Raw genomic sequence first — 129,582 nt, 5'->3', positions numbered from 1 at the left:
AGAGTGCATTTCCCCAGCTTGCTTGTGAGAATCTTTTGTGACCGTCTTACTCATACTAATATGCCATATAGCACGGTGCTTGCCCACTTGCTTGTTAGCTTGTCTAAGGAAATGGAGTTGGTTCCACATGATTTATTCCTGGTAAACAAGTTAGCCGCTTTTGATCATCTTAATTTTCTGTAGGTTTGCAGACAGCTTTGATTATTTGTTAAGCACTGCTGAGTGTGTGTTGAGTGCTGTTGAGTTGCAGACTGACCCTGGGCTTTTTGGGATTTTTACCCTATTTCAGTCTTCTGGGAACTCACCCATCCTTCATGCACTTCAAATGCAATCACTAATCACTAATGGCTCCAAGTGCTTCAGCCAGATCCTAAAGTAAAGTCCAAATGGGTCCTCTGTTTAAAATATTACTTAAAAAATACATATACTGATTATGATAATTAGATATCACAACTAAGAGTACAGTTTCAGACTTGGTATGTACAGAGCATCTGAGACATTGGCATAACTCCCTTTTGGCATTATGCAGTATGGCACAGACATTTTCAGCAAGGTTGATGGTCTGAGTGATTCAGTTATTGCCTTGTTCTCACTGTGCAAGGAAATTGATGTTCTTCCCACTCCTTATTAGGAGCTAGTGGCAAATAAGGGAGAAAAAACACTCCGTTGCTCCCCTTTGCATTTTTACTACCAGTAACAGGTTGTCAGGGCGACCTGTCAAACTTTGTATCTTGCTTATTTGCATGGAAAGCCATTGAGGATAATATGTTTAGCTCATTTGTACATGCGGAACACAATGGGGACATCCTGGGGGCCTCTAGGAGCAATTGCAACAGCAGTAGTAAACAGTCATTCATTAAGGACTGATATCATCCATGGCTTTAAGACACTTAACAAGCTACTTATGCAGCTGGAGGAAGGGAAGACCGCTGAGTCAGTTGCAGATGGATGCAGAGCCAGATGACTTAAGATCTTGGCAGGCTTGTAACTTCTCTCAGGAGGACCTCAAGCACCTAGGGGGCCATCATTTCTATCCAAGATTATTATCATTTTTTTAGACAGAGACCGTTAATTTCACTGCTGTATCTCTACCTATGGCAGCAGCTCATATCTCCCCAGCAAATCACAGAATCATTGAATGGCCTGGGTTTAAAGGGATCAGAAACACCATCTAGTTCCAAATTCCTCTGCCATGGGCAGTGTTTCCACCCATCTTATCAGGCTGCCCAGGGCCCCATCTATCCTGGCCTTGAATGCTTTTAGGGATGGAGCACCCACAGCTTCTCTGATCAGCTTGTGCCAGGGCCTCTCTGCCCTTTGTGGAAAGAATTTCTTGCTAGCATCTAACCCAAGCTTCTCCTTTTTTAGTTTAAAGCCATTCCCCCTTATCCTGTCATTATCAGACTGTATAAAAAATCAGTCCCCCTCCTGCTTACAAGCTCCCTTCAAGTACCGGAAGGCTGCAATGGGGTCTCCCCAAAGCCTTCTTTTCTCCAGACTGAACAAGCCCAACTCCCTCAGCCTGTCTTTGTAGGTGCCCCAAAGACCAAGGCTCTCTGGTGCTCTGCCTGGAGGTGCTGGGCAGAGGCGTGAGGGCAGGGCAGGACAGGGCAGCTGCTGCCCTGCACCCCGCACAGACGTGCAGAGCTCCACGGCTCTCTCTGCTCTCTCTTTCAGCAAAGCGGATGATTTCGGGTTCTTGGCACCACCTCGGCTCATGCAGCACAGAGCACACACAGCACTTTATTTACAGTGCAGCGTGGGTCTGCAGATAATTCAACCTCAGCAATATTACACAATTACTTATAGATGCCTGCGTTGAAAGTAAATGAAAATTATTATTTATTGAGAACTTCTCAGTAGTCCCTGGAAGTAAAGAATATAATAACCAGTAACATTTTATACCAAACATTGTGTTAACAGAAAGAATACTATCGTATAGGTATTGACATAATAATATTTCTTTTCTGCTGAACTACAGAGGTACACACAGCCCTGCTTTCAGCCCTGCTTTGTGTGCATTGTGTGGTGCTGGGCATCTCAGGATGATGACCATTATTTCTCACCAAAGGGGCATCTCTGACTCGGGCGAAACGAGTGCCCAGAGCCTCAGTCAGCCCTCCTGGTGGTGTAGGACAGGTGGCACAGCACAAAGCATCGGTGTGCTGCTGCAGCATGGGGCCGGGCTCTGCTGCTGCCTGAGCCTCATGTCCCAAGCCTGGTCTCAGCTGTAGTGGCACTGGGCTGCACCCAGCACTTCAGGCACCTGCAGCCTCACAACTCTTGACAGCAGCAGCACCACAACCCCACTGCTATGGGGGTTCTTTTCCTGCAGTTCACACTCACAGACTTGTTATTCAAGGAAAAACCCTGTGCTCCTTCCAGTTTCTGCAGGAGAAAGGAGGGAAGACAGCGTGAGGGCACTGCACATCATTGCTTCCACTTTGCTGCACTCTGCTGCAGCCAGGTGCTGGCTTTCAATAGAAAGAGCTTGCTCAGTATTTACATCTCCAGTGTAAGCTTACTCTTATTCAGCACTGCTCCAGGTGCCTCTGGTCTGTACCCAGTCTCTGCTTTCTGCAGCTGAGCTGCTCTCTCTTTGAAAGCCTTATGCAGGTCCTGGCAACCATGCCTCCAAATCTGCTAACTGACCATCTCCATATCTCTGTGTCTTCGATGTGAAATGGCTCTTACTGGCAGCTGTTTCTGTAGAGATAGAGACAATTCATCTCAGCTCCCATGGGCTTTCTAAAAGCGAGGTGCCCAGTCCAAGTGAAATCTCCATGTCTGCAGTCAGCAAAGAGGGGAGGGAGAGCCTCCTCTTCTGGGCACCCAAAGGGAGTGAGCTGCTCTGCAGAGTGCTGATTTTTGGTGCTGGCTATGTAGAAAACTGACGGAAATGCTTAGGAATCCTACTTCAGTGTCAATATCCTTAAGAATACTCTAGGTTTTTTAATGTGCTACGCAGTGAAGAAATAATTTTGCTTTAGTGTGGGAGAGCAGTTATAAAGCATAAGTCAGCCTGTATGATTCAAGAGAAAGAAAAAAAACACACACACACAAAACCCCAGCAACTTGTTTATGACCCAGTATAAGCTGGTTGGTTTACATTCATTTCCCTTGCCCTTTTGATGCAAACTTGTACTGAGATAGTTGCAGAGTTAAAACACAGCTGAAGGTACATAGAGCTTAAATGAGCCCCAGCTTTGCTAAATGGCTGCGGAGCACTGGCTCACTGAATCTGCTCTAGGCTCTGATGGATTCTGGGCTCACTGCATAGCCTGGGGGATCAGATTTTCACCTCCTCTCCTCTGGGTGGAGGATGTTTTACTCCCCTTGCTCTTATGAAGTTACGCCCATCCTTCCATTGCGTACTGTTCTGCGGGATGAGGTCATCTGAGGCTGTGGTGCCTTTCTGCTTGGCAAAGAAAAGACAGAAGAGATGCAGGGACATGAATACAAAGAGTAGAACTGTTTTTTTTATTGAAAAAAAAAATGACCACAGAGAGGAAAAAAAAACCACTGCAGGTATCTTTTCACGGCCAACACTGCCGGTGTTTTTACAGTTCCTCCACTTAATACAAACATTATCAAATTCACAGTCTAATTCCAGCAGGGGATGAAACCTTACAAATAAGCCCTTAGGTGAACGCCAGGGCTAATGAATAGGTTATAACCCAGCAATTGGATGAGAGAGGGACCCTGAGTTACCGATGAAAGAAACATCAGCAGAGCTGTGTGACAAACACCAAGACTCAGAAGAAGACTGCATTGCACTCAGTGATGAGGTGCAGGGCTCATGGCATCCCTCCCTGCATCTCATCACTCACCTCCGCCTGTAGCCTGAGGGTAAACCAAGGCTTCTGTGCTGTCCCTATACCCTTTCTTTCTCCATCTACAGATAGGACCTATCATGGTGCTGCTGAGCGCAGAGCACAGTCCTACACATATTTTTTTTTCCTTGGGATGAAGCTTGCTTTTTAAAAAGAAATATGGCTCAGTTATGACAGGAGAGCCATACATTGCTTGAGTTATTCCCAGGCAGTGATGATTCTGTTCAAGCTTTTATGCACTTCGACTTCGTGTGCCATCATCCCTTTTGGGCTGAGAGTTTCAAGTCCCAGTAATTCATTATTGAAGAACACACAGCGAAGGACAAACCAGTTTGTTATTCGCTATGTTTTTCAAAGATTCAAGATATTTATCAGCAGCAGGGTCACTTTCCATTGGTATTTCTTCCCTACTCTGGTTTAAATCACAGCAACGAGATACACCCCTTTTCCCCAGCCAGGAAAATTACAGAAAAAGAAAACAGCCCCCTTACAGGAAGTTCCTGCATGCGTAAAGAAACCATCCACACACCTTCATCTCCTCCCGAAGTCCCTCCAAGCAGCTGCCAGGCCACAGGCTGGAGGTCGCTCCCAGACCTGTCTTCACTGTATGCAGAGAGAGCTAATTGGATTCCACTTGTAAATGGAGATAAATCCCACCCACAGTTTCTGAGTGGAAACGTATGGAAGCAAGTACTGGGAGTTAATTCAAACCCCCACTCAGTCTGCCATCCTTTAACCACCCTGCCGCAAACTTTTCACTTACATTTTATCAGTGGGGTGCTGAGGGTTATATGAAGTTCCTACAAGATTTGGAGAAGGTGTGGAGCACTTAAGTGGTCATTCACAGAAATGTTGCTATGGAGGTGGAGAAGCAGCTATTTTTAGGTCTTTTTGGATGATATTTGTATGTACAAACACTTGCTGCAAAAACGGAGGAACTCTGATTAAAAGTCAGTGCCACACCGTAGCTCATGATTACATGCTCAGTTAAAACCTGAAGTGAACACAGCTCCAGGAATCATATTAATCTATCGTTTGATTAAACTACCTAAGCTACCTTATTAAATTGCTATCTTTGTAGAGCAGTAACAAGAAAGTCATATGAAAGACAAGATTTATTTTACGTTGTCATTGGCTACTCATAACTAAGGGGAAAAGGCAAAGATAAGCATTAGTAACCTTCTTGTTTGGTTGCTTTATCACTGGTGGGAAGTATAATTAGTAATTGAAAAGGTGATGTAGGCACAGAACATACTTAAAAGGATGCCATTTAAAAGGATTACCATCACAGTTGTGCCAAAAATCCATCTGTCTGGCACGAACATCCTCACAGGGTACAAAATGAAGGGTTTGTCAGTAAGGTGCCTCCCCCCAGTCCGTGCCACATCCCTGCCAGAACAGCAGTGAGCCACCAGCAGCTTCAGCGAGGGCTGGAGCTGAGGCTCTTTATCTAGGAGCCCATTCTGCCCCACAGAAAACGTCAGGGTGGCTGTAGGATAGGAAACAGCCCATACCAGAGACGGGCTGCTTCAGACTGTGGCACAGCTACTGTATAAACAGATGTGTACATAATTCAGGGATAGAAGAACTCTGGGTTTGGTTTCATCCTTTCTTTGATATGCGGATTAAAGGCTCAGAGTCACAGTCACATAATCGCAGTGTAATAAGTGACCAAGCGACGGCTGGTTGGTAGGTACTCAATTTCTTGGTCTGTGGCGTATCTGGAAACTCACAGTCTGCAGCTCCACAAAGCTAGAGATTAGCTTTATAGATAAAAATGCTTTAGAGTGGGAACTTTGATGCAGAAACACAATTTCCAGAAGATCTGTGAAAAGACATCAGAGGCGCTGCATGCATTTTATACTCTGCTTCTTAGTGGAGTGTTACCTTGAGTAGTTGTGCTGGGCTGCTGTGAAGAAGACAAATTCTGCTTTGGACAACTGAGTATACGTGTGTGAAAGCTTTTCATAAAACATGCCATTTCAAGTGACTGTAATGGGCTTTATTAGCACAAAAGTTCAAGCTCGAATGCTCCCTCATCTGTATCAGCAACGCCATTTCTCTAAAAACCTTTCCAGTCTATGCTACATCTATTTGAACAGAATACTAAACACGTTTGACTTTCTGATAGCTTGATACTTTCACTTCACCTGACTTCAGGAAGTGGACGTACAAACCCAGCAGTTACAAAATCCCCTAGGACTCAAAGGATGAAGTAATTAGCTTGATGTATCAAGACATAATTCAAAGTAGAGAGGCTACTGCTGAGAGAAATGGATTTGTTTAGTTTAAATTTTTGGCATCAGGAGATATTAACAGATATTTGTCCAATTTTTGAGGTAAAACTAGAAAAATGCTTTTTATGAAATTACTTTTAAACTGTATTTCTGAAGAAGGTCTAAAATTTACTTGCTTAAACAGTACTTCTGTTACAATATTTTTACAAGCTAGGAAAAGTAAGAAGTATTTCCTGAAGCATAATTTCACAAACATAACAACTTACGTGCCAAAGGAAATTCACTGCTGGTGTTTCTTAAAAGCTTCACAAAACTGAGTAAGCAGCATTATTCTCCCCAAGCTCACCAGGCTTCATCAGCTTTCAATTGCTGAGGACTTGCCAACAGTTTTTGAAGTAAAATCCATATAAACAAAAGTACTAACGTGTTTAAAATGTAAATGCTTTTTGGGGTAGATAAAGGAAGAGATTAAATACCTCCGTTTGGCAAAGTGGTGTCCTGCCCAGCTTTTAGGAGCTGTGCCTCATATGGGATTCCACAGCTGAAATCAGGTGCCTATAACAGTGGCAAACAAAGGTAGGGTCCAAAAACTAAGGGTGGTGCAATGGGAAAGGGGGAGTTCTTAGTGAATACGCAATTAGAAGGAAAGCAGCTTTTGTTTATCAAAATTCTGAGTTTAAATCCCTTCCTGAAGTGGATGCGCAGCTCTGACATTCATATCTTGAACCTCCTGTAGGACCAGGAATCCACAGGACTGTGCCAGTTCTGCCAAGGAAAACATCTCAAGAGGAAAGCACTGCTGGATGGAGACCAAACTTTTCACCCGAAGATGTTTTTTAGTCTAGATCTAAATCTCCATCATCAAGCATAAATGTATTCATTTTGTAACTAATTCCCATTACACCTTCCTGCGTGCCCTGAGGCTCCCGAGTCCCTATCTTTCTGACTTCTCCACAGTCCAATTCATCTATTGCCAGAGTTGTTCTTCTGTCTGTCGTTTTAATCAGTCTCAAATAAGATCTCCAAAACTATTCAAAGCAGTTCTCATGGTAAAAGTACATGGTTCTCATCAGCTCCATTTTCATGATGCAGTAAAATGAGAACGCAGCCCTGGTCAAGTTATCAATTCTTTTATTTTGTTCTAGTATATCTTCTGAAAATTATACTGTGATTATATTTAAAAATTGCATCATGCTATTATACTTAGCTTTTACCTAACAGAATAGTTCATATTAGCATAGTAACAGAACTGATAACAGCTACTGATTTTGTATTCACCTTGCATGGGAGCAGGAAAAGGATCGATAAAAACAGCTCACAAAGATCACATGCTCTGATTAAAAAGCCATGCAGATCTCATATGGGAGGAAGGTGTCCCATTAGTATCTTCACTAAATGTGATTAAACACTTTCCAGATACGTCACTTATTTTTGTCAAAACAGTCTTTTGTAAAATAATTTCTTGTAGGGAGAGGCAGAGGATGGAATATTCCATTACGTGACTTTTAATGTTAAATATAAACAGAAGGCTATAGAAGATGGAGATAGTTTGTGTCTTAGTAAACTGTAGAAAAATATCCATTTCTAATCTTCTTCAATTTAACCACAGAGGTAGGAGAAAGACACATCTCTTGGAGGGGGTGACAATAGGATATAGGAGCCAGAACAGTTCTGAAAAGGACAGGTAAGAACTTCAACTTGATTCCATGTGTGGTTTGTCATGTTGCGCTGAACAATCTGAGGACTTCAGAACATTCAGCTGTGAAGGATGCCCCTTAGTGGTTGAATACAAACACTGTTGACAGAAGAAACAAATTTAAACACTGAAAAAATATATTTGCATTTATTAAGTGAGAACAAAGGATTTCAAACAGTAACATATGCATGGAAGAGTCTACAAAGCCATATTTACACAGAGCGTTGGACAAATACTAACCAACAGTAAAAGAACATTGCTGAATAAGCTATTATATTGAGTAAGAAGAACAAGAAAACAGGGGAAAAGAAAGGAAGGTTAATCTCTATTTTAATCAGCATGCATATTTTGCAGTGAGGGTTTCTGCAGAGGAATACAATCAGATGTTTAGCCCTACAACAAGACTCAGCCCAAAATTTTTACTGATCCTTTCTAGAGTAGAGGGTTTCTGTACAGGATTACAAAGTCATCTGGACTGCTGTCATGGTTCCTTTCCAGCAATGTAGTGATGGCAGAGCCTTCAGCCATCTCTGCTGCTGCACAAAGAAATCAGCATGTGCTACAACGCACACACATTTCTATACAAAAGGCATTGAAAAGTTTAAGATTCAGTGTTAACGGTTAGAGTGCACAATTCCTGTAACTCACACAGACGTGTATTTCTAGTTAGACATAAACATACAAACAGCCTATGAAAGATTCTCTTTATCTGGTTTGACTCTTATCATGAGGAATGTATTGTTTCTGACTTTCCTTTTTCAAAACCAGTCTTCGTATAGGAGTCAATTTGCTAAAGCAGGAGCAAGGTGATGCCAAACAAGCATGGCACCCTCATCCATCTGCTTACATCTACTCTGATTTAAACTGTATTATATACATTTGGATGTCTCTTTATGTATACACTGGATAACAAACAAAATCAAGGAATCACAGAACTGCAGGGGTTGGAAGGGACCTCATGAGACCACCCAGATCCACTGTATTTACAAGTTCCTGGAAATCTGACTTCCGTTAGTCATGATACTTTTTTCTTCCCTGGAGAAGTCTGTATTCTTTCATCTTTTTTAACTCTGCATGTAGAAATCGAGGCTGTAACGTGTCTCATTACCTCCACACCAGCAATGGAGACAGAAAAGCTACTCATCAGCATTACTGACACAAGCATTTACTTCTCAGGTCACATCTCAGCACAGCTTAAAGGGTCACGGAAAGTCTCTTCTGTTGAGCCAGCTGGTGTGTACTGTAGCTGGAGAGACTGATCCCAAGCGTGCCCAGGAGCAAGGCTGCCCGTTGCAGCAGTACGTCCGATGAGTTGATAACTATCTTTCCTGCAGCTTGAGTCTATAGGGAAAACAGAGCAAGTTATTATGCTGATTCTGCTGATTTCAACAGAAAAACTCCTAATTTCAATGATGCTCTCTAGAATGGTAGTTATAAATCCAGGAAAGTAAAGCTAAAAGGGATCAGTAACATCTTTCATTAGCTCCATAGGTAGCACTGGACCAAACAGACAAGCTTTAACACAAACTCTTTAAGTGTAAGAAAACAGCAGGTAACGCCAATCAAAGTAAAGATAAATAGTTCATTATTTATCAATTCTCCGAGTAACAATAAGAAATTAATTGCCTAATGGAAGTATATGATACACCAAGATAATTGCATGGATTCTCTATAAAGCAAAACAATTTCTTACATATATTGAACTTGTGAATTAAAACATACTGTGCATCTTTCTAGTTGTGGCATTTCTTACACAAAACCTTCATTCTTTAAGCTTTCCTTTGCAATCAGCAGATGGAAAGTGTGGCACCACTGAAATGATTCACAAAGTTCCCATTTCAAGGAACCTAAGATTCACTTCCAGATTCTGTGTGAGCTTAAATAATCAGAGCTCAGTAGTTAACAGTGTGGCTACTTTAGCAAAGGCATAATGTTCCTTGAACATTTCCAGGTACACTGAGCCAACACCACCCTGGGCAGATCAATACTATTGGCAGCTTCTTTATCATCCTTATGTCCTTACACATAAGGAAGAAATTCTTCACTCTTTGTTGATGAGGCACTCGCACAGGCTGCCCAGAGAAGCTGTGGATACTCTTTTACTGGAGGTGTTCAGGGCCAGGTTGGATGGGGCTTTGGACAATCTGATCTTGTGGGAGGTGTCCCTGCCCATGGTAGGCAGGGGTTGGAACTAGATGGTTTTAATTCCAAGCCAAACCATTCTGTGATTCTGCAGTCATAATCATAGAAGTTGGTTGAACTGTTTTACCGAGAACTTATTACAAGGTCTTCAGAACCCCACCATTCTCATTCCTATTAATGTTATCCTACTGCCCCAAACACACAATCAAAAGCGATAGAGAAGCACTGCAGAAACACAAGTTTCTTTTAAGTACCCTGCACTTGGTATTCCAACATGATACCAATTATCAAGAATTATCGTAATTCATTTACTTTCCAGCAGAAGCTTAATTAAGACCTCTTTGAGTTTTTATGAATGTTAACCAAACAGAAGCCAGGGTTCCCTTGGGTTGGTCAGGCAAAAATTTGAAACAAAAATCCATCTGAGCAAGAAAAATATTTCAACAAACTAATTAAGAGCAGAAAAAGAGTTGGAATTTTCATACCTGCAGCAACCTTATATACCCTGGTGTCATTCTCCGCAGGGGGATAACCATTATTTCTAAGTCTTTGTTGAATTTCAGTCCCTGCAATTTTAGAACACAGAAAACATTACTAACTCCCAAGGACTTTCTACACTGACCTTCAAAGGAAACAAAGATTAAATTTAATATGCTTTGTTAGGAGTGCCAGAGTACTCCAAGAAGCAACATGCACAAACATTTTCTCCTTACCTGGTGCTCTTTTCCCTGTAGGTTCCTTAAATGCTAACATCGTACTCATATATAAAGCCCAGCTGAGTTGCATAACCTGTCACATGTGATCCGTCTGCAAAGCTTAGGTGTTGGCAGAGGCTGCATGTGTCTTGCCTGGGGCTAGGTATGTCTGCAATATTAGAAAGCTCTCTGGGAATGTCTGAAGCTCATTAAGAAACCAAAGCAACAGCTGACCTCTCTAAGAACAACAAGGCCTAAGCCTGTTTTATAGATAGCACTGGACTTAAAAAAAGAGGTCGTTACAGCATTTTGTATCACAGACTAACAATGCAAATAGGATTGGATTGCTTTTATGTGATTTAGAGTATACGTTTATATCTGTAGGACAGCCTGTGTAGGAAGCTTTATTCAGCCATGACCCAAGTTGAAAGGATGTGTTAATAATACAACAAGGTTATTTGGAAGCACATTTAAAAATAATCTTTCTTTTCTGGGAGCGATCTCCTTTACCTGGTATGATGCATGTTCTTGCCTCCCTTTTCAACTGCTGAAGCCTTAACTCTAGAAAACACCTAATCTAATATTTATTTTTACTATTAGTACTACTTTCTCTTAACTGTGATTCCTTTGCAGTGAGCTTGGACTCAGTTCAGCTCCTGGGTTGGTAAAATCTGATCTATAAAATCCATTTGTCTTTCTTTAAAAAGTTTCCATGGATAGACTGCAATGACAAAACTCTTCCTTTTCACCATCAATAGATGCAACCTTGAGTAAGGATAGCAAGGCACAATTCAGCTCCAGTTAGTCACACTTCTAAGCATGTAGGATAAATCTTCAGGAGATGTCAACCAGCACAGCACCAGTGTGCTCTGCGAGACCACATCAGCGTACATCAGAAGCGCTTGACAGAACAGTGCTGATTTACACCCCTCCAGGCTCTTTACTATGGCATTCCAAAGTTCTGTAACATTCCTGCCATAAACCAGCAGAAAAATGAAAGTTTTCTACTTGGAGAAATATTCTACATTAGGCATTCTGCAGTGATATCAGTTATCAAGAATTACTGTAACTTGTTTACTTTTCAGCTGGTGTTTAATTCACGTGATAGAAAGGAGTGATGCTACTTTATTCTGAGGCTCTGGCTTGTGGGTAGATTTCACCTTTCTCTTGCCACACCACATTTATATCATATGAACTCTGTTAGCATCAGTGAAGTTATGTCTTATCTGCTGAAAAGCTAAGGTAAGTTGCACTGGTTCTATAGCATAAATCTAAATATTAAGCAGATTGGGAAATTGCTAATCTGGTCCTTTTAAAATATACACTTGAACAGTGGTCCCGTGCTAAATCTTAACTGTTGCATGTCTCAGCTGTAGGAAATATGTTGATTGTTTCTCATTAATGCAATAAAATGGGGAGCTCGCTGAAAGACTTCTTCATAATTTGGGTTCACATTATCATAACAGGAGACACCACTGAAACACAGTGCATTAGTGAATGTAAGTCACTGTGTCTGTACAAACAAGTTCGAGCTTAAAATCTACACTGGAAAAAGGCAAAGCCATTTCTTCTTGTTTCTGTTTCTCACAGTCTGCCAAATGTTGTTCTTTGTGTACAAGAAAAGCACCCAGGATTGCTGCTCAGAGCAGGTTCCTAAAGCCTGCATTTGTATGGAAATGAGGAATGCAGGTTTTTTCCTTTAAATTTCCCATCTTGCTCACATTCAAAGCAGTATCACAATTTCAGTAGAGTTCAAAAGGCATTACTAATCATGTTTGTACCTGTGTGATTTTTCTAGTTCAGAGAATGGCAGTGGGGAGGAGGGCTTCCTGGGGCACGGTGTTCAGACAGGGAGAACCTCCCATCCAGCATCCTTCTGCTAAAAATAAAAGGGAAACAGGATGCCTTGAATGCCACAGATCTTTTAAAGGTTATTTCTTGGCTGTGCTCAACATAGTTAAAGAGAAAAATGTTTTCTGTAACTGAAGGTGTTACCAAAATCTGTATGACTTTCCCAAGGTCTCTGAAAGAACCACATGCCTGGCTTCTACGTTATTTCAGTTCTTTGAACAAACAGAAGTCTGCTTCAGTTCCTTTGGAAGTTCACATCCCAGAGAGGAACCATGACTGCCACATCAGCCAGAAGTTCTGCAGAGCTACAGATCCCCTCCACAGTCACTTCTGGGTTGGGCTGAGGGAGCAAGACAACCCCAATCAGTGCATGGCTCTCGTTACAAGAGAGATTTGCTCTCTTGGCAAATACATGAGGATCCTGCTAGCAGAGCAGACTGCTCAACTCATTCATCTACTGGCACCTTTGTTGCTTGACAGACAGTTTTCTAATAGGCAACAAGCAGGCACAAATGCAAATTACATGCTGACATCCTCGCTTCCCTCCCCATTCCAGAATTAAAGGTGAGGAATTCTTTGACCCAACTCATCTGTACTTACAACCTTGTGTTCTATTCCATTAAGAGGAGGAATCAATGATGAAATTAAATGTTTCTTGATGTAAACCCATGCCTTCAGGATGAGCATGTGCTGCTTTCCCAAATGCAGTAGGAGTCAACTAAGGTGAACAACTTATTTGGACGTACTTGGAGATTGGAAGGAACCTCAAAGGCCAACTAGTTCCAGCCCCCCTAGCGTAGGTAGGAACTTCTTCCACAGGACCAGGTTGCCCAGAGCCCCATCTAGCCTGTGCCAGTGCCTCACCACGTCTTTCTCCTTCCTGAAGCAGAGGGAGAGAAGAGCAATGCAAGCTGGTAGTGTGCAAGAGACAGAGCATAGGAACAGCAAGCAGCTGGCAAGAGCAGCATCTTTCACCCACAGAGCTGCAGCGGCATACAGTGCTCTGCAAAGGATGATGAGTTGAGTTCACATGCATAAAGATCCATCAGCTGAGTCTGCAGCTGCCAGCAAACCCCAAGTCTAATATGGAGAGTAAAAATGCAAACCAGAGAGGAAGGGGAAGAAGAGAAAAAATAAAAATAGGGAAAAGTGAAATCTACTCATTGGCCATTGGGAAGAGAAGTGACAGGGGACCCAAGCAACAGATATCTGAAACAGATATTAGATCTGAGAGTACTTCCTCACAAATCATTCTATGAGTTGTTTAAAAATTAAAGCTAAGTTCAAAGGAATTTTGCCTGACACAAATGTAACTAAAAACACCAGCTCTTCAGTGGTAAAAGGATTAGACCCCAACCCCATGAGCTCATCAAAGAAGGCCGGGGTCCTGCCCCAAAGTGCTCACAATCCATTTAGAAGCAGGTGGGTGCCAACAGATGGAGGAGCACTGGGAAACAAAGAGAATATAGTGCTTGGCATGCAAGGCAATGTTCTCAGCTCACTCACAGTCAGACTGTTTCCAAATTTTTGTGGGCGTTGCAGCAAAGCACGGTGTTAAGGAGGGATCTGAAGGTAGTTGATGAATTTTAAGACGATGAGCCAGGCAAGAAACAGGAACAATGTTAGTCATATTGTTGCATTACACAGTACTATCTTTGTGGAGCACAAAATGAGGGAGCTGTATTGGAATATGTTGCTGGTGGAAGTAGAAAATGCTGTCAATAGAAGGGGAATGGAATACCATGTGGATAAACTGAGGCATAGATCACCAACTGTAAACAGTTCAGCCCTAAAAGTCATCTAAGGTTATGGATAGACAGTAGCAAGAGAGTTGCTGAGGCTTATGGAGTTACCAGTGAAACAGCATAAACTACTCCTTTATTTCATTCTGTGAATTGACTCGTTCACTTCCCACAGCTCCATTGCCAAGTGGTTACTTCTGTATTTGCAGCCTGCCTACCCACATTGCTTTGATGACATCAAAGGACAGAATAATAGACAAAAATTTACCAGCAAAAATCCCCCACATAATAGCAGAAAATCATGTTAATTTCTGCTATGGGTAAAGGAGAACAACTGCTCTGGAAGAAAATTGTACATTAGAAATTACTGCAGACTGTACCTGATAGAAATTGCATAATAAGAAAGAAAAAAAAAAGAGAAGAATTGTCTCAAAAGACTTCTAAGAGACCTTACCAGGATGCCATTGTGGAAACGGGAGAAGTGATCCTGGAACTTTTTTTTTTTTAAGTATTTCCAAGTAAAGATAGGTAAGCATTGCTGTCACTGGCAGTAGCACAGACATAGCACAAATGCATAAGCCCTCTGGCATGTGTTTCTGGGCTGGATTTCTCTCTGCTGTCTTAGACCTGTATAGCACAGATGTCTGCCTCTGCACTAGCTGAACTAGCTGCTTTAAACAGCCACCGCAGTATACATATTTTACATATTGATGTTGTGAACAAAAAGAAGTGATGATGGATAATACAGTGAGATGATGCAGCATGCTCAGATGTAGACATCAACAGTGTAAATGCAGTCACATGGATTGCTCTCCATTGATTATAACAGGGGAGTTCAAAGTAAACTTGGTATGAAGAAGAGCAGCATATTACCCGAAGAAATTATCTTGTTCAACCTTGCAAATGGAAGACTGGGAGGCATTTGATTACTTCCTATAAATGTAAAGGGAACAAACACCAGAGAAAGTGGAATGCTGCTTAGGCCAATTATTAAAATTTTATTTTTTTACTTTTATAATAATATAATACAATATTACTAAAATTAGGCCTTTGGCTAATACAGCACTAACAAACAATACAGCCATGAGGAGATCTAGTGTAGAAAAAAGGCAGCTTCTGATGAAGCATGTGTTTCCGAAACTTTACAGGAAAGAAAGCAGATAAAATAGTTTTAACACGTAATTTGGCTTTTCTTCTGTACCCCAAGACCTTATGGTATAACATGGAAAGCTCATGTACTATAACAAAGCAGGTGCATAAATCTGTAGTAGATACCTGATTCATTATTAGCTGTGTTAAATCACAGACACTGGGGACCATATGACAAAAGCAGATTCTTTGGAACACTGCTACTCTTATTGCAGTGCCTAGCAGTAAAGAGCTGACAGGTTTATGGCAGCGTAAAAGCATTCAGAAAAATTACTCTTAGATTCATAATAATACAAGGGATAGTAACAAAATGACTCATCCCCATTCTTCTTTATATTACACTGAACTTCTACAGCACAGTGTTCAATTCAAATAGTCCTGGTAGGGTTACATGCACACTGTACTTAGCTGCCTTCCTACAAAGTTTTCCTCAGGGCACAAGAGCTCTCCATCCACCGTGTAGGAAGTCAGGAAAGACAGGCAAAAGACTGGCATGGCTGAACTGGGACCTGCTGGTCAAACTGGAGAGTAAGAAGAAAATGCACAGGCAGTGGAAACAGGGACTGGTAACCTGGGAGGAGTATAGGGCTGTGTAAAGGTGGAGTCAGGAAGGTCAAGGCCCTACTGGAACTGAACTTGGCAAGAGGGCAAAGCAAGGCTTCTATGGGTATGACAACCAGGAAAGGAAAGTTGAGAGTGTACCCTCCCTAGTGAGCAACAGCCAGACTAGTAACAGCGAGCAAGGAAAAGGGTGATACATTAAACATATATTTTTTGCCTAAGCTTTCACTAGTGACTGCTCTACATACAGCCCTGGAGAGGATGGTTTGGAAGTTGGGACTAGGGGGAGCAATGTGCCTAACCACTGTAAGCAAATATCAGGTTTGCAACTGCCTGAGGAACCTGAACTAACCTGAACTAGATAAGTCTATGGATTACAATGAGATGCATCCTAGAGTCCTGAAGGAATTGGCTGATGTAGTCACCAAGCCACTCTTGATGATATTTGAAAAGTTACTGTGATCAAGTGAAGATCCTAATGACTGAACAAAAGGCAATATAGTACCTATTTTTAAGACAGATATAAGGGATGACCCCACGGAACTACCAAACTTTCAGCCTCAGCCTCACCTCCCTGCCAGGGAAGATCATGGAGCAGATGTTCCTGGAAGCTGTGCATACAGAAGAGAGGGAGGTATTCATGGACGGCCCCATCTGACCAACCTTGCTGCTTTTCATGATGGTGTAACTCCATCAGTGGACAAGGGAAGAACCACTGATGTCAACTATCTGGACTTCAGTGGCTTCAGACACAGTCTCCCATCACATCCTTCTCTCCAAATTGGAAAGATATGGATTTGATGAGTGGACTGTTTGATAGATGAGGAACTGGTTGCAAAATCATACCCAGAGAGTGGTGACTCAATGTCTCAGCAGAGATCAGTGATGAGTGGTGTCCCTCAGGGGTCAGTACTAGTACTAAAGCAGTACTATGCTTTAACATCTTCATCAATAACACTGACAGTGGGATTGAGTGCGAGTTTGCAGATGACACAGCATCTACTTTTTCTGTTTTCTGTGTGGTGCAGTTGACATGAGGGACAGGATGTTATCCAGAAGGACCTAGACAGGCTTGAGCAGTAGGCCCAGGTGAACCTCATGAGGAACAACAGAGCCCAAGGACTTGCACCTGTATTGTAGCCACTCCCACTATCAGTACAAGCTGGGGATGTAAGGACGGAGCACAGCCCTGCTGAAAAGAACCTGGGTCTACTGGTAGATGGCAAGCTGGACATGAGCCAGCAATGTGCCCCTGCAGCCCAGAAAACCAACTGTTTGCTGGGCTGCACCTAAAGAAGCGTGGCCAGCAAGTTGAGGGAGATGATCCTGTCCCTCTACTCTGTGCTGGTGAAACTCCACCTGGAGTGCTGTGCTCAGATGTGGAGTCCTCAGCATGGGAGATACGTGGATCTGCTGGAGTGTGTCCAGAGGAGGGGCACTGCTGTCCTTGCACTGTAATTTTTACCTTAGGTCCCAGCTAGTGGATCTCAGTATCTCAGCTTCAATTCCCCTCACTCAGTGTAGGTCTTCAAAGAGGCAGAGCAACACTGAGGTTCATGGATTGGCCCACTACACACAGAAAAGTCAATTAATGAGAAGGACTGAATTTAAGGGCCTGCAGGAAGAGATACACAATGTGACACAAAGCACACTACAGCATCTTTTGGGCTTCCAATACCCGAGCCCCATTAGACAGCCACTGCCCTACAGAACGTCCCATTCTGTACAATGACTGAGTAAATAAATTCACTGACTGTTTTTCCGTAATTTACACGTACAGCAGTACAGAAATATTTACTCATTTTACAACTGAAGATCCAAAGAACTTAACCAAAATGCAAAACAAACAAACAAACCAGAAAACCCAAAATCAATAAGATAAGCAAAAGGCAGAGAGAAGACCTGGGATCTTGCAACTCTGAAGTCCTTAATGGGAATTAGCACGTTTAAAAAAGGTGCTGCAATGCTCACAGCACTGCAACTCTGATATTTGGTTCTACCATAATCATTCATACAACTTTCCAGAAAGTAGGGATTGGACAGCAACAGAGAGCTGAACTAGCAGATGGGGCAAGGTGAGGAAAGAGGATAGAAGCTTGCCCACCTTTGCTGTGCAAGTGATATTACAGCACAAGCATTTCCCCGTCGTGTTTTCTGCTTTAAATCCAGGCCTTAAAACACATGGTGGAATAACGACCGTCTTTTTTAAAAAAGATCTTTATGGCTTGCTGCTTCTAAGATACCAGAGATGCTGGGCTGTTCTCATTGGACTAGGAACTACATGGGTGGAAAGATTTATCTACACCAATTATTTTGGGAAGGTTCTTATCTGGCAGGCAATGAACAGACTTCCAGTGGAGGTCCTGGAGGTCCCAGTTAACCCACGAATAAGAGATGCAGTGCACAGTCTTGCAACAGTCCCACTACTCAGAGCATATGCAAACACTTCAGGAAGGTAGTGCAATGGGAGCACGTTCAGTGCCATGCTGACAGTTGTGAAGAAGGTGAGTATATTCATACACTGGAATGCCATTCTTCAACTCCTGTCTCACTGCTGATGTGGATAGGAAAACTTAAGCAGCACTCACAAGACAATTCGTTACTCAAGAGCACATCTAGAAACAAGGCATTAGGCTCTTTCCTGTGAAGAGCCTGAAATGTCCACTTAGAAAAGATGGTGCAAAGAAGAGGGAGCTTGTTAAGGAATAAGGCATGACCCCTCACTCTGCTCTCCTTCACAAAGTTCACTAGACTCCATCTACCTCAAGACACCCACCACATATTGGCTCGTGTGCCAGGCTGAACAGTGGGTGTTTGTCACTGTGAGAAACAATATGAGAAAATTTATTACAATCTGTGCTAAGAACTCTTCACACTGTGTCCTTTGTTCCCACTGTGGCTGATGTGATAGAAAGCTTGACTGTCAGATTCCATGGTCTCGCAGACTTCCCTCGCTCCATCTGTAGAGGATCTCAGATTATGAGTGGCTCCACCACATAGAGTTCCAGATCTCTTATGCAGTTTGATACCCAGCAAACAGCTATACTGACATGCTGGGTGGTTACTTATCCAATACATGTATACACACAGCCTAGAGCTTTTGGAATTTGAACCATTTGTAAGAAACTGAACAGTTCATTCCTACCAGTTCTATATTGCTGCTGAGAACTTTTTTCATCAGCAAATCTGTGCATATGGGCAGATGCATGTGCAGCTACTGAGCAGGGCTCTTTTCCCTCCTCCTCTACATCCCACGCTGACATCCTATTACACATATGTCAAGTTTTCGAAGTGAATCACACAAATGAGAAATCTTAAGAAATAGCCTTCTGGCACGTAATTCCAGAAGTACTTAGGTATATTAGCTGAGGTTTAGAAGGCCGTGAGATCTGCTGTGGTGCCTGCAAATGGAGGCTTGTGAAGAACTATCATATTTTACGTATGAGAAAGACCCTAATATACAATAAGCCCTGCACTTAGTCCATACCCTGCCATCTGTAACTTGCTTTTTTGTAGCTAGGGGCACTTCTAATTTATCTCAGAGCAGCACCGCAATATGAAAAAAATATCTGCAGAAAGGATGTTTGGGGTACTAGGACTCCTGAATGGAAAAGGCTTTGTTTTAAGATAATATGGATACATTCAAATCATGACCATAATTTTAGTTCTGCTTCTAAAGCACTGATTTACAAGAGAAGAATAACAGAAGAATACAACTCCAGTCAACCATTACACTGGTACATCTCTGTTCTTTTCAAATACTATTTCAGATACTCAAAATGTGTGGTTCCATATGGTTTTATAAATTGAGTCATAAACCCTAAAAAAAAGTTTGTAAGGGTTTTTGTTGTTGTTTTGTTTTTCTTCAAACTCAAACTTCAAAGTACCTGACCTACCTGCTAAAACTTGAAGAATACCCTTGTGAAAGGCATGTGCTATCACAGTAACAGTGAATCTTGAGCTATTCTAAAATGCAGAACTTTATAAAAAATTTCCATTACTGTGTAAAGAAATGCATCAGAACGTCAAGAAGTTCAAAATCATACATGCCCATCCATTTATGATTTTCTTGCCCTCTTTTTCAAATGTTTTAATTTAAAAATAGTTTAAAAAAAAACCATTTTGTTACTTACAGACATTAACTACATTATATAATTCATATGCAGCCCAAGATAATTCTTCTTTACTCATTGTGGCCCAGGCAAGCCAAAAGGTTGGACACACATAGACCCATGTATCTAAACTATTTGTCTAAAGTTTTCCTTAGTGGTCTGATGTTCTTCACATTTGGCAGTAATGGATATCTAGATCTGTAGCACTCACATATAGTTTCTAATTTGGAAAATGTAAACACTTTGATCCATTCTGGTAGATATAAAAGCCTGGATGCAGTATATTTCCATGCTGCATGTTTCCAATGCAACAGGCTAATGAATTAACCTATGTAAAATAAAAAAGGGCTGAAAAAAATTGTCCTGTAAAAGTTAAAACTGCAATTCAGTAAGATAAAGATTACTGTAGTATTCCAAGAATGATAGAAAATGCTTCAAAGTGATAGGTTAAATTACATGGATTTAGTGGAAACTTTCTGAGTTAATTTTATGTTCTCATGCAGTTTCTGACATATTCCCTTGTTTTGTTTCCTTGTAATCGCCCTCACATTGCCAATTACATACAGTGATCCATGATATCTGTATTCCTATTTAAATGCTCTAATCCCTTAATAAGACTTCTATTATTTCTGGAATGGCATTGTGCCAGCACAGCTGTGGCTACTTAGCAGGATCAGTAATCTATTTCTAGGCATAATCCAGAGTACAGGTACATTTCTTCTGTTGTGAATTCTTTAGATGAACACTAGAAGATTCTTCCATCAGCATCAGTAGAGTGTAAAACAATCTATGCAGGAGGTAAAGCATGAAAAATTCATTAATCAAAGGAGTAGCATTTCTATAATGCTTATTTTTTCATTATGCAGTCTTTATTCTGATTAAGTGTTGTGGCTGGCTGTCTGTCTGTAGGCCAAACAGAAATGATTAAAACAGAAGTTAAATTACCTAGAGGTGGAAAGCCAAACCCAAGAGGGGAACGGTAGTGAACACTTGCATTTAAACGTGACACAATGGACTTAAGACTGATTGCTCTCTTCATGGGAGATTGTATCTCCCATGACACAATGCTAAGGATCACTAGGACCAGACAGTATTCATCTAACAGCTCTAAACTAACTGAGGGATGAAATAACACAACTGCTAGCTGCAGTGTGTTACCTCTGGGAATTGTGTTAGTATCAGAGGCCTGCATGGTGGTAAAATGGATCATTTTAACAAAGGGATCCAAAAGTGACCCGAGGAACTACAGGCACAGCACTGCCAACGGGACCGGAGAAGGGTTTTTCCCTTTGTGGTCCTATATGGAACCAGAGTTGGACATGATGATCTTTGTGGGTACCTTCCAACTCATGATTCCTTGGTTCTATAAGACCACCACACCTGCTGTCTTTGTTCAGCAAATCAGTAGTAACCACTGCAAGAAAAAGAAGGAGCAGACACATGAGAAAATACATTGTGCAACAGTCCATAAAACTTCTGCAAAGGGAAAATACATTTCACAAGCCCACTGCCTTTATAAGTGGTTAAGCTGTGTACTAAGCTGAATTTGTTTAAATTGAAAACAAAACAAAACAAAACAACTTGTAAAAGGAGTTCACGTGGGCTAAGAAGATCCTCATTTGTATGAATAAGCAATTAAAAGACACAAAAACAAAGCAGGAATGCAAGAGTCCCACTGGAAGGAAATCACCAATGCAATCCTATGGGATTTCATGCCAAGATGTGCGCTGCTCAGCAAAGTTCTGAATGACCTTAAAAAGTTGATGAATAATGGGAGAACAAAGACTGCTGATTCCACTATGTTTATTACAGTGACTACAACTGAAAGCTGACTGTGCAGAGCTGCAGAAGCACAGCTTGATCACGAACAACTTGTGGCAAAATGGCAGACAAGATTCTACGTAAGGCATAGCAAAGCTGTACACACAGCTATGTAGGGTAATTAAGAATATTAGGAAATGAAATAGCATTTCTATGAAAATGCCAGTTCAGTAAGGGGTCAAGAAAGCAACCAAATCATTTGACTGCAAGACAAATAAAAAAACAGCTCAAACGTGTATGGTGAATCTGTGTTTTTAATAACATGCACCCACCACTAAATCAGGCTGCCCAGGACTCCATCCAACACCTCCAGAACTTCCCTGGGCAATGTGAGCCAGTGCTGCAGCATCCTCTAAGAGCTGCTCTGAGATATCCCCTCTTCTAGTTTATAGACATTCCCCCTTGTCCTATCACTATAAGACAATGTAAAAAGTCAGTCTCTTTTCTGCTTATAAGCTCTCCTCAGGTACTGGAAAGCCACAATAAGATCTCCCCAGAGTTTTCCCTTCTCCAAGCTAAACAAGACCAGTTCCCTCAGCTTTTCTTCAGAGGAGAAGTGCTCCAGCCCTCTGATCATCATTGTGGTCCTCCAACAGCTCCGCATATTTGTTGTATGACATCCTTGAATTCTTCCCAAGCCACCCATCCTTGCTTCCATTCCCTGTACTTTTACTTCTTTTTCCTCAATTTAACCAGCAGTCCTTGCTTAGCCATGCTAGTTTCCTGCCTCCTCTCCGATTTCTTATGCTGGGGGAGGGAAGAGGTCTTCCACACTCAGAAAGGTGTCCTTAAAGATCTGCCAGCTCTGTTCCATTCTGATGTCCCTAAGGACAATCTCCCTCGGGGAGATCATCCAGTAATTCCTTGTACAACTGGAATTTCACTCTCCTGAACTTCAGGGTCCTGACTCTGCTCCTTGCCAGGCCCTTCTTCACGATCATGAACTCAATCAGAGCGTGGTCACTGCAACCCAGGCTGCCTCCATCTTAACCACTTTAACAATCTCCTCTACACTGATGAGCAGCAGGTCCAGTAACACTTCACCTCTGCTTGGTCTGCCCAGTACCAGAACCAGGAAGTTATCCTCAACTTCAAAGGACAAAAGTCCTTTGCTACAAGAGACTGCTTTTTACACTGGCCTATAGAAAGTGTTCAATTTACGCTGTTTTTCAGAATCCTCTCATGCTTGATCTCCTACCATTTGAAGCATGGTTCTTGGATCCTAGTGTCCTATTTTTTTTGTGAGCATTAAAAGCTCAGTGGAAGCTTACTTACTCACAGTGCAATACTTGGGAAAAAAAAAAAAAAAAAAGTATCACAATAAAAAAGCAAAGCAAACAAGAGAGGATGCTTTAATTTCAGATAGACAGCTGTAAAATTGCTTAGTATAAGTAGTTAGAATTTTTTGTTTGTACTTCTTTTTTGCAATACAGAGTTGAATGGCTATGGGATGATACAGCCATCTGTCTTGTGGGTGCCTGGAGGAAACTTCTATACCAGAGCAGCACTGACAGTTATACAGTAATATCCTGCTGCACAATGCTATTGAACTGAGAGTTGGAATGCAGTTATTTCCACCGTGTGAGGGCTCTGCACAGAACAAAATGCTCAGCTGCAATGACTCCTGCTCACTCACAAGTACACACTGCCAGACTGGGAATGAAAGTTAATGCTCCTGCAGGGCATAATGGATGGCAGTGCAAACACACAAGATTCCATGCACTGAGATAACATCCAGGTCCACGGATTCAGATTTAATACTAGAGAAGAGAAGGAACAGAAACTGTTTGAAGAATGCCTTTATTGGGTAGGTTTTCAGATGACTTATCCTGTATATTCACAAACAATAACAGCAACAAATTGAGGGACTCAGGAAAAAAGAAGGTAACAAGGATTTCTTGGCTTCAAACAGAAAAATTCCTGTTCAAATGCCTGCAGTACAAAGCATCAATAAGTTGTGAATAATTAAATCCTATGATTTGGATCAGCCATGGACAACTGGCTCTGCATTAAGGTTGATGAAGGACCCTGAGTTGTTATTCAAAAGACTATCCTCTTAGAGATACTTGCTCAATACCATCTCAACTTCGTGACTTTCACTTTCCAAGTTTCTCATCACTCTCATCTGAAAGTACAAGTCTTAAGTAGTTCACGAGAATGTTGCTAAATAGAACAAAACAGCTCTGGGAATCATTACCTGCAGGGGAAATACCAGACTCACACATGCATAGTTCCATTTCTGCTTCTGTCCCATTCACCTCACCTTGGTAAGTCATTGTTTCCAGCTGCTTCCCAGGACCTGGCCATGCTCAGACTTCCATCATACATCACATGCCAAGTAGTTTGAGACTGCTTTTCACTCTGCAGAAGAGGGCTGAGCTACCTTACACATCCAGTGGAGGAGAAGCCTTGGAAATTATTGAGAAAGTGGACTGAACACCTAGAAACACAATAGTCAGCTTTGCATTTGTGTCCCAGGTGCCCTTGAAATATTCTGGCTTGGCATTTAACTCTGATGGGTTTTTGCTCATGCATGAGGAAACTGGATTGAAAGAATGCACGCTTCCAGGAGTAAAAGGACCTCTTGGAATCCTAAAACCCAACTCTGTTAGCATAGTCAGAATTTGGGAGCAGAAGGCTGCATGCTACCTGTTTGTATGTGAGGGGTTTCTATAGGTCAGATTCTAGTTGGGGCAATTAGATTTTGCTCAGATAAAGCTGTAGAAGTGCATTCAGCTGCTTGATTCACATAATTAAAATAAACCAATGTACTGCTCTGAATGTCTCTTTTCTTTGGCTACTTCTCGTTGTTGTTTTTCTTTTTTTCCAGTTTCTGTTACAAAACATTTCAGTTCTCTCTTCTGCGTTCTAACTGCAGGCACCTGCAGCTGGTGTAGGAGTGGTACTTCTAGTTACAAGTTGTTTTAAAATCCTTTTCTTTTCACACTTAGTTCCTACGCTAATTGGATGTACTGTGACTTTGCTGGTTGCTGCGCTGTTATCCTGTTATTCCTCCTTTGTGTTTCTATTGTGCAGCTTTGGGGCCAGGCTGTGATACAGCCTTGATTAAAGGGGGCTGTGAGAGCGAGAAACCACTGCACTCAAGTGGGAATCCCATAGGCAGCTTGGCCTCTTATAAAGATCCTCCTGAGAATCTGCTCCTGCTTACTCCTGTACTGTGACAGCTCTGGGCAGAGTAAATGGGGCTTCTCTGTAACATTTCTAGCTCCAGCAGATAATGTTAGCACAGCTTGCTTTTTGGTTCTTCATACCACCTGTCTCTCCTCTGCAGCTCGGCACTCCGTGAGCAGCAGAAGCTGGGAGACTAAGCCGAAGTTAGATGAATGCCTCTGATGAATCCTCACACGTGTCCCCAACAATGGATTAGGGTGCAGATGTTTAGGTAGTTAATGCTAATACTGAGAGAGTTAGTAGGTCAATGCTGTATCCCTGGAAATCTGCTTACAGAACTGCTTATGTAAAAACTGCATAAAATCTGCACACCTCGCTAGAAAACTGTGAGTGCAACGTCCTACACAAATTTCTAAGTCTCAAAACTGTATTTTTCATTAGCAGTTAATGTGCTTACTGCAAGGATCTTTCTTAAAGAGCCAGCTGGAAGAAATGCAACACAACTGATAATACACACATTAGACACCACCACGAGATTATCTTGTTGAACACAAGAAAATACTGGAAATGTGGTGACAGAACTCAAGCTATAGATCACGTTTTGCAGGAAAAGAAACAACTATGAATTTTCTTTTGATGCTTTTTTAAAAAAGGAATCTTTCAGAATAAACATTCTTAACTAATACAAACGATTCCCTGCAGAGCAACAAATTCAAAATAAATATCTAAGACAAAGTTGAAAGGGTATTTATTATGACTGCTTTTCAGTTCTCCTGCTTCCCCTTAAACATACCTTAATAACAAACATTTGTATAGTTTTTGTTGTTGTTGTCGTTGTTGCTTTTTGTGTGTGTCTTTTGTTTGGCTTCCTATCCTTATCTAAAACAAAAAATGCTTTTCTTGCAGAAAACTGAAGAAGTACAGTCATTATTACACTTTGTGCTATTAGGTTCCTGTGAAGTTACCTAATGTCATGTGGCTTTCTGATCAAGGGGAAACAAGCATAAAACACAATGAAGTGCAGATTAAATACATTAGAAATCATCTAGATGATCTCAGCACTCAATTTTCAAAAAGAAGGTAGACACAGGGAGTCATTATGTTGTTTCTCTTTGGACCCCATCAAGAGTAGGACTAGATTCAGTAGCGTTCAGCATTTTTATTAGTGAACTATAAGAAAATGCATAATCATCGCTGTTAAGATTTGCAGATGACACCAGGCTTAGCAGGTAGCAGTTATTAATGAAAGCATACAGGCATGTGAAACAATCCATCATTTACTGACCCAGACACAGTAAAAGAATGTTAATACTGTCAAACAAAAGCTCAGACACTGGACAACAAGAAGGACAGAAGCAAGGACTATATGCTGGAAAGCTATAAATGTCAAGATTAACTGTAGGTAATTGTATTGCATATAATTCAACAAGGTGTCTCTATACAATTCTATAGCAAAAAGTGGATATAAACAATGGTGTGAGTATGAAAGTGCTGAGAATTTAAATGAAGTTTGTGTGCAGTCTGTGCACTCTTGTTCTCCAAAGGTGTAAAAAAAAAAAAAAAAAGTTTGAAGACAGTAGAAAATGCCTTAAAGCAAATAATTTAGAGAGAATTCTTAGGATACCAAGTCAGAAGGGTGCACTGCAGCTTGATTATGGTGTTCAAATGCTTTCACAGACAGAAAATATTGGCTAGTGAGGGACTTTTTTAATCTAGTGAAGGAAAGCGTACCAAGAACCAATGGTTTAAAGTTAAATCTAGTCAAACTGAAATAAAAATTAATGCAAGTTTCTAACAGTGAGAGTGACTGAGTACTGAAATGAATGATCAGAGAAGGGGCTAAGTCCTCATGTCTTTAAATCAAGCTTGACTGTCTCGGAAGAAGACTTCAGCAGAAAACCCCAAACCAACAAACGGTGCTTTTGTCAGTTTCAAGTTACTGGTTTTCACCCTGAAGTACAAGGAAAATTTATGACCTGATATTTAGATGGGGTTATAAAGGACAATCTTTTGTCCTTTCCAGCCTTAACCTCCATGAATCTATCAATTTACCGAGTGAGTACGGTGAAAAAAAAAACTTGAGTGACTTTTGCCATCTGTAGAAAAATGTGATTCACAGCAGATTGCAAATCACCCAGTAATAAGTATATGTCAGAAACTATCAAGATGAATATATCCTTGCATTGCCTTCTAATTTAAAAGTTCAGTTATTTAATATTTTACAGATTAATTTTATACTGGGTAATTGAATTAATGTGAAAGGGTTAAGCAGACAGGCTAATGAAACACTGTGCCATGTACTTAGCTTAATGCGGTTGGAAAAATCAATGCACTTTGGTCTGTCAGTTAGCAATCAGAGATTTAATTGAATAACATGTCAAGTATTTTAACTGTTTATCAATGTAAATAGAATCCAGCACTATAGTAATGGTAATAGGCAAAGATGCTTTCCTTGAATTTAAATCAGATTTGAACATGTCCTTCATTTTAAGCCCCTAACACGCCAGATTCAGATCAAACTAACTATCATTACATCTACAGAGCTTGGTGACTACTTCTGTGAATCAACTCTGTATTCACCACTGGTTCACTCCCTAAAACATAGGCAACGGGTAATCAGTTTGCTATAATTAGCAACTGTTATTTTGTTGTGCTTTTATGTTCACTTCCACTTTACTGTCGTTACTGGGAGGTGAACTAAATTACACACCAATCTTTTACTGAGCCTACATGGTAAGTGGTGAAGGCCACCTTGTGCACGAATACATAAAGGAGAAAGGGAATGAGGAAAAGCAGAAGCTTCTCCTCATCACATTCCAAGTACAGACGTATATTGCTCCTTACTCTTCTCCCTTTCACTATTCCTGGGCACTGGTTTCCCTGTAGAAGCAGCAAGAAAGGGAGATATGGCTCTGTCCAAGCTGAAGGAGCTTGTCACTACCAGAGCAGCACCTTGAATGGTGATGTTTTGATAATGCAATGTGTACCTTCCTGTTTTTTTCTCAGCTGCAACAAATGCATTTGTTTTCAATAAGATCCAGATCCATCCAGGTATTGCAGATGTTTCCACCTGACCTACCTGTTTATGCTCTCAGTCATACTGAAGACATAAATTAATTCTCTTTGTACCACTGTCATCATCCTAAAATAGATATCTAGAAACAATCAGATACACAGGGCTGTACAGGGATCTATTTCATCTAAGCAATTAAAAAGGTTCTCAGATGGTAATATTGACACTGCTGACATCAGAAGTTAGGAGAAGTGAATCCTGTCTCCAAACTTTCTTTAGTAAGTTACAGATGGATACTACCCTAAGGGTAGAGGGTACTTTGTATCACTTTTAGTAGACAGACCATGTGTGCAATAGAGGATTATTAAACCTTGCTTAAAATTTTTAACCTTGCTTACAAAATCTTCTCTCACTTCCTTGATAACACTTTATTCTATCACACTACCCTAACATACTGCCACCTCCGATGTAATAGAAATTCACTGTGCTGGATGCTTTACAAACTCACAATCATAGAATCGTATCACAGAATCATAGAGTGGCCTGGGTTGAAAAGGACCACAATAATCATCTAGTTTCAACCTCCCTGCTAAATTGTATGTGCCTTTAAAGAACAGCACTGACAAAAGGCCATTTGGAGAGAAGCAGCTATGCACGCCTATGTTTAATGTAGAAAGGGGATACCTTTACACACATACCTCTTCTTTTAATCTAGAAAATTATGCATATCTCACTGATACAACTCCAACCTTTGCTGCATTGTTTTGGACACTCAAGTAATCCTACGTCTAAAAGAAAATTTAAAAAGAAAAAAGACCAAACCCTTTTTGTAATAAAATCCTGTTAATATCTAGACACATATTTTCCACATTTTTACCTTTGGATATTTTAACATCTAATTTCATGAAGCCTGATGCAGATCTGCCGATGACTTCAAGAACAGTTATTAGAAGAAGCCCATTCAATGTCAGCAGATGCCGTACGCAGGTCTCTAGATAAAAATGTACAGAAGGCTGGCTGCTGGTTCTACCTGTGTGTAAATCAGTAACTACATATACTACATTGTACTATTCCTTCAGCATAAAATCATATCACAGAATCATAGAGGGCCTGGGTTGAAAAGGACCACAATGATCATCCAGTTCCAACCCCCTGCTATGTGCAGGGTCGCCAACCAGCAGACCAGGCTGCCCAGAGCCACATCCAGCCTGGCCCTCAAAGCCTCCAGGGATGGGGCATCCACAGCCTCCTTGGGCAACCTGTTCCAGTGCGTCACCGCCCTCTGAGTGAAAAATTTCCTCCTAATATCTAACCTAAACCTCCCTGTCTCAGTTTAAAACCATTCCCCCTTGTCCTATCACTATCCACCCTCATAAACAGCCATTCTCCCTCCTGTTTATACACTCCCTTCAAGTTCTGGAAGGCCACAATGAGGTCTCCCTGGAGCCTTCTCTTCTCTAAGCTAAACAAGCCCAGTTCCCTCAACGTTTCCTCATAGGAGAGGTGCTCCAGCCCTCTGATCATCTTAGTGGCCCTCCTCTGGACCTGTTCCAAGAGCTCCTCATCCTTCCTGTACTGGGGACTCCAGGCCTGGACACAGTGCTGCAGATGGGGCCTGCATCAGATTGTTGCTTTTTTAAGAAAAGAGAAAACAGATGAGAATATAGGCAGATTGATGTGAGAGTACAGAGGCACATTAGTCAGCACAGCATGCAGTTGTCTTAGCACACTGCTGACCTATCTGTTGCCGAGCTTTTGGGCAGCATTACGGCAAAGGAGAAGGAAGGGAAGAAGATAGAAAAACTACAGAGATAGAAAAACCACAGAGATCTGTGGAGGGCACTGTGGGAAAAAGCACAAACATGTTGATCTGAAAATGTAGCAAATGGGTGATGAAAGCTAGTACCAGAGGCTGAGAGGATGGAGGTACCATCTGTGCACTGAGGACTGAGAAGACTGGCAGGATCTTGAAAAAGGAAGGCAGTCTTTAGTTAAGGCAACCTAAAGCAGCCTACAGTTGATGCAACAGAAAAAGAACTGAACCCAGATTCATTCCTTCTCTATTTCTGTGTGGTTCTCTTCAATCTTAGAGAACACTTTTTTTTTTTTTTTTTTTTTTTTTCCCATTATATATCCTAAATTGAAATATAATAATGGAAAAGAAAACTACAGCTTGTCTATTTATCTATTTAAAAATACACACGGTTCAGCTAAAATGAACACAGACAATTAATTCTACAAACTTAAGCACTAAACTTGGAGAATGTCCTTATTAAAGCTCTATGTTTGGCCTTGACTGACTGTGGAGCGTTTATATTGTTTTCAAACAATACATATAATATACAGCTTTTCCTATGATCTTTAAATGTAGGAAACACACATAATACTTTTCAATCTCTGCTTTTTCCTGATATTTATGTAGTATGTTTTTCTCCCATGGCTTAATTCATTATATTTGGCAGTTTAAAAAGATACATCTCCTTCATCTAAGGAAAATATGTTTTAAAAATTGTGAAATACTCAGACATTATAATTACCCTATTAAAAATTATAGATACAACACAAAAGATCAAATTGTTAATGGTGAAGATAAATGAGTTACACAAACACATGCAATGCAGCCTCCTTAGTGCAATCTAGGGCTGATGCAATTAACCACAAAATCTACTTAACAAAAAGCTGAGGGGCTTAAATATCAGTATTTTTTTTTTCCAGTTTCAGTTTGCTGTTTTTTTCATACTCTTTTTGTTGTTACACTTCATGCATAGAATGCTGCACAAATGTAACACGCACCACTCTACTTCTGTAGACTGCACTTATGACCAGATATTTTATGATACACCAAAGTGAAATATGTTTTCTTTGGTCAAAGACAGCTTAACAAATCTCTGCTTTCACACAGCCTCTCACTATTTTTTTTCCATCCTTGTCTTTTTTTGAAAGCCTTTCTTTTCGACATGCCATTTCAGAGTTTCAGCCTACAGAGTAGAACCCCCCTGCACTGGTGCAGAGGAGAAAAGCCAGCTGCCATAGAAAACACATGAGGGAATTTATAACCCTACAGTTTTGTCAAGTATTATAAAAATACTGCACCATTTACGAAGCAGTAGCAATCTACAGCATTAGAGACTGCTCCCCATATTACATATCCACAGAATAAAAGAATGAAGGCTATATAAGCAATTTTGAGAATAGACAGGTACTTATTTACAGCAATAATGGCTTCAGTCTCATATCCTTGCAGACAAGCACAGTCAGTGCTGCAGAGGCTCAAAACTACTTCAGCCTCTCTCTTCTCCCCTGTACGTGGAGCCTAGGGATGGGGCCAGCACATACTCAGAGTGCATACTCATCTTCTCTTCCATCATGCTGCTGATTCTCCCTTGCTAAGTAATATTTAATTAGGTGAACAAGAAATTTAACTGTTGAATCCACATGCAGACTGCTTTCTAGTTGATCCCTAAACTTTTCATACTCTTGGATTCTATATTAATTCTTAAAACAGAGTATGTAAAAGTTCTGTCTTCCCAGAAGTTTGAAATACGCTTATAACACTGTATGTACAGTTCAGTCAGAAATTCTCTGATGCAAAGTTTGCTATAGAAATGCCTTGAAAATCCTACCAAAGTGCACATTCAATAGACTGAACAGCATTCAAGAGGTAAAACTTAAGTCTGTCTCCTGTGTCATTGATAGGTTTAGCATAAAAACCAAAGCAATAAATGCTTCATTGGTATGCTGAAGGAGCCATGAAATGTAAAACACACAGTGCTCACTGATGGATATTCATTTAATTTTTTCAGTTTTTGTATTCCAGACAAATAGGTAATAACCCTGTTCAATTAAACAATAAAAAGTATAGATAGAATCAATATTACTTCTTCTAGAGAAGAAACAAAGAAAAGTGACCGGGCATTAAAACTGTGGTGTGTGAAAATCTTTGACTGCAAATAGAGTGGCAAACATGGAACCAAAATTCCTCTGCAAATTTTAGCATATTGGCTGATATTATTATAGGATAAGTAATATTTCTTTCACTTTTAAACTATATCTTTCTGCAGGATACTTTCACAAACTGCTCCAAAGTCCTTCTGCATCTTATGGTTTAACATGACATTGTTTGGTGTGCTTGTTCCAGAAACAAGTACACTCTTGTGTGATCATGTTTACCTACAATGACAACCTACAATCTATCTTCTTGAATTTGGTCCAATTTTCCAAACCTTCACACATCTCAGATTTTACTTTAACCTCCACTCTTTCTAATCTCTTTTAGTGTAATAGTGGTAGGTTTGGTAAATACAAGATTCAGCTCATATTTCAGGTCATTTACAAAGACATCAGATATCACTGCCTATAACTTGCTATGCTCTGAAGCATTTCCCAGGCTTGCTTTGTTAGGACCAGTTGATGTCTGCACAAAATATAAGGCTCTTACAGTGGCTGAAGTAAAAAGAAAAAAGAGACTGAAAACAATTGTTTCCTCATTATTGCCTGATTCAAGCAAAGGACATTTCTGAGCTAAAAAATTTTATTCACATTCTGGGATTAGACTACTGACAGTACAAAACACTTCTGATTAGCAAAGATACCCAGGTCTGCTGCTCTGCATGCAGCTATTTAAAATTCAGCTCAATTCATAGAATTTTTTAATAGTATTAGAAATGGCCAAGCATAGAAACAGAAACAATAATGAAAAATTCCTAATGCAGAATTGTGTTATACTAAGGATGGCATTCCACTATTAAACTCTTTCACCTCTTTAAAAGGTCTTGGTCATAATGGAGACCATAATAAAATTATGGTCTTATCATAACAAAGTGGCCCAATCTGATGTAAGTTACTTTTGTAAGTTATGTAAGTAATAGGAAAGCAAAATAATACTTCAGCCCAGAAGCTGTGGTCAAGAGACCTCTAGCCAAATTTAATTAATATATATAATTTTTCCACCTAGAAGATCAAAATGATATGTGTTTCCTCATTATCAAGAATCTATTTTTTTTTTAAATCTTAAGCTTCTCCCAGTCCATGACTAACCAATAACCCCTAGCACTGTGTGTAATTAATTCTAGAAAGGCCATAAATGCATAGGAAGCAAATGAAGCACAGTCCCATCTAAAATCAGTATGTGCAGGGCCTTGTGTGCACTGACTAGTTCTTCCAGTATTCTCTGTTGTATGTAAGAACCAAGGGAGTCTCTGCAGTCTCTCTTCTAGCTGGCTTGGGCAGTAGCAGCCCTTTTCTTGACATACATGCGTTAAAATAATAAAACAACAGATCCATGACCGTACATTAATATGTCATTGCTAATGTTACATGGCCAATCTGTAAGGGTGTGTGGAATGTGAGAGTATTTGCTTAATTCGCGTTATCTGATCAAGGACCTTTTCACTTCAAAGGGAATCACAAGTAACAGAGAAAGCAATAAACAAAACCCACAGCAAGCAATAACTGAGATTATAACAAGGACTAAAGCTCCCCAGTCACTAACTGATGGTCCATTAAGAAACTATAGGCATAGCTTTGGATATCACCAATCTGGACTTCATAACTAATAAAAAAGGAGAAACAAGTTCAACTGGATTATGGATACTTGAAGGGGCCTGTGGGACTATTCATAATTTATTAAGAAATGTTTAGGAGAAAGGCTGAAAGACAGAAAAAGGGTGAACTAGGGAGCAGCAAGGGGCACGTGAGGCGGAAGAACAAAGGGGACCAGCCACGTGCAACCAGCCACAAGTCCATTCACTTATCTAACTTACACTGAGCCTGATCACTACAGTCAATCCCATTTTCTAATTAAATCCTTTTTCAATTATCTTTCCATGTAAATCTCAATATTGACACCCTGTGAGTGCTACAAATCCTAGATACCCTCCACTGCAAAAAGTAGAGCAAGTGAATTAAGAACCATCAGCTGGTGACAGACTTGGGTGACTTCAGTCTCCACGTCCGTGCTGACAGCAAGGGGACTGAATGAGGGTTTCAGCATCAGCAGCTTTGAGACCAAAACATTTTTATTTTCTCCTAGTCTGATTTTTGTGCCTATGTGTAGTTGATCAGCCTGGACTTCACAGTGAGCAAGGGTCTCTTGCAAGGCTGAGAGTCCAGTCTGATGCTCAAAGGCTTTGTGAGTGCTCAGTGCTTAAGAGATGGGAAAATGTCCCTCTTTGGATTTTGTCAGGCAGGGCTAGCTGGGGAGTAGTGGACCCACAGAGCAGGTAAGAAGGCCCAGTATCCAGGCAGGGGTATCAGACAGTCTGAGTGCCTGTGCTGATATTCGAGGCAGCTGACAATGTGCGCAAGCTTGTGCGCCTGGGCAGTAAAAGCATGTGTGTTCTCACTCGTGAGCTGCAGTCACAACCAGCCAGAGGAGATGACTGACTCTACTGAGGTTTTATGTAGGGTTACTCATCAGTGTTGTTAAAGACAGTGTCCAGTCTGTGTCAGTCCATGTAGACAGCCATGTCACAGAATTACAGAACTGTAGGGATTAGAATGGACATCTGGAGACCATCTAGTCCATCTCCCCCCCTTTACAGCAGGTTCCCTACAGCAGGTAAGCTGTAAGGCAGGTTTTAACTCCAGAGGACACACCACAATCTTTCTGGCCAGCCTTTTCCAATGCTCTGTCACCCTCAAAGTAAAGAATTTCTATCTCGTGTTCGGATGGAACCTCCTGTGTTCCAGTTTGTGCCTGTTGCTCCTTGTCCTGTTGCTGGGTGCCACTGAAAAGAGCCTTCACATCTACCTGCTCACCAAATAACTGTAAGCATTGATAAGATCTCCTCTCAGCATTCTCTTTCTCCAGGATAAAAAGGCCAAGGTCTCTCAGCCTTTTCTTACAAGAAAGATGCTCCAGGCCCCTCATCATCTTTGTGGCCCTCCACAGGACTCTCCTAAGAAGTTCATTGTCTTTCTTGAACTGAGGAACCCAGATCTGGACACAGTGCTTCAGATGTGTCCTCACCAGGGCAGAGTAGAGGGGAAGAATCACCTCCCTCAACCTGCTAGCCATGCTCTTTTCAATACACCCCAGAATACTATTGGACTCCTTTACCACACAGGCACACTGCTGCTTCACACTACTGTTGTGTGCATGCGTGTGAATGTGGATGTGCATGGCTCCCTGGGATATGTGCCATGCCTTACTACTGGCTGAACCTGGAAACATGAGAGCTGCAGCTGCATCCAGTGGTGATGACAGAGACATCCAGGTCTCCAGGGGGAACTCCAGTGGCTGGGCTCCAGTGGGCAGGAAGCAGTAATAGAGTCCCTTAGTTCTGGAGCTTCTCAAAGGCAGCATCCTTAAAACATCCCTTAACATTGTCCCTCTAGTATTGGTAAATACAGGAAGTACAGTTGTTGCACAGTCCTCACAGACCAGTCTAGACCTGTGTTTTACAGCACTTTCTTTAATTACATGGTCTCTATTATTTTTCCACTTTCACTGTACAGGATAGATGATGCTTACTGAATGAGATGCTACATATCCTCTTTGTGCTGTTACTAGGCCCCATTTATGCACAACATTCACATCTCAAACTAAGAATGAAGTGATTAATTTCCTGTGGAATCCATCAACATATTATCTAGGAGCTTCACATTCAGCTAGTATTTTTTTCATCCTTCAGTTATGGGATTGAAGCACACATGACATCAGTAAAAAATGACAACTACAATTCAGTGCTTATGTGTTAGCAAGTCAGGAACTTTAAAACAGGAAATACGCTGTTAGTTTCCCCAGTACGAGATCTGGTTTAGGTACAGACATAACTCAAATTCTCCAGGCCTGCATACACTTGCTTTAGCCATTCAGTTAATGAGAAAGAGGTATGAAAAAAATATACGCTTGCCTACCACTAAAACAATGCCTCTACGTAGGATATACCCAACAAAATAATAAGAAGACAAAGAACACATATATGTATATCTGCTGGCAATGTATCTTCAAGAATATGTTGGAAGAGATAAACGTTGTCCCCATCTTATTGGTGGGGAAACTAACATAGTAAGGAATGAAATAGCTTCCTTTGTATCACTTATCAGGTGGATCAGTCAACTGAGAGAAGAGTCCCTTGCTTACAGAGCACTGTGTTCTTCAGAATTTGAAAATATTTTACAACTATGCCATAGATATTATTTATTGTACATCTACACAAAGATAAATGCAGGTGCAGAGGGGCTGCACAGTAACCACAAAGAGAACCTTGACCCATAGTTCTGTGGTCAGTGAAGCCCACCAAACTAACACAATGGGAAACAGAGTCATTCTAACACTGCAGTCAAAACTCTTGTATAATTCCAAAGAGTACCTACATGATGTAGATGTAGAAATTTATCTACTTCCATAATTTATCAGTTTATTCATAAAAAATACAGTCCTCGGGTGCATTTTTCCTTAAATTTATATATAAAAATACATTTCTGTTTTTCAAGTACTTCCAGAAAGAAACTATCCGTTTATAAACATAAAAATTACCATATTTCTTGAACAAAATATTTGATACAAACTGAAACAGTTTTAGATAAGGCCCTTATCCCAAAATGAAATACATATACTCATCCAGGTGAAGATTCAGGCCACATAGCTTGTGTATAGTCTTGATCAGTAACACAGATCATAATTAGCTGTACTCTGCTTTTGGAGTTTATAAAAATAAAAAATAATTCATTTACCTGAAGATGTAGAATGTATATTGGCACTGCTCTTTCTGAATAATTGCTACTTGACTAAGTGCTTGTATATTAAATTTTAACCCTGCACATATGGACATAAACAAGGCTTTATTTCCTGTTCCTTGTAGGAAGGATATCTGTAATCCAGTAGTGAAACAGAGCAATGATGAACTTGGTATGATCTGAAACAAAGAAAAAATCACTCTATCAAAAAAAATCATGCTATGATTCTATGCAAAATATTTCTCCTGAAACATTTTTATGATATTTCTGAACATTAAGGAAAAAGAGTTGAGTGAACATCTATTTTCATTCCATATTATCATTTCTTTAAAAACCATACAGAGACTTGAGATTGAAGGCTAATACATATGAATTCCTAGATCAACAGGAACATCTTCTTACAGGATGTCAGTTATTTATATGAGATACAATTTTGGTTTATATATTTGAATGCCTTTTTATTATGGTTCATTATTTCTGAAGAAATGAGATTTAAATGACATGATCATCTAAAAGAGTGCAATTGTCTCCATTTCTTTCTGCAGAGTAACTTCACAAAGTTTGAGCAGAAAATGAGAATTTTTGCATTGAATCACATAAAGACTGCTGTATTAAAGCCCTAAAATTTCTGTCTTAATTCAAGTATTGTCTATTTAACTTTATTTCTTTTTTTATGATAGGGATTTCTATGTTGCTTATCACATAACATCACACTCAAGATTATTTTATAATGTTATGTTAATACAGCTTCCACATTCAATTTCCTTTTCTTTGAATGCACATTCAAAAAAAAGAAGTTTAATTTAGTCATTTCAGGGCCTCTATATATCCAGACTGCTTATTGTTGGCACACAGTAACTCCACTACTTCTGATGTGCAAAATGTACCTCTCACACAAAGGAGACATATATATAAAGGACAACTCTTCAAAAAAAGACAGTTAAAAGAAGTTTCTAGCTCATCTCTGAGTGATAATTTCCCAGGCAACGAGGGAAGAATATATTTGAAACTTGATACTAACCAGCAAAGGGAAAATGTTAATAGATAATGGAATGAAGTTGATGAGTAAAAACTGAATAAGTTGGTAAGTTAGGAGATAACTACATTGTTTTAAATTAGGTGATCACCTATGCTTTAATAACTGATGTGAAATGAGAATTAAGTAGCTCTCATTTCAACCAGTTTCTAACCAGCAAATGGAGCATCACTTCCAGTTGCATCTCTTTGCTTTTGCACACTGCACTGTGGAGAACCCTGAAGACAACTGGCTGCCTTCTACAAATGGCTACCAACTTATTGATTTAGACCTGCAAAGCTCCCATTGCTAGAAATGTGTGCCTATTTGAGTTCTAAACATTCTCTTCCCTATATTCATAGAAGACTGAAGAGTATTTTTTGTTAAAGGCTACAAAATAAATGGAAATACCAATAGGACTTTTTTGTTTTTAACCTGAACAGTGACAATTCAGACAACCATTTTCAAACAAAACTTGTTGACCAGCCTCAATTTTACATGATCACTGATGGACAAAGTAATTATTCAGATGCTAAGCAGTCTGCCATTTATGAGACGATGACGACTGGACAGATCAACCAGTTAAGTCTTAATCATAGAGGTTCTTGCTCTCTTCTAGCAAGGAATAACCTTTTCTTCTAGGACATCACATCCTAGTGATGTTAAAATAGGAAAAGAACAGCTTGTAAAAAAAATCAAGATTTCTAATATGTAGACATTCTTCATAAAAAGTCATATTCTGCATTTCTGTAACAAGTACTTGAATCTACTGAGACAACAAATCTTTATAATTGTGAATTTTATCACCTGCTCATTGGGAAAGAAATCTGAAATGTTACAAACTGTGCAAAACTGCCTATTGTTGTGTCAAAGATAGGGAAAATAAATGTATAATTAAATGTCTAATTCCAGAAAAAAAATCAGAGCATTATATTCTCATTCACTGAAATTCCTCAATTACTAACTGCTAAACTTGGCTGAGCCAAATTAATATTTAGCAGGTGTTTAATTATCCTTTAATAATTCACAACAATATCATAGAATCGTGGAATCACAGAATGGTTTGGGTTGGAAGGGACCTTAAAGATCATCTAGTTCCAACCCCCTGTTATAGGCAGGGACACCCCTCACCAGACCACGTTGCTCAAAGCCCATCCAGCCTGGCCTTGAATGAACCTGTGAACCTGGCACAAGATCAGAATTGAGCCCAGAGTGACAGGAGTCACTGGCAGAAAAATCAACTGAAAAGTAAAGTTCTAAGTTGTAGCAATAAAAATAAAATTTAATTAAAAAGAAAAAAAAAAAAAACCACATCACAAAAAAACCAAAACACTTCAGCAAATTGTTTTCTGTTTTTTTTTAAGTGACAAATACAGATACTTGAAAACTACAGTAATTCTATGGATTTGATTCTTACTTGTTTCATTTTCTCTTTTCAATTTGATATTTCTGTTATAGAAGAGGAAACAAGGGCAGCTTGCCTAGAGACTGCAAAACTAGCAGAATTCCTGCTATCTTGTGCAGAATTTGGGTAAGGCCCATGAGGAATATCTTGAATGTGGTCACTTCAACAGTTCCACTTGGATTTAATCAATAGAAGCTGATTTAGGTCATTTAATAAGGGGAGAATTACCATTACCACTATTCCTGCTGAGTCTTGCTTAGTTTGCAAATGTGTATTACATCTGACAAGACTATCTGACAAGAATTAAGATCATAAAATCTGGGCTTGCAATTAATTCTTGAACCAAATTCTTAAATGCAGGAATGATTTTGTTCCATGCACACCTGGACATTTTGTATCTATTAGAACTCTGAGGGCTGCCATAATCCTTTTTTATATCTTAAAGAATCTGTATTTAATGTAAAGAAAGTGCTTTAAGAACCTTAATCATCTTGCACTCTGCAACTGCAGAATACAGAAACTTCATAACTAAACAAGAAATAGGGGGAATTGTTACATTTTCTGTGGGATTGATCCTTTCAAATCTTGCCTAAGCGTAGGCTTACTAGTATACAATTATTTACTGCCTCGCAACACAAAAATCTGTGACAAATCTGAATTTTAGTCCACACAAAAAAAGAACATCAGTGAACGATCACGAGTCAATAGTACATACCAGGAGGCATCACGGAATGTTCTTGGAATTGTTTCAAAGCATCCTTCAGTCTGTCAATATCCTGTAGCAATATAAGGGATTTCATCTGATGTAGAAGAGTTAGATCTGAAGAAGATATGTTGCGAGATTCAAGACACTGTAAAAGCTCTTGAGCAGCTGAATTTACAGTAGAATCTGTGCATTTTGATTTATCTGGAAAAACAATAAGAATATTCAACATGCACACAGAATTTTCACAGATGGCAACTTTCTTTTTACTACAACTTAGAACCAAATATCACGTACTAAACAGCTCTATTTTTAATTAATTATTTAAACAATTATAAAAAGGGAAACTAAAAAGGACAATAAAATTTATCATGACACGAAAGCAAGAGAAATCTAAATTTGGTATGAGAAAAGTATGATGTAGAGAGTGAACTGTCGCCAAAGCCTTTGGTTCTTACACACTATGCATTATAAAAATGTGTTTTTTCAATTAAACCAGCAAACCAAGTCACAAGAGCAGGCTTTTCCTGACTCAGCTTTCTGATTTAAGTAGGACTGTAACCCAATGTGACCATTTGAAAGTGCTGCTAAAAACAATGGTTTCCAATTTTATCAAAAAAAATGGATAATTTAAAAGTCACTCAACTGGATAAGGCAAAGAGCATAATGGCAGAGCAATATATATACCAAGACTCTCTTAGTAAGAGAGCTAGTCACGATGACTTACAGATGTGATGTCTTACCTGCACAGGTTTTCTGTCAGCTGCGCAGAACTGACCAGTTTTCTGTTCTTGGACACATATTAATAACAGAATGGTTAGCTGAGTTTGCAGTTTTACTCAGTCTGGAATTACACTACTGCACATGCAAATGGTGTAGGCTACATTTACTTAGCCACACAATAAAGTAGTAAAATTCTGATTTCTGATGATGGAAGTACATTAGCTAGAAAGTAGGATGGTTTTCAAATACTAGACGTCACATGAAGACTTGACACAGCAGAAATATTTTAACAGTAAGCAAAGAAAATTCTACGCATAAATCTTGAGAAAAAAAATAGCATGAAATCCCTCGTGTCATCCTAATAGGGCTTTTAAAGTAATTCAGTAGTCGAAAGATGAATTTTATGGGAGTAGTTTTGACAGCTCTAACTTAAGGTGGGTTATATAGGTAGGTAAGCTGTTTAATATTCTTCGTGTAGCTCCACAAAGACAGCCAAGGCCATGCACTCGGAAAATATTTTCACTGTTTTTTTTCCCAATTTCATAAAACAGTTATAATTTTAAAGCTACGTTCTGAGCTGAGCAGCTAAAGAGCACAATATCTTACCTTTGAGAAAACACATTTACTTTTAGAAGATACCAACAGAATCTGGTGTAAGTGCATATAATTATGATACCTACCATTAAAACATCATTATTTCTGGAAGACATTTATGACGCCATAGAAAGCATCATACACAAAACTTTTTTGGAGGGCAAGAGAAGAAACACATTTAGCTACAACAGTAAGAACTTCCCTGATTTTAGTGGCCAAAGTGGTTGTACAATAGGCTATTAGGGATCATAACTACGTAATCCTATCTAAAGTGCTACAGAAAGTGCATTAAACATCAGTTGACATTCATCTTTTTCACAACTACTTTAAGGAAAAGTGAAAATACATTACGAAAATATGAAAACTCATTCCCGACGCCAACAGTACCTTCTTCTTTCCTCTTGAATGCAATCTGTCTAGATTTCATTGTAAATTAGAAACAAACCTCCTCCTGGGAAGGAGAGCTTTTCGAAAAGTAGGTTGGATTGGAGACACTAAGCATGAAAGCAGTTTAGAACAGCAATTGTTGCCTTCATCTGAGCGTTTCCAAAAGCAAGTAATACCTCTGGATGTTTGCTTTCAGAGAAAAGAAGAATTTGGTTCATGTTAACCACTACACTTACTCTGAACACGCCGGAATATTTTAAAAATGAGAAAGAAATATTATGTGCGTTTTCAAACACAGAGAAACAAAGCAATTAGGACTACAGTTGTTTATGTTGATATGGATGTTTTCTTGTATACACCAGAAAATGGGACAAATGCTAATTATCTGCATGACTTACGAGCTCAAAAGATACACTTCTCTAGTAGACTTGGCCCATTCTATGGAAATAAGAAGTGAACATCTATTTTCCTCACGTGGCAATATTCACAGAAGAAAAAGGAGAAAGTAATACATACTGTCAGCAAAATAAATTTGCTGTGTTGCCTGCAAGAAATCCAGAATACTATCTGCCTTTTCATCTGTGTCTTTTAAGTCTGCTGCTCCTTCTCTGTTGCTTTTGTCAGGCTGATATGTAAAATCCACACCGGTAGTTTTTGTTAGCAAGCCAGCTGCTCTCATTTTTTCTTTCTGTCGCTTCTTTTTCATTTTTCTCCTTTTGTTTTTGCTGATTTTGGAGCTGTCTATCTGCTGCAGATGTAAATTATCTTGAACAAGAGTCTCCCGCATTCCAGATTCTACTTGTTCTCCATGTAAATCATTAGAATCTTGTAAACTGTTCTTTAGTTTCTTTCTTCGAATGCGTTTTTTCTTGGTTTGTACTTCATGTTCCTCCTCTGCAGATTCAAAAATGAAATGATAGTTGTAAATAAGATTTGTAATAAGCACTTTGGAACTGCATAAAATGATACATTACTCCTTTCAAATTTTGGGACATCTGAGTGTCTCTAACTTTGCTTTTATGATTAGAATGCCTTTGAGTTCTACAATGTCGAAGCCAACTTCTTTGAATGCATTAAGAAAAGCTCTTCTCCCTTTTACTTTCAATAAAGACTGTATTCTCCTTTGTGCTACATACTCTAGATTATATTACACATAATATGGTTCTACACAGAGAGTAAAGCCAAAAGAAGCATCAGGGCCAAAACCAGTGTGTGCAGGCTGGGGAGTATGGGATGAAGAACTCTCCTAAGAGGTCCACACTACCAGCTGCTAGACTTGACCAAGAATGCAAAAAAGCATGTAATTCACAACGAAGGACTGATGCATCCCTCCATGATAGTACTGTGCCTTAAAAACATCAGACATCTGGTTCTGATTCTTCTACTTTCTTCTTCTTAAGCATCATTGTTCTTTGTGGTATCATACTGCTAGCTCAGCTTTGGACATCATCTTTCTAGGGAAAGCATGCAGGGCATCAGTGACCTTGGAAAGTAATCCGTGTTCCTTTAACAGCCTGCCTTGGTTCTGCCATTCCCTTGATACACTGTAATTTCCTTACAAGCTAATTCTTCAAAAGGTTCAAACATCAAGGGAAAGAAGTCCCTCCTGCTCTCCAAGACAGCTTTTATGTTGCTTTATTCATATCTTATCAGTGTACACAAAACTAGACCTCTGAATTTCTCACCCTGACCTCATTTCTGACCCTGAACTGACTTGCTCCCACACAAGTTCGCTTCTGAATGCAAGCCCTCCTGGTACTAGCAAAGGAAGACTGCCAGAATCCATCCTCCTTTTGACTGCGCTGCTGCTGAAATCTGTATTCAAGCCTATAATAATTTCCCATGTAATTAAGTAAAATTCCCTCTTCCATAGTCTAACAAAATGCTCACACATTGTATGCCCTGAATACCAGTGCTCCTCTAATGCTCTGCCATTATAAGTTAAACCATTTATCCTTCCCTTAACCTCTACCTGCACATTTCTAAATTCCTCTCATCACACCGAGCCCGATTACCTGATTTTATGCAATCCTCTCTAGAATCTTTGCTTGTCTAATGCCAGAGTGATCCAGCAGAGACATCTGGAGCCCAAATTACGTTTCCAAGTGATCTGCGTGGTATCCTGAGCTGCCTCTGACATCCCCAGAGCGTTTGGCTTTCTCATCACTCCTCCCCCTCCAATCTTTGCCTCTATTTTCTCCATAGATAGAGGCCTTCTCTTTCATTTCTGTTTCTTTTTCTGTCTTGAACTCTGTCAGCTCTGAGCCACTTTCTCTCTTTAAATATCACTACAAGACTTTTAGTTCTTTAGCTGACAGATGACTCACCACAAAGCAATTTTCTATACTTTCTATGAAGAAGGCTGCATAAAAATAAATTTGCTGTATTGTAATTGAACGGCACAGCATGTTAAAGACACACCAAACGTCACCTCATATCCACAGTGTGGAATGTTTTGCATGCATGGTATTTGAGCTAAATATCTTTATACATGATTTGAGCATATGGAACGTGGGAAAAATAACGTCTATGTGGTCCTGTAGGAATAAAATAGCAGAACTGAAGGCAGATATGAATGGTGAAAGATAATATAAACAAAATATCAGTGTTTCATCTCATGATCTTAATTTGGAATTTCATGGGAGTACTTGTGTTATAATAGGTGAATTCCACTATAAACGCAGTTCCTTAAAATTTCTCAGCCCTCTGTTAACCTGAACACACTGTTTGCTAATACAGCTACTCTAATTTGGGCTCTCAGCGAAATGGTACAACATGTTTTTATGCATCCAAGAATCCCTAAATCACAGCAAAACTATGGCATGTTGTGTAGTTAAGCACTCTCAATTGATTTTAAGCCACCTGAAAGAAAAATGGTGCACAAGGGAAAACAGGGCTTAAGATAATTAAGTTTTGTTCCAAATCCAGAAGTTTCCTTATCTGTGGTAGATCAGGACAGCAAAAGGTCTGAAGAGAGTAGGTGAAAGCGTCAAAATGCAGATTTCTTGTAGCATTCCTATATACCAGTGTTATTAGGATTACCTGGTTAAAAGGAAATTAGAGCTGTACTGAGCTTCCTCCAACACAAGAAACAATTAAAATTCAAGACATTACCAAGTTCTTTTCAACTTTTTATCATTCCTTCTCACATATTGTAACAACTTATCAGTAAGACTGAAATTTTGCTCTGATTATTCCAGTTTTCCCCTCTTGACAACCACTGCCCGATGTATGGAACTAGTCATGGTCTGACACCAGCAAGAAATGAAATTGGATGCTGGGAAATACAAAGCAATGTACACAAATCGATTAGTCTGGACAACTCACTGCTATGGTCAGAGTGAACTGTTCTAAATATGGGAAAAGCAAACCAAAAACCAGACCTATGGGAAGCTCAACAAAAACATACGTTCAGTGGGTATCAGCGAGCAAATCAGCAAACACCTTGTATGCATACCAAAGAAACAGGATGGAAAACAACAACAACATTACAAAGCTATTACATAAATCTGCTGTACTCCTCAAGCTTGATAGATTTTATTCTTAGCACAGTCCCAGCACAAGATGTTGTCAGAAGAGAACATGACTCTCATAGAAGTTATCAGAGACATGCCAAAAATATATGTATTACTTGACTGAAACAAAGATTAATAAAATGGGCTCTATTTCTGCCTCCTTATGCAAGAACAAGGTGACACCTAATTAATCTGAGCAGTTTCACAAGCAAATAGAAAAAAGTAAACACCCGTCTTCTGAACAATACAGTTAACTTATTAAATTGACAAGCGTGCAGTAAGCAGAGAAGCCAAGAGATTAAAGGGATTCAAGAAGTGGTTGTTTATACAGGCAGCAAGGCTACCTGATTACAACAGTTATGCTAATACATAAATAGGAGTTGTAGAAAAAATACAAACACTAATGTTTAAGTCACAGCCCACGGAGTGATATTAAATCAAATGTTCAGTGGGAGTCAGCTCCTATAACTTGAGCTGTCTAAAAAGTATGTACTTAGTGCATACTTGGATGTATGCTCCCTCTATTAAATCCAGAGGCCAGAATTTTCGTATAGCAATTTGCCTCATCCTAAACCACCTGCAATGGAAAAGCACCCCGATGGTCTTCACCACCTCTATCTCCCTCCCTCTCTTAACTACAGAGGAAATGCAGACAGTGAATTTGTATTAGATACTTTCAACAATTGAGAAGAGTTAGTCTCTTTTACAAAAATTGGCAACATGGAAAAAGATTCTTCTTTACAAGAGCCCCAAAGTCTGGCTCTGATTTTTTATTAATGAACAAAATCCACTGTCCTGTGTACACAAACTTTTGTCTTCTCAACATTTCAAACCAGCAGGAATTTAAAAAAATTCAGTAGATATCAACCTGGCTGCAATAATTTTTCACATGGGCTGAAGAGGCTTATTATGTCACAGTGTCACTATATGAAAAATGTGTCATGTATACTACTTAAGCAGACTTAATGACAAGTTAGATCATAGTATCATCGAATGATAGAAGGCTTGGGTTGGAAGGAACCTCAAGGATCATGAATCTCCAACCCACTGGGCTGCCAATCTCCACATTTAATACTAGACCAGGAGCCAGGGCCCCATCCAACCAGGCCCTGAACACCTCCAAATGAATATAGATACTTAACTACCACAGAAAGACACCAGCTTTTGACCACACAAACTGTACTCACAACCTTGTCCCAACCCAACAAGATTCTTCTCTCTCTGTACCTACCAGCTGTCACTTCTCTCCCTCCTGTGACCCCTCTTTGCTCCACATGCAGCTTAGTTTATCACATAATCTAATTATCCAGAAGCAACTGTCTTCAATCTGTTTAGCCTAGACTTGCTGTCCTCTGTCTGACTGAGCAAAGTAGCTCCCAGATAGAATGTTCATGACCATTTTTCACCTATGGTAATTTCTTTTAGCCTTAAATAAGCGTTAATAGGAACACTCTTCAGGATCTGCTAGGAATTTAACTTTTTTTTCCTGACTGGATTATTTTTAGCCTTTCTTGATGTAGTTTACCATGCAGATGCACAGTCACACTAGTCTGACTGACAGAGTGATGTAAAAATGGTAATGAATAGCCTGAAAAAAAGACAAAAGATAAATGATTTATTAACAATTCATTTTATGTGGTCTGAAACGTAAAAAAATCTTCTCTATGCAAATCTCATGTCTCCTTAACAGAAGAGGGCTCAGCTCCACCAATGAAGACTTGAAGATGGTTTACAAAAACTACTTACTGAATTTTGATAATGAAAAGTTCACATCCAGCTTGTTTCTTCGGAAAAAAAAAAAAAAAGCATATAACATAAATAACAGTTTACATTAGAACTTTGAATTTGCTGACTTTATTTATTAACCTCTATGGAGTTAGGGAGCTATTTTATGTAATTCATCAGTAGCTGGAGACACAAAGAGATTAAATTCCATAAGGTAAGAGCAAACTACTTCTGCTGTGTCTCCCACTCCCACTAACCATGAGTATGAACACATTGCTGGCAAATACATGATTGAAAAGAACTTCAAGCCCAGCTGTATTTTCCAAGTGCCTTCATACAAACAACAGAGGAAAATATCCAGGGAAAGCATCACATAAGACAATGAAAGCAGGAAGACTATTTATTCAGGTGTCTGCAAGTCTAAGAAAGGTATGCAAAATTTCATAGCATGCCAAATTCCAAGTACCCGAAAACAAACTGATGTTGGTAAGGATTTTTAAAGATCCCTAAGTATTATTAGAACTTTCCTTTAGAACAGCACAGCCCAAAAGAAAAAGAAGATAAAGCAGCCTGAGGAAAAGACAGACAAAGAACATCCTCTGAGCTCCTCTATAATGCACTTATCATAACTCAAGTACGGTAGCTGGTTCTCCTGCTCAAGGACCAACTCCGACAGTATGCTTTCCAGACCTTGTTCATAGTAGTTCTGTTTTTTTGCTGAGATGAAACAGGACATGAGTCTCTCTCTCTCTCCTGGTATTTCGTCTAATTTAAACTTTTTTTTTTTCCTCTGATATACAAGATGAATTTTCCACGTATCAAGCAGTCAGTGCAGAATAATTTCATTTTGGTTTAGAATCTTGCAAGAGAAAAAAAAGTTATTTTTCATGCAAATTAAAATATCAGCAGGCTATAATTTGACTACGATCGAAAAACTTTGGTTAAGAAATGCAACAAAATATAATGGCTCATTATAAAAAGAGCAATACTGAAAAGATCTCAGGAGCACATAAATATTTTCAGTCTCTTTTTTGGAGAGTGCAGTAATGTCATCTGATAATTTGAATCAGAAAAAAAACCCCTTCTCATGTTCCTAGTGATCTTCAGCATTTTTGATGTTGGTGAATTGGTAAATGTTGTACATCTCTTGTGACCCTACACATAGCAGGGGGGTTGAAACTATATGATTATGGTCCTTTTCAACCCAGGCCATTCTATATGCTGCTTACCACAACTGGGTACTACCTTCCTGATTTCAGGCAAATTCAATTAACAGTGATGACAATAATATGTAAAGGCATATATCACACAGTGCATTTCTACCATGAATGTTTACCTGGCTTGATACACAGACAACTTATTCATGATCTGTAGCAAACTGCTGCTTTTTACACTAATAATTCCCATCATTTTGGTTGTTTTTTTTTTTGACTGCAAACAAATACTGACGTTTTCACGGTTACTTTTCACACTGCAAAATCTGACATTGATGTGTGCTGCTATTTGTCCAGTTACCAATTCTGGGACTTTCTCTTTTACGCTACGTCTCAAAAACCTTTGGAAATTTAAGGAAAGCACATCAGCTGTACTACCCATAACCACATATTTCATGGCTCTTCAAAGAAATCCAGGATGTTTGCAATTTCCTTTTTGCAAAATTCATGTTATCTTTCCCACATAGATCACAGCTCTTCAGGCACCATGAATCTTATTTTGCATTATAATTTGTACTAAGCTGCCTAAGGCCAAAACCACAATAACAAGCTTGCAGTTCCCTGAATGGTTTAAAAACTGTTTTTAAAAACTGGCATCACAGTATCCATCCTCAAAGTCTTTGATAACAAAGGAATTTTGAGTGGTTATGCATTAGTGCCAGCTATTTGGTCTTTCCTTTCCTTGAATTCTTTTAGATTTTTTAAGTCTGATACTGGTGATCTTATTATACCATTATTTTTGTTCCATGATCACTAAATCACACATGCTTTGAAAAATCCCAATGAAGAATCTCCCTTTGCCTGCCTTGCTGAGTTTTGACATTTAAAAATCTGAAACATCATTTGAGTATATAACCCAATAGAAACCCAATAGTTTCTATCAACTTCCTTTGTTCAGTTGTTCAGTTGTGTCGTCTTCCTTTCACTTTTTCTCAAGGCTTTCAAAACAGGAGGTGGGTGCTGGACTTTCACATATGGTGTCCTTAAGTAGCTCCCACACCACCTGGTGTAGTGTTTTTCTCATAGCTGCTGTCTTCTTTGTTCTTCCTGGTAAGAATCTTTACTTTTCTGTACTGTCTTTTCTTAAGTGGATCAAAACTGTTGTGAATTTTGTTGTTGTTTCGGTAGGCTGTTGAGCCTAACTGCAATACAGTCACTGTAGCAATGTGCCTCTTCTGAACCACAGCACACAACTTTACTCAGGATGAGGTCAAGGGTCAAATTTCCTCCTTCAGTTCTATTAACCAATGTCTTAGCTATTGACAGTGTCTAAAATGAGGCTTCGCACAACACTCTTATTTGCGACAGTCACATTATCTGTACAGGGAGAAACTGAAGACCCCATTACTGCTCTGTATCTGCTGCTACTCTGATCTTACAGTACACAGCAGCAATGTGTATTCACAATCCCAGCTGGATACATGATGAAACAGAATCCGAGCTTGCTTTGCTCTCTGATATGTACAGTCAGTACACAAACGCATTGATCTAAGGCATCCAGGAGATATTTGAAATTATTCCAATGAATAAATTAATATCAACAATATGTTTTGGGCCTTCTACCCCTTTATGCAAAATGTGTTTTATGAAGTCCCTTTTGTAAATAACAACTTTGCTATTACAAATTCAGTACAGTTCAGTGACTTAATTTTTAAACAAAAGGAAATATTTTGACCTTTTAAAGATCCTTCTCATTAATGTTATTTTTTAATTTCAAGTTCCTTGTCTTTATTTTTGCTTTCTTGGGGTGATGTGCAAACAACGTTTGTATGGAGGCATCACAGAGCATTTCCTAACTGAACTCAATGGTGAGCCCAAAAGCCACTGAAAATGATTGTATGGATTCAATAAGAAAAATAGGGAGCTGAGCAGATTTCACAGCCATGAAAACAGAATGGAGATTCAATAACAAACAGTCATTCTTCTGAAGGCTCCCAAATCAGAAATGTTAAAGGCGCCTAAAACTGCCTATGGAGTTTTTAAAGCTTAGCAGCTGCAAAGACTAATTGCTACTAAATACAGAACTCTTCTTAGTGTCTGGCTAATAAGATCCCATTTTTGTATTTGAACAGACAGCAACACCATGAATTGGAGGGGGAGACTTGCAACATGTATATTAAAAAAATAGGAGGTATTTTAAACATTTGATGACATATGTACACTTAGAAATCTTATTCTTTCTTCTATCTTTGTATGCAACTGCTTTATTTTCAGAGTTTACTTTAAAACCTTTTTTTTTTCAGATCTAGATTGCAGTGAATGTTTATATAATCCAAACTTCTCCCTTTGCTCAGAAATGATGAGAAAAGATGCAAGCTTAAAATCCTTATCAGCTTTTAAAATGTTATTTCCAAATACACCAGCTGAAATGTGTAAGAAGGTATTGAGACTACAAGAGCACAGAATACTTGATGATAAGCAACCTAATGGAAAAATGGTATTTAGTTTTCCCTTGTGATAAGTGGTACCAAAGAGCAGACCTAAGCTGCAATGTAACAGTATGCAGATGCTGAAATAGCAAAATTAAGGCACTTAGCAATAAAATCCAATCTCAATTTATCAACTTCATAATCAAAGTAATAAAATATTTCGATGTGATAAGTACTCAATTCAATTACTGTAATATTTTACAATGTTTCTTAATTTTTTACATCATGTGCAATAACCAATCACATTCAACATCACATGTGACAGTTGCCACAGCTACAATTTATCACACGGTTCTCTCAGTGAATCATAATTCAGAATACATTGGAAATAGAAAGTCTGGCAGAATGCAAATCTTCCAAGTGTTTTATTTTGCATGATTTCCTTACTCCATTTGTCCTGGGATCTTAACTCTGATTTTAATTAAATTTAATTGATAGTTGGACTAGATGATCCTGGAGGCCTTTTCCAACCTTGGTGATTTTGGGATTCTAATTAAATGTCAGTGTGTAAGCAGTTTTGTAAAAACAGGGATGAATCAGGGTCCAGGTTCACCTTATTTTTATCAGTCACACAGTAAAGCAGCTTTCTTTTAAAGAGCTACTGAAAACAATGTAAGTAATTTCGTAATGACCAAGTGTCCAATCGTGAGCTAATCATACACATAAATATGCAAACAAGAATGCTGTAAAAATGAGAAATACTATAGGAAAGATCCTGGAAAGTAACGTAAACCATTCAACTGCCAATCTGTAATAGTTGGGAATCTGGTGCCACGGTCTTTCCAGTGATGTGCGCAGTTCTTTGTTGCAAGCTGTGCTGCACTGGGGTTCACACCTGGCCTGAGCTGTGAGGGTAGACTAGGCAGATCTTTTTTCAACAATGAGCATTCTTAAAACACTGAAACAGCTTTTTTATAGGAAAGTTAGCTTGCTCATGAACAGACAACAGGATAGGGGACTTTCTAGGAGTGAAAACTCAAAATAAGGCAGAACAAAACCAAACAACATGTAAATATATCTCTTCTACAAAATGTATCTCTTTCAGCAAATGTCTCCTCATCAAGGACTCTGTCCTGCCTTCTCTACTGGGCGACTGAAGTGTTTCAAAGAATGAAACAAGATACTAAACTGTGATTATCCCTAACAAATGGCAAAGAAAAACAACAACAACAAAAACAACAGATAAGCAACAATACCATCCTCTACACAGACAGACATTTGGGAAAGGACTGGAATAATTTTGATACATTTTCTCAACAAGACAACACATACTGTTGTTTCCTAGGAACTGATCCCTCTGTACTTCTACTCTATGCTTGTAGATTGCCGTGCAAATTGTTACTGGGATAACATGGATCACTCAGTCTATCTCTTCTAGAATTCCTTACATTGCTACCTATAAGTGAAGAACATAGAATAGCAATGTGAGCACAGTGACCTATATGTTCAGTTTAGTAACATGCCATGTTCTTTTTACTTCCCAATTAGTTTGGTGAAAAACAGGAACTGCTCAGCATCTCATTGAAGGACAGTATCTTTCTTTGAAAATGAGAGACTTGCTAACTGTTTTTCAGTTACATGACATGATCTGTGAAACAACGATGTTCATTTGTCTAAATATGACACTACACTTCATACAAATCTTGAAATATCATCTACTTGCATTACAGATTCTTCCATCATACAGTGCACCCTGAATCAGACTTACGACGGTGCTATTGCTTTTTTGCTTTTACTTACCTGGTACCTTTACAAACTGAAAATTATTTTTTTCTTTTCCATTTCATAGAACTTGAGGTATTAACAGTGTTAAGTCCCACACTAAATATAACACAGACATGCTTCATTTTTCTTTCCCTTCAATATACCTGTGCATATACTTAAACGAGTGTTACTGTCTATCTCACACGCTTTAGAGAACTGGCTGATGTATGCTACTAATAATGACACTGAGAGGAAGGCAAATTCTCTCACTGGCATAAAAAGCCATTGCCTCACAGAAAGAATGAAAGCATTTTGAAGAGAATTCATTCTAACACAAGCACTTAACTTCAGTGTACACTGACTTTCAAGAAGGAGGTTCTCCCTAAATAGAATGCCCAGCAGCAGTTAAGAAAGGGGAATAAATAAAGTTCTAGGCCTTAATGATTCTTCCTTTTTACGTTTCTCCCTTATGCAATTTGCATCAAAGTCTTTTTAGACTTAGGGAGGACAAAGTTTCAAAAGAAAACACATTTCCCTGGCTTAATTTTAAACCAGTTGCCTCCATCTGAGACAGGCAAACTGAGGTGTAACTGAACGATGCTTTGGCCCTGATGAAACTGGACAGCATGGCAGACGTTTTTTGCTAAAGATGCAGTAATTATTTCCTCCAATACTTAGGGTAGCCAGGTCATAATTGATTTTTCTCAAGTACTACATCATAGAAAGCTTTCTGACACTAAAGAACTGTATGAGTGCTGCTCCCAAAGTAAAGTCTCCTATTTTATTATGTTGGCTTACGACACCAGAGACAAATATTGGTGTTATGGCAGCAAACGTTGAACCTTCTCACCAATATTCTGTTACATTTTGTTGCCACATGACAGATGGCAGCAGAGGGGCAGTCTGACACAATGGCGTGTGAAGTGTGGCACCCATGGAAGTGTGGGGAAAGCAAAGGTATGGAATTGAGATCCTCCATGGAGAAAAAACAGCATTTACTGACATTCATCAATACTTGCTGAGTATTTCTGGAGACCGAACAGTGGATGTGAACACAGCAAGATGGTGGTGGTTTCAGCAGAGGCAACATTGACAGTGGGAGACCTCCCCTGGTGCAGGTTTTTATGAGTGCAGCATGCAGGCTGTTGTTCAGCACCAGTGAAAATTCAGAGCTAGTGATGGTGACTATGTTGAAAAACAGTGTTTTTGTTGCTGAGAATTTTCTGCATCAAATAATATTATTGTGCTTTTTTGTATCTGATGTAGTTTCCACAGAAATAAATAGGAGGCACTACTTTCAGAATATTCTATATTCAGAAGCCCATGATATGCCCCCAAAAGAATTTGTTTTAAACATGATACAGTGTAAAAATTCTTTCTTCGTTTTACCTGTACAGAACAAAAAGGAGTCTACTCATAGGCCACAGTTACAATCTTTGCATACCTCATACTAAGTCTGTTAAATTGAAGGTGCTGGATTTGGATGAGAGGAAAACAGGTTTGAGGTCACTTTCTTAGTTTGTTGAAGTAGTAACAGCTTCCTGAACTTTAATTAAGAAGTGCAAATCTGGCAGAAAAAAAAATCTCATTGTAAATGCAAATGTTTTCCTGGGGTCAGAGTACAGCTTCATTTGGCCTTTTCCTGCAAACCTTCAGAACACACATATTTTTTACAGCTGATTAGACAATGCTGGCTAACTAACTTGGTATCATGAATTTAAAACGATTTGTGCGCTTCTGGAATAATTTTATATCTTACACGGTTGCTACTGTTCCTATCTGTACCAAAAAAACCCTCTTTAACACTCTGCTACTGTTACTCTGTTGGCTATGTAACAGGAAACAAAACTAAAATGGTTTTCTCTGCATTTGTTTTATTTTTGGCATGAAATGTCTAAATGGCTGTATACTCATTTTTTTTTAAGTGAATGAGTTATGTTCTATAAAGGTCCTAAAGATACATGTTTTTTATGCACAACTCAGTTCACTTTCAATTCTTTCCAAAGGACAGCTTAGCAAGTTGGAAAATGAACCCAGCAGGTCAAGGGAGGTGATCCTCCCCCTCTACTCTGCCCTGGTCAAGTCTCACCTGGAGTACTGTGTCCAGTTCTGAGCTTCCTGGTACAAAAATGACAGGGATCTCCTGGAAGGAGTCCAGCAGAGGGCCACACAGATGATAAAGGGCGGAGCAACTCTCCTATGAGGAAAGGCTGAGCGAAATGGGTCTGTTCAGCCTTGAGAAAAGAAGACTCAGAGGGGATCTTAATAATGTTTATGGATTTGATGACCTCTGGAGGTCCCTTCCAGTGCCTACAATTCTGTGAAACATAAGGAAAAACCAAGTAATTTTATAATAAACTGATGAACAGCAATAGAAAAAGGGACAGGAACTAAAAAAAAAAAAAAAAAGTAAAAAGTAACTTATTAAAAAAAATAAAGCAAAATAAATCTGCATTAGGATTACAAGTCAGCAGAACACCTCAGTAGCTAAATCAAGTTTCTTAAGGTTCCACTGTAATATCCCATTTGAAATCACATACCTAACTCTTCATAAAATCTATCTTCAGTTAAGTTAGAAAAGAGACAACCCACTACAGGTTTCTGTGCTCTCAAAGAATCAGCAGATTAACTTTGGTAGTCAGATCCCGCTTTCTTCCTGGACTCATTTCATCCTGAAGTACTAAAGAATTCAGGAAAAATCTCACGGCAGTGGCATGACCAGCAAACTGCACCATTGGTTTGGGGCTCTCTGCAGATTGGGGCCAGTGTACTGATGAGCTCTGTGAAGGCAGGACTGGGAATCAGGGGCACCTGACGGAGACAGGAGGGGCTTGCTTGTGGCTTTGGCTACTTTTCTGTGTGAGAGGAGATAAGGGGAGACTGCAGCCCTAATTTTTACTACTCACTCTTTCACTGAAGAAGAGATATGCTAACCAGGACATTACACAAAGTTCACTTTTTCTGCCATTACCTTATATGCAGCAGAGAGTTTCCACTGTACTAGTAAGTACTGTGACAAAAAAACTGGGAGAAATTCACCAGAAAATAATTTCAAATAGCTCAAAATAATGCAGAGCCTTCAATTTATTTGGCTTTGAAGATAAGGATTTAACCATAAGGAAGTATTTGGAATTACTGTCATTAAAAGAGAAGGTATAAAAGAGGGAAGCATAAAAAAAATTATAGAAAAACTGGAACTCGCAGATACATAATATGCAATGAAGTTGTAATATAATCTCTAGAGACATGTCACTTCAATACATACATATTTAACCAAGCTTGCATTCTTAACAAAGCAAAAACACCTGAGACAGAGTGAAAAGGAAAAGCATTGTGACAAATAGAGTTGAGTCAATTAACTTGACCTTTGCATCTTTACTTACATATTTCTCTACATACATGTAACAATTACAGCATCTGTAAAGCTTTTCTTGAAGTTCTCAAAGCTATATATATGGTTTTGAGCTAAACTCTTGAAGTGTAATATTTAGTTTCACATGCACACATTTCTGATTATTAGTGGGTGCTGCATATAATTACAGTTTCCGGATGCATGTCAAAGAAAACTATGTTTCAGATTTTCTCCATGGAGAATGTACTTTTGGAGATGATTTAAACATACATCTAAATTCCATACAGGTGAAATATCCAGTAATCTGCCTGAAATTAGAAAAACTGATATACACACACATATATATATACACACACAAAGGCAAGAAAATACTGTCCGTTGTATTTGATCATCTCTCATTCTTCCTTGGTGTACTGTTCTTTCAGGAAAGAAGAAAATAAAAATTTAATAATTCTTAGTGTTAAAACACTCAACCTATCAAAGGTGTATTCAAGATTATGGTACCAAAGTTCGGCTGAGCAGCATTTTAGGACTGCATCTATATGCTTTAAAACAATCATGAGCTAGCAAAGCTGAAGAATCACTGAAGAGGAGAAAACCTGAATAGGATAACAGAAAAGGTGTTAAAAAAGAGCCAAAAGTAAACATAAAAAGCACAACAGAGAAGCACAACAGAGAGTGACTTATTAGTGGAGGTAAATCTGAGATTTCTATTAGCAAATGCTATGAAGGAGATGGCAATAAAACATGACTTTTTTGCAAGGAGAAAAGCTGGACAAAATGAAGGACAAGATTAAACCCGGATCCTGAGATAAAAACAGAAGAGCTGTATCACTGCTTTATTACTTTACCTTTTGCAAATAAGCCTATAGCTAGTACTGCCATTTCTTAAGGAGCTGTAAGAGGCACAAATTAATATTTCACTCCTACACTGTGTTCAACTATGTACCAAGTAAAGATTACTTGAAAACAGAATCAATCTATTAATTCTCTTCTCTTGCAGAAGAGGAAGGATGGACATTAGGTTCTTCTCAGTAAAAATGCTGCAGTTCAACTGAGGTGTTCAACCGAGATGCACAAGCTACTACAATATTCACTCCCTCTTTTTATTGTGCATTTGAATCCATTTTATGAAAATTTTGAAGAAAACGGAGCCTAAAATGGAGCCCTGTGGAATCTTACCAGTGAGTGTGTGGGGCAGGATGAAAAGTGTCATGTGATATAAAATCATTATTGGTACCAACAAATTTTGCCAATTCCAATTTATTCAGTACACAGGTCTTAGTGGATCTTGTGGCAGTACAATACTGCAATCAGAACCAAAGTGGAACACTGCACTGAGTATCCGTGTCCTGGAAATGAAACTAGTGGTATGTAGATGCAACAAATGAGTACACAATTTTGGTAGCAATAAGAAAAAGTGCAGTAGTTTTGGTCAGCAAGTTCATACTGCTCAAATCAACTGAGTATCTCAAGAATGCACTCAGATTGCTTGTAATGCACTTTGGCTAGATTACAGCAATAAATTTTGTGTGCTGATATTCCTGTCTTTTGCTGTATCAATATTACTTCTACTTTTTCACCTCTCCACAGATCCCTAGGAAGTAAGAGGGTGAGCAAGACTGATACATGCCACACATAATGCATATCCTACAATACCGAGCAATTGAGATTCTACAATGAAGTAAGGGACTTCCTTTCCATTAGCCTACTACATTTCCACAGAAGGCTGTTACAGAGCATACTCCAATTACGATCCTATTTCCATTTGCAGAGCTCAAATAGAAGGAAGATAGCATGAAACTAGCAAACAAAATTATTTAACAAATGTACTGGGAAAGGGAGATGGATGAAGGGCAATTTTCAAAGGTTCCTTGACAAGGGTACAGTTGCACAAGGGGCTATTTGGTACTTTAAAAAGACTGAAACCCGTATCTTTTGTAGAGAGAAATAACCAAAGGCAAAGGATATCAGATCAAGAAATTTCCCAAGTGGAAGCTGAATGGAGACACTCTGCTGAAAACTATCAATGCAAGGCTGCAAGCCTACAAACTGTCATAAATTACAACAGCTGCTATAACAGAATAGTGATAAAATGAAACCATTGGGTAGGCTTGATTCTGGCTTCCAGTATGAGGCAGCAGCACTTCCACAAGGACTGGATCAGCAGCATGTTCTGTACGTTATGTAAAACACTTACAAAAAACTGCTATATATTAGAAGAGACATGGTTACAACTATGCATGCATTGTTTTTCTTGCTATCTTCATTTTCCTTATCCACTCAGCCATACTGATTGTAAATCTGCTTTTACAGTGTCTAGAGTATTTAAACAGCATGGCAATACAGAATAATAGAAAATCTGCATCCAAACTGCTTTCCTTTTGCACCTATACTTAAAATGTGAGAATTTAAAATGCTGCAACACAAGCATTAATAGTGAGAGGATAAGTCAGGGTCACATCTTCTGCTTGGTATTCACAAACTTGTCAGTAGGTAGTTTTGACATGTACGATATAAACGTTTTTGTTCAGTACAAACAGATACACATGCTATAGCAGAGCATGAACCAAGTATATGGCAGTCAATATGAAAATGCCATGTATATTAACAGTGACAGAAACCTCTCCAATATCTGCAAAACAATTTTATCTCCTGCTTTTGCAGATGATGAACTGAGATACAGAACAATGAAGCACTTAAACAGCCAGAGATGCAGAGACAAAGCAGTAAATTTACTGACTTGTCTTTCCACTTAATTCAGTACCCTATTGACTTTATCCAGCTGCACCACAACAATTTAAGTACAAAAGCTTAGGTCTTGATTGTATTCATTATGAAATCAGGAGCTGAAAGCAGTCAAGCAGCACTGAATTTCCAAACTGCTGGGGGTCTGCTTGAGCGAGGCAGCAATTACAACAGCATTTGCTGTTTGATTTTTTGCTTGGATCTAAGAAGGTTGTGTCATTGGCTGCTTGTTCACTAGTTGTTCTTCCTTCTTATCAGTTGCCTGCTGTCACTATGACAACAGAAAGGCTGCAACACAGCTGCAAGGAGGGAAAAAGGGGAGTGTACTCCACTTGAGAGGGGAAAAGGGACTGAGTGGGTGGGAGTAAGAAGTGGTATTGGAAGTTAAACAAATGCATTCAGGATAGAAAAGACCACAGTACCTCTTGATTCTGTGATGCTGATTCATCAGAGGAGGGGACGCTTATAAAAAATGTTTGAAATCACTATACTTGTGCCCCACCACACCAAAAAAGAAAAGCAGGAAAAAATTTCCACAAAGATAAGAGCCCTAATTTTCTCTTCCGCCTTCATTTATTGCCACCTGATTAGCTGAACCTACTCCAATCAAATTACAGATATGTAAACTAAAGATTCAGTTTACAATGCAGACTGTATCATGGAAGATGGAACGAGAAACAAAGGAATGAAGGACAAGTGTACCACAGAAAGGAAAGGTAGAGGAGCAGAGTAAAAGGAGCAGAGTAAAAATGTCTCAGCAAAATGCACTTGGTTATTGGTTCTTTTCCTGTTTCTGCACACATTTTCCCTTTGGGTTCCATCAAGTGTTTTCTTTGTTGAAATGCAAAGGCATACACTAAGAATAGGGGAGCACAGCCTGGGCACTACAGAAACACACAGGAAGGAGGTCTCATTTCAAAGGTACACTTTTGTCATTCAGGTATGTAATGCTTTCACAAAAGTATGCATAAAATTAATTAAATGAGTTACAGTTTTTGTATATATGTATATATTTTCTTACAATTTTAGAAATACAAGTCAAAGATTTTTCCTAAATAACACACAGCCATTACCTGTACATGACATTAGTATAATCTCTGTTATTCCTTAACACATTTTCAGCATTTACCACCTTTCCTATCATACAATATGGACTAAAACTCTGGGGCAGAATTCTTTTCTAAAGATGCTTTCCAGAGTGGATTTATTTTTCATGGGGTATCTAACAGTATCTTAATATTGCAAACTATCACACAGGAGGAACTGGAAGATGCTGGATGTGGCTCTGGGCAGTCTGGTCTAGAGGTTGGCAACCTTGCTCACAGCAGCTGGGTTGAAACTAGATGATCATTATGGTCCTTTTCAACCCATGCCATTCTATGATTCTGTGATTCCATGAACTACTGAAGACTTCAGAAGCATTAAACAACTTGTATCTATGCCATAACACATGAGTTCTGTAATAAACCCATATGCTTGTGGATATATTGGCATTTAGAAGATGTAAATAGTTACAGGCAGTGAAAGTTAGAAATGAGTGGTTTGTTCGTTATATATAAACCTTAACTTCATGATTCATACTTAAGAGTTTAGAATGATAGGCCAATCCTGTTTTTAAAGATTGTCCGTAGGCAGAAGTGAATGTCTTGATGAATTTAATGCTCACCTTCAGGACACAACTTGTTTGGTGCTTGTAATACTACTGCAAGATACTGGTAGTCTGGGGATGTTCTATAAAAGAGACTGCCCAAACTACACCTACCTCAAACACATATATAATCTGCATCACATGTAGTGCACTAAAAGAATTACATCCCCCCACCTCCCCAACCAGTCACACAAATCAGCTAGCTTTTGCAGCATGTCCTGGCCCATGATGTCAGACACACATGTAGGTGGTATGGCAGTAGAGACTGAACCTTCCCACTTACTGATGGGAACAATTATGAGTTCTTGCCCTGCAACAGATGGCAGCAGAGGGGTAGACTGACAAAACGGTGTCTGCCATGGAACAGTGTACAATGGAAAGGTATGTCAATGAATTCCTCAGTGTGGAAAAAATTGCACCCACTGACATTCATTGATGCTTGCTGAACGCTTCTGGAGACCAAACAGTGGATTGAGAGCACAGTGAGGCAGTGGGTGGTGCATTTTAGAAGTGACAACAGCTGCAGTGGATCACTGCGGATGCTGTAGATTTTCACAAGCACAGCATGCAGGCTCTTGTTCACCACTGGTGAAAAGGCATAGGAAATGGTGGTGACTATGTTGAAAAACAGGGCTTTGTAGCTGAGAATTTGCTCAATTCTTCTGGTAGCAGTGTAAGACTGCAAATATGAGCACCACTGGATCCAGATTTTTATTTTTATTTTTAAATAAGACAGAGACAACAAGTGATTAAATAATGCATCTTAATTCTAAAAAATGCAACCTTGATCTTACTAATTTCAGAAAGAAATCTCAGGTAATTTTACCTATTAGGAATATCATTGCATCTATCAAATGTAAGGTCAGAAAAGAGGACTTTTAAGAGGGAAAACATACCCATCCAACATCTTTACTTGTTTGTAACTGTAACTAGCTCCAAAATGTCAATAACAGTTAATCTGCAGACAAAATTGGCTGCAGAGAAAGAAGTTGCTTAACCTCATAGACAACTCCTCTATCAAGTTATTGATTTATCTATGAACATCAAGAACATTATGGAAAGGCTTATATTAACAACCCTAACAGAGATGTCATAGCTGCAACAAGCTTGCTTTCCAAGGCTGACAACTGCTTGGAGCAGTCAGCAGCTCAGGAAAAGGCAGCATTTACAGACAGGAGCCAAGCATTCATTTCTGTAAGGACAGTGTGAACATACAGAACTCTATCATGAATAATTGCATCATGCATTAACACACTGCAACAGTGTAAACAGTGACAACCAAACCGGTAGAGAATCAGAACTAGAACATCCAAAATAAATTAGGGGAATTAGAACATCAAATATTATTATTATTATTATTATTATTATTATCATTTTTAAAGTTACTTGCTTACTAGAAGTACAGAAACAAAATCACTATTTCTTCTTGATGTATTGAAAAGCAATTTTTCAATGTAACAAAACTTCTACAGCAAGTTTACAAAGTGCAAACCTTTTATCTTTCCTTTCTAGAAGGAGAAAGACCCATACCAACTAGGAAGAGAGAAAAACAAACATTACAGCAAAACAGTTTCAAGAGAAGCTGAATGGGGGAACAGGAAACTCTTCCAGCAAATTGTGGAAAAATACAGATATATGCTTATAAATAATACTAATGTGTTAATATTGTGATTTGAAATATGATTTGGTTGATGTGCTGCAAAACACTGATTATAACACTAAATTAAGAGTTGCATTTTAGCATTTCAGTTACTAATGTTATTTGGACATAATGAGGTTCTAAATTAGAATATATATATATATTTCATCTGTAAGCACCCCTTTGTTGCTCGATTTATTATCTAATGGAAGAAATCTGGATGGAAGGGACTTAATTAATTTTTGTTTGTAAATGCAATACCCTCAAATCCAAATCTCCACAGCTTCCACTTACAGATACTCAGAAGAGCAACTGTTAATATGCTTAAATTCCTTAAACTTCAATGTAAATGACTTTATTTGTAGTTAAGTTCTTTTCTGAACTGAAATCTCTCATTTAAGATCAGTTGCAGTCACTGTTGATTACTGTTACTTGAGATCTACAACAAAGACAATACATATTTTAACACCACTGAGATAAGCGTAAGCATTCATTGATTGATCATCATTTAGAATTGCATGGATTTTTAATATAAATCTCTTATATCTTCTACTGTTACTTCCTTCAATTAAATTAAAAAAAAATAAATAAAAGCAAACAAAAACTTTGATCCAATATTAGTTTCTGCAATGACATAACTTTGGGAAATCTGCTGTAATTGGAGTATTGAAACTTGGATGCTGGAATAAGTTAGAATGTTAAGGCACCTCGAATGACAACTGTAAGACATAAGTTACTAATACATATGAAAAATACAAATATTCACAGCTTTGAATCCTCTTTCCTTGCCTGTGAATTCATAGCATTGAGATATAGTTTGAGACTGCTTAAAAAACATAGCTGTCAATGTAAAATTGCATTCTAAGCAAGGTTCTAAGGGGACTGGCAGGAAAACTGGCATTTTCATCAGTGATTAATACTAAAATTAGTGTTGCAACAAACAAACAAAACAATGAGAATAAGCAAATCATACAAAAGCCCTACTTGGTAACGTGGTCCTTAAAAAACAAATGCTAACACACACACTTTAACCAAAGTCAAATACAGCTGCTTTATCAGGAAACATTTTCCAGGAGATCAATGCATCAAATGATCTGAGCTCTTGGGGTAATACTGTGGGAAAAAAAAGTTGGAGCAATTTCAAGCCATAGAAAAGAGACAGTTGTGGGTAGAAATACAAAGACTCTTGCACTTCAACACATGGCCTTGTTGAAACTGCAAATACTACAAGCAGCAGTGAGGTCATATTTCAGAAGAGGATGCAGTGAAAAAAAAGGAGATACAGGAAAGAGCTACAGAAGTGACTTGAGGACTAAAGTAAGTATTTTAGAGCAACACACCATCAGTGAATCTGTTATATCAAATTAAAAAAGATTGATGGATGAGGACATTATTGCACTTTTTGTGGGAAGAAAATATTGTTTAATAAAGGTTCTTAACTCAAAGGAAGAAAAGCAGAACATCACCATATTAAAATTGTCTCTTTTTTTTTTTTTTTAAATTTTATTTTAAATAGGGTGAGGCCAGTTAACAACTGGAACAAATCACCTATCTATAATGCAGACCCTCTGAATCTTTAAAACACATATGGTATTTTTTTGCAAACAAACTGCTGAGACACACACATTATAAGACTTCTCTAACAGATACTGAAGATTAAATTACATGGTTTAATCATTCCTCTGGTTTCAAATATTATGAACTTTTTTGTAGCCTTTAATTGCACAAGTGGTGCTATCCACCACTGAAAAAGGTTTGCTCGCAGCCTTTGCTGCTCAAAATGTATTGTTCCCTTGGTGTGGTGAGTACATCAGCTTTCTAATGCATCACATTCCCAACCACCCGCCAAGCAGTCAGCACATGATTCCATCTAGCATCATTAATGACAAACACAGGCATAATATAATTAATCCTTCTTAAAATGGCCACCTTAAACCTTAAGTGAATTAGAAGACACTACAGAAACTTACTTTTAGTTGAACAATAAATCTAAGCATTCCTGCTACAGAACTGCATTCAGAAAAGCAGCAATTTTTGGGAGGTCTGTTGTGGATCCACTCAAAGTCACTATCTCTCATGGACACGGCTAGTAATTTCCTGGGATGCATTTTGCATCTATGTTCAGTAACTAAACTGACTTGAGAGAGAGATCTCTAAGTCCATGCCCTCACCTTGAACCTCTTACTGCAGCAGCAGTTCTTTTTAGTAACAGAACTAAACAGAAATAAATAACAAAAATCAAAAGTCCAGATGTCACGTCTATTAACAACTGACTCGTTTGCATCTCTCACATGCAACTGCACTGCCTTGGGCCAGCAAACAAATTTAAGTAGGTGAAGTTATTTCCCAGACAAGTATCTTCCATATTATTTCTGACTTGTCAGTTCTCAAAATGTAGAGGAAAATAGTTTGCTTACTTCCATTTCTCTAACTTGATTTCTTTACAGCATGGGAATAAAGTATATAAACTGGACTCTCTTCCTCCTAGCTAAAGCATTATCTCATAGTCAAGTTTGTCCTACTCCCCTAACGGGTAGGACAATGCACGGATAGGTCTTGCTTCTTCTGTCTGTGTAGAAGACTTCAGACAAACTGGTAGGTTACTAAAACATAGTAACAGCAGGACACCATCAGACAATTAATGCACTGCGGATCAAGATTATGATGGAAAAATAAGTGAGATTTGACAAGAAAAAGGATTATGAAATAAGAAATTACCTTACAGTACATTTCTCTTTTAGTTTTCTATTCTTCCAGGTGCCCCAACTTTAACATAGACTGTTACATGTGCAGTCTATTTTCCAAAGTCCCTGGGTCAAGTATTTGCTCTGCTATTAATCTAAGAAACATCAAATAGCTCTTTGGGAATTGCATAAAGGTATGAATTTAATATTAAAGCATTTTGTGAAGAAATAACATTCCAGTCTAACTTGAGCATAATAAAATTATTTTGTATGTTATATCTTAATATATTTGCTTGTACTATTAAACATGAAATGTTGCTGGAGAAATCAATTGTCTTTCAGACGGAGTACAGCTATGTTTTTAGCATTTAATTGTAATTAAAAATATAGCCTTTTACCTGTCTTCAAATAACTAGCAAGAGCTAAATCTTATAAAATAAACAAAACAAAACACAGTCATTTCTTAATATTAAGTTAACGAACACGCAATTAAACTTTCCTGAATTCTCCTTTTATTGAGAACATCTTTTGATAAGTGATAGTGTATCTGTTAAGGAACTACTCCTAAAGAAACATTTCTCAGCAAACAAATAATAAAAACAAATGAATCGAATAAGAGATCAAAATTAGAGAGTTTCAATCTGCGCAGATACTGACTTTGATACTCATCTATAGCTTGACATCACACATTTTTATGCCTTCATCAAAAGTATAAAATCTATAGCTAGAAGAGAGTTAGCAATACATTAATATGTACCACGGCAATTATATTAAAAATAAATCTCTTTTTATTTCTTCTTTTCAATATTCCATTCAATTCCTTCAACAAAACATTGGTCTGACCACAGCATTATAGTGACTCAATTCCGACAAAACATTCAAATCAAGGAAGATCCTAAAAAAGCTTAGGTGTAATTTATTGCTCTAAGAACAAGGATAAATTTAGCTTTCATTATTTTATTGGAAGACAAAAGAGTTTTAGATTTTCCTTCTCATTACTAAAGATTAATTTACCACCTGCTTACATAAACAAACCCAAAAGAGCAACTTTATTTAACTCCACTAAGTCATTTATGCATATACCACAAGTTAACCATACCCTTACCCTTATGCAATTCACCTATTTGACACAAGAGGGAAAAATATTTGGAAAAGTATTTGAAATGTTAAAAGCAGCTTACAGACATAGATGGAGAAAATATCACACTGAAATCCTGTAGACTACTTTTTTAGTACTTCTTGACAAGGTTCATTTAATTATGACAAGACCAACCATAAGCTACAAGTTTAGATAAAAAGAAGAATCAAACATGTTTGATATGTTTGTATTTGCTAACAAGAAGTTTATGTACAACTGTAATTAACTTCGACTTTCAAATAACTTTTTAAAAAGGGTAATATATAAATTCATATTCTAGTGACTGAATATTTCCTTTCTTCACAGATGAATGTAATGCAGTCAAGTATCCGCCATGATGCATCTATTCCTCCTGATAATCTTATTATATTAATTTAGATAGACACATATTTGGTTTTCTTAATTTATGGGAAAAGTTATGTAAGAAATCTGTGCTGATATGTAATTAAGTTCACAGAATGACAGAATGGCAGAGGTTGGGACCTCTGGGTCCATCTGGTCCAACCCCTGCTCCAGCAGGGACACCCAGACATGGGTGCCCAGGGCCACATCCAGGCAGCTTCTGGAAATCTCCAAACTACCCTACCTTTGGGCAGCCTGTGCTGGGGTTCCATCACTCACACTATACTTAAATGCTTCCTCGTGTTCAGACAGACCCGCGTGTTCTATTTTGTTCCCACTCTGCCTTGTCCACTAAAATCTGCAACTGAAGAATTTTAATCTCAAAATACAGTTGGATTATTTTAATGAGATAGGCTCAATAAACAACAAAGTCATTTTCTGTTTATTAGAATTTCAGCAGAATTTATTTCCCTTTCGTCTGGGTGTGAAAGCTAAAAATGGCTATCAGGGTGCTAGATGCAGCACGAAATCTGTAGTAAATGGATGTGGACTTGAACAAATTAAATTAAAAAAAAAAAAAAAAAAAAAAAAAAGCACAGCCTCTCAGAGGTTTAACCTCATCTAAGTTGAATGAACATAAACTGAAGATGTACCCTTGCCATTTATCATTGTCAGATTTTAACTAATCCACTTAGCTATCTGAAGGGTTTTGTTGTATATTTGAAAGCCACACAGATTTTGACCTCAGAGTTCATCCCTAGACATTTGCTCAACTACATTTCTAGTCTCAATAAATGCATGTCTGATTATTTCTTTGTTTTACTTCTCTAAAATTATTTCACAGAAAATTCAGGAATTAAATGGCACACTTAATGATGACACAACATCTTTGAGAAAGGCAACACTGCTCAGAATCATAGAATCACAGAATCATAGAATCACTCAGGTTGGAAAAGACCTTAAAGATCATCAAGTCCAACCACAGCCTAACCATACTACCCTAATTAACAACCCTCTGCTAAATCATGTCCCTGAGCACCACATCCAAACGGTTTTTAAACACATCCAGGGATGGTGACTCAACCACCTCCCTGGGGAGCCTATTCCAGTGCTTAACAACCCTTTCTGTAAAGAAGTGTTTCCTGATATCCAACCTAAACTTACACTGGTGCAACTTAAAGCCATAAGTGCTTAAGTGGCAAGATCTCTGAGCTTTCATCCTTACAGACATACAGAAGAGGTTAAACAACATACTTTTTTTTTTTTTTTTTTTTTGCTTTCCTATGCATGTCTCATCACATTTTAATGTATTTTTTGTCTGTTATGTTATACACTCAAATCAGAAAATGAAATAATCCATGGTGTGACTGCTGAAATTGTTCTTTTCATGCTTTATGAGCATTGCCTGAAATTACAGTCTTCACCCCAATTTTGTATATATGCTTAGATTAATGTAAAATTAACCACGCCCCCCACAGCCTTGCAAAATTAGCATTGATGCCTAAAGTCATCTTTAGATGGAACCAACAAGAGCCTTCAGCTGCAGCAAGATCTAGCATACATAAAAGGACAGTGAAACAAATGCAAATGTAAAAAGGGTGGTAAGAAAATTTCTCTACATGGAGATTTCCTTGCCTGGCAAGAATACAGCCGATCTTATCTTGAGAAGAGCAAATGGCCCCACACATTACTTCAAATGTAATTTTTTTTTTTAATTCTGTGATAACGTGTAAAGTCAAATAGCAAACCAGTCAAAAAATAAAAGCCTCTCAAAACTCCAGATGTATTTGCTAACTGTAACACAGTGGCTAAAGCTGAAAATCTACTCTTACTGAGCACTGAGACTGGGATCAGATGTAAGAGATCACCATCAAACAGTTGATACTGTCACTAAGCAACACCAGAACACTACTCTCTGCTATCATAGTTGGAAAGTTTTGTTCTTGCTTTTTTTTTTTTTTTTTTTTTCCCCTGAAGTAAGAGAGGGAAAAAAAAGATGACATGTAAAACAAGTGACATCATTGCTCAATAATCTACCCATTGTAAAACTTAGATGAATACTTATGCGACCCTTAGAAGGCACAATTTATGCAATCCTAAATTCTAGTCTGTTCTACTGCTATGCAGTATATCAATGTATAATATGCATCATCATGTATTCATCTATTTGTAGATTTTGAATTGTAGCTGAGTAACTCTACCACAAAGTTCTGTACCAACACCTCAGTAAGGATGCACAGCAGCCAGTGCACTGAGAGAGCTCTGCTATCAGCTTTTATTTAGAAGTAGCCTAAAAGTTAATGTGATAGGGCTATTTACCTGCAAGGTACTGTGAGACTTAACTTATCATCTGCAAAATAAAGAAGGGGAATGTCCTTCTGATGACTGAAAGAAGACCACATCCAAGAGTAAGAAAACATAATGAAGTACAGAGAAGAGAAACTGCGTCTATATGAGAATAAACCGCAGTTTAAATCTGAAATGCTATAGGACAGAAACCCAAAATGCTGTCCAAAGAGAACAATGTAATTCAAATGTGAGTCAGTTAGTTTAGGAACAGACTTGGGATTGAATGTGAATCCCATCTAACAAATGGAAACGCAGAAGATACAGTTGGGCATTCGAATCTCTTAATTTCAATAGCAACAAGACGTACTACTATTTTACTTTGATAAAGGCATTTCTTCCCCACTCCAATAAAAAGATCTCTTAATTTCACAGTGAGAAAGTACATTACTGAAATGCCACCACAGTATTTTGGTAATTCTACTCATATTCTGATTCAGGTATGTATCATAGCTTCTTCATGGAATGTTTCCCCACCAAAGGTGAGATGCATACCTACATGTTAGAACCAGGACACTAACGACAGGTTATGTCATGAATGGAGCTCAGAATAGAGTACAGACCCGCATTTCAAGCTGAAAATTCACCCCTTTAGGTACTGTTTTCAAAAGGCAAGGCACTGTTGTCTTTCTATATTTCTAAGTTGAATCACAGGTTTTCCTTAAATTTAGAGAGTTGCTAGGCTGAAACAAACAGTAGTTTAATAAATACCACTTATTAACTGTTTTATTTCAGGAGGCTCACCTGGATGTTTCCTTTGCTGTAGATTGCTGTTAATAATATAGTAGCAAATGACAGCAATAGACAATTTAGAAAAAACATATCCATAGGAACACAGCAATTGAAAAAAAAAACAAACAAACAAACCTAAATTGATTTGTTTTATCTAAGATTAGCACTTACTTCTAAGACAGATGATATCAATTTAATTCTAGCAACTTCACTGGGATTGCCATGTTTCTTAACAAAGCTCGCTCAGAAACCACTCTAGAGATCATGCCCTGCTTCTCTTGTAGCAGACAAGTTCTAAAGTGACCTGGTCACAGTTTCTCATCAGAAAGCCTCTCAAAATCTATGGAACGGTATCTATTTCCATCACAATCAGTCAGGTGAATTTCTGCTGTAATTGAGAGAGGTCACTCTGAAAGAATGTTAAACCTCTGCCCAACTCCACACAACTTCAGCAGTAAGACTTACCAGTAGAGCTGTATCTAACGTTACATCTAAGAACAACATGATGTAAGTGGGCATAATATACATGTGGTACTCAAATGGGAGGAGCTGAAGACTTCCCAATTTCAATAAGGTATACAGCACTGTAAGGCTATAACCAAATGCTGAATCTGGTCTGCAAGCTAACAAAGGAAATGAAGCTAGAAGAATGAACCCATCTCATTTTACTTATACTGCAAAACAGTGACACCCACTGGCAGCAACACTTTAAATACTTAATTGTTGCAATTTAAATCTACTTGGTAAGGCTTGCGAGAATGTTTCCCTCAGAAAAATTAATCACAGCAACAAGCAGACAAACTTACCTGTAGAGTCAGCAGTACCCTCGGAGTTTTCAGAAACTGTAGTGTTATCAGTACCTGGAATAGCTGCAACGTAGCCCTCAGGAGGAGGACTCACAGTGTACACTCTCCTTGGAGGCGAGATTGTGGTGCCACTACCTACAAAACAGAAAAACAAGGTGTCTGGCTATTGATCTCAGTAAAGATTTTCTCAAATTTCAAAATCTCAGTAAAGATTTTCACAATTACAGCAATGATAACAAATGGTCCCTTAAGGATGAAAATAAAGTAAGAGAAAGGCAGATGTGGCACAATCAAATAATTCAATGATTGACAAAAGTGCAATGATTCTGTAGCAGCTGCACATAAATAAATAATCTAGGGGTTAGTTCTTTCCATTAGAAATGTCAGTGAACAATTCTGCCCTAACTTAGCAGCAGCTTCCACTTGCAGTGCTATTTTACAATCTATTTTTCCCTCATCAACACGTGCAGACACTTTTTGTGTGTGTGTGTGTGTAGGGGGGGACTGTTCTGTAGAAGATGTAGGGATTACAAAGTGACACAAGTAATAGAAAAAGAATCACATAACTTCAGCTTGTCCACCTACAGACCTTTTAGATGTAGTCTAGCTGCTGTTACAAACGCAGGAAGGTAAAGTGGGCTTGAAAATCACACAGGAGTAAGTGTGCAGTTTGCACCCAATAGAGTTCATCTCCCCACCTCTTTTCCATTGAAAACTGGGGGAAATGTGTCAAGCAGGAGCCTTCCAACTTCTTCATTGCATGGGAAACATTATTTGTGATGATAGCAGTAAATTGTTTTCGTAGGACCTCTTTCACCTTTAAAAAGTTACTCAGAAATATCTGCAAGAGTGATAGTATACATCTTTGTATAAATGAAACATATGAAATATGCGTTACAGTTACATGAAATTAGTCCAAATACCACTTTTTTGTTTGTTGGTTTCTAATTAGTAGTGACAACAGGAGAGATCAACCACATGGAGACAAAAGATCTTCTAGAAGGACGAGATGATCAGGCTCTGTCCTGGTGTTTATTTTAGATAATTTTAGATGGTTTGGCATGTTCTTTCTACATTGGCCAGCACTGACACAACACAAAGCTTCTCTCCTTGAAGGTAATTTGGAAATTTGCTCTTTTAAAGCATATAGATGAAACTTGTAGCATTATTTGGAAAAAACTTCATTCAGGCACACATGCTTAGCCTCCTCATTTCACAAATTTGCCAGAAGACCTGAGATGATTCAAGCCATCACCAAGCTGTAGCAATAGTTAGACTACTACCTCAATATTCAAAATGCAGTTGTTGTCTGGCAGAAATAATTCTTGTTAGGAATCAATCTTTCCGTAATTAAATAGCTTTGTTTCACCTAGTCCTTTCTCTATCCACATATGTAACTTAATCATACATGTTGAAATTTCTCGGATAAAACATTGTAAAAAATTTTGGCTTGACTGATTATCTCAGATTTCTACGCTGATTACATTCAGAACACTTTTGAAAAGCTCCACTACAGTTGTTTTTATCATCAGGATGCAACCCTTTTATTTTGAGAATACATTAGAAAATGACTGTTTTTCTTGAACAAGAAAGAAAATTTCAAACAGATGTTGATGATGCTCATCATACAGAACAATAAAGGACATTAAATAGTTAATACAGTATGATGAAGAGCAATTATGTGATTTGGAAAAAGATCCACTAAAACTAATTTTGAGTAATTCTCTAATAAGTCCCCTTTGCTAAGCTGATGTGAAATGACAGAACGGGTAGCACCTGCATTGATTTCTTTCCCTACTTTCCCATGTTGATGAATGATGAAGTGCTGATTGGTGACAATTTTAAATTACAAGTATGCACACATATATCTTTTATTATCTTCTTCTGAATAATTTCAACATTTTTCCCCCGTGTTTCACCTTTTTCATCTTAGGTTCAAGTTCTATAAGAACAAAGACAACCATAAAGACCATTAAACTCAATTTGCAGAAGACTAATTTAAACTTTTTAATCACACAAGAACTGACTTTACAGGGACATACTACCTAAGACAAAATAGTTTAACGCAACAGGATTTAGGAGAAAATCTGTAACATCTAATGTTATGAAGAACAATAGCAATTTTTATCATGTAAAAGAGTGAGGACTCAAATTTAAGTTGATCTGTTTAAGCGGGAGTCCCTAAATGACTTTTATTTACCCTATGTACATCTTGAATTAGTTTACAAGCTATGAAGAAAGCATTAGTATTTGTTAATCCAGTATGCAAAGTCAAACTGCTACTGGATCATAAAAACTGTACATGCTCAACTGAATAACATCAGCATCCAACTATCTCCCATTCTCAAGACATTAAGTTTGAATTTTTCCATACTGTGGCCAATCTCCCTGGGCTAAGGATGGATTATAAAATCCTAAACGTTGTTGTAAAGCAAAAAAACACGGCACTGTTCCAACTTATTTTTCTTTTCTTTCACTAATGAAAGTAATCAAATACTGAAGTACTCTAGAATTCCCTCCTTTCTAACAGTTATGCCATGAATTCACCAAACCACTGAATAAAGAGACAAGACCAAAATGGCCAAACTGGTTACAATCAATCTTTAAGTGATTTGTTGCAGAATCATTAAAAAAATCAACACACACAATGTAGAGTGATTCACTTTTTTATAACGTTAACACATCATATGAAATTGAACAAACGCAGTCATCCAAGAGGTGGAGTGAATGTCTTTTCCTTACCTACTGTGTCACAAAAAAAAAAAAAACAACCCTCAAATGTCTTACTTTATCAGCATACATTAAATAGATAGATGCTCACCCACAGGTTGCCCACAGGAAAATGGTCAACAGTTCATGATGTTTTATTTTGATCAGAAAAAAATATATTGAAAGAATGCTTACAAAACAAAATGAAAAAATACTGTTCTTGAAGGTAAACCAAGAATACAGAACAAATAATCAACTTCTATGCATATTGTTTTGTACCACATTCCCCACACAAAGCTCCACTGCATATAAACCAACATTTTGCACAGAGTAGGGAAGTGTATCTAAACACACCAAAGTTACATCCACAAGCACACAGCAGCATGGCTCACTATGTTATCACTGCCTACTCTATGACAAGCAAGTATAGGACCTCTTAAGGAGCTGAGGGTAAAGCTTCCATCCTACCTTAGCCAAGTGAAATTTCCAACTGCTTGTTCTGTTATCATTTCAGGTAAAGACAGTATGTTTTGTTTCGGGCTAATTTCAGAATCATAAAACTTCTCCCCACCTGCAGCTCCAAACACAGTTTCCATATCATTGCCTGGACAGAAAGCATGCTTAGCAACACTAACAATGCAGATGTGGCTAGCATGCGTTCACTCGCTCATGGCCCTATACTTGCTAGCAAGTAAAATTAAACTCTAGGTAGTGTTAAAGCTTCTGGTATTTGTGGTGTGCTGGCCCCAGGTAGCAACCACACTCCCAACCAGCTACTTGCTCCTCTCCCAGCAGGAGAGCAGGGTGGAGTGAGGGAACAGAAAGAGCAGGAGTGAGAAAGTTCCCAGGTCCAGATTAAAACAAGGACATCACTTATCAATTACTGCTGTGGGCAAACCAGACTTGGCTAAGATAAATTAATCTCTCACCAGTTCATTTAAACATTATTTACAGGTTCAGGTATTTGGAAACAAACTGTCTTGCTATGGGACTATTTTGGAACCAACTAGAGCTGGTTGTTCCCAGAATGGGGCAGCCACTTCTCACAGAGGTGATCCCTGCAGATGCTCTGCTACCAAAAACTTGCATCTTAAACAATCTTAAACTCTCTAGTAGAGCACTTTGCTGGAACTGAGAAAGCCTCAAAATGAAGTACTTTGTTTCCACACAGTGAAACTAGTAGAACAAACAGAGGATGGATGATCAGTGGTCTGCTAAAACCTCTCACCATCTTTCCAAACAGTAGTCAAGAGGCATGTTAGCTGCACTTGACAACAGAAAATAACTCCTTGAAAACTCCCCACTATCACTTCTCCATGTGGAGAGGAGAGTTTATTTTCATAATAGATCCTTATGGAAAACCACAAGAAGACAGGGATGGATGCTGGATCAAATCCAAGGTCTGATTAGTCCAATGTTATGCCTTCTACAGAAGTCAGTAATCTTCAGATTAGCATTTACCATTTTACACCATCACAGTACATACAATCTTGACAAACATAAGGCTTGAAGGTCCCCTGTTTCCTTTAAAGCATTTGCAGAGCCTTACTTTGAATTGCAGGCAAAGTGGCTGGGGAGCACACCCACACACTGCCAGGCAGCGAAAGAGTCCTGTGACTTGCGGATCTTATCTTCCCCTCCGAACACAAAGTCCTCTGGGGTACGCAGTTCTTCTCTTCTGAGAACCAGGCATCCAGGAAAGTCATCAGTCCATGGAACTGGAACATTAACTCTTTAATTCCCTGAGCTTTGCATGATGTTACGATACGGAATGTCGATAGCAAAAATCATAAAACCATGACAAGTTTTTAGCTCTTTTAGTTAGAACAATCTCAGGGACACAAAATATTGCATATCAGTTGCTGTTCATGTGGCTGCCTGTCACAGGATTGTTTTTCAGTCTTACGTCAAAAACATTACCGTGCTGTCTGCAAAGGCAGAACCTTTTACTTCAAGTTGTCAATAAAAGCAGAAAGTACAGTTCTTTTCTGCAGAGCAGTGCATAATTCCTGCAGCTTGACCTAGGCCTTCAGCAGGATTCCCTCTCTCCATACTAGATGTCATCTCAGGGAGAGAAAAGCGATGATGATAATAAGCAGCCTTGTAAAGTATAGATGTTCACTTACCATTTTACTCAAGTGACAATTGTCATACACTAATGGAAGCTTTGTGCTATTTTGGTAGGTACAAAGTCTCTGTTTCAGGTGGGAACTTGGCTTTCACAGTTATGGAACTCTTTTATGGAGAGCTAATTAACATCATTTACTATCACAATCTAATTGCTTTAGCCTGCTTAATATTTCTTAAGTGCCCAATCTTTCTAATTTAACTAATCCTAAAATAATTTTTCTCATCTGAGAATACCAGCATCCACTCCATTTCCCCTATTATCTGTATTTTAGTGAACTGCAAAAGGAGAGTCACCCAAGCCAATTTTTGGGTTGCATTCCTTCCAGACACCCTCCACCATTTTCTACATAAAATGTAACTGAATGGTTTTTTAATATCTCATTAGTTCATTATGCTATTTGCTACTGTAATATATTTTATTAGCACCAATAACTGGAAGGCAATACTGAAAAATTCTTCCACACTTTGCTTCAGCTTTACAGTTTTGAAGATGTCTGCTGTGCAGTTTTGAATGGTTTCCTTGTTTAACAAATAAGATGTCAAAGAGTATTATTTTATTCGAAATATCACAATTTACATAGATGCAAACAAAGCAATGAAAGAAAAAAAAAAATAATTAAACATGTTGCCCTCCAGCTCAGAAAATCCCAAGGTTGTAAACCATTGAAGAACACTGTTGGGTAGCTGTACAGTATGCCTCCCTTACTGCAATACTGTTTTTGGCAATATCAGCTTAGATGGCATCACAGAATCACAGTGGTTGGAAGGGACCTCAACAGATCATTGAGTCCAACTCCCCTGCTAAAGCAGGTACCCTACAATAGGTCACACAGATAGGTGTCCAGACAGGTCTTCAGCATCTTCATAGAAGGAGACTCCACAATCTCCTTGGGCAAAATCCTTCTTAATTTCTAGATTAACCTTACTTTCCATTACAGGGTACACACTTGTCTTTAAACAGAAAAGGTTCACCATCCTCCGATGATCAAAAAAATGACATTTTTCACTACGTTCCCAGATTTTTGGTAGAAGTCACGTAATACAGGACTGCTCCCCATCCTTAGGTTGTAAACCATTTTGCCTCTGGCAGCACTCAGCTCACTTCTTTGCAACCTCCATTTTGACACTTCATGTCACCAGACATGTCATCATGTTGTCTTCATTACATAGAGAAGAATCTAAGGCTAGGAGACAGCTTTCTCTTCTTGAGTAATGGAAGTGATATAAAGTAAACTGAGTCACTACCTACTGAAGTCTTTCCTAAGCATTCACTTTTCTATCTTTAAGATTTAATACTTTAAATAAATAAAATTAATCTTCAAGATTTGTTTTTGAATGAAAACTCTCCACCAACATCTGTTTCTTCTAGGCCCATAGCAGTTTGCACTACTACAAAACTAACAAGATGAACTATCAGAAGCAGTTTTCTCTTCCATCCTGCCTCAATTCCTTTGAAGAAATAAGACTAATATATAACAATCTGCACTTTGATATCATGACCACCAGGCTTGTCAGGAGACTGGATGAGCACAAGGTTTCCCTAGGCATTTCACTACAGGGATAGTAATTGCCTACAGCTTAGCATAAATGGAAGGTATGAAACCAATTCCTACAACAGCTCCTTCCAGTGTGGAGACTGAACAAGCTGAACAGACTGGAAAAGGAAGAAGGCAACCGCTGGCCAGAATTATAATTTGTCCTCCCCAGTGCAGTATGGTAATAACTACACTTTTTTTGAAATATTTATGTAATTATGTATTTATATTATTATTATGTATGTAATTATATAAAATTATGTAATATTTTTTTGGAAAGATGAGTCTATCTGTAAAGTTCTGCCATCCCCAAAATGAAGTTGTTCTTTCTCATGCTCAGATAGTGGTTTGTGGTACTCCTGTTTGTGCCCATTGCTCCTTGTCCTGCTGCTGAACACTACCAAAAACAGCTTGGCCCCATCCACTTGACACCTGCCTTTCAGGTAGTTACAAGCATCGGTAAGATCCCCTCCCAGCCTTCTTAACACTTCTAGCATATTCAGATCCATCAACCGAGAAGCCTGTAACTATAACACTATTTTTCCTCTGTACTGACATCTTCAACTCCTAAAAATGTGAAGTACACCTTCCAGGGGGCTTTAGAATAGGACAGAGGTCTTTGTTGCAGCAATTCATCATCTGTAATTATTTCTCAAAGACATCTCTTTATTCAGCCTGCAGGCTCTCACATATTACTATTTTGCCTTATAATTTCTCTCATTCTAAATGCTGGTAGCTTATTTCTACTAACATATTTGCATTTCTCACACTTTTTAGGGCTATGTATTTATTTCACTGTAGATTGCAGCTTCTTTAGTATAAAATTAAGATTTCTTTCCACTGAATACTAGGCCTTATTATATTCTGATTTGTATTAAAAGCACGAATCCAATTTCTTTTTGAAGCTGACACAGGTGGAGGATGACATAAGAACTTCATTAGTTCCCCTCTCCCCCAGCAGGTCATTATATAGCTACGTAAAAGGAAAAAAAAGAACAAAACACCAAGAAAGTGTTTTTTTTTTTTTTTTTTTTGTGGTTAGCATAAATGACATCACCATTTGTAAATTGGGTTTAAAACCCATTTCTAAATTATTTTATTTCCTGATAGTATCTCCAGTGGAATAACTGCAACAGCTATCAATGAAAACAAATGGCGAAACTTTGACTTCACATACTTTACTGAAGTCTGTAGGTTGAAAAAGTTTGAAGCAAGTATGCTCAGAGGACTAGGACACGTTAAAAGAAGAAAAGTACTTGGAAAAGAAAAAAGTAAGCATTTCCTCATCACTGTTTTTTCCTTCACCTTGATGGAAACTAAGATCTTCAGGAAGAAGTTTAGGTCAATAAAGATATATCCATTTTACATGGCCCAAAGCTGGAATGGAAAACTCACAAGAAGCAAGACACAAGAGAGCTCAAATTTATTTGTCTCAACACCTCCCACACGGGTGCTTTTCTTTCTTTCTTCTTCTTATTTTCTTTCTTTAAAAAAAAAAAAAAAAAAAAAAAAAAAAAGCATCAAGAAAGGCTATATGATAGCTCATTTTATTGAAGATAGGACTTACTATTATGACTCAGTCTCAGTTTCATTACAATGTAAGTTGTAGACATTCTTTGTCACATTAAAAAAAAAAGATGAAAAAATAGGAATGCTTCCTTTCTCCTGGAACTGCTGTACGATCTATATTCTTTCGGGAAAAGCAATGAAAACAAAGCACAATAAAAAGTGAGAATGAAGTAGGGAAAAACCTTGATCTAGGAAAGCAAGAGAAAGAATACTTTCCAAAGTAGAATCTGACAGGTAAATGGCAGTTTTAGAATTGTGACAAAAGAATGATCACTGTACACCAGTTAATATATATATTAGGAAAAAGTTTGTACTGCTTAGAGTTTTCTGAAATCTGAAGATTTGAGGTAATAATGAAACACTATATAATGAATATGGTAAGCTTCATTGTCTTGAATACATCTTTGTTCATGACAAGAGAGAACATTTTGGTTAGATGTCTAAGAATTCATGTTGTATAAACAGGAGAATAAGGCTACCCAAAGTGTTAAGCTAGCACTTGCTCAATTATTTTCCCTAGTGCTGCAGATGTTGTATGAACACACCTTTTAAAAACAAAGTCATTCCTGTCAATCAATGTAATTAAAAAAATGCAACTGCACTAAATCTAAAAGGCCATGTCTATGATGCAATTAGTTAATTACACTCACTGATTAAGTGATTATGTTATTACTGGGACTTATCTGAAACTAGTCCAGGAAACAAACATATATATATCCATCAGAATAGAAGTAAACTAAATTTGAGGTTTTTCAATTCAGCTACAAGAGGCATTGAACTTACAGGCTCTCATACTGATAAGGTATTTCAGATGTAGTTCTCAGATCACTTTGTCATGGCTATCAAAGTCTCCAGTGACTGGAAAAAGGGAAATACCGCTTCCATTTTCTTGAAGGGGAGAAGGGAAGACCTGGGAACCATAAGCCAGTGGGCATCGTGTCTGTGCCTGGAAAGACTGTGGAGCAGATCCTCCTGGAAGACAAGGTACACAATAAGATGAGATTGTTGGAAACAGTCAATGCACCTTCACCAAGGGCCAATATTGCCCGGCCAACCCAATGGCCTTCTACAATGGAAGGATGGCACTGGTGGACAAAGGAAGGACAAATGACCTCATCTATCTGGATTTGTGCAAGGCTTTTAAATAGTTCTGTACCACATTCTTCTCTCTAAATTGGAGAGAGATGAATTTAAAGGTAAGAATACTTGGTGAATAAGGAATTGGCTGGATGATTGCAGCCAGAAGGTTGTGGCCAGTAGCTCTATGTCCAGGTGGGATTCAGTCACAGATCTGCAAGGATCTGTCTTGGGACTGGTACTCTTCAACATTCCTACAAACAGGGGGATTGAGAGCATGCTCAACAAGTTTGTCAGTGATAACAAGCTGAGAGGTACAGTTGACAAAGTAGATGGAAGGAAATGCAGAAGAACCTGGGTAATCTTGAAAACCAGAATGAGGCTCAATAAGGTCAAATGCAAAACGTTGCAGTTGGGTCAGGGCAATCCCAGGTATATGCACAGACCCTGAGAAGAACTCAAGAGCAGCCCTGAAGAACTTGAGGGTACTGACAGACAAAATGCTGGTGTTCTGCTTGTGAATAAATATAATCACTTCCTAGAGGTTCTTGGCAGTACCAGGTAAAGTATTCATAGACAGGCCAGTCATATACAGAAAGAGAAGTTAAACTCATCCCACTGGTGAAGGGGATCTCTGGCTATGCAACACTCCTTCTCAGGAAGCAGCACAGGTCCCAGAGATGTTGTCCCTCCAGTGGCTGGCCCTTATATGAGCCTAGGGTGGCTCCAACCTGGGCCTACCCCTTCTGTTCATGTGAAGAGCACAGGCATACTTTGCCTGTGGCCAGCCACGATCCTTCACAGGTGCTTAATTGCCAGTTCAAGCCATGACCCTTAAGGCAATGAACCTGGACATGTGCCAGCAGCATGCTTTCACAGCAGGGAAGACAAACTGTATCCTGGGCTGTATTAAAATAAGGTGGCCAGCAGAACAAGGCAGACGATTGACCCCTTTATTCCACCCTCATGAGGCTCCATCTGGAATATCTCATCCAGACAGAGGGCTCCGAGCACAGGAAAGATGCAGAGCTGTTGGAGCGGATACAAAGGAGGGCCACAAAGATGATTGAAGATGGAGATGTCTCTCTCCAACCTTGCAACTCTGTGGTTCTGTGATTATGGAGAAAAACTGAGAGAACTCGACTTGTTCAGCTTGGAGAAGAGAATGCTCAAGGGAGACCACACTGCAGCATTTTAAACATGAGGCAGACCAATTTTCTACACCAGCAGAGAGTGATAGGACAAGGGAAAATGGCTTTGAACTGAAAGAGGAGAGATATAGGTTAGATGTCAGGAAGAAACTCTTTACTCATAGGGTGTGAGACACTGGCACAGGCTGCACAGAGAAACTGTAGATGCCCATCCCTGGAGGTGCTCAAGGCCAGGGCTGGATGTGGCCCCAGGCAGCCTGAGCTGGTGGCTGGAAACCCTGCCCATGGCAGGGAGGTTGGAACTAAATGACCTTTAAGGTCTCTTCCAACATAAGTCATTCTATATTTCTAACCCACAGATCTTATTTCACAGTTGCCAGCAAGAGTCCACTTCTCTTTACATTCAAAAATAACAAGCAGCATAGAAAAAAAGGCTGTGGAAAATTCTTTACCCTGAACTTAATCAGTAACAAGTCTGTATTGTAAGCACGTCCACTCACTTCAAGTTATGGTTAGAAGTTACAGTTGGTAGTAAGGAAATAGGAAGCAAGAATGCCTAAAATCAGAAAACAAAGTTTGACTCAATACCATCATTTTGACAGTGGCAGCTTAAGCACTACAACCCTCATTGTATAAGGGAGCAAGACACAACCTGTATTGTCATCAATGCATTAAAATTAATTTTCAAATGGATGGACAGTGCAAATGCTAACAGACAGCGGCTCAACTTGTCTCCGGATTGTCTCTCAGCCCTCTTCTAGAGGAAAAGCCCATTTTATGGAGTTGTTCTTACAGAAGGCATTTTCTGTTTCCTTTCTGAAGATAATTCAGAATAAATTGATGATCAGATCATCAATTTATCAATCAGATCAGAATAAATGTTTCCCTGTAGCTGACTAGATTTAGGTTTAGAGCATGTTTACACATAGCTAAAGCTGGCATTTTCCACTCCAATTAGACCACTAGTACATACAATTAAGTAAGCTATCTGTTAAATTGTTTTCAGTTGTCAGAGGAGCAGCAGATTTCTTTATGACAGCTAAACTGTTTGGAGTAAAGATGCAGAAGAGTAAACATACATATGCAAGAACACTGGAAAAAGAAGAAATTGGTCAATCAGCAGCAAAGAAAAAAAAACACAAAAAAAACATTGCTAGGGGAACTGGAGACTAAACTACAAGTCTGCTTCCATCACAACTAAAATTACAGATATTAGATAGGCAGCCCACTCAATCTGAACATAGATGGGACATATTTACATTCTTTCCTCCCCCAAGCCCCATATCTCTACATTCTCCCTCAAACATATATCTGTCAGCTTGGAAATCTAGTTGAGCACTATTTCTACCACAGACAAGAGAGGTCATTGCCTTCTGTCAAGCATTCACTTCTGGATGCATTTGTCTCATTTGCAAAGTATAATAACACTACAGAAATAAAGCAGGTAGCAAGAAGAATTTTAAACCCTTGAGATAAGACTGTGTGACAACACTTCATTTTATAATAATTGTATTTCCACTGCTCTTCACCTTATTCACAACAGACAGCTTTACATAACAATTAACAGCTGAAGTGATGCTGAATTCCAGAACCAGTTTCTAAAGCTGCTTAGTTCATTGTGTACCGCTAGAGTTTGATCTCATAAGTTTATGCACTTTGTCAGTTTGATCAACTAAAGGCCAGTGCTGATTTCACGTCTTTTTTCAAAAAGCTTTGTCTTCCAGGTGCTTCTGTCACAAGCCTAGACTTCCCAGAACATAATGGCTCTGGGAAGACAGGATTAGGCATAGCAGTCCAAGCATCCAAATTGATGATTTCTGAAACAGTATATGGTTGGCATTAACAACTTCAATGGGAAAAGTAAGACGGACAACAAAAAAAAGCCCCACACAGCTGTACTGAATTTTAATAGAAAATTCACATGTAGGATAACAGTACTGGGATATTTCACAGCTACATTCTACATCACGCATTCACATTTTTATTCCAAGCATATGGATTAAATTGCAATTTTGTCTACTCTGATGGAATGATATAGTGCCCTTCTGCCCCTAATTAAAACTTAGGAATAATCATTTTTCTTCATTAACACTTAAGAGGAGGAAACAAACATCAGGTAGGATGTCCCCAAAAGATTTCACACTGTCTAGATTCTTCATTTTTCACTTGGAAAGAGTGAAAAAAGTGAAACAGCATGCTTTATATATAAATACATATATATATATATATATATATATATATATATATATATATATATATATATATATATATATATATATTCCATACATATATATATATATTGCATTTCACATGTATAGAATTATTCTTCAGCAACTTTTTAAATTTAGTTTTTATAAAGATACTAAACATTAAGCAGTAAATCCCAAGTCCTTTAAAAGGCAGCTATAATTCTGATCAAGAAAAAGAGCAAAGACAAAAGAGGCTATTAAAAATACAAATTGGCAGGGAACAAGACTCTAGCCAGAAGCATGTATATTGATTTTGAATATACACTATAAATGGTATGGTAAGTAACTACTAAGATTTTAGAGCATAAAGAGAAGAAAAGAAAGCAAGGAACCATATAAGTCAAAAGAAACATCCTCTATGAAGTTAATCTTCGTTGCAGGTAGGTAGTTCTGACCCTAACAAGGGTCAGAAATGAACAAAACCCATTAAGGTACAACATTTAATAAAGGCCATATTTCAGCAAGTCATTCTAAGAAATGCTTTCCCAGTCAGTTGCCTGACACTTCTTTCAAGTAAAGCAAGTTTTTAAGCATTTTAAAATATTTATTACATTACTCAGAAACACATTCACAAGGTCAAGGAAAGGAAAATTAAGCCCTCTTTTTCGCATGAACTTTCATTTTTCCATTTGCTTTCTCTAATACTGCCACATAAAAAGGCTTAGGTTAATTACATGCATGCCTTGATTTTAAAGGGTTTAACGTAACAAAGCAGGCTATCTAAAGCTTCCTTAACAATACATCGAAGCAGAATAAAACTTACTTTCTTGAATCCTCTAAAACTGAGGTATAGCTCTAGAAATAAAAGAATCTGGTTCTTCAAAGGAAAAAATGTTTAGGAATTCTTAATTAGTAATTCTATGGCTAAACAAACTCCTATTTTTGTTACATTAATTTACTCATTGAATACTGTAACAGAATCAGGAAAAAAATATCTTATTTAGGAGGACAGAAATCCAAAGGAAAAATATTGGACATTGGTGGCTTTCTGCATTTTATTATTATTATTTTTTTTAAAGTCCCTTTAAAAACATTTTGAGATGAAAATAACTATCCTCCCTCCTTGGAGTTCAGAAAAACAGGAATTCTCATGTTCTCTCCACACTATAGAGCTACCACCTTCTACAAGAAGATGTAAAAGTTGTTCAAAAGAGCAACATGTAGTCACAAAGGACAGCATCCCTCAGAATCTTCATTTCACCTCCAACTATGCCATGTCTCATTGTAAGCTTCAGTTCCAGAACCGTGCATGAAAATTGATGGTACAATAATTTCTGATACTAAACTTCATAATTAAAGTTTCTTTCAAGATTAAATGAGGACAAGTCATAAACACAGTTCCCAGTGTTCTGAATACTTAAGCACCCTTAACTTGAGCTCAAAAGAGGCACATAAATGCAAATATTCACAGGATCAAGTTCCAAAAGTACAATCTTAAAGTTTTATGGGCTAATAAATAACAACAATCTGGGAAGAAGGGTTAGCTTGTGCATATTGGTAATAGTATCTTCCCAATTTGAAAATAGCTGTTAAAGATAAATTGAATGTTGTGATTCACAGGAAAAACTGTTATTTAAAGCTAGAAAATATTTGGATATTAAATCATGTTCATTCTGAGAAAATCCTCGGTTTCTTATTGATGCCAAATTTTTTCAGTATTTTTTTGTAGGCATAACAATAACTTCCAAAGCTAGAAAGATGACGATAGCTAGGCACAAAAATACCCTCAGTTTCCATTACCCATCTTAAACTACTGCTACTTAAATGATCAGCTTTTCCACACGTAGCCCATAACCTCTGCGCTACAAGAAAGAAGTTACTTAAAACAGTACAAGACCAAAAACTTTGATCAACATACCTATCTTTTTTCAAGGCTACACGGTCCATGGTCCCAATTCTTATAGCCCATCACTCAACATACACTTTCAGTGTTCAATGCCATAAAAAACAAAATCACAACATGTAGATGATTATTTATGCAAGAGTTTTTATTAAAGTTGAACTAAACCATGGCCAGAAAAGAATGGCTAATGGCATTTACTTGCCTCCAATAGAAAATAAGCTCTGTTAATTTGCTGTTAAAGGACAGCCTTGTTGCTTTGCTGTGAGAATCCTAAATAAGGAGGTGTTTCTACTCTGTTATGTTCTCCCCACAAGTTGCATTGTACCTGTACTGGGATTTTGGATCAAGAGCCTCTGTTTATATCTAGTGCCCAGAACTGCTTTCTTACAGTTAATGAAACAGAGGAGTTATACATCACAACGTCATCTAAGTTCTCCTTCTCACCTCCCACTTCAGTTGGAATCTGGGCAGAGCCCGATTTTTAAGAACATACTTTACACAAATGGAAGCATTTTTGGCATCACAAATTACACCAGTTACATTCATTCAATATTTTCATCATAGATAACAGGCTATTCATTACCTGCTTCCAAAGTACGATTATTTCCAAATTAATGATATTAAATATCATTTTACAGCATAAGCTTAATGCTTTATCAGCCTCTGAAATAGTGCCACTCTGTAGAGAGAGTACTACAGAAAAGTACTACAGAAAAGTAGTACTTAAAGTACTGATCGAAGAACAAACAAAATGGGAATCCAATAAGGTGAGATTCTCAGGCAATCTTCTGTTACCTTAACCAGATGCAATATGGAACAACAGTCACACAACCTACAAAGACAAATTCTACCACAGACAGATGAAAGAAAGCCCTATAGCCAAGCTGTTACTAGCCATTCTAACAGACCAGGTGGGGTCCAAATAAAAACAAACCAGAAAAGGCAATAGATGCACAGAATAACCACTGTGGGAAAGAACAGCTTAAGAAAGTCATCAGTCCAATTCCATCAAAAACAGTTCCAATTAGATTACATTTTCCAGTACATTGTTCAGTTTTTAGCACCTCCAAGGATGGAGATATCACAACCCTGTCTAGTTAGCCTATTCCAATGCTTCATCAGTCTCAAGACAGAATTACATTCCCCCTCCATCCAGTATCTAGCTAGAATTACACTTGTCACAACATGTTTGCTCTGTTGTTAAACATCTGAAAGAAACGTTCCCTGTATTAACTACTAAATAGGCATAGGAAAGTAATGAGATTTCCTTTAATGATCTCAAAACTAAACAAGCTCAATTTTCAGTCTCACCTTATTTGTGATCCAGCACTCTGTACCATGGCGTCCTCCACTGGATCCACTCTAGTTTGTAACTACCTTTCTTTTACAAAGGAGCCCACTGATCACAGTACTTTCAGTATGACCTCGCTCCAAAATGGTCTCAAAGTGAAGTGCTAATCCAGTGTGGTCTCACAAAAGAAATGATTGCTTCCAACGACCTGCTGGCCATAGTGCTAACACAGCACAACACGTAGTCAGTCCCCTTTTGCTAGGATGCACTGCTCATCAGTGATGTAGGTCCTTTTCTGTAGAGCTGCTTCAAGCCGGTTGACCCCCTGCTTATATCAAAAGTTGTTCCATGCCACATATAGGACTTGGCAGCCCAATGTTAATCTCCACGGTGCGCCACTCGCACGTGGCCACCTTCTGAACCTTACGTGGCTCATCACTATCCTTTAAACCTGCCAGTCTATCTGATCGTTTACTTGCCTAGCTGGCATCTCCCCATTTTGGCAATAAAAATACTATAGTAGATTGAGTTGAAGATCCTGCTAAAAACTGAACAAAATGCACTGTACTCTCCTTATCTTCACACCAATCACACCATCACAGAAGGCAACTAAGTCAATCAGGCACAATCTGCCACTGTTAAAAACTTACTCCTTCCAATCACCTTTTAGTTCTTCCTATGTTTGGAAATAGCTTCCAGAAGGACTTCATAATATATTTGCAGTTTCTCAGGGGCTCCTTCTTACCCCTGTTGAAAAGCAGGCATAATACTTACTTTTCCTAACCTCTGTGAGCTTTCAGTGATGACAGAAAGCAGCACAGCATCAGCCAGTTCTCCTGGATGCACATCATCTCATTCCACTGACAGGCAATTGTGCAATTTGTTCAAGCACTCCCTAGCCATCATCTACCATAGGGATTCCCTTCTACAAACTTTAACACCAGCCTTCAGGTTCTGGTAGGGCAGAAGACAAATCTTACCAGTAAAAACAGAGGCAAAAAAGACACTATGTACCTCAGCCTTTTCTTCTATTTCCTCTTGTCCTCTATTAGTAGGTCCCTTGGATGTTGAGCAGTAGACCCACACTTTCTTTAGCCTACAAGTTGTTGCCCCCACCGTTCTTGTTTCTCCCAACATCCCTCATGAATGTCAACTTCAGCTGAATTTTGGATGGACTTTTCTCAACTCCATCCCAGAATACTCAGGCAACACCTCCACATTTCTTTTGCGAAGTTGATGTCAGCTTTCATCTTTTCTATATTTTCTTTTTGTATTGTATGAGCTTCCCTCCATGAGGTTAGCAGTCCATAAATGCAAGTAGCCAATATCTCACAGTTGTTTATCCTGGTTGTTAAGAACAAAGAGCTGGCTATGAAGACCTGTGAAGGTGAGCCTTGCCTCATCTTCCCTTTGCTGCTTCTTGATGCATTTGAAAGCAGTCAGGCATCCTGCCAAAACTGTTCATTTTCTGCATGTCAAAATAGGCCACTCTTGTGCTTTAGGAAAGTTATTCTTCAAGATTAACCAGCTCTCCTAAGCTCCTTTGCATATCTAGATTACTCTTCCACTGGATCCTAACAATTAGACCTGCGAACAACAGAGAAGTCTGTTCTCATGAAGTCCAGGGTTCTAATTCTACCAGTCAATTCAGTTACTTCTTTCAGGACTTCAATCTCCAGTCTATGACCACATCTGTGATCATCACTTCCTTATTTGCAAGTAACAGCTCTAAGCACCATCCCTAAGGATACTCTCTGGAAACATGGCTTTTAATTTCAAGTCAAACAGTTTAATTGCCTCCTTCAGTTATGTAAACTTTATTGTAGACAAACAACACAAAGCAATTCACACTTTTTCCATACTTGAGCAAAGAGCCTTTCACCTGCAAGTAATATCACAGCTACTTTATTTCACAACTCCATCATCTTCTGGCATTGCATCCACATTTTACAACCCATTTGCCAGAGGCCTTTTACCTACCTGTCAAAATAGTGCGTCACTTTTACCACACGCACATTTACTGAACATAATACTCTTCAGCAGGATATGAATACTTTGACTGAATTGGCATTTGACTTCCATTGTGCTTACAGGTACCTGGGGTTTCTATTGCAACATAAGGGTAGGGATTAGTGCTGGATCATTTCACACGCCTGATCTTTGGGTGCATCTCTAATAACTGAGGGGAGCTGTAACAATTAGAAAATTGTACTGATAAATAGATTACAGAAACAATCATAGAATATCCTGAGGTAGGAGGACCCACAAGGATCATCGAGCCCAACTCCTGAACCCACAATTTCATATTAGTTACTGCTAATGATACATGCACACACATACACAAGGATGATTTTGGAAGGCTTATGCACTGACCACAGGTATTTTAAGTACCAGTAGCCCTTTTATTTGTCTGCTAGCATCAATTGGATGAAAAGTAGTAGATACTACACTGTTCTCAAATAACTATATTAAAAGCATATTATCAGAAAAAGGAGCGTGCAGTCTCACCTCGAGATGATTTGCTGAGTGTCCCACTTGATGTACTAGCATCTGCTGACAAAGCCTGAACATTTTCCAAATCATTCTCTTTGGATTTTGAGCCCAGATTTATGAGAACCGCCTCCTCTTTTCCACTCGAATCATGCACAGGAGAAGATGAAGTTTCAGCATAGAGGCGTTTCAGCACTTTCTTTATGAACACTGTGGAATAATAGAAGAGTTTTAAATAGGGAAAAAATAATCAGTGATTTAAAAGGTAGCTTAAGACATTGAAAGTACATGAAACCAAACTCTAATTGACACAAGAGTTTCCCTCATATCCAGAGCAAATCTGTCTTCAATAGTCCCTACCTGTCACATGTAATAAAGTTGAAGATTTAATATATTAAAATCCTAAACTGCGCCAGAATAGACCAGCTTTGAAACCCCAGGGACCACTAGCAAGGTGACTTATAAAGTGCTCTATTTGACTAGATTTTGGCAATAAATTAACACAGTACATTTCCAGACTAAACACATTTATTTTTAATTTTCTTTTAAAACAGATACTTTTAAAGATTTCTTACAGAAGTGTTACAAAGCTGCTTGAAGTACAGGTCTCTCCTGGGATAGTGGCATTGCAATTGAATCACTCATTAAAAAAATCAGTAAGCTAAAACTGCTTAATCATATAGAAAAGCTGGTAAGCAGCAGTAGAGACACGTGGTAACACAATCATTTCTACCAAAGTAGAACTGCTCTTATTTATGGGCTACCTTCTCATTTCACCTGCAATCTGCCACTAAGTCAAATGCAAGCATCATTTGATTAAAGAAAAGGAATATACGCAAAGAATTTAGTCATTAACAAAATTATCATCTGTATACGAATGCACGTACATTTCAGTTGGTTCAAGTAACATTCTGTTATTTTTTGTCTATTGCAGAACAATCCCAGGGAGGTGGTGGAGTCGCCGTCCCTGGCACTGTTCAAGAGGCGTCTGGATGACGTGCTGCGTGATGTGGTTTAGTGCTTGTGGTGGCAATGGTGATGGGGAGACGGTTGGACTGGATGATCTTATAGGTCATTTCCAACCTTGTGATTCTATGATCCCCAGTTTCATAAATTCCAAACCTTCAACCAGATATTGCAGGGAGACGGGGAGCAAGAAGGAGGGAACAGAGATTCAGAGGAAAATATCTGACTTTAATTCCAATTTTAACAGAAATTATATGGTTCATACAAGTGACTTGGTGCAGATTCTTGAAGTAATTCTGCTTAAAGAAGTTTATAGAAATACACAGTAGCAGTTCACAGATCCCTTCAATAAATGGCCTAACTTTACAGCTAAAGAATCAGATTCATTGAGTTGGGAAATCCTTGAACTCCCAGTCCTGGAGATACAAGCTCCATCTTCCCATCATCTCCCCACACCACCTTGGTGATGGGTTTCAATTGTCACGTCACAGCTGCAGGGAAGAATGTCTTGGATTTTTTTTTTTGAGCTCCTACTAGTTTATGCATAATCACTTTTTGTTTGGACCAAATTTCTTGAATAATCATTGACCTTATAAAAAGACCCAAGAAAAGAGCCAAGCTTGAAGAGTCACTTGAGCAGAAAGCTTCACCTGAATTTAGTTTTACTACACATACTCCTGATAAAGTGGCATCAAATATACTGATACAAGCTACAAGAGATACCCACTTCAAGAAAACAACCATTTTGCTGGATAAATATTGCAGAAAGACACCAACAAATCAGTATATACCAAACACACTTTTTCCTTCGGAAGTTTCCTTGCCCAGGTATTCTTCCACTGGAAATACAAAACCCACAGTTACTGACTCCAAAGGAAAGAAGAGAAATAACCAACCAGTACAGTAAGACGAACCTAATTGCTTTGTGAAGAACTCTGACTCTAAAGGAAGCTGTCTAAGAGGTTTACCCTGAACCCTTTCTCCCTGAGCACAGCTATTACAACACTTCAACCAACCCCAGATTCAGGCACTTGTACTGTACTGCACCCAAAGCAAGTACTTCGAGATAATGGTAAATCTTACCAAGGAGGTAAGTGTTCTCCAAATCTGCTGTAGCTACCCTCCTTAGTAGCTACAGTAGATGTTCCACGGCTCCTTTCTTCATTTTAAAAATATCCAAACTATACTCATATGCACATTGGCATTGCTTCAGAAGGCAACACAAGATCACTTTTAATACACATTTATTCTTATGGACTCTCTTCATCTGTAACACCTATGTCTGAGAAAGCAACCTGAAACACTTGCCCTTGAAAGGTATAAGTACTTAGGAAGGCATACTTTCAACAAAAACCCTCTTGGTTAGAAATAAATGTCTAGATCAGTAGCAGCAATGTATTTACTCAGAAGAGATGTAGTTCAGCTGCCAACACAAAAGCTTTCTGGTTTTCAGCACGAACAAGGGGAGAAGAAGCTGGGTGCTCTTTACTGCCTGCAGCACTTGTGCATCTGACAGCGCCTTTGAGTACAGCAGGCATCTCCTTAGGAAACCAATAAGCCCAATAGCCACAACAGAACAGAAACAGGCAGCAGTGACATCTAGGGCATAACAAGTTGCCTGTTTGGAACCAGGTATACTTCAAGCCTTCTGAGTACAGCAGGAATTAATGAACCCCAGCAGTAAACCTTCCTTGGGAAAATTTTAAAAGATGGCATTCCTAAGTAGTTAGAAAAAAAACCTGACTAATTTAGCTTGAGATATTAAGAATCCTAAGTGTGTTGCAGCCTGTGATAAATAAATAAATGAAATCTGCCCATGGTCCAACACTGCTGCAACAAGTTTTCCTGCATACAAGGGAATTAGACCGACGAACAATATCTATCCTGCTACCCCACAACAGCTTTACAAGCACTCTGCTTTGGCTTTAAGAGTCTCTCAGAGCTGAGCTACCAAAACCTCTCAGATGATAGAGGATACTGTTTCCTTGGGGTTCTATTACTGCAATTACTTAAAAAACAAACAAAAAACCCCCTAGTAATAAAAAATAATCCTGTTATGTCAACAAGTGTTGGCTTAACTACGGGAGGCTGGTCAGTCTCACCACTCAATGGCTTTTCTCCCCCATTTAGAACTCTCCCTAACTTGTTTGGAACTATGCAGCACCAGAGATCTATCTGTAAATCTGGTAAAAACTTCTCAGATTCTCAGAACTCAGAGAAGACTGAAGAAAATGCATGGAGCAAAGTATCTATCAGAGAAATAACTTTCTTATCAGAGCTCCAAAACAGAATAAGACTCACTCTCACCATTCCAGTAGCACAGCTATGTAAACATATTTATTGCTGTTGTTTTCCAGTAGGGATTACTGAGGAAAGATCTATGCTGATTTGTACTCTCTTTCAAGAGAGCGATCCAGGAACACTTTACTCTTGATAGCAGATGGATGTTTCTTAACCACCATAAGCAATTTTGAGATATGCTTCTGAATGATCTAATTAATTCTTTATAAAGCACAGAAAAGTTAAGGATATGGTATTCAGAATCAGAACCAAAAAAAGTCACCACATCTATAATGCTCACACGTAAGACATAAATGATTTAATATTTCCCACTAAGTTTCAGAAGATATTCTTGAAAATTGTAGTGTTTCGGTCTGGGAGAGAAAGAATAGTTTAAGGGGAATTATCTCCAGAACTGAGCCTGAACTTGAACAAGAAAGAAAGATGAACAGCAATATGAAGCCAATTACAAGGAAGACGGAGGGCCCTGCTGCAAGAAATACAGCAAACATATCAGCGCTCTCAGTTCTGGAGTTTGCTTCGTTCTAACAGATGAGAAATCGCAAGTGAGAGAAGGAAGCAAAGAATTTTAAGGGCAAAGAATGGCAGTGGTGTAGATGTGCCAAAAGCAACAACGTACATAAGCAACAGCACTTCATTGCTTTCAATAATCCTAATTTCCCAAAAAGCAAAAGGACATCCATATGTTTCATAGGATATAGGCTAAGCAAGAATTAATAAAGGCACACTTAAGTATCCAAAGGTGGGCTGTAAGAAAGAAGGGGACAGTGTCTTTAGCAGGGTCTTTTTGATAGAAGAAGACTTTTTTTTTATTTTCTATTTTTTTTTTTTTAAATAAGGGCAGTGAAGCACTGAAGCAGGCTGTCAGAGAGGCAGTGGATGTCCCACCTCGGAGATACTTCAAGTCAGGCTCAACAGGGCTCTGAGTTTGGCCAATGCACAACAGGTCTTGAAAAGCTACCAAAGTAGTTTATCACAGCTCTGATCCTCTGAGGTACAATTGACAACACATTATTTGCAATGTGCCAAAAGTTAAAGATGCTTTCTGAGTTCTATTGAGAATGTATATTGCAATGCATAGAAGAATGTCTCCATAGCTATGTGTTACTGAAGAAAGATGACTCTGAACATTCGGCCACACTATGACAACAGATGGAAGTTCTAAGCCTCTACCCTTGATGAACACAGCTCAGGGGTCTCCATGTCTTGGAGCTCTCTGTTAATCACACTGGAATTTGACACTGTCTCCCAAAGCATTCTCCTGGGGAAGTTGGCAGCTCATGGCATAAACAGGTGTACGGCTTGCTGGATAAAAAACTGGCTGAATGGCCAAGCCCAGTGGTGGTGAATGGAGTTAAATCTAGATGCAAACAGCAGCGTGTCCCAGGAGTGAGTGTTGGGACCGGTCCTGTTCAATATCTTCATCGGTTATTTTGACAAGGGGACACAGTGCACTCTCAGCAAGTTCAAAGATGACACCAAGCTGGGAGGAAGTGCTGATCTGCCTTATAGTAGGAAAGGCCTACAAAGGGATCTGGACAGACTGGATCAAAGGACTGAGGCCAACAGGATGAGCTTCAACATGACCAACTGCCAAGTCCTGCACTTTTGATCACAATAACCTCATCCAAGTGGCTGGAAAGCCACATGGCAGAAAAGTACCAGGAGTCACTGGCTAACAGCCAGCTGAACATGAGCCAGCAGTGTGCTCAGGTGGGCATTAGGTTTGCATGGGCCCACTTCTCCAGCCGGTCCAGGTCCCTCTGGTTGGCTTCCATCCAATGTGTTGACAGCACCACTCAGCTTGGTGTTGTCTGCAAACTTGCTGAGGATGCACTCGATGCCATCGTCTGTGTCATTGATGAAGATGCTGTAGAGCACTGGTCCCAAGACCGACCCCTGAGGGACACCGCTTGTGACCGGCCTCCACTCTGACACAGAACCATTGATCACAACTCTTTGGCTGCGTCCAGCCAGCCAGTCCCTAATCCATCAAACAGTCCATCCTTCAAATCCACACCTCTCCACAATCTTAGAGATCTTTTCCAACCTTAATGATTCTGTGATTTTAATTACTTGTTCTTTTAGTTCAGTGTCACATGTGGGAAGATTTGTCCATCGCCAGCATCTTCAGAATCCAAACATGAGTGCACACAACTGTGGAGAACTGCTTGCCACATTTTTTGTCCTCTTTTTTAAGAAGGTGACAGGACTTTAATACTGCAATGGATAAGTTTGGTTTATATCACTGATACACGTTGTTGAAATCAAGCTACCAAAGGAGATAAAAGCATTACTCTTTCTGTAATCATCAACTAAAGATGACTCTGCATTCTGGGTGTACTTGAATTTGCCAGACCCCAGACTGTGCATGTTTGAGGTCCATGTGGTAGTGAAGTAGTGGAGGGTCACAGCTGTGTATACTGCACCAATGTAGTTCAAAATTGCACAAGGAAAATCTTATTACAGATATGGCAAAAAAAAAAAAAAAAAAAAAAGGAGGCAATGCACAGTAATACCATTAACAGAAATACCTGGCACAATTTCTAAGAGAATCTTTGCTCCTCTGCTGTAGGGAAAGACCAAGCTAGACTGACACTGCCTCTGTTAACAAGGTTATAAAGATTAAAGAGAAAAATGGAGCCTTAAGAACTACATTTTTCTTGGGGTAGCCTTGATGCTTATGAGCATCCTCCTGCCCAGGGAGGTGGTGGAGTCGCCGTCCCTGGCAGTGTTCAAGAGGTGCCTGGATGAGGAGCTACGAGAGATGGTTTAGTGCTTGTGGTACTAATAGGAATGGGAGGGTGGTTGGACTAGATGATCTTGCAGGTTGTTTCCAACCTTGCGATTCTGTGATTCTGTGAAGACAAGCAAAAATTCCTAAGGAGAGATTAATAAACCAGAGGTGACTATGCAAGAAAACCTGTGTGTATTACCAATCACGACAGAGACTCAGCCACCAGTGTGATTAAAGTTGTGTGTAATGACAGTGTGATCCAGATCCTACTGAGCCAAACAGTTTTTAATGAGACAGAAAATGCACTGCATTGAAATACAACTCCAGAAAGATCTCACTGGAAACACTGTGCAAATTTAAGTCTGCTGTATAGAGAAGTTTCTACAATAACCAGCAAGACAGAGAAGAACACAAATCCTGAGCTGCTTAGCATGAGCAAAGAAATGTAAGAAGAACTTCAAGTATGAAATAGTAGGAAGTGTTATGTAGCTCAAGAATAAGGCTGTATCAGACCAGGTCACAAAAATACTAATGATATATAAGAACTGCCAAGCTAAGTGCAATGATAGACATCTAGAAGATTTTCTACAATCTTCTCATAAACAAAATAAAATAAGGCAGTTATTAAACCTCTTTCATTGAACTCTAAACTTCTATAAAAGCTACAGGGCTGTTTCCAACAAAAAAAGACTAGAACAAACTCCCAAAGTTACTTTCAATCTTGTGCTCTTCAAGAGTTACTCCAGGGATCCTCACAGCCAATTACAGACATGCCAAAGAGCTAAGCCAAAAGATTAGGTACATACAATCCCTCCAGGTCCCATATTAGTTAAAAACAACTAGGAAAAAAAGTTTCTTAGTTATCACAAAGCTCACCAAGGGAAACAAAGTTTTCCAAACACTACAGAAGATGTATTACGTAAAACAGAATCTGGATTCATTACAAACATACAGGTAAACTCAGACCATCAAGAATCTGAAGCAAGTCACTGAAGATAAAGCCAACAGAAAGAAGACATGACACAAACAATACTGGTTAAACTGACTTTCATAGTTATTGATGGTTCACAAGGCAGGCATTCTTGGAGAAAAAAAAAAAAAAAAAAAAAAAAAAAAAAAAAAAAAAGCTGAGTTACACTGAATGCTAGTGAAATAACCAAGATCCCAAACTTTGCTTACATGCAACCCTACCTCCTTCCCCCTGACTCTAGCAGTACATAAGCCACAGTCATACATATAAGCAGTAAATAAAAATGCATATGGCCAGCAGTTAAAACATTAGAGTGAGACTTTGCTCTACTTCCTCACAGGAATCCTATAGACTTCAAGTTTTCTACTTAAAGGAAAGGCAGCCCAATTTGTCCTACAGTAGTTATAAGCACCACTTTAAACAGTCAATAATAGAGAACAGTAATCTCTACTTTCATTCAAAAAATACCTGCATTTAAAGTGTGGATCTTCTTTATGATTTTATTGTATGCCTAAGTCATTTTACAGCAAAGTACATGGTTTCTGTTGTACTTCTATGGCTTCAAACAAAAGCACTGCAGTCTTGCAGCCAATGCAGAAAACTGTAAACACCATACAAAGAGAAGAGTTGATGCATCCTTTAAGAAAATTTCAACTCTGATATACCTACAAACATAAAACCCCAAACCCATACATTCTTTAGTCTTCTGAATTCATTTTCCATTTAGATTTCAGAAGTGAAACAAGTTTGCTTTCCAGATTAAGATGCACAATGCTACTAAAGCAAACAGCTTGTAACCGATACGCACTGGATTTTCCTACTTCATGATTGAGCTGAAGCAACTCTCAAAGATGCATATTTCCAGGAACTACCCAGCAACAACAACAACAACAGCCAACATTTTCAGGAAGGAAAACAACTTGTAACAGGTAGTAAGCTGCTAAGTGGCTAATACTTGACAACTCGCCTATGTAAACAGTGAAGTACAAATATATCAGAAAACTGAAAAAGCACTCCGTGCCTGCAGTTTGACATCACAGAAAGAAAACAAACTTCAGGAGAAAGTACAGAGCACATCGGGTAGAGATACAAATGAATATCCAGGATCTTTCTGCCACAGTTTCCTAAGAAGAAAAAGCCTTCCTTCGGTTAAATGTATTGTTTGGTATCTAAGTGTTCAGCTGACACCATTAAGTTTCTTGTCTTATGTACGTGTGCAACCTACCCACAGTTGCACATGTGCCAATACAGGAATAGCACTGCAGATTTACAGAGATTCTCCTGGGGTTGACAGCACAACTAAAACTCAGTTAGCACTACAGATTATGGCAAAAACACTTTCAGTAACTGAACAAATAACGTTCTGATCAGCATCAGAAGTGTTCCTGTCCAGCTGAGTGTAGGAGGAGACTGCGTCCTCAAGAAACATTTCTGTGCAGAACGTTTGCTTTTGGCTACGTGCCACGTGTGCTGTAAGCACCCCCGCAGCGTTTCTCAATTGGTTGCCTGCTGCCTACTCAAATGTGAGTTGGGCAGCACGAATAAAACAAATGGCACCAGGAGCAACAAACACAGAGCTCTGAGAGGCTCGCGACTCGCCCTACTTGATCTCTCTCCTACTAACAGTAGTGCTGTGCAAATTGGGAAGTCAGGAGTTTCTTCTGAAACCATCTCATGTGCAAGATAGGTTAACTCATTATTTTGGCTAATGCAGAGAACAAAAGAGTACAGCAGAACAGAAGACAACGGAATGAACAGAATGTTTGGACAAGGCTTCATCAAAATGTTCAGTTCGTCTCTGTTAACACAGAATTATTCTCCAATATTCAACAGAATTATAATCTTTGAAGGATCTGTTGTTCTCCAAGTATCATACCACCTACAAAGGCTATTTTGGGATGCTTATTTTACAGAACTGCCACAAAATCACAGGCCAGTTAAGGCAAGAAAGGACCTCCAGACATCATTTAATGCTCAAACTAGGTCAGCTAGAGCAGCTTGCATAGGGCCATGGCTTATTCAGGTGTAAGAATCATAGAATGGCCAGGGTTGGAAGGGACCTCAAGGATCATGAATCTCCAATCCCCCTGCCACAGGCAGGGCCACCAACCTCCCCATTTAATACTAGACCAGGCTGCCCAGGGCCCCATCCAACCTGGCCTTGAACACCTCCAGGGACGGGGCATCCACAACCTCTCTGGGCAGCCTGTTCCAGCACCTCACCACTCTCTCTGTAAAGAATTTCCCCCTGATACCTCAATCATCATTGCTTCTCTAATCATAGCTACATAGTCAACTCTCAACCAAGACACTCAGTGGGACCACTTGCAGAAGAAAAAAAATAAAAGATAGATGGATTTCACTAAGACCTGCAGAGACAGGGTATAAAAATCTTTTAAGAGATCATTACATACAGAAAACATCAGCCAAATTGTCATTTTTACCAGCTAGCAGGTAGAAAACTGATAAGGACTTCTGGCTAGGAGGTGCTTTCCATTCCCTTAAACTATTTTCAACAATGCTTACTTCATCTTTTATCATAGAATACGGACATTTGTATTTTAGGTCTTTTGTACTTCTGAAGGAGTTGCTCAACTGGCCAAACTGATCGACTTCTTATTTATTTGGCCTAGCATGCAGAGCTATGGCTAAGAATCAGCACAAGTTCCAAAAAGACAAAAGATACCCTGCTTATACTGCACAGTACAAACAACATGCAGTTGCAGTTACAACACCTATTGATAGACATATGCAAGACATCACACTGTTTACACATTAGCCGCCCCTCCAAGAAAACTGAAGAGTATTCAGCTGGCCAGTCACTCAGCATCTAAAATGCTTTCACTAGGGATTAAACTGTAGAGGCCCCATTACAGTCAATGGAAATCAATGCACAGCACATCTGATAAGAAAGTTTCATAATACAAGAAGAGCCACATATACATTGCTTCCAGACAAAAGCAAAGCCACAAATCATCAGTTCAAAGACAATCTTCCAGTCAAGTTCATTCACTACCAACAGACAAACATATATACAACTTTCCCATTTTTGAAATGGATATGAGGAAGAGAATAAGTATATTATGAATACAATTACACACCATGTTGCGTAAGTGTTCACACTGCAAGGATATCTGTCATATTTATAACAGGGGTACCCCTGTCCGAGTCAGAAGAAGAAAAAGGTTATCATTTTCTTGCTACCAATGAGTTCAGCTCTGCTAAGACTGACATACTCCCATTCCACCACAAACAGTATGAACACAACAGTATGAAAGCAAAACACCAGCATGGGTGGCAATCAAATTGATCTTTCCAAAAGATAAAAATAACTGGTACAAAACATACAGAATCTGAGATACATTCAAAGTACAATTTTACATATAGAAGAATGGGAAGTCTCCAATTTCACATTATTTTGCTTTCTGTTCACAGTCTATAAACATCCCTCATCCTGCAGGTGAAGCTATGGTAACAGGTTCTTATGAGGACAGCTAAACAACAGTGCATGACAAAAGCAGGGACTGAAGGAGCTGTTGCAGAAAACGCAGGCTAGGGCAGACCATCCATCTCTTGAAAGATGCCACTGTAGATAAATACAGAGGTCTGGGTCAAAGAGTATGCCCTTCTGCAGATCAGCCACAATATCTTGTTTTCACCTGGCAGTGTTTACCTACAAATGAATAATTCTGCATACTAAGATTCTCTCTTTTTTTAATTCCAGAAAGTCCTTGTTTCTCAAAGGCACTACTATTCTCCAAAACTCCTTCTTGAGGAATTTACCAAGTAGGTTTTCAGCTTAACATTTTAAGGTAGAATTTACTTGCACTTTCAAGCCAGAAAAATCACTAAGGCTAACCCATCTGAAGATGGCAGAAAATATTTTGCTTATGTACCTTCACTGAATACACACAATATATTCCATGAGACTCTGGAGGCCCTTCAAGAAGTGTAAACACTAAAAATGGTTTACTTGAGTATTTTCTACTGTTTAATCAATTTTCCTTATACAGCTTTTACATTCTCCTATTGTGATCAAATGTGAATGACAGCTTAAAGGAAAAAAGTACATTTCTGGCTGAATGTCCAAACACAGGAACAGTTTTACAATTTATTTCATAGGCGTTCTATACACCAGAAAACGTTACTCTCAATAAAGCTACCATCACATATTTAGGTGGAAAAGGAAGAAACATCCCATTTGGAAATAAAACAGAAGGATATACTTGTATTCAAGGTCACACAAATTGTGTTTGAGCTACCTGCATGCGAGTACAGCTGTTAACTTTTATATCATGGGGAGCTTCACAAGAAGCTGAGATGCTGTCATTTTTAATCTGTGTAACACTAAGCTCACTATCTTATGGCTTGCGTCAAGATCTCACACATCACTTTCTCCAAAATTTTACCAGCATTCCATGTCCCATTAGACATTAAAATCGGATACTAATTGCCTAGCTTTTACTTGCCTTATTCTTAATGCAGTTATTGAATTCTAATAAAGAACTTCCAGCTTTGTGCTATAATGTAGCAGTCCATAAAATTGCATTTCCATTTACCTTTCACCTAGCACTATGCTCTGTAGTATAAGAAAAACCACTTTGTTACCTGACAGTAATACATCGTTCTCCCTTCTTGGAGGCAACTTTTGAACAAGAGCAACTTATTTAAGTATGCAGCTTAAGATGTCAGTAGAGGAGAAAGGAAACAGTGTCTGCATAACCTACAGCTGTGCATTCACCTAAATTAAGTAGTAAGTCTCAGGAGGCATTGCTGTACCACTCAGACTGACCTGCGGGCCCCCAGGCCAACGTGACTCATGGCAATCATAGATTCAAAACTAAGACACGCACAACAGAAAGCAGACATTTGTTTTCCCTTCTTACCTAAGATGAAACTGACTCAGCTTCAGTAAGCATGATCTCTGTGTCACCCTGCAGCTTCAAATCAGTACGACTGGTGTTACATCTGTCAGCAAGTTCTGCATGACTGTGTATTTCAATAAGAATCTGACTAATAGATCGTGCCATCCTGTCTCAACAGAGGCTTTAGAGATCTCTCAGTAGGCCGCTTTAATTGCGACTGCAAGCTCCTAGACATCTAATAAACTTGACTTGACATGACACAGATAACACGAAGTTACACAGCCAACACAGTGAGAACAGCAGGATTTTGTTCCAGCTGTTCATGAGAACCCTGCCTGCCCCACAGCAAAACCTTGTTAACTGTGTGCTCTCACTACTACCCTGGGAAAATAAAGCATCTGTACCATCGCACCAATTTGTGCACACTATCCATGTTTCTAGGTGTGCCATCACACTTTTCTCATACTGCAGGATCAAACAGATCTCACTCAAAACATCTAAAGGTCTCACACCTATCCTTATAAAGAAGAACAAGTTTGATAATTAAAATTAATAAAATTAATCATTCTTGCTACTTTAAGTTGGTCCAAGTGTAATTATTTATTTATTGAGATGAGAGTTGAAGGGGTGGTGAAGAAGGAAAAAAAAGTAACCAACCTCAGCAAAGCTCCACAAGCTGTGCACTTCAAACATCACTGGTCACCAAAATCCTACAAACACTGGCTGTGTAAACTGCCCAAACTTGAGAAAGTTCAAGCCTTACTTTAACCTAGAAACTTCTTCCTGCTTCAGGGAACGCAAAGATTATATGGCCTGAGAGGAGCAAACTCAAGCACATACATGCAAGCTAGAGTTCAAGTAGTAGCCTTTTTCCTTTGAGCAACTACAGTAAGGTTTTTGCTACGTCTTGGAGGGTCTTTTTCTATTCTAACTTAGAAACACTGCTGGTATTGGGTGATCCTCTGCTGTGTGCTGCAGGTAGCATGGAAAACAAACTGTAACTCAGCTGCTCAAAGCACTGCTCTAAGAACAGTTAAACAAGTGAAAAAAGCAATTTGGACTACAGGTTACTGATGAAAAAAAGAAAAAAACAATTTTAAAAAGAACTTGCTCTCTCCACTTGAAAGAAACTGAAACGAATTTCAGAATACACGTCTTAAAACCTTGAAACTGCCAGAAGTATCACTGAGCATATAGAATACATAGAATATAAACAACTGCATGCCCATCTAGCCTTCCTCAGGGAGAAAATACATCACACTCAGCTGTGACTTGAGTATTTGATTGCTGCATAATATCCAGCAATTGCTACAGATGTTCCCACGTGCATCTAACAACAAAATCAATATCATGTCAAATAGCCCATCATTATGGAGCTACAATGACAGATTTTCCTTTCTTTCAAGTAGTTGTAAGGGCACTATAATATAAATCATTAGGCAAGCCATAGAAGTGCAAGTTTCTAGACACTTGTTGGCTATTTTCTTTGAAATCCTTTTGAACTAGAGACAACCAAAAGCATAAAGGGGCTGTGAGCAACCTGGTCTAGAAGGAGGTGTCCCCCTTCCAACGCAAACCATTTTATGATTCTATAAGAAGTCAAATACTGCCCACTGCAAACAGCCTGGTAGATCTTCAAGGATTTCTCCATGAAAAAAAAAAAAAAAAAAAAAAAAGCGCAAGAACCCTAATCTCAATAAACCCAACACCCCCCTTCCACTGCTAAGAACCCTAAAGGCCGTGTTACATCAGAAACATCACATTCAGTTATCTGCATGTGTTACCCTCACAGACTTCCTAAATACAAAGCTGGTGGATCTACCACATCTGCTTCTTTGTTCCTACCATGTCAGCCTCCTTCTCTGGCTACATTACTCACTCAGGCTCAAAGCTGAACTCAGCAACAGCAGCCTACAATTTATTTCCTCCAACCCCTAATAAGTTTTAATGGCAGATTCAACCGTGCTTATTCCAGTGCAACCCCTACATTTAATCACAGAAAACATTGCTATCACCGATTTGTTTAGCTGCTATCCAAATAAACAAACCCACTTTCTCAAATAAAGTTTAGATCACTATCAGCCATAATAAATCTTTGGTCACTGACTGCAAGATGCATTGAGAGCTGCCCAAGAAAAAAGACACCTTTCCCGCCCCTACAAAAAAAAACAAAAAAAACCCAAACAAGCAAAAAACCAAAAACCACCAAAGCTGAAAACAAAAAAGCACATCAACAAATAAGCAAACAAAGCACCACAAAAACCAAATTCTATAAGCCAACCAAAACACAAAACCACACAGTCAATATACCTTCTGTAGAGCACAGACAGCCCTTGCCAGACACCAAACTCCATCAAACTCCATTTCTAGATCACATTTATTTGTAAAAACCTATTAAAAGACACTTACCCTAAAGAAAAGTGGTTTATCCTTTTTTTTTTTTTTAAAAAAAAAAAGAAAAAAAATCCTCACAGGGTTTTCAGAAAAATTACATAGATTAAAAAATAACCCCATTAAGATCTGTAAGGAGAGTTGCTCTTAATTAGCAAATAGAAAAAAAATGATGCAAGGATCAAGTACATGTACGTAATATAGCCATTAAAATCGAAAGGAAAAAACAACAACTTAAGAACTACAGTTTCCTTCCAACCTTCATACAAGTAGGAGCTTCCTGCCCAAAACCTAAGTTTCTCCACAAAAACACTGAAATAGCAGTCTGCAGCGCAATACTCTCTGTTCAAAATGTTTTTGTTAGTGGAGGTGTTGGCTATCAGTCACCACATTTCCAGTATAACCCCCCCAAACAGGAAGCCCATAGTAGCACTGGATCATCCTTCACATGGCTTGGTAGCACTTACTAGCAATGAAGGTCAGTGATGTGCAAGGCAGCAATACCAGCACCTCACTGCTTACCCCCTACCAGGCCACCACCGTCTCAGCCTGTATGGCAGCTTTATCTTGGAGCCACGCAAGCTTTAATTGATTAATTAATGTGATTAATATGGCTTTGAAGAAGCAACTAATAATTAACGGCAATGAAATATATTGTCCGCTGTGGATAATCATTCTGCCAATAACACATTGAATGAGAACTGCTCAGTGAACCTAGCTCTGCTATGTATCATTGATATATATGCAACTGAAAACAAGAAAAACTACACGTGCAAACACCACAATAATGAGAACTGTACTTTCCCAGCCCATTCCCAAGTAGATCTCTGCCTATAAGCACTGCTGGTTTACTACAAGTTACTTTGATCCTTTCTAGTGACAACTGACCCAAACAAGCTGTTGACCAGCCTTTTTATACTATCTTTTGACCAAGTTCAAAGCAAAATTAAAAACTCCAGTGTTCATTTCTAATTCGGACAAAACCAAACAACAATCTTCAGTATCTTCTACTTACTGCCATCAGCAGCAGTGCCAGCTCAGATGAAGCTGCAGACTCTTCCAACTTTGTTATTTCAACCCAGGTGCCCATATTGCATGCTATCAGCCTTCTATTCTTTGCTGGATTTTCTGTCCAATTTCACACCACCACTGCTTAGAGAGGCACATGAGTGGCTTCTATTGTTAAAGGGTATAAACTATAACTCAAGCAAGATCACCGTAGCTTTTTCTTCCACCTTACAGAAAGGAGTGCTTTTCTATTTGATCTCTGGTTTAACGGAGCTGGGGTCAGTTGGAATTTCACAGAGTTGTCTGGAAGGAGCCTTTAAAGGCCATTCAGTGCAACCCCCTGAGGTGAACAGGGACACCACAGCCAGGTCAGGTGCTCACAGCCCCATCCAGCCTGACCGTGGGCATCTGCAGGGCTGGGGCCCCACCACCTCCTGGACAAAACCTGCTCTCCTTCCTCTCAGCCCCAGAGTCCCACGTTTACTAACGAAAACTCTCTTTTCCCCACTGGCTAACCTTCTCTCTCAAAACCCTCATCTGTCCTCCTGCCTTGCCCTATCAGAAGGCATGCTGCATACACAGTGATCGCTCCACAGGCTACGGGATGGAACCGAGAGAGCTCTGCTCTGCTTTCGTACCTCCTTCAGAGCCGCCACCGACCTCGCACTCAATCAGGTGAGAGTCGGGTCTGGGACTGTGTGAAAACTTATGAGTCGCTCACATGGCCACTACAGACGGTACGAACTCAGACGGCCCAGCGCTCAGCCGTACCGTACAACAACCAGCACAGCACTTTACCAAACACCGACGTTTATAGCCGCATTCTTCCAGAGCGAGGTGCGGTCTCACCCTGAAACGCCGAACGAACCGAACCAAGTCACGTCTCCATAGCAGCCGGGCGCTACGGGGAACGGCGGTCAGCGAGCGCAGCGCGGGACTCGGGGCGGGGGCGGGCGCGGACACCGACCTGCCACCGCCTGCCACCCCGCTCAGCCCCAGCGGTCCGGGACGAGTCAGAGCAGGAGGACGGCCGAGCCCCGCCGCGAACAGGGCGGAGGCGAGAGACCGCCAGAGCGCCGCCCAGCGCGTTGGGCGACTGCCGCCGAGGCCGCCCCGCTCGCCTCACCTGCCGCAGCCTCACCTTCCTTCCTGCTGAGCGCCATGGCCCAGCACGGCCCGACCTAACCGCACAGTCAGCCGGCCCGCGCCCGTCCTCCTTCCTGTTCCCCGCCGCACCCGTCCGTCAAGAGCTCGGGGTCTCCCCATTGGCTGACACGACGGCGGGGGGCGTGCCCTCCTCTCGTGGCCCCTCCCTCCCCCCTTCCCTGCACCGTCTGCCGGCTTCGGTAGGGGGCGCGCGGCCGCGCAGAGCCGCCGGGGGCGCGCGCGGCGGCGGGATGCTGGGCGTAGGGCGCTGCTGCCGCTGCCGGCCGCGCTCTCCCCGACCCTGAGCCGGCGGCGCCGCCGCGCCCAGCCCGCACCTGCCCGGTGAATAATGCATTAGAATGTCAGCGCTGAGAAAGGTAGGCGGGCGGCGGGGGCCGCCGTCGGGGCGCCGCTGACTGAGGGAAGGGGGCGACGGCACCGCGGGGTCCGGGCGCTGCTCTCGGGGCCGGGGGGCGTCGGGCGGGAGGTGAGGCGCGGGGCCGGGCGCTCGGCGGCCGTCGGCGGGACGGGGGTGCGGGCAGCGCGCGACCCATGAGGAGATGCCGGCGGGCTCCGTCCCGCCCGCAGCCCGGTTCGGGCGGCCGTGCCCCACTTCTGGCAGAGGTACCGAAGTGCCGCGGCCTCGACTTGCCGAACTTCCAGCGGCTCGGCGTCCTCGGCGACGAGCCCGAGGTGCCCCGTTTGGGCCGCTGCAAGAACCGCGGGCAGCGGCGGCCGCGGGCAGCGGAGCTTGCGGCGTGTGCTCGGCTGCGAGCTGAGCGCCGCGCGCTGCGGCTCGGGGGGCGGCGCGGGAGGGAACGGCTGGCGCGGGGCCGCTGTGGAAAAGTGGCTGTCGTGCCGGGCAGGTGATGTTCCGTAACGCGAGTGGACCCGGGGTGCTGTGCTGTCGCACCTGCGCTCGGCTTCGCTTCTGTCTCTGCGTGGTGTCGGAAGAAATAGGTAAAGGAGGAAGAGTGAAACTTTTGTACCGCCGCGCTTTCAGCTCTGCAGCAATCCCGTTTTCTAAAAAAAAGCCGTTTCTAAATGAACCTCGCGAAGAATTTTCTTTCGGTGTTACAAGCTTTAATATCACTGCGTGCGGCTTTTCTTACAAGGCTGGCCGGCTGTTAGCATTTGTATTTAACGCGCTGCCGCCGTGCCCTCCGCTCCTCGTCCCCCCCGACTCATTTCGTGTCTTTTCAAGACGTTCACTATGTGGTTAAAATGAATTCCGAGCGTGTACAATGGTTTTATGAATTACGATGTTGTTAAGCATTGGAGAGTTAATTCTGGGTGCTGCAGTCAGACCCTGTGTGATCCAACATAATATCCTGAAGTTAAATAATGCACGTATTGTGCTGCCGTTCAGTTAAATATGAAGTGAAAACTGGGACTGTCAAATAAATTCATTGGTTCTGTTATAGATTATTTTTAGCTTTTAATTTTAGTGCTATTAGTGGTATTAATATCTGGCTATGCACTTAGCTACATGCCCTGAAAGCAGTGCTGGGCATAGATTGCTCTTTGTTAACTTTTTAGAATTTGAAGTCCTTGTGCAATTTTTAAGTTTCTCTGGTACAAAGTGAAGATATGCTTAAAGCAAAACCCTAAGGGCTGCAAAGGAGCCCTCAATAGGCAGCCTGCCCAGCGGAGGTGCTGGGAGAATCTGCGCAGTCTGTGCAACAGACCGAGCTGCACAGATGAGCCCAAGGCTCCCACATGGGTGCTGGTTCCCCAGTGCTGAGCAGGAGTTTGTGTCAGTGTGGGGGAAAGGCTCATCAGTATCAGCAGTGATGCTGTGGGCTATGCTGGGCTGTCACAAGCTGCCAAGCTAAGACAGAAATTACACGCGTGGAGGTCCATTGTGACCAGCTAATAATTATTTCTAGTCAGTTCAAAAATGTAAAGTAAGCTCTCACTGAACAAGTGCGCTGGCTTTAAAGAGCAATGCATTCCTAAATGAGGCGGGCTGTCACACCTGAGCCTGAGAGCAGCAGGAGACTTCCATCCCCTCTGAGTGCAGTCTGTGGCCAAGGGTACAGTCCTGATAGGGAATATTCTTGGACAATGTAATGACTGCTTTCAGCCTGACTGGGAGCATTGTCTGGCTAAATTATTAACATAGGAATAGTCACTGGCATAGTTTGGGCTTTGACTAAGGTGTCGAAGCAATATTTCACACCTGCCTCTAATAGGCAGGAACTTTTTTCCCTGTTTGCAATTACACATAGTCAAAGCAATTTTCCTGCATAGCTATGATAGTCCTATGAGTAGTTTTGTAATAAAAAGAACATTGAAATAAAGACTTGTTTTTTCTGAAGTGCACCATCAGGGGGCTCTTTCAAACTGTATCAGTCAAACAAAAACAGCTGTTTCAGTTCTACTGTGTGAACAAGACAATTGTTATTAGCTGCTCCAGCTTACCACCAAGTGAAGCAGTTTGTCTAAGCAGGCTTTGGAAACGGGGCAGCCAGTAGTGCCGAAACGTAGCGTTAGCTCGTTGGTAATGATGGAATTGAAGAGAGACTTGCACTTGTTAGAAATATGCTGTATGGGCCAGAATGTCCCACCTGATGGTGAACTATTCTGTTTGATGAATGGGTAGTTTTGTTTGGATAACTAGGGAAAGAAATTAAATGTAGTTTAGTTTGCCTTATGAAAATTCATAGTCATCCACGAACCATATGTCTTTCCTACCCCTAGTAGGGAAATGTATCTATGCATGGCAGAAAGAGTGTGTCAACAGCTATGATCAAATATAAGTAGAAGTGGGCAGGAATGATTCAGAATCTCTTTTAAAGTAGACCTGAGACTACAACTTCTCATATTTCAGCCCATATATTCTCCATTATAGAATTATACTTCCCGAAACAGATTATAGTTCATCACAGCTACTTTCTGCTGCAGAGGCCAAAATGATTCATTAGAGTAAGTACTGTTCCTTTTACTTTTTTTTTTTTTTTTAAAAGGAAATGTCAAGTGGCAGTTTATTCATTTGGTGCACGCTCAGTTGTGATAAGAGGAAGGGAATCACTGCAGTCAGATTTCTCAGTCAGTGCTTCTACATACTTGGTCTCACTTTATTCTTTCCTATTTATCATTTTGATTTTTTCTGTGCACAAGCAAGGGCATTTATCTTCTGTTCGTTTTCCTTGCTTGCTCTTCGTATTTCTCTGTCCTTGCCAGTTTTGAAAATTGGACAGATAGCTTCCAGTGTGACTTTGACCCTTAGCCCTCAAATTTGTTTATTTATTAGTTTTATAACCATTTATTCTTATAATCTTGAAAAGTTTCCTTTCCTTACAGTATATGTGTATAGTAGTATGTATTTGGCACTAAATGTACGAGGCATAATATAGAGGAGGGCTTTTTTTTCTCACAAGTACCTGTTGTCTTCAGTAGATATTCTTAGTGCTATATGTAGACGCATTGATGGTAATATAACAGAACAAAAATACAGTGAAAGACATGCATAAATCCAAGAAGGCAATATCAGTAATTTAGAGACTCGGAATTAATATAATGCACAAATAGTACAAGGAGTAGTATACAGCAGAGTTTTTATCTTTACCTCCACATCATCCTTCATAGCTGCTCCTTTTCCACCCAAAGTCCTTCCTCTGCTCTTAATCTTGTATCCCCATGTTGAATGTTCTCTTGAAAATTCAATTTGCTTTGTCAAAGAAAAGCATCCTAGGTTTGTCACATCTACTGAGCTCTGTCTTGCAACGACAAATTTTATTCTAGCAAATGTAAAGGTTAAGTCTTGATAATAAAATCACAAAGATAGAGAAGGAAAGTGGAAGATGAAGGAGCTGAGAATTAGGATTGGACACCAGGTGCTGGTGGGGTTGTCACTGAAGGTGTCTGTCATCCATAGTTCATCCTGGAGGTGGAGAAGCCTCCAGATGAAGCCTTCCTCAGAAAGGTCCGGCTGCCTTTCTGAGTGAATAACCATGCTGTGTTGCCCTGGAGAGGAAATGGGTCAGTACTGAGAGCAGCAACTCAAAACATTTTTTTTTTTTTTTTTTTTTTGTGCTGCTTCCTAATTATCCTTCTGATCTTTTAATTTAGGCAACAGTGTGTTTTTTTAATAATCTCTAAGGTGTGGGTGAGAATACAAAGTAATTGTTTAAGCTTGCCTGGAATCTAATTGCCCTTAGCATTCATGGGGTTTTTTAATATGTTGGCTTCTTATGAGACTTATTTTTCGTAGTGGAGGTCACCTGAATTAGTTTTCTCTGATTCTTTACTTCTCAACAGCATGACTTGCACTGTAAAAAAATTTAATGCCTTCATGATAATATAAAAATGGAGTATAATGAAATAAAAGTCTTCGGCAATTCTGATAGTCCCACAGTTGGACACGTGGGTGACTTTCCATGGAAACTATATGCAGCCTTATTAGCAGCACAGCTAATCGACGTAGCCTTTAAGGAAACTGCCCAAATCATTTCACTTTGCACTGCCATTTTGGGAGCTCATGCAGCTGTGGGGTACAGGAGTGCGTTATGGTGCTGCTGGTTGTTTTGCTGGCAGCCAAGAGTAGGAGGAACTTCCCCGCTTTCACACCTTCCTTCTAGTTTCACATATAGCCCATAAAAATAACACAGAGCAAATGGCTTCAGTAGCCACAAGTGGGAGGTTATTTTTGAGCTTTTTTTTCCTCCCGAATGGCAAAGAGTAGGGAGGGAGTCTTATGATACTACTATTCCTTCTATTTTTCTAGAGTAATCTATAAAAGTGGGGGGAAGGACAAAAGAAAAAACAGAGGATCTTTCACGCTCACATTCCTATTGATTTGTGGCTTCATAAGACATTGGAATATGAAGCTACAGAGAATAAATGCTCTTATTCAATCGAATTTGTGCAAACCGAGCCCAGGTAGGACAAAAGACACTTTGGCTTCATTCGTGTGGAGTGAGATTCTCTCTAAGAGAACCAGCACCAGGCCCACCTTGCGTCCTCTGCACCATTGCACTTTTCACTCAAAATGAACACATAAATTCTTGAATTTCAGATGGGTAGCAGTTATCCTCCCTGATGAGAGGAAAGGAGGATGTAGTTTGCCTTTCTTCCTTTGATTTTCCTTCCTTGAGCTTGCAGCCTTTCAAATCCTGTCTGGCTGAAACTACAGGAAGAGCCTTCTCCTTTTTTTACACTGGAAAAGGAGAAGCACAATGGAGTTTATTGAAAAGTCTGCGCATCTGTGTGAATTCTTCAGGATTCCTTCAAAAAGGCTTCCTGTGGAATGATGTAGATGAGTAAGTGGACTTAAGAATGCTTATTTATCTTCTGAAATTGAGGTGTGAAGGTGTCACATGGCACAAAGACGTTGTGTAAGGAAAAAGTGTGGATGTCTCTGGCTAGGAGGGCTTTGGGCTCCTGTTGGCAAGGATGACCCGGGTTCATTTTTCCTCTGATACTAAATTCAGCCTCTCTGATGTCCTCAGCCCTGTCTTGCTGTGGGATGTGAAATAGCCTTTCTCTGTGCTTTGATGGCAACTTGTGGCTTTTATTATCCAGCACTGGCCTGGTTTTGTGTCTGTTTCAGGGTTATCTTTGCCACAGCAAAGGTGAAGAGAAAAACTGATATTAAGGAATTCATTGTAAAATAACTTATGTGATGCTTTCTCAGAGCCAAAATGGAAACTTAAGTTGATTGTTCTCTCAGGGCATTCAGATAGGTAAATGGGACCGATGCTTTTTGCCTTTAGATTTAGTTGGCCAGGAAATGAAGATATTTCACACAGACTAGGCATGGCTCCTTCAGAGCACGTGGTTTAAAAAACCCACTGTGATAGCCTGTGATTTGTGGATTGGAGTGTTTTATCACAAGTATCTGCAGAGAGCAGGCTAGAACATTTTATGCAGATAATGCAGCAGTACCTCCAAAAATGCACCATTACTTTTCTGTCAGTCCTGAAATGCATTGCCCTCTGTAGCATATCCCATCTTCATACACATCAGTCCTCATTCAATATGCAAGAGGTGAGCATAAAGCGTGAGCTGTTTCAAAATAAGCTGTTTTGATAAAGTTGAAGAGGGATGCCATTAGTTATGATATCCTGCACTTTTATAATAATGTGAATGATGAGTACTTTGATAAGTTTTCTTAAATGGTAATTTAGAATTTACTGCTCCAAAATCTTAACATATAAACTGCTTCCAAAAGAGAGAGCTTGTAATGACAATATTTTTCAGCCTCATTTCTCCTTTTGGAAAGTAATGTAGCCTTATATAACACCGACTTTGCTAGGAAAGCTTGGACTATCTATGCTTCAAGATGTCAACTGCAAGAAGATTTAGGAAGTTACATATTGCCTCAAGAATTCAAAGGCACGTATGCTGACCTTTTAATAATAATGAAATGGATGACTAAAGCACTATCATAGATCTAAATAGTTAATAGTTCAATAGTTTGAAGGTCTGTTGCATTTCTTATTCAAATTAAGAAGTGCTATAGCGATTTTGGATGCTTCCCAAAGTTTTTCTCTTTTTCCTGACTAAAAAATATTTCTCTACGTCTAAAATAAATTGTTACAGGTTACATAAATCAGTGGAAATGCTCTTATGTCCACCAGCAAAAGGTCCTCTGCAGTGGTATGTGCTCATTTTTGAGGTCATTTATAGAGCAATTAACACTGTATGACATTACCTGGTTCTGAGTTTTCTTTTTGACATTCATTACGTTCTTTTCTATTTCTTAACTATTGCATTTCCAAGTAGCATTTTCATTTTACAGTGCTTTGGGAGACTGTAAATTCCTTAGTAAATGTCTCATCTGATACATTAATATCGCTAACTTGAAATGTGCTTATGATTTAGAGCAGGCAGATCCTTTCAGGATGGAAGTCACTCTCAAATACTTCTTGTCATGTATAAATTGTGAAATGCACTTTCTTTGCTAACTGGTGTCAGGGCTTCCATCAGTTCTCAATGAATTTCTATTTCTTTTTACTTTCTGAAGTGGTCATGAATTGCTGTCCTAAAAGCGATGCAGAAAGGGAAAAATATAAAGCTGAGAGCTGCAGTCTGTGCCAGGCTGTAGAGTGCTGCTTTGATCAGTAAAATAGAAAAGTTGCCCCCATGTAAATATATCACATTCAGACTGTAGAATTTGTTGGGAGCTTTCTTAGCCTCTGCTTTTAGATAACTGCCTGTTTATTTGCATACCCAAGTCATGTAAAACATTTGATTTCTTTTCTCTTTTTAGACAGATAACAAATTCCTTCTTTTAATGGAACTTTTTGTGTGTGTGTGTGTGTTCATTAATTTATTTAAGTTACATTCTGTTATTGAAATAAACCACACACACACACAGAGCTACTTGGTAGTACACTTCCTGGTTTGATAGAATTTCATTTAAAATGTTCTGACAAATTTCCATCTGTTACTTCCCAGCTCATACATGGACACTGAAACATAGCACACTAAATGTGATGCCCGGGAACCAGAAGAATGTGTGAAGATGTATATTCTGATTATAGTGTCAAAATGAAGGATAAAAATTTACTTAACTGCTTGTAAGATCAGTGCTATAAGCAAAGCATATCATGGTAACATTTGTGCTTTCCTGCACTTCTCAATATTGCAATATATCAGCTGTAAAGGTCAGATGTTAGAGCAAGCCAGATTAATGTTGGTAAGATAGCCATAAGGGAAGGTGTCATGGAAGGGCTTAGGATTGATATGATTACATTAGGATGTGGCATGAATTACAACCAGAAGAAAAGGAGACACATGATCAAGAATGTAGATGGAAGTGTTGGAGTGTAACAGGAAAACTAGCGGGGGGACCCTTGTGGAGCAGTACAGAGGGAGATTATCTTGGTTGGTTTTTTTCTGGCTAAATGTGGCAGGCTAAGAATAGGGGGAGAAAGGAGCTGCTTAACACCTCTTTTTGTGAGCTATCATACACTTTTCACAAACTACATCATGGAAGACTTAAATATTGTCATGCTGTACATGGGAAAGCTGCAGAGATTATAGAAACCTCCATCGGTGTCATATAATGCATCTTGATATAGAAGGAGCTGAGCTGATTGCAATGTAGCTGGCACTTTTTCTACTTTTTTTTTTCATGGAAAACATGACCTGTAAAATAGAGTAATTGGATTAAAAAAAAACAAAAAGAAAACAACCCAGGAAGCAATTTAATGCAAGAATATATTATACCACTCTTAATTTCAGTTGCATAATTTCACGTAACGTTGAATAAAATTTGCCTTTTTCAACACCTGTCACCCATATATCTCACCCATCTTTATCATGACTTACCATGCAAACTGCATTCCTCCTGACCAATGGAACAAAGTTTTCCAGTGTTTCTGATTTTGGAGCACAAGGAACAAAGTATTCTTGGCAGCCAGGCTGTTCCCGTGTGAATTTTCTTCTGAAAGACATCAGTGTGATCATTAGTCTTTTTTTTTTTTTTCTTTCTTTCTTTCTTTCTTTTTTTTTAGCACAAAACATAAAAATGTCTTCTCCAGCTTTCCCCTCCCTTTGTAAATATGCCCAGCTCTTGTAATAACTACCACTAGTGAGATCACAGCTGAAAGATCTGCAGTAAGTGCCAAGAAAGCCCCAGCAATGTACGTGCATGCAAGGTGTTCTGGTTTTGAAAGAATGATGAATATACTGAAATATTACCTAGTAAGAGCTTTTTGATGTGTTTCCATAGAATTTGTATCTATGAAAATTTACGTTGTCGTAACATTGGCCGTAACTACTCATGCTGCGCAGTTTGATCTAAAGGACTTTATGGTATCCTTATAAATTGCATGATTTTTCATATACTGTTGTAACACAAATCTGTGTGAGCCTATATACCGTAAACCTACTAGAAAAATAGACTGTTCATGTAAGCAACAAATTGTGACTATACTTCAGCATTTACGTACTTTCCACATGGAAGAGCAGGGAAAGAACTAATACAGCAGCTCTAACAGTAACTTTTTTTTACATATTTAGTATGCTTAGACTTTAAAGAAATTTTAACTATTCACTCCCCTTCCCCCCAAAAAAAGAAAAATGACTGAAGTATAATAATAATTAAAAAAACAACAATTGGGAAGTCAAAAGACAGCAAAAGTACAACAACAACAAAAGTACTAAGCAATAGCAAATTAGAGTTCATGTAGTCACCATGAGGATGTAACCAGTAATAATTTTACTTTTTTTTTTTTTCTTATGAAGGCATCGAATTGCTTCTAAGTATGTGGAAAAAAACGTGGACTAAAGTGACTAAAATTGATTCCTGTAAAATTTGAAGTATGATATAATATCATTTAATGGCTATTTGTAGATTTTTTTGTTTGTTTCTCATGCATAACTTAAAGCTTCAGTTCTTGTTCAGAAATCAATCAAAAAGAATTTCCTGGGCCATTGTCTGTATCAGCAGCGAATAGCTTTATCTTTGTGGATTTTCTCCCTAAATTAATATTTTTTTTCTTTTTCTTTTTTTTTTTTTTTTTTTTTCTTCACCACAGTCATTTTCAGTGGACATCTTGTAAATTCCTCTGGTACTGAAGTGCTATGTTTATAATTTCATGTAGGAATACCCCACATCCAGAGGCATGGACCTGGGCCTTTGCTTAGCCCGTCATCGCAACAAGAAACTGACTGAAATCTCCGTTTGCGTTTGTGGCTTTGCCTCCATGCAGTCTGTAGGCTTCCTGTTACACTCTAGCAGTTTATTTGCTTTGCCAGTGTTTGTATTGTTTGGATGATGTGGGGGTGAAGGAGAAACCATAATTGTCTTTATTTTTGACGGGAGGCAATGTTTTGTTAGTGCCAGCTTGTGTTAGCAACTGGATGGAGTTGGGTACCCACCGAGGCATAGCACCTAGCTTGACCTGGTTCAAGGTGCCTTAGCATCCCCAAGGTGCCCATGCAGGTGTGGCTGATGTGACAAAGTCTGGGTCTGGACCACCTTCATATCCCTCTCGAGAAGCAACAGCTGCCCAAGAGGCAGGAGGACTTCTGGGCTGTGTTAGGTGCTCCTGGGCCACCCTCCTGCCCTTCGGCCATCACCTCACAAGGATCCCACGTAACCTGCGTGCCATATCTACCAACTTGAAGTGTACATGCTTGGTGTCAGCTACCTCGAGGCTTCCCAGATAATGCCAGGCACTGATTTGCCAGCAACCAAATCCAGTTCTAGGCACGTATTTCCATCACAACTCAGGGAGCTGTTTAAGAGGCTGTACCTAACAGTAAACATGGAGTTTGATGAAAAACAAATGGATCCTAGAAATGTATATGCGTTTGTATTTGTTATTTGATATAATAAATGAGCCCACATAAAAGTGTTTTCCCGATGTGCTTGGAGAACATTCTTCTGTCTCCGTGCAAATTTAAGCTGTCAGTTGTTCAGATTTCAATTTATTTGTATTTAGTTTTCACAAATTAGCCTGGTTCCTTGTGAAATCTAGCCATCTCACTTATCTCAAATATTTGAAATATTTCACCTCAGCCATTTGAAGTACATGTGCACAAGGAAATTTTTGCGTACACCTCACTGTGACCAGGCTTTTGGTTTTAGCATCATCTTTGGGCTGTGTCGTACGTCAGTGATTTTCATTGCAGCCTTATCCAGAAAGAGTGGTTAAATATATCAGCTTGGATATATTTTGATATGAATATGCTTCCTCTGTCCAAATTTGATGACTGTTTTTTAACTCGTAAGAGTGGTTACAAGAAAAGCTGCATTTTTCAGCTCAACTATATCATGTACCAACAAATAATCCATGCTCCTATTTCTCTCGTAATGGAGAAAAAGATCCAGTTCTTTTGCTTAGAAACAGTGTATTCCTTATGTTTTTTGCTCATGTCAGAAAAACAGCATGACACCCTGAAACTTCAGGCTGCAGTATCGACTTTGTGGTGACTGAAGACAGGATGTCATCAAGTGATTCTACTCCAACTTTGTAGTCTCCTTTGTTTCATAGCCTTGTCAGCTGTCAGTAAGCACTGAAGGTGTACCAGGTGTCCAAGACCAAGACTTCACTGCATTTGGTGCCCAGCTTCTGTACTGACAACAGATCTACCACACTGGGTTTATAGCAAACTGGAAATTGTCTGCCAAGTGGGTAAGCCCACATTTTTGTAATATCATTGAGTTTCCCATCTCATTGAATTTGCTGTGAGCTGCTGTCATCACCAGCATGATGGGAATCACTGAAGTATTTTGGGCCATTTTTCTGGAGTCAGAGAAACCTGAAAAAGGAGACCTTGGTTTTGAAAGTGCCTGGGAGGTACCACCCCTAAGATGTTGTCTTCAGACTGTGCCAACACTGTCGTATTTCACTGCAAACCACAATTACAAGCTCTGCAGCTTGTCCCATCACATGGACACTGACCTTCCTTTGGGCTGGTGTGTTTAGGGAACACCACAGTCAGCACTCTTCACTGCTGATCTCAAGTAATGACTGAAAATGAAAAGGGGACAGGTTTAGTGCTTACCCTGAATGGAGCTGTGTGTGCTTTTCCATCATTTTTAGAAATTTCCTTTGAAAGAGCTGAGAATGCATGATCTATTTTAAATACTGCTTCAGAAGATGAAATTATTTTTGGTCTAAATGAAATCAATAAGCAGTATTAAATCTAGAATAAGGTTTAAGTGAGCAAAAAAAAATAAATTCAGTGACCCTCAGTCATGCCATATGTATCAGGACTGATATGACACCCCTTATTGCCTAGTTAATATCCGCTTTCTGGAAAGCAAACAGCTTAGTAAAGCCAACAAAACCTCATCAATCCAAAGGCCTTCAAAGGCATGAGTAACATGTACACATTTAGCATCTACTTCTTTATTCCAGACTTCCTTTTCTGTGGGGTTCTAATCCTCGAAAACCCTGGATCTTACTCTTTTTGGCTTCCATTTGTGTATCAGAAGGTCTTCCCAAGCTTTATCTGTGTAGCCCATGGCAAAGTCGGGTAGCTGGTAGCATCCTGCTTTGTCTTCATCCCCTGGTATTGGCATGGCTGAGCTCTCCAGGCTCCCTGCATTACAGCAGCACAGCCACCAGGCAGACATCACCTTTCCTCCGCCCCTGCTCTCGTAGTCAAACACTGCAGAATTGATTGGGTTTTTCCAAGCCTCTTCAAGTTCTTTACAAAATATAAGGTGGCTCTCCCTTGATAGCTTTTTTTCCTCCCCAACACTCATCTCTTTGCTGTTTTCTTGCCTCATAATTGGAATTCTGATGTTGTTGGTTCCTTCATTTGCTGTATTGAAAATGGTCTGAAATAAATAAGAATGTTGCTTACATCTGTGAAAGTGTCGCCTGGCAAAGTCTGAATCTTGATGAAATGTTATTTCATTTTCATAACTTACATCTGTTATTTCTCACAGTATTTGATATATTTTACATGCTTCTGTGATCCTGAAGGAAAGAGAAATTGTGTTCAAATGGAATCATAGATTTTATCTTTTTTTTTTTTTTAGACTCTTGTTGCAGAATGTGAGACATCTGATTAAACATGTGCTGTAGCTGCCTCCACCTGAGTTACAATTGCAGTTACTGGTCATTTTTGATACATGTGAGGTGAAATATGTAGCCCTGAGGCATTCAGCTTCACTCTCAAGCAGTTGAGCTACATCATCCCTGTTTATCTCTACCCTGGAGCCTGTGGTGACTTGTTTGGAGGATATTTCTATCATATGGGATATAAATATTGGTGTGGTGAATTCCAACTGGGGAATGTACAGATCATCTCTTCTTGAATATATTCCAGTAGAACTTTGGCCATACAGTTAAACAGCTCTTGCAGTAATAATCTTTTCATATTAGCTTCTTACCATCGTTGAAGGTGTTTTTAAAGTCAACACCTATGCATAAGGACATCATAAGTATCTACTTCTTCATCAGCATAAGACTGCATCTGAACCCACTGAAAACTTTGTCACAGCACTGTATTAACTTTGAGTCAGGTGTCCTGCATGAGCACTCACTTTTGATAGCAGAGCAGGTCAGAGTAGTTTTTAAAATAAACAATAAAAGTAAAAATGTAAATACTTTTCTGCTTCATCTCCTGAGGTGCTTAGGGACTCTCTTCCTTGCAGAGCAACAGGAGGTTAAGATGAAAAAAGCTTGTTTGGAGCTTATTTGGAACACGCCAATGATAGCAGTTGTTGGTAATGATTCTGTTCCATATGAGTACATGGCATGCTCCTTCTCTCTTGTGATAAAAGCTTTAAATGTGAGTACCCAGGAAGTGCCAGCATTCTAATTGCTCTCTGTAGTTAAGTACATAAAAAGATCAAATGCATAAAATATTTTGGCATAAAAAAGAGTAGATGGGTAAAGAAATAGGGTACGCTTAAAAATCCAGGAATATACATGGAGGCAAAAGTATCTTATAATGCCTGACATTGACTTTTCTTCAAGCTTCAAATACTGGTAAGGCAATTTAGCAGTCATTTAATAAATGTGTTCGAGTCTCTCATAGACCACATTTGAACTGGAGACCTTTGATCTCCAGCTGATTCTTCTAACTTGACAATTTTTCATTTCTTGTTTGTTGTAGTGCTCATTGAGGAGTGCTATAAAGTGGAAAGATCTGCAGTGACCTGGAGGCGTTAACTCCATCCATATTGCTCACGAGACGCGTGCATCTTGTACTTGACTGATGTGCTATCAGTGCAAAAAGAACTTAACCCAGAATTAAAATAACAAAACACAATAATAATAATAAAAAAACATAAATGGTACAGAAAGGCCTTTTAGAAAAAGAATTCTTGTTCATTTTATATGCAAATGAACTTATTATGTCATTTTATGAATTAAAACTAGCTGTTGGAATGTTAAATACAAATTTGCCATAAAAACTGTATGTTAAGTCAAAAAATGACACTTATGTGATCCAGCAACTGTATAAGTGCTAAATTGCTGGTATACATTACGTACTTCATTATACACATATCCATTATAGCAGCAGGTATATCTGGTGATTTTCAAGGTGTGTTAAAAATATTTTACTTAAGTGAAATCCTTATTGTTGGGATTTAAAAGCATGTAACGTTCTATTTTACAAATCTACAAATGCAACTATTTTTAGAATTGACAGAAAGTTCCTCTGGAACTGAGTCACGTTAGAAGGTTTTAGCTGGGAATGCATGGGATGATTCAGTAAGGCTGAATGACTGGAATGATTGAGTAAGGCAACGTTTTTTTTAATAAGCAAAACTGGGGGAAAAAAGCTCTAAATACATTCTGTGTTTGAAAGCTTGGAATGCCTAAGAAAGTCCTGATAGCTACCAGTACTGCTCCGTAGGGAGTATCTGTAAGTCATCCCTTTCCTACTGAGTTTAGCATTCTCAGTAGGAACACGTTCATTCATAAATATGGACCTTTCTCAGTTATTCTGTAACTATGGTATCCAATCATATTTTGTGGTTGTGAATTAAAAAGGTTTTATAATAGAACTCTAAATATTTTTATTACTGGAAATTCAGCATTTTGGTCCTACTGAGGGCTTGTTTGCTTCGTGTTTCAGCTGCATGAGTGGCTTACTTTTTTGTGTCTAGCTCATTTCTAAACTGTTTTCTGTTGCTTTTGATTATTGAGTGTTTGGTTTAGTCTAGTTCTGTTGGAAAAAGAAGATAACTAATACAAACATGACTATTCTCCCTTCAATCCTTAAGAACACTGTCAGTATCAGTTCTATAGTAATGTTGAATATTTAAGTATAACTGTATAAGTTCTGGAATGAGTGGTTTGTCAATCTACATATCCTTACTATACATAGTTGTAGTGCAACCAATGCTTACATGTAATTTATAGATAAATTATACTTTATAGGGAGAATGGCCGTAAGCTGCTTCTTCTGCCTACCCACAGCCTGTATGCATTGTCACCATTTATGCATTATATCCTTCAGTTACAATATTTTTGTTTTCCTGATGAAGGAACTTTCGTTCCATTCTACAGAATTTTATAGAAGGAAAGTGGAAGAAAAGGTTAAAATGCTTAAAGGCCTTCTTAAAGGCCTTTAATGCCTAGATGACCGTAAAGGCCATCGAGTTCCAACCCCATTGCCATATTCAGGGACATTTTCAATGTGATCAGGATGCTCAAAGCCACATTTAAACCAACTTTGAACACCTGTAGTGATGGGACATTCACAGTCTCCAAGCAGCCTGTTTCAGTGTCTCACCACCTTTGTCACGAAAAGAAGTGAGGTAAGGTTCTGTATTTTCTATAAAGTTAGTGTGGGTGGAATGTTGATGTTTTCCGCTATTTTTGCTATTTTCTAAATCTACAGAATATCCATTTTATGTGCACCACTATCTTTCCTAATATCAGACCCCTTTTCACCTCTCTGAGTATAATGGTTACATTTGCAAATTACATTCTGTATGTCCTGTTGCTCAAATCAGCTCTACCATCTAGTTACAAATTCTTGGGGTATCATTTATGTTAGAGCCTAAGCATGACATTCAGTTAGGAATTGAGATACCCAAATTTTGTTTTTGGCTGTGTAAACTCAGAAGTCTAGTGACCTTCCAGAAGCCCTACATTATTCCACATGACTTTCAGCTTCTAGGCTAAAGGACTCCGGTCTTCCTTAGATCTTTTGTAATTTTTCCTAGCTTTAGCAGAGCTCCTGAATAAACAGGCAGCCTCAGAAGTTGTTAGATACCTGCATTGATTAATTGAATTACTAACCTGATTCCTATGTGCCTGAGGTCCCACTATAGTGCAGAGACATCTGGTCAGGAGAGAAATTGAGTTCATTGGCCATTATGTGTGTAGTAAACTTTGGCATCCTGTGCTGTTTCAGATGCTTTAGATTATCTGTGGCATCTGTGTGTGCTCGAAGTTATGTTGTAGGACCTGTAGTGGATGAAATGTATGTCTTCTACAAATGGCATCTGGAGGGAAGGCAGGATACTTGGATGCACATACAGGGGCACTAGACACTGGTATGTGAGCAACTGAACTGAATCCTCAATGACCTGTTGATCCTACAGGAGACCTAGGAACTTTGGTAACTGTAAAACTGAAACCTGAATTTTGTGAATTGTGGCTCTGTGAGTTGAGTTTTACCTTCCTCAGGACTTGGATATGAATTTAGCATATTTTTTCTTGTTTATTTGCCTGTGACAACTCCAGACTTCACTTTCTTGTATATACAACAATCTAGTAGTCCATCAACTGTCCCATTCCCATAAACTAACTCTCTCTGATGTTTGGCCTATGAGTCTTACTCAAGATGTTCGCTTCAAGTCTGCATGATACCCTGTTACGTGCATTGCCTGTGAAATCTGTGAAAAGGCATCATTAATTTTGATGAATCAACATTGTAGAAGATAGTACCATGATTGGCAAGTCATGTCTACGAGCTCCTTGTCAAATCCTTCATTGACCGTTTGCTACTGAGACATTGCTTCAACTGTATGAAGTGTGGGAATCTGAGGTTTACGGTAACCATCTGGTCAGAATACAGCTAGGACTAAAATCAGGGCTAACGTCAAACTACGTAATAACACCAGTAACAGTACCTCATGTTTCTTGGTTATTTTAGGATTTCAAAGTGTTTTTGCAAACACTGATTAACACCGCAACAGAGTGAAATGTGTATTGTTGGCTTGTGCTCACTCATGGGAGTGAGTGGTGAATGAATAAGAAGCTCGTTCGTTTGGGAAAATCATTCATTCTGTTACCTTGCACTTCATCTGGATAGTAGTGCTTTTTCCAAATTCAGCGAAGAACTGGGAGCGTATGCCTGTCCATATAAATGGCAAGTGCAGGGGTGTTGTTGCAGCCAAAAATATTAGAAGCGGGGACTCACTTCTTATTTGCATTTATGGCAATGTGTGGAATTCATGTAGTCCAGATGTCTCTATCTGAGCTTGTTACCTTGGATTTCTTTACAGTCAAGCTCTAGTCAATGTAAAGTGCAATTAATGTCATTCCAAAGTAGGTGTCTGAATACATCGGTCTGACTCTAAAGGATGCCCAGGCTGAGTAGTTCAGATGTAGAACTGAATCTAATTCTATCTGTTCTGTGGGCAAAACTGCTATGATTTTGTCTTTGAAATACAAATTTAATTTTATCAAGCCACAGTTAGCACACCAGATGTAAAAGTGTCTCAGAATAATTCTGTTCTAAGCGTTTGCAACAGATTGTTGTATCAAAATTTTCTTTTAATTAAAGAAATAATTGCTTCATAATTTTATACAGACACAATGCCAGTACCTGTTATGTCTTTTTGGGTCTTCCAGAGCAGTGAGAAAGAAAAGGGACAAGGTTTTGCCATGCGGAGAGGAAGAATATTCATAGGACTTATGTTCTCTTCCTTAATGTGATCTCTGAGCTTTGCTCAGTTTCCTTACACATCTTACAGACTTCTAGATAGCATCAGGTGTCCAAGCTGGCACTTTAAGAAGGCGTGTTCTTCTGTGGGGTCTGTATCACACCTATAATGTGCAGGCAACTTAAGTACTGTATCTGAATGTCTGAGTTGCACTGAACATCCACAAGTGGAGATCTCATAAGATATTCAAGATCAAGGTCCACAAAATTTCCTACAAGTAAGTGACTTCCAGTATGCAAAGTGTTTGGGTCTTCATGTCAATTAATTGATTGAATTGACTCATTACTGAATGCAGTAACCATGAATATGCAGGAGGCAGAGGAGAGGATCGTTTGCATTGCATCTGCCATACTGTTGAGGCTCCTAAACTCAGGATGTCTACCCACAAACAGAAAGTTAGCTTTGTCTCCAAAAATATTTCAAGCAACACTGGAGAGCTGCATTTAAACATCTGTATTAATTCCTGGATCTTGCCTTCTATCTAGCACATCTAGCCGCATTTGTGTAAACACCTATACTTTAACACTGAGTTATTCTCATTTGAAGGAAAAAAAACCTTTTCTTTAAAGTTTGCAGCAGTGAGGATTTCAGAGCAAGCACAGGTCATCCGCATTGCAACTGCAGAAACTGACTAATCTGTTCTCTCATTCTCATCCTGATTATCTGTTTTTTCCATCAGCCATGTTTCTTTCACAATCACACCTGATGTTCTTTTCAGGGAAAACAGGCAGTCTTCTAAAAATGAATGAATAGGATGATCTCTGGAGGTCCCTTCCAACCCCTACAATTCTGTGATTCTGTGACTTTTGATAAACTCAGAGATTGCTTCATATTAAAGGAAAGCATATCTCTATGGTATCTTAGGAATGATAACATTTTTCTGCCAGCTTTTACAGTAATCAGAAATACAACAACCCCCCATCACTCACAAACAAAAATACCTTCTATTCCCCAAAAATCATGAAGCAACATAAAACACTAAGAAAGTCTCCATAAGATTGTAGTAAATTTATACATACAGGACCTGCATCACTGTGTTACTGAAAGCAATAAATAGGTTGATGTTGAAAATCTTAGAGTTTTGTTTTTTGAATAATGTTATTCACACGCTGATCACTCAATTTACTGGGCAATTCTTTGAAATTCCTTTCTGTATTCAAAGGCAAAAAATGATTTGAAATATGAAGACGACACAGCATGTTGCTAATTCACATTAAAGTGGATGAATATTTAAGCTTTACATTTGCTATGAAAACACAAGTGATGCATTGTGGGGTATCTGTAGCACTTGCAAAAGTATATTCAGTGATTCACACAGTGTTTTTCCTAAGGAATAAATAACCTAAGTAAGGTCAGTGTAGCTGGAGAACATGGATATTCTGAAACCTACTCATCTTCTGTAGCTGCAGGCACATATTAAATTGATCAATTTTTTTTTTTTTTTTTTTTTTTTAAATATTTAAACTGAGAAAAGGTCAAATATATGCTACTTAAATGGGAAGGGCAAGTCCATGGGTTCCAATTTGAATGCAGTGCCAACTCCAAAGCCTTTTCCTAGTGAAAATGCGGGGCGAGAAGAAAGGCCAGAAATCTTAGCGGTCTGTAAGTGAGGGACTTCAGATGAAAGGGAAATGCTGAACTGTGGGCGTTACAGGAGAACATGAGTCATGCTACGAACACAAGTGTGTCTCAGTATTTACTTTATCTGCGCCTACTACATGAAGTGGAGCGGTGGTAAGGCAAACTGCACAGGAATTTCTCCTGTAGTCCAAAAACTGTGAAGCTGTATGAGGGTAATACTCTGAACAGTGTAATAAGCCTTGCTGTATCTGTGAATGAAGGTATTAATTCTTTTGTTTAACAATTTTTCTTGTCCCTTTGGCTGATGAGTTTGTCCCTGATGTATCTCGGGAAAATAGCAAGTCATCATACTTATTTGGAAATGAAATGACTGGTATTTAAGTTAAGAGATAAATATTACAAATTAACAAATATTTCAAACTGACCATATGGAAAGGAAGCTGTGTATTACATTTAGCACCACTCCAAAGTTTATTTTAAAACTTAATTGTCAGTAAACTCATCAAGGTTTATAGGACTTCATATGCAACTATGATTTTGGATAAGCCTGTCTTCTGGAATTGGGCACTGTGATTGTCCTACAGGGGGATTACTTTTTTTGTCTTGTATTTGTGGAGACATTTTTTTTTTGTGTCAGAAAGTAAAAAGGTTGAGATGATAGTAAATGCTGCAGTCACCTTGTCCTTGCTTAGAAAAAGTGTAAGGAAATAATGAACGAGGCATGCTGAGCTGCCTGCTTGCTGTGTGCATCCTGTAGCAGGTTGGTAGTTTCTTGTGCCATTGGTGTGGTATCAGAAGGACAATGGTGTGATGGTTGTGCTGCTAAATGAAAAGCAGAGTTGTTACCTGGAGGCTCTGAATTGGGAACTGACACATAAGTAAAGCTGCAGTCCTTACACTAATTTCAGTAGGAGACTTAGTGCACACAAGAATGTGCGTTGTTATTTCATCTCTTAAAATTTCTGTCAAGCACTGCTGTCTTTCTCTAAGAAAAGTTTTAGATCACTCTTATGTAATGTTGTAGTGTGTCTTTACATGACTGCTTTTCAATCAGGGTGTTCCTGACCTAAGTGAAGAATAAAAAGCAGACTAGCAGCACAACCTTTTCGCTTTCTATTCAGATTTTCTCTCTAAATTTACCTTAGGATAATAAGAACATAAAATGCAGCTTTCAAAATCCAGAATGAATACGAATGTATTAAAAAAAAAATACTCTAAAAGTGTTGATAGCTATTGTAAAAATTGTGAGTTGACAAAAGAAGCCTGCATTATATGAAAGATAGGGAAGCAGCTCCAAATATGATTGGGTTAATAAAAGAGCTTAATGCAACACTAAGCTTCATCAAATGAGAGCTTTCGTTGTCTACAAAACCTTTTATCGTATGGCTTTTGGCACTGTTCATCCCTCCTCCATTTTCCATCTTTGTTTTATTTTCTCATATTCCAGTTATACTCTCAATCATCCAGTTGCATTCCACTCACTGAATAGAACAGAATAAAATAGATGCTACAGCAGTTCAACTTGAAGGGACCTGCAAAGATCATCAAGTTCAAATGCCTGATTACTGCGGGGCTTACCAAAAGTTACAGCACAGTAATGAGGGCCTCATCCAAACGTCTCTTGAGCACCAACAGGTTTAGGGCATCAACTCCCTCTCTAGGAAGCCTGTTCTAGTGTTTGAACACCCTCATGCTAAAGAAGTTTTCCCTGATGCCCAGTCTGAACCTTCCTGGTGCAGCTTTGTGCAGTTCCCATCCTGCCATCAGTTCTCGGGAGTTCTCGGAAGCTGAAGATTCAGCATATAGAGAACATGGCAAAATTCAGAAAGCTTTTTGTGCTGGCCTAGACTTTTACATGTGAGTAACATATAGTTCTTCTATAGATTTCTGTGTCTTTGCTGATAAAAAAAATTACTATCATGAACATAAGATTAATAAAAAAAAAGTTATTCGATTTTAGTAGCTATTTCAAAGAGTGGTCAGAATATAACTGCTGGTCAGGAGGATCTGACACCTGCCATTACTGACTGTTGAATGGCAGGAGTATGTATCCAGAGAAGGATACTTCTTCGTTTTCCTTAAGAGGCTCCTGCTAACCACTGGTGAAAGCAGGACACTGGTGTATGTGGGCTACTGGCCTGAGTTGGTGTATTCATCCCTGGGTAAATCTCCTAAGGATGTGGACATTGGCCAAATCCTGAGTTAGTAAAAAAAATTATATTTGTAGTAAAGAAATTAAAGCAGTTTACATAAATTGAGTTTCTGTCTTAACATCTTGTATTTCTTGGAAAGTGTGTATAGAAACTTACAGCATTTAATTCTAGTCTCTGGGAATGACTTGCATAAAGAGTATTGGCTTCCCAGTCAATAGCTTTGAAAAGTACAGATCAGCAAGGAAAGTGAATTATCAAAACTGTTTCAGTTACTGTATCTGATACAAGCCTCTGGCTTTCTAAATCTGTAGTTACATGTTGTTATCCCCTTAGTGATTAAAAGCTTATCTCTTAGAGCTTTTCCATTTCTGTTATTGGAACATAGATTTCAGTTGATTTCCCCAGTAAACTTTAGAGATTTTGCAGTTGGGTTCTTGGTGAATCGCTTCTGAGCGATTCCGTGTCTGGCCTGGATGTTGGGTGTGCTTGTGTTGTTTCATTTGTCTTGTTCTTTGAAGTAATGTACTGTACCCTCACATGTGTTCTTAGTGAACTGTGGATCTTAGTATCCGTAGCAACATCAAAGTTTCCTTAATCATTAACATGTTTTTCTGTAGAGTGACATTTAATTTGTGCATTGAATAAATGAAATGGGAATCCTACTGGTTATCAGTCAAGTCATAGTATAAGTTAAGTTTGCAAGTTAATGTATTCAGAAAAGCCTAAATAAAGGCATTTAATGTTCCCTGGCTTTCAAGTTGCTGCAACTCCAAATATTTTATTTTACTTTTCTAGGTCCTTCTGGCTTCTAAATATGTTTTTGATGAATATTGCATCATTAGCACATATATGTGCTACCACACACCTTTGTCATGCTTACGAATTAAATTCATCCAACAGGATAAGAAGGCATTTGTTCCAGTTAGGCCAGTCATGGGGAGAAGATGGCTGATGATGGAAATCATGGGAAGTGCATTCCACAGTAGCCACACACCAGTACGTGATGACACTGGGGGACACTGGCTCCATGATGCAGTTATGCTGCATTTCTCTGTTTTATTTGCTTTGCAGTAGTGCATATGTCTAAAGGTCCTGGCTGCATTTATTTCTCACAATATGCATGAGTAACACTGTCTGAAAGACAAGCAGTGAGAAGGCAAACCTACTCAGAAAGAAGTGTGTTTTCTTGTCAAAAGCTTCAAAACAAGTGCCTTTTCCTCAAGACTGTGCCATGTCAGACAAGGCTGGAGATGTGTCATCAGGCTGTGCAGCCCTGCTCCGCAGGACTGCAGAGGCGATACTGGGACCGATGGGGCTCTGCTTCCCAGAGCCATGCATCTGCTGTGCAGTCAGAGCAGCAGCCAATTAGCAACTAAACAGAAATAAAAGATGCAGCAGAAGCATTTGATGATTTTTGATCTTTTTCTTTCCTTTTTTCTGTTCTTTTTTTTTTGCCTGACACATCTACCTCAATTTGTCGTAGAGAGATGTTGGGATCAGCCCTCACCGAAACCAAGAATTTCATTAGGAGGGACTCTTTTAGGGATGCAGTATCTATGACTGAAAACAATCACTTGGATCACTGAAATAGCATCATCATTTATCACAATGTCTGATTTAAGCCCCATTATTTTATTTTATTTTATTTTATTTTATTTTATTTTATTTTATTTTATTTTATTGTTAGTATTCTTTTTTGTCCTTATTTCATATTTCAGGAATCTGTTTTACATCCTTGCTACTTTAAGTGTTTAAAACAAACTAAATTCATAGCCATGTCAGACTGCATTCCCCTTCCCTTTCCCTCCCATTTCAGTGCTGGCAGGATGCTTCAGATGTTTCTCTAGGAAGAGAAAGGGCAGTCAATTCTTACTGTGCTTCGACTTAATGGCTTGACTTAATTTGCCTTTTCCACGTCACAGGTCAGTGCTCAAGATAAGAGACCATGAGTTGTTTTTCCCAATTTCACTAACATATCTCTCTTAAGAAGTGTTTTCAGGAACTGAATATTGCTCTGAGTAAAACATCTGTGTTATCTAATTGTTCCTAACCAATGTTGATTCTAAAGCAATGTATGCATAATAGAAGTAAAATATTGAGAATTCATACCACTTAGCAGTGCCCGTATTACTGTGTGAAACAGGGATGAGAAATGCCTGGGCATAAAGAACCTCCTTGATTTATGTGCCTACAAAATTTTGAAGTCTGCTGAAAATTGCAAAGAGAACATTTCAAAGAAAAGGGCTAACATAATGCAGTGGAAATTAATATATAATTGAATTGCAAGTGTTACTTCTTCTTCCCTGTATTTTAGAGTCTGCAGAAAGTTAGCAACCAATACTGTCAATACTCGTCTTTGTGGAATTACCCACTGAAATGAATTAACTCTCATGGTTTATGTTTGGAACTACTCTCTATAAATGCTGCTTCTGTATCCTCAATTTCAGTCTTTTTTTTCGTAGTTTCCTGAAGGCTTTTTTTTGCATTAGAATTCCTCTCTTGGACCTCGTGGCTTATACCTTAGAGTTCTCTATTGCTTTTTATCTTTTCAAGCAGTTCTGTTGATACCTTGACAAGTCTAATTGACATCCTCAATTCCCTTGGGCAGGGTGCATCTCTGTGAGGAAATTCATTCCTCTTACTCAGAGTGATGCCATGGGAGCTTTGTGTTTTCATTGCTTCTCTTTCTTTCTATTCCTTTTGTAGGAATATCCAATCTTGTTTATAAAAAGCCCATATCAAATGGTGCTTCTGCTGCATAACATATTGCAACCACTACCTGGAGAAGTGTGGGGATAGCCTAGACACCTACTGCTGTCACTCTGCTGTGGGCAGGCGTGGTGTCAATTGCACTTGTAGGACATAGCCTAGAAAGCAGATGACAGTACGGTAGAGAATAGAGCTTTACTGAATCAGAGAATTAAGGGCTAGTAAAAGTACTCTTGTGAATATGTAAACTTGCCTCCTGGATGTTGCTGGTGAGGGACCAGTGGTCCTCAGCCTATGCTCCTCCCAAGACTGCCTCTTGTTGCTCATGGAAACTTTAATTATAAAGTCTAAAACTGAGGCTGCCAGAGCATATTATGGCATTTCTGGAACTGATTACCAATTATCCATCGGGCAGCAAAGAACAGGAAGTTCCTCTCCTAAAATTTAATCCAGGAATTCATGCCTGAAGTGATCAACTTCTTGGAAAGAAAAGAAATTATTATTCTACAGAGAGAAAAAGAACAGAGCAGCCAGAGATATAATGAGAGAAAATAGAGAAGGGGGATGAAGTAGGTGATTTCCTTTTCCAAATAAAAGAAATTAAAGCAGACAGTAGCAATGAAGTAGTAACAGAGAGAAGACAATCCTGTTCTGAGCAGAATACTCAAATGGGCTTCTGATTCTAAGTGGCCACTACTGGTGATACAGTTCTTACAACTCACTGGTTGGCACTTGTCCTTCCCTTGTCTTACATGTCCCTCTTCTTTTGGTATGTAAGCTATAATTACAGGAAATGCAATGCAACAAGTACAGTTGTATCCTGTGTCTTGTTGCATTTCATACATTAACATACACCAAATACTACTAAAGGACTATTCATGATTATAACATTTCCCTCTTGTGTTAGCATGTCCTTGTGCCATAACCTAAGAAAAGATATTAGTTTTACAGCACATTTTGAAGATTAATAGATGTGAGCTTTTAGAAATTTTTGGGTAAATGAATCCCAAACTGAGACCCCCCCATCACAAAAAAAAAAAAAAAAAAAAAAAAAAAAAAAAAAAAAATCCTTTTGACTTGTATCATACAAACAGTTGAGCATCCCTGTGGATCTTGGCTGTGTTGGATTTCACAGAATCACAGTTTCATAGGGACAGAAACAATTTCTTAAGTAATATGGTTTCAAATCACACAAGGCATAAGTTGCAGCCAGCATTTGGTTCCCAGCTTGAGATATATTGTATTTTCATTACAGTATAGAAAATATTCATGTGCTTCCTTTCTCTTTAGAAGCTTCAGATTTAGGCCACAAGACTTTTGCTCTTAAATGGGCCTGTTCACTTGTGACGATGTTTATATATAGAAGATATTTGTATGAATTTCTTCTGCTGGGGTAGCAGAAAAGCAGGGTATTGAGATGGCATAAAACACTGCCAGGCGTTCATCAGCCTTTTTATTCTAGACTGCCATTTCATGTGGTGATTTATAGCCCCACTTCGAAATGCCCTCCTCTGCCTTTCCTGTTTTATCACACTGATTTGGCTGTGGGTGTTGGAGGGGGACAGCTGTTGAACCGCTCCTGCTGTATGGCTGTTTGGTTAGGCAAAGTGGGTCTCAGTTTAATTCAATACCTGCAGCTCTGTGATCAAGATACTGAATAAAGTATTTTCTGTTGGATTTGAGTGTAGTGCATTTTGAGCGCAAAGTAAGGCACTCTGACGTCAGTGAGAAGTCTTCCACTGATTAGGATGGCCTTTGGATGTGGCCCAGAGCCATCAACTAAAGTGGATGTAGCTGTGTTTTAATAAGCAGATGATTACAGGTAAATACGCGCAATTAAATGAGAACTAAATAGACTAAATTATTCTCA

At 39.1% G+C, this 129,582-nt stretch overlaps 1 protein-coding gene across 1 annotated transcript; it reads right to left on the bottom strand.

Annotated features, from left to right (window-relative positions):
* Positions 1-8,943: 8,943 nt before the first annotated feature.
* On the bottom strand, positions 8,944-102,879 carry ERICH1 (glutamate rich 1; the record flags this gene model as incomplete). Its single annotated transcript, XM_079550378.1, has 8 exons — positions 8,944-9,107; positions 10,394-10,474; positions 39,802-39,993; positions 42,010-42,387; positions 69,516-69,650; positions 87,578-87,769; positions 93,361-93,430; positions 102,805-102,879. The coding sequence occupies 8 exons, from the start codon at positions 102,877-102,879 to the stop codon at positions 8,944-8,946; spliced, it is 1,287 nt and encodes a 428-aa protein (XP_079406504.1).
* Between the last annotated feature and the right edge of the window lie 26,703 nt (positions 102,880-129,582).

The sequence above is a fragment of the Tetrao urogallus genome (genome assembly GCF_951394365.1).
Source record: "Tetrao urogallus genome assembly, chromosome: 2".
Lineage (NCBI taxonomy): Eukaryota > Metazoa > Chordata > Aves > Galliformes > Phasianidae > Tetrao > Tetrao urogallus.
Note: the sequence above shows the minus strand (reverse complement) of the source record. Positions and strands in the feature narration are given on the sequence as shown.